Genomic DNA, 144,179 nt, shown 5'->3' on the forward strand with positions numbered 1-144,179 from the left:
CTGTCTGCGAAATCTTTACAGAAAAAATCTTGAAATAAATAAGAGTACAAAATGTATTATGAATTATTTGGGTAATTTCTGTACATGTACCACGTCATTCTCATAGAATAATAGAGATTTACGCTTTGAAATAACCTTATGTCTTTAGCAACTTCTGTTTGTATTAACTAATCTAATTTAAATACAACAAGGAAAAGAAAATTTACTACCAATTTATGTACCTCTTGTCTTGTATGTCTTGTAAACGTAATTATATTGTGTATATAATTACGTTTACAAGACATACGAGGTTTATATGACATTTCTGGACATACCAAAAATAAATATTATAAATCTGTAACAAAACTTATATATTATAAAAATTATACTGCTTTTAAGTACGAAAATTTTGTCGCCACGGTTAATAGTATTAATAATACCGAGACCGTCTTTGCAAGCAAAATATTTATGTTAAGTTTATTTTTACTGTTATTTTGTTTATTTTTCTGTGTTATTAAATGTGTGTGCAATACAGTTAACAAAGAACCGAAGTATATTAACAGGACGTCTTCGATGTACGTACAGAAATATAATAAAAGCATGCAAATGGAAACACGTGTATTTCAATTGTTGCTACACACCTGATAGAATTAATATTGTGAAGTCAACAAAAACAAGTTAACAACGTACGTCTTGAGCAACAACAGCACGCTATCAAAACAAACGGATGGATTGCGAATTTATAAAATCCGTTTTATCATTTCTTACACGAACTCAAGAAACATTGTTATACTTACAAGTACCTAAATATCATATAGCACACAAATAGTTAATCCTTTATTTCAAGGAGGCACTTTAGTCTGTCTGTTACCCACCCCTAGCCCTTAAACGGTTCGGAAAGCATCATCTTTTTAGAAATAATCTGCAAGAGTCTCAGCAGTTTATTTTAATAACTAACATCATACTATTCAATAGCATTCCATCCGCGTGATAAGTTAAATTGTCTAAACGTTGCGTCGCGTATTCGTTTACAGTTTCTCCCGGACGCACGTTCCCCGAGCGTCTTACAAAGCCAACAAGAGGGGCATGCTGTGGTGGATTTTAGTTTGGGTATCTTTAGAGGGTGGAGTCCCACATAACCCCCATCCTGCCCAAGGGTCGGGTCGCGTCGCAATAAAGCTTTTCCACAACGCCAAAAGAAAAAGGGCTGCCCTGACCGAAGAGCAGAGCTGATAATCAGAATTTCTTGTTAGAAATATGAAATACTATTCATTAGCTCGATCCGGGAACTTAAGATCATTTTTAAAAACATGATGTACAGTCGAACATGCTAACCTCTATACCAACGAAGCAGTTAACGAAGTTTGCTTATCAGTTAAATAACGATAGTAGCCTATTATATAACCTTCCCCAAAAATCGGACCAACTCCAACTTACTTAGGTAATGAACTTAAATGAGAACCAAAGATTAGACGTCAAAATGGTAGGTATAATAATTTGTAAGCGAAATCAAATAAGTTTAGTGCGAAACACAGAAACACCATTCTCGCATTATGGTCGTACCTGCTAAAACGTAATAGTTATTATGCTAATGAATTTATTATTATTATGCTTTGACCGTGGCGGTTGGTGCACGTCTAAATTCTGACAAAGCCAAAACGCCAAACGGGAAGTAAGTATGTATCTCGAAAACTCAACATTTTACTACGAGTATTTACCTACTGATGTCAAACTGAGTTCAATATGTAAAATGTGGAAAACGGAACGGCTTACTCATAAGGACATCTTTACGTACAATAAATACCAATATAACACCGTCTCACAATCTGTTTAACACATCATTGATTTTCATTTGTTTGTTTAAATTCTTAACAGTGTTATATAGATAAAAAAAACACTGTTTAAAATTTATGGACGTTAACGTTTTGGTAAATAGTAAGGAAGATTTTTAATGATATTGTTAACATTAAGTTACTCTAAGTATAACTCTAACTTCTTGAAACAAATTGGCTCAACATTTAACTTCTACTTTTTATTACTCTAAATAACCACTGACGTAACATTACGGCAGTTCAAATAACAGAATAGATTGGTATAAGTAAATAAAAATAATAAAAAATAAATGTATTACGGCAGTACGCAAATCGTATGGGTACTACACTGAAGAATATTTTTTTTATGAAAAATATACATAAATACTATATATACAGTTAAACATCCAGACACTGAAAAACATTCATTTTCATAACACAAATATTTTACTGGGAATGGAACCCCTTGGACTGAGAAAGCTGGGTCACTGCCCACTGCGCCAGTCGGCCGTCAAACAACATAATATATAAATACTTAAATAACATCTAGAGAAATCATGACTTAGCCTGACTGTCCATAAAAAGCAGTCAAGGTAAATCCCTGGGTCCCAGGGAATCTTTGATATTTTGCTAAAACTGATTTTCATACTTGAAAACGCAGTACAAGTCTGAAACTCAGTTTTAGCAATATGACAAAAATATGGCTCTTTCATCAGCACGGCAATGCTATGATAACAAACTTAGTAACATATTAAATCAATTTATTACAACAGAAATTATTAATTATCTAACTACCTATCTAACCTATTCTAACATACCATGAGTTTATTTATACACACATTTTCTCAAAAAAGCCCTACTCTCTCAAAAAAACTCTACATTATTCATGTTCCACAGACATTCATATTGATCGAAATTGTTCTAATATAGACAATACCTAACAAATCGCAAGAGATGAAACTATTTCAATGCTCCATTGTTATCTTATACACATTTTAATTCAGTAACTAACTATTTGACCAAATTTTTAGTGTAGCAACCGACGAACAAAGAGATTGTTGGGCAATGTGACATTTCATTAAAATAAACCGCAGCCTGTCCTATTTTATCCCTCGACGGAGATTAAATTAATTTGACTACTTAGGTATTTCAGATTTAAAAAGTCATGTCATATCTATGTACAGTGGGAATCGCAAGTTGAATTTGCACACGAAAGGTTCCGTACCAAGGTACAATATGAAACACTACATAATATTAAAATCACCAAATAAACACATTTCTTGTATGAGGACCCAGCACTTCTTAATTTTTATCCCTTATTTATTTTTGTTACAGTTGCGATTGAAATCTACATTCTGAGAAAACTCTCTCTCTGCCTATTACGGTTTATGAAATTAATAATAAAACAGAAATCTCAATATTTAAATCTACATGAGGAAAATACCCTTACTGACATCGAAGAAAAGTTTCTTCCAGAGCATAGGCATCAGCAAAGATATTTTTTTACGAAAATCTATAAGATTTGGATGTTATGGTTGGTTTTTTATTCACTGTTGGTCCATGACTGCCATCTTAGCTGGTGAACAATGACGCAGTGTCTGTTGATAGCGCACAACCTGTTAGGGTTATATTATAATTGATTTCCATGCCGCACTGTACCGGAACGCGAAATCGCTTGGGTGCAAGTCTTTTTCGACAGCTAGCCACGTTTACTAGCCACGGCCGAACCAATTTGGGGTCAAACTTGGGATGTACCACTGCGCCAGAAAGATCGTCGAAGGATTATTATTTAAACAAAAGTTTTTAAAACAACGTTCTTCAAGGAGGAACGGGGTGATGTTGTGTTTGGCATTGGTGAATTACGCACTGTACATACTATTAATGTATAAAGTTTTTATATTATGATTCTTTAAAACTTTGGTCTTCTACAAAGACTACCTACAAATAATAGTGTGTTTTCTGTCTATTTGTAGGTACTGGCTGGTAATATATAAACCACTAAACAAAAATTAAGGGTGTATACATTTTACTTCATTAACACAAATATTAATAAGTGTTTTTTTATTTAGGTACAACATGAAAGTACTACGTACCTTCGTATTATTATTCGACCGGACTTGAACCTCGGTTTCCCTCGAAATAAGACCTTCTTTTGGGTAAGTACCTGGTAATATTTGACAATAATTGTCGGATTAATGTAGGTACTTATATGATAAAAGTGATTAAATATAAAAAATTAAAGATTTCGGTTACTATAACTCTCTTTCGTACATCTCAGCTACTCTTTCATTAATATGAAGAATCTTAGGTAACTCACTCTTTTCAACCGACTTAAAAAAAGGAGGTTCTCTATTCGATTGTATGTTTTTTTGTATATTTGTTACGCGATTACTCCACCAACTTTACACGGATTCATACATCACAGGACCCATTTTAATTTGGTGAAGATCTATTGGAGGGATCCTGGAAAAATCGAGGGTACTCTTCAAATGTTATGGAAACACCTATTAACGATGTGAGTATTTTTTAATATAACTTGAGCAATTTATTTCGAAAGTACCATTTAATCACGTCAACTGATATAGAAGACCAAGGATAGGCACCAAAAGTATACAATAATAAGTATTACACTAGAAGCGCTTGCGGTTATGGTAAATACGCAATTTATGCTTGTGACAATAAATGAGTTCATAGTGCCGGGATAACTCCTCAAACATTAACGCCCAGCGGGTCCACATTTTTTTAGGTTATGAGCATTCATTATGAGCCATTTAACGATTAAGTATAACTTAGAAAATGTACCCACTTAAAAGCGCGAAAATATTTTTTAGACAAAATAGAACCGACTTTGTAAATTTATGTAATGTATTTTACTTGGCACTTATACTTTATTTTTGAAAATGTTGTAGAAAATATTTATTTCATGCATTTTCGTTTTTTCGTTTTTTTTTTTGTCCATTTTTTTTTTTGTTAATATAAGCCATAATAGTCAGTTTTATTAAGAATCCTACAAAACATCCGCTAACAAAAAATGCCATATTCATAATCACAAGGTCGCCGGTCGGTAAGAGAAACCAGCTTCAAGTGCAACGATTACCTACGTTTTGTCTTTGCTAGGTTTACTGAATCATAACACAATTTATCTTTGAATTAACAGTTTATTACAGACGTTTTATGGTAGGGGTCCCAAGATGCTGGAATGGCAATCGCGCACCGGCAAACGAAGGGTTTTTCGACCCTCAACAAGGTGGACACCACCAAACGAATCGCTGGAAGCCGCTGAGAACAAGCGGCCCAGAACCGTGGACTCAGGGCATAGGTACCTACAAAAGACATATCCAGCAGTGGTGATGATGACAGCTATTATCTATGCTATGTTTTAAACTGACAAAATTTGCCAATAATTCTGTTTTACAACAATCTCTAAACTAGATTTTATATTTCATCATTTATTGATTTTCATGTTTTTTTTTTAATTCTTAACAATGCTTACAAAAATTAAAAAAAACTCTATTAAAGATTTATAAGAAAAAACTAAACTACATTATTATTATAAATTGGCGAAGCGGTAACAGCACATTGGGTACGAGCTCGACTTTACTTTCGGGGGGCGAGTCGCACGCACCACGCACCTCTAACTTTTATAAGTCATGTGCGTTTTAAGTAATTAAAATATCCCTCGCTTCAATGGTAAAGGAAAATAGCGTGAGTAAACCTGCATGCCTGAGAGTTCTACATAATGTTCTCAAAGGCGGAGATGAGAGATGGAGAGAGCAATGTTGGGAGTATCTCTACGTGATCAAATCAAGAATGAGGAGAACCGTAAATGAACCAGAGTTACCGACATCGCTCAGCGAGTCGCAAACCTGAAGTGGAAATGGGCGGGGCACATAGCTTGGAAAAACGATGGACGTTAGGTTTCCAAGGTGCTGGAATGGCAACCCCGCAGGTAAACGCAGCGATGGTCGGCCCCCAACGAGGTGGACAGACGACATCAAACGACACGCTGGGAGCCGCTGGAAACAAGCGGCCCAGGACCGTGGAATCCCCTACAAAAGACCTATGTCCAGCAGTGGACTTCAATCGGTAGAGGTGATGATGATGATGATGTTTTTCAGCTAACTCTATATATACTTAATAGCTAACATATTTCCAAAATCATTAAAACTACTACTGACTACCAAGCTAATTTGTCAACGAATCATATAAATACGTAAGTTATCAATAAACAAAGCTTTAAATTAATGCACTAATTACTATCCCATACCAAGCATGCAATCATCTAGAGATGGACGCGTTACTTTGCGGTATTTCATGACATGCAAGGTGTCGGCGACAGTTCCATAAACTTGCACAGTTTGTAAGTAAATTTCTAAAAATAGTATTCTGGAGTTTTCAATGTTTAGTGTTTAGAGGTTTAAACTACCTAAAAATATAAGTATTTTCAGGTTTTTTTTTATATGCATAGTCTTCCTTAATAACTACACTAATCATAGCTAAAAACATAAACAAATATTGATCAAGATTTATTAGAAGTGCGGTCGCATAAAAATTCAAATCTAGGAGAAAAAGAGTATGACGCTAATTTGAGTTTTTTGATTGAATGAAAATACATTTTTCTTGTCCACCACATGAAAACAATTTTAAATAACGAGTTTACACGATGTTTACAATATGGCGACCTTATCGCTACGTAGCGAACTCTTCCACGCAACCAATGGCGTAAAACACAGCTCAAGAAGAGAGTTTCATGATGTATATAAAAATATTTTGATATATTATATAGTTACTGATAAAGTATACAATACAATACCTGCCTATACAATGAATATCAATAATAAATAAATAGTGACAATATTGTCGATCCCCAAACAAAACAGAAGAGAACAGGCACTAAGGTTCCAAAGATTCAAACAAAAATGATCTTTAACAAGATTTTTAAAGATGCTAATCTACTGTGTCTCTCGGATTTCAAGAGGCCAGGCATTCCAAAGCTTAACAGCCTGAATAGTGAATATAAGTAACATAAAATCAATTTTGCGTCAAAGTAAGAATTTTATTGATCGTACTAAAGTAGCTCTAGACTGATAAGGCAAATTATTAGCGGTTTCTCGCGGCTTTATTCGTGCACAACATATCTCATGTTATAACAATGCACCCCGTCTAAACGTTTATACACAATGCACCCCGTCCACCCACGCTGTTACTTTGTTAGCTCAGCTCCTAGATTCTGGATGTTAAATAGAATCTAGGAGCTTAAAATCGGGCTATCAAACGCCAAAAAAGGTTCGACAAGCAAACAAAAAAATAAACTCAACTAAAAAACTAAGATAGAAAGATTGACGGAAGGGTAAAGAAAATAGTTCTTAGACCAATTCGGTATAAGATAGTCACCCAAAAGATAACTTTAGGCTTGATGGGTATATAATTAACTGTTAAGCAAAGAACTAGTAATTACTCAACCAAACGTTTAAACACTTTAGCTAAAGTTGACAAATAGGTACTTGCCTACTTATTCAATGTAAAATGGTTGGAATGCTATGCAGTTAAGACCTCAGTTATCTCATTCCTAATGTCTCAACCATCAAGGTGCAATATTGACAATTACCTATTAAAACCCGCGACATATGTCTTCAGCTGTAATTTTACGAATATGTAATTTTCTAACAAACTAAAATCTCACTTAAAATATTTAATCTGTGTTATAGACAATGTTTTTGTTAAAGTCGAACATCGACATCTGATTTACTGTTACTCTAAGCAATATTCAAAATATTTGAAGTTTACACCGGCGCGAAAAAAGTAAAACATTAACTTTTTATAATTTTTTTTTGTGCTACATGAAACGACAGCGATTGATGAAATTGATATTACCGCCGGACCGTGCCTCTTACACTGGATATAGGAGGATGCCTCCCAATTTTTTCTTCTAGAAAGCTAAAAAAATATACAAGACTTATTTAAAAGAAGGGGGACTAAGCCAATAAGGTTGAGAGAATAAGAGAGAGGGAGAGAGAGAGCCAGAGCATTACGGTACTCAGATTTTCAGATCAATACATTAATATTGTAGAAATATACCTGTATACCTGTAGAAAGTAAGCCTAAAAAAACGCAGTGGCAACCGCAACACAAGACTTTGATGAATAGGTATTTGAATAAAGTATATAGCCAACGCGCTGAACTCCTCATGTCTTTCCCCCTTAGAGAGCTGCAGCTCAGACCAATTATACCTTGTCGAGACAGACGTCTCGTATTTCCCAGTCTTTCAGAAAGAAAAGAGAATGTCAGATTTTTTAAGAAAGATTACGTCATATGTATTTGCTTTTGAGTCCTCCGAACAGGGGGGTAAAAACGTGAATTTTTTACACGGTCAGATTTTATTAATTTATAAGCCTTTTAATAAAAATAAATGATAGCGACGTCACACTGTTCTAGGGTTGGATTTTACGAAAATATAAAGCTCTAGAGGCATTATCCAGAAAGGAATGGATTACTATTATATAATATATAAAAATTATGGTCCTTGATATTTAATATTAAAAAAAATCACGCAAACCTTCCTTCGCGCTCACATACACGTGTTAAAGTGATATCAAGGCATTGTTATAAATATTTTATTGATTAGGTACATTTATATGAAAGTGAAATATATCAAGATACATAATATAGGGAAATATATTATATTAGAAACATATTTATAGCTAATAACGCTTTAAATTAATAATTAACGTAATCCATAATCTTCAGTTGTCATACTGAATTTAGTATCGATGTCCTTATCTACAGGCAAGAAGTAGGAAAAGGATAGCACTACTAAATTCAATCCACCATCTGAATATTTTGGATAAGTACAAACTACTGTTTATTAATTTCGAGCGTAACTAGATAAACAATATAAATAGTAAATTTAAAAGCAAACATTTTTGTGATACGTCAAATAAGCAAGTCAAATAAGCATTATACACGACTACTATGCTTATTTGACTTGCAAAATTATTAAAATCTTAGAAATACACTGTATAACATAAATACCCTAAATACCTAAATAGCTGGTATAAATTATAAAAATAGTGTTTATTTATATTTCTTTTTTAATGGTATATTTAATTAATTGCTAATAATTTTATTTTAAATCGTTTTTATTTATATCTTTAATAAAATAAAATATATCTACCGAAAAACAAACAAAGCTATTGTTATACTTACCTCACGCAGGTAAATTGGGAATTGGAATTTTATTCCTAGTTATTTTATTAATTATATTTTTTTAATACAGATTGTATTGTATTCTGAAATGAGCTGTTTCTAATTTCTACGATTTTCATTTAAAAATAAAATGAGCTAAATATAATTTATATTATTATTTATTGTGATGTTCTAAACTGAAAGATGGTAATAGATTATTTAAAGACACTATATTAGGACGCACTTGAAAATAATACCACTTACAGATTTTATCACAAATCTTAGAACACTGTCACTTTTGTGCGTTAAATTTATTTTAATAAATAAAATATTTTAGTCTTGATTTACCTGTCTATAGAGTCTTGATGTACGTACGCACTACACACAACAAGTTTTAAGATTGAGCGTCTTACGTTGAAACAACCTCCGCCCCGGTGGTTTAATTAAAATTTAAACACTTCGTAGACTTACGCAGGTTTAAGTATTAATAAACTCACATACTGGATATCGAGACTTGAATGACTACGATGACTGGAGAAATTAATATGTATGATATCGGAAATATCGGAGGTCCGTAGTTATATCAGAATAGTTGACCGAGCGAAGCGAGGTCTTAGCATTTACTTGGATGAAATTACATTTTGTCAGTTTGCAGAGCCTTGTTACTTCTGTACTTAGCAAATTAAAATTAAAGAATCCTTTCATAAGTAATACCTGCTGGTGAACCTCCGTAATGCAAGTATATTATTCAGATTTTTAGACGGACCTCCGATATTTACACCTGATTTTATATTTGTATGTGCAATAAAGACTTTTTCTTCTTCTTCTTCTTCTCATATTCCAAACTTTTGTAAATGATGATTGTAGGTATTTGAATAGCCTTGTTACTTCTGAATTGAGAAAATTTCAAAATTTCAAAAACAATCCTTTCTATAATAGTTGAGGAACCTACGTAACGCACTTACATCACAATTATTCGTATCTCCAATTTTTCTCATATTTCCAAATTCCAGATTTATAAATGGCATTTCAATTTTTGAATTCAAGTTGGTAGCTTTATATTAGAAACGGCGCGATGGAAAATCGCAGGCGAACGATTAACGAAACTCCGTATAAACACTCTTTTTCTTTAGAATATACAAATTATTATGCCATTGAAACCCTGTATTTTTCCGGGATAAAATGAAGCCTGCACTATTTTCTGACAACTTATATTACTTATTATTATTTTATTACCCTACAAAAAAAACATGTCGATCTCTTGCTCTGTGAAAAACATATCTATCTTACGGGAACCGTGCATTTATCCGGGCTAGAAAATGGTCTATGTGCTAATAATAAATAATATATTTATTACAGACATCAAGTCTCATTTTTACTTTTAAGTAAATAAAACATAACTTCTTATATTACTGAAAGCTAAAAGAAAATAATATTTGCATATTCGAATACCTGCCGCTCCAATCCATTTGAAATAGCCAACCTGCTAGCAATCATCTTTAGGATGCTGCTTGCCTCCCCCCGCAACCTCCGCACCAGGGAGTCACATATTTTGCGCATTGTGGCGTAAAAGCAGTCGTCTCTCGATGCCGCAAACATACCAGATTCGCTACAAAAGCGGGACAGCTTCATAAACACCCTGAATGCATAATATTGTATCCGGAGAGCGTTGTAAGTTTTCCGACATTACTTGGCCCGCAGGCCAATCACGTCACGTTTTTTTTTTACTGTTTTTCTAATGTGACAATCTTTTTTTTATTACCTTTTAGTGTAAAGTATGTGGTCCAAATAAAAAACAAGTGCAATAAAATAAATATAATAAAGTGAGATTTTTTAGGTATATTATAGATAGTATAGAATAATAGATTCACGATTTAGTTTACGAGAATCCACATGTGTTTAGACGAAATGATGAATGAATTTTGAATTTGAATTTGATTAATGATGAATTTATGTTATACATGAAAACTCGTTCTCTTTATCACATTATTTCTATTCATATATTTTAACATAATATCTACATTCGTACACGTGGTGCCTATGCATTTATTCCCGTGACCTCTTTACGATTTATAACAATTTTCATTTCTCTATGACGTATGAAACACACTAGACTATGTATTAATAAACCGACATCACGCTAAAAATCTGATTCTCAAATATCAATCGAACCATCAATGCTTAGATATGACCAATCTTGATGTCGGTTGAGCCTAGATGTGCAATCTAACAATAGGGTTTGCAACACCTGCCCAAATTGAACGTTTATTTTTATTTTTTATTCAACTGCAATTTAGCCCTGCAATTGCTGCATTCTAACCTGGTGGTGGTATAATGGTAGTGGCTGATAAGGAGTATGACAGTTATTATATTATTATACATTAACCCTACCAGTAATCGGATTCTACGTGACATCGTTCAGAACAGACATCGTCACTTGATCGTTAGTCCTAGGCATATGTACTCGTCTACAATTTCAAGTGCAGAGCTCCCAACTATTACTGAGCGGAGCGCAACATGAGCGTTAGACATAATTTTCACCTTGCTCATGTTCATATTTAGGCCCACCTGTTGAGAAACTTTGCTGCGGTCATTGAGCTTCGTATTAACATTTTCCAGGGTCTCTACCACACAAAAGCATCCTCCAACGCAGCGATAAACAGCTTCGTTGAGATAAAATCTACATGTCGTCGCCTCGCTGCAATCAGGATCCACCTCGTAGTCCGTATACAGGACATACGGACTGGCGTTTTCTTACAAACACTTCAACAATTGGATGTACCGGCAGTCAATTCGAGGTCTCTGCAGTGACCATAACTAAGCCCAGGTTTCCAACGAATATAGGCTTGGTCCACATCGCTAAACTGCTCCAGCGACAAAAAAGTTATGTACCTACTTGATTTAAATTGCAATGTATGCGTTGTTCAACCTTCTGTCTCTATCATCTCTATCTTCTATTTTTAGAGAATATAAACACTACATCAACTCAAAGAACTGGAAAAAATATTTCAAAAACACCTGTAGGTACCAGATTGAGTTTACGGCATAAGATAATAATACTGGACTCGTAAACAATTATAAAGATAAGTAGGTTATTGTTTAATTATTATAATCGTAGGTATCTATTAGATTCTTGTAAACTAAAATTATAGATTTCTATAAACATGCTTGATATAGGTATCTACCTGTACTTTTTAGCGATGCAACCCATCCATCCATCAATATTAAAATGTAGTCCGTTGTGTTATGACAGTTATTTTGTCAAAACATGATAACCTTAAAATTATACAAATATGCAATTTTGCGACATATATCAAACTATAAAGGAATATCCGGAAATACAGCTAAGTCTGCAGTTAATTTGTCATATAAGATATATGGAGAGCCTACAGTATATCATGATGAACCACCGATATTGTTGGTCCACGAAATTTTAGGCAATAAGAAACATTGGGACTCTATCGGAAAGACAATGGTGAATGTTATGAAGAAAGCAGTTGTGTCTATTGATTTAAGAAATCATGGGGACAGTCCACACGTTAACTCTCACAAATACGAAGACCTCGTAGGAGATATCCTAAAACTTCTAGATAAATTGTCCATAAAGCGGGCTAGTCTTGTTGGACATAGTATAGGCGGCAGAGCTGTAATGGGTGTATCTCTAACAGCAGTAAGTACTTTCTATTAAACTCTTTTTATATCTGTGATTATTCAGATGGCCGATTGGCGTAATGGGAAGTGACCCTTCTTTCTGAGTTAAGCCTGTGGATTCGATTCCCACAACTTGAAAATGTTTGTGTGATGTTTTTCAGTGCTGGGTGTTTATCGGTATATTAAAAGTATTTATGTATATTATTCATAAGTTATCTAAGTACCCATAACACAAGCTACGCTTATTTTGGGGCCAGATGGCGATGAATGTTTTGTCGTAATATATTAATTTCTTTACTTATTTATACTATTATAATTTTCAGGATGAATTTTTATTTGTTTTTATTTTCAGCCAGACAAAGTAGCTGGTCTTTTAATCGTGGACATTTCGCCTATTTCGAACGCCCGACATTTAACAGATTTTTTACCACAAGTTCTCGTAGCTATGAAGAATATAGATTTCAAGAAAGTTAAAAATGTAAGTGCAGCAAAAAAGGAAACAAGAAAGCAACTTAAAAAAATTATAAAAGATGATCTTCTGCTGAATGCTATTATATCGAATATAAAATTAAAATCAGATCATAAGATCGGCTGGGCATGCAATATCGATACTCTGATTAAACATTTTAAGCACATAATATCGTTTCCAGATACCTTGAGGAAAAAATCATTTTCTGGACCTACTTTATTTATCGGTGGTCAATTTTCGGAATATCTTCCGTAAGTAATAAAAATTAATATGTCTAGCCCGGTTGTCTTGTCTGGTGGGAGGCTTCGTCCTTGGCTAGCTATGCCCTGTAAAACCATAAGGGTATCGGGCTTAATGTAACCCAAGGTAGCCCGTTACTTACTACGTACCACCCTGTAACAGTGTAGCTAGGTTATGAAAATAAAAAAAAAATTAAAATAAACAATAATGCTCTTACCTAAACAAATAATGAATTAGCAGTAGGTATCAAAATGCTAAAATAACGGATTTCGAGGTTCGACTCCCGGCATGGACTAGGTACTAAGGTGATCATATATTTATTCTGTTACTCGATTGTTGCAGTGCTGATGATTTATCCGGAATCCGAGAGATGTTTCCCCGCGCGGTGGTGTCTTACGTGCCTCAAGTTGGACACAATTTGCATTTTGAGGACCCTAAAACATTTTTAGAAATCGCCATATCATTCTTACGGACAAATAAATAAAGCTGCTGATGATTTGTCCGGAATCCGAGAGACGTTTCCCCGCGCGGTGGTAACTTACGTGCCTCATGTTGGAAACAATTTGCATTTTGATGACCCTAAAACCATTTTTAGACATCGCCATATCATTCTTACAGTCAAATAATTAAAGCTGAATGTAAAAACTATTTTAACTCCCTGTCCAGTGAATACAAAAAATTGACAATACTAAAATGTCAAATCGTTCAGCGTTTGATTTAAAGTTGCCGATTAATATAAAAATCATTTAATTACATTCAGGATAAAATATATCAAGGCATGTATTGGATATGCAACGTCTTGTTAAAATTTCAAATGTTATACCACGTGTTATTATAGTAAAAAATATTGGGCGAAGTGCTGTCGATTTGGCATATAAAGTTCACGGAACATTAAAAAGCAGTGAGGAGCCGGTTGTTATTATCCACGGCTTACTGGGGTCGAAGAAAAACTGGGAAAGTATGTCTAAGAAAATCAATACCGCAACTCAAAAGACTGTAATTGCTGTGGACGTGAGGAATCATGGGGAAAGTCCACACGCTAGCAGTCACACTTACCCAGATCTTGCGTCTGACGTCTCGAGTCTAATAACTAAATTATCCATAAAACAAGCTGTTATTATTGGTCACAGTATGGGGGGCAGGACTGCCATGGTTTTAGCACTGTCCGAGGTCGAGTAACGTTTTTTATTTGTGACTTTTTCTTTTATTGTTTACTTTTAATTCAAATTCATAGCTACAAGTGTATTCATCGATACAAGTCCAACTAACATTGGATAGCACGCACCTCTAACTTTTCTAAGTTATGTGCCTTTTTCGTAATTAAAATATCACTTGCTTCAACGGTGAAAGAAAACATCTCCTTCGGACAACGATTCGAAAAACGAGTGAGCATTGTGGCTAAAAATTTTAATGACGTAAATAAAAAAGTTATTATATAGGTACCTAAATCTAATAGGTATGAAGACAGTAACAAAGAATATTGCATTAATTTAATGATATTATATGATTCATGGATTATGCAAATTTATATCCTTAGTGACATTGTTATTCTTTTCCAATAAATAAAACGGCAAAATCTAGAGATCCGCCATGACAGGTAAAATGCCGAATGACATCATCTATATAAAAATAATTAATTGTACCGCTTGAACTTAGAAAATCGCTGCAAATATTAAGTATTTTGTGAATACAAACCATCAGTTGCTCTGTTTAGTGTTATTAATACTAAAATGTATTAGTTATCTATTTAGTTATGGAACATGGACTTACAGTTATACTTACATGGACTATAGTTATTTTTTCTCTTTGACGTCATGAGTGCGGCCGTGACACGTTGAGCGTTTTCGCGGGAAATCTTTTTCTAAAATATAAGCATTGCAACACTTATTGCTTTGCGGAAGAAATAAACAAAGAGTAACTTCTTCCCTAGACCTGCATACCTGAGAGATCTACATTATGTTCTCAAAGGTGTGTGGAGTCCACAGTGGGCCAGCGAGGTGGACTACGGCCTTAACCGTTTCTTATTGTGGAAGAGACCTTTCTTATTGTGGAGGGGACCTGTGCTCTGTATTGGGTTGATGTGATGATGATGACCAGGATCCCCTAGACCAATCTTCCAGGAGTTCGCCGGGAACTCATCTGTTCCCTTGAAAAATTACTTAATTTGCCTCGTTGTTACTGATAGAAGTACCTATCTAAGAATTTTCGACTAACGTTCAAGAGACTCGGAGCCGGTTAAAATCATAAGTTGTTAGGCACTTGTTAGGTTTTATGTCGAAAAAAAATATCAACCAGCCCGCGTACCGTGGTTGAAAAAATGTTATTTTCCATCCCCGTTCCACGGAGAACAAGCAAAGTTTGGGTCCCGGCTATCATCACTAACATGACGTGATTATAACTGTTAAAGTCAACCAAACGGCAGGATGGTTACGTAACTCAAGACAGGCATGCGACCTTTGCTGTCAAACGTCACTTATGTATTTTTATTGCATGCATAGGGACGTTTGACAGAAAATATCGCCAGATTTACTCCTGATTTACCCTGCCGTATTATATCAGCGTGAGGGTCTGAATTCTGAATGCTACGGAGAGGTCTGCACCCAGCGGAGGGGCCTGATTGGCTGAGGATGATAAAAATATAATAATGCTGAGGTTAGCATAGGCAAAATACCTTTATTTTACCAAGTTATAAATGACAGGCCAAGCAGATGGGCCAACGTATGGTAAGTGAATAATCGCCCTGATTCCATCCTGAAGCGTAACGTTATGGCGAAGTCTTAGTAAGAAATCGCAAGTGGGGTTTGCAGTGGGTATTAAGCACTGTGAAGTGTCTACCTATTAAGTGGTGGTGGTATATTTACACTTGAAATCATTTCTGTTAAGTATTTTTTATCCTATTTTTTTTTTGTTATACTTACTAAGAAAACCTTGCTACAAATTTGAGTTAAAGATAGCTTTATTTTATTTACCAGTGTAAATTTATAGCATTAGTCAGAAATTTGGTCAAAAATCTAAGAATATCAAATTGAATCGCTGAATGTGTTGCTACGGGCAAATCTCGAGAGCAGCAAAACCGATTTCACATATTATTTTTTTAGATTAACTCTTGAAGTACGTAGATGATTCTTAAGTGCCCTGTTAACGATCAAATAATTTGACAAACACGTAAAATTTGACAAATAATTTGATCGTTAACAGGGCACTTTACGGAGAGAAAAATTTAAAAAGATGACTGCAAAAGTCTAAAAACAACACTCTTCTGTACTCCCATACAAACGATTCGTAATGATACTTAAAGTCAATTTGGACTTTAATACCATTCATAAAGTTTAATTGTTAGTGGAGAGGTTCCGAAATGGCAAAAATTAGTTTGGTAATATAACTGGTGCCGGTGGATGGCGCTGAAACTATGCTCTGGGGTTTTTTCAAAATTAAAATCGGTAGTCAGCTAGTACCTAAGCTAAAATAACTATTTAATAAAAAGTCTATATATTAAGTTGTTTGTATTCCCCTTTTTTCTAAAACTCAGCTCACCCTCTCACAGCTAAAATTTAGCTTACTGCACCAGCGGAGCCATTCATTATATTTTTTCCAGCCAACATAGATATAATTGGATCCTTAGTTGGATCGCCTTAGCAGTTAAAACGTTCTTTTGCTTTGCGCTACTGCCAAATCAGCTCTTTGCACTTAGCCTAGTGTCATGTGTATTGGAAGCTCAGCAGGCCTTTTTAGTATCGTTGTTTTTTCTGGTTATTTTATGTTCATAAAGCAACAAGAATGCTATTTTATCAATGGGATTTGTGAATTTCGTTGTATTTTTATCGCTATAAAAGTCAAATACCAGCACCACGTTTTAGCCATTTTCATGCGATTTCGGTGCAAGTTGACACATTCTTTAAAATTTTTATATATTTCATTGTAGACTTATACTTCTATAAATAGGACTATGATAAAGATAAATTATTTAGGAAGTCAATGCCGTTTACAGAATCATGAAAGGTGGGATGAATATTTTTTTATACGCACATCCCCTAAAAGTGTCGTAAATGTAAAATTTTAAAAAAAAGAATGGCATCCAAATTTGTGCTGTTTGAAACTGACATTTAGATTTTTGAGGATGGATTCAGAGGTTAAAAGTATACCTACCTATCTTCAATAATATTAATAGTTGCTGTTGTTTAATTGCGTCAATATTGTGCAATTTTCAGCCTCCCAAAGTGTCAAGATTAGTGGTGGTTGACATATCCCCAGTGTCAACAGCAGGCATCCTTAATAATTTTTTTCCGAAACTCATGGATACAATGAAGACAGTTGATTTCAAAAACATTAACAACGTGGTTAACGCTAGAACTGTTGCTAGAGATAAACTAGTCGCTTCGGGTGTAGTGGACGCCGATTCTACGGGATTCATTCTTATGAACATAGGCGTTAAACAAGACAAGTCGATTGGTTGGCTGTGCAACATAGATGTGCTGAAACGACATTTCACAGACATAGCAAGCTTTCCAAGCGAAATGATTGGAAAACAATATGCTGGGCCGACTCTATTTATTGGCGGCGATAAATCTAACTACATACCGTACGTAAAAAGGTTTATTCAGTGTTCTTAGGCATTTGCATTTAATTTTGGATATACGTTGTAGTTAGGCTCTGTCAGAAATGGTCGCGTCATTATTATTTCGAAATAATCGTAGCTGAACCACTTTAAGGTTTATAACAGCGTAACCAGGGGATTGAGGTGAGCGCGAAATCTCACCAGGTGTTGAGTCCGAGGCCCAGAGGACGCCCTAAAGGTGCCTCCTGTGAAGACGCGGACCTCGGCTTAAGAAACGTCGAGTTTCTGGACTAGGGTTTAGTCCGTACACCCCCGTCACCGTCGTAATGACAGATGATGTCGGAAAGGGCGTCATCCTCGTCTTCGCGGACGGAGACGTTGTGTAGGCGTTGCGTGTGTGTAACCTAATTGGCACACCTTGTCGGTAGAAAATTTGATCGCCTGGGGTCGTAAGGGACGTGTTTGGGCCGTCTCTGAATGAGAGCGGCACTGGGGTCGGGAGTGTAATTAGACTGCGGACCATTCTTGCCATTGGTTGCACGCAGGACCTGGGCGTTTTCACTATTAGTTGACGGACCCAGCAGATGGCCCACCTAATGCTAAGTGGAAAACATTCCCTATAAACAGACCAATAATTCAAGTGTAAGTGCAAGTAGGTAATAGTGAATTTTGCCTTGTGTGTGTGTCCGTCAACCTGAAGCGGAGGTGTTAAACTCCATGTGCCTGTAATGACATCGGCAACCACGTTCTTCAGACCGAAACATAACAATGTTGGAACACAGCAATGCTCCTTGGCGGCAGAAATAAGCATACTTAGCTGTAATACTTCTAAAAGGCTCTACTACAACTAAGTACGATAAATAGGGGCATTAAATAGGACCGTAACGAGTGCTACAGAAATTAAATTGTTCTGTGTATACGACACTAACTGTAATTACACTTCACTAATTTAGGCCCTTAACTTAGTTTGTGCTCTATTCATAGTGTAGTCTAATATGCACTTAAACCTATATTTTAATTTATAACTTATTAACGAAAAGGTTTTATTTATATAAATTTTAATTTGTTCTTTTAGACCTGACGATATTATTGGTATTAAAAAAATATTTCCGAATGCAGAATTGGAATACGTTAAAGATGTTGGTCATAACGTGCACACTGAGGGCCCTGTGGAATTTCTTAGGCTACTAAAAGATTTTTTAACAACTTAATTACTATAAAATAAAAATCATTAACCCGCTAGATCTTTTTATACCAAACCTATAAAATATATCCCGCAAGTCATCATCTTGACCGAAGTGCGTGGCGTGCGTCATAATAGCAAGACGGGAAATAGATATGCAGGAGACCCGGCGGGCTACTGAGGCTAGTAAATTAATGAAAACATTTAATTTTTGGTCTAAATGAGTGTCTCACAGGGCTTTATATATTGGTTTCCTTTTTATTTCTTATGATCTGCCACACCATATAAATAGCACTTGCTCACAATATACTCACTGTTTACAGTTGGTCATCTTCTTAAGATGAATAGAAATAAAGACAGTTCTCACGATATAAGCCGTGCATATTGTGTCTCACTGGCTTAATGGCTGTCAATAACTTAATTTTCAAACTAAAGTGGGTGGTGTACAGTTTACTAAATAAAAATGTTTGGGAAAATTGAGAATTCCAGAGGTTTACTGGGAGTCTTTGATTGTTAAATTCAGTTGCTCTAAACTTTATAGATCCACCACGCTCTTCTAATGCTATGCTATGCTTCTAATGCTTCTTTAATCTTTTATCACAAGTAATTGATAATAACCGTCACAGCATATCCTGCTCTCCGATACACGGTTGGCCCAACCAATTCTGAGTTGGTGCTTAAAGGATTATCCTACCTACTTAATACGTCTATCTAAATTACACATTCATTCCTTGTCTAATGTGTTTTCACAATAGATTTACAAATGTAATTAAATCATACTAAGTAAAAGTTGAGAACATTGTTATAATTAAGTATGTATACCTAAACACGGTAAGCGGTCCTGTTAGGCGGTTACTTATCGTTCTGTGTTATAAGTGAAGGAAACCTTGTAGTTTCAGATAAAAATCTTCCAATATCTAATTTGTAATTTATTTATAATATAATTTAGTTCAGATATAAGATATATATCAAAAACAAATGTTTCAAGTGATATATTTCTTTTAACGGTAGATTTTTTTATGGTCCATTTTTGAAGTTCGTTTCATAACTTTAATAGTGTTGGCAGCGCCGCAATGGAGCGTGGAGGTACCAGTTCGCCGTCTAAAATACCAGCTTTCAGCAGCGGTACAAGGATTTGCGAGTGGCCATCCCTATCTACTTGACTGTCATTCAAAATGTCAAAATTATAACCTATCTTTATTTAGGAACAATCAGAGTTATGTTACTCAACACGCTTCGTACATCATGTACTTTTCAAATATGTCCAAAAATATTATCAATTTCGTTCCCACGTTATGTGACGACATCTACCAGCTATGCAGAAACTGTGGACTTAGCATATTCTTCATATGAGAGTACTGATGATGAGACCTCTACACGACCTCCTGTAGTAATTTTACATGGGCTATTAGGCTCGAAGAATAACTGGAACAGTATGAGCAAAGCGATACATAAATCAACCGGGAGGAAAGTCATTGGTATTGATGCTCGTAACCATGGTGATAGTAAACATTCTCCACAGCATACCTATCTACATATGGCCCACGACGTTATGAAGCTGCTTAAGAAGCTAGAGATATCTAAGGTTTCCCTTTTAGGGCATAGCATGGGTGGCCGCACTGCCATGGTGCTGTCATTGCTCTGTGTAAGTTGTACGTAGATCCCACATTTTACTATACCTCGATAACCTTGATTGTGTTGTATTGGATGTTTACATAAGATGTTGGATACATAGGAAAACAACTTATTTCCAAGGGTTTTTCTATAACCCAAAATAAATGCTGATAAAGACACTGACAAAAGCTAGTGGTTAATAAAATTGTGTGTTAATTCTCTGTTACAGTCTGATTTAGTATCAAGCTTGATTGTGGTAGATATATCGCCAGTAAAAACAAGCCCACAAATATTTTCAATGGTGAATCTCTTTGATGCTATGGCTGCTGTTTCAATCAGATCAGGCATAGCTATGTCTAAAGCAAGAAAGCTAGCTGATGAGCAATTAAAAGGAGTTACTACTGATGTGAACCTGAGAAATTTCCTCATTACAAATTTGATACAAACCAACACTGGATCTTACTCATGGAGAGTAAATATACCAGCATTAAAAGATAACTTCCAGCAGAATATTGCAAGTTTTCCTACAACTTTAAAAGGGCTTCAGTACTGTGGACCAACTCTCTTCATAGGAGGTTCATTGTCAGATTATATTGGGTAGGTACAGAAATAGTTAATTAAAAATAATCAGACTATGCAGTGAATTAAAATCTCTAGATATTTAAACCACTGCTTGTCAAAAAAGAAAGTTGCCATTACTCTGAGATTGAAAACTTTGGTAGTGTAGTTTAATACACAAATTATTTAATTTTTTAGGAAAAATGATTTGCCTGAAATGCAAGAATATTTTCCACTGGCAGAACTGCAATTCATTGAGGGAGCCGGTCATTGGGTTCATAGTCAGAAACCTGAGAAATTCCTTGATATGGTCTGCAGTTTCCTACAAGAAAAATAATGGAGATAAAATTAAACTTAGCTCAAATTTAATAATGTTCTGATTAGCTATTTAATTTATACAAAATATTAAGGCTGTTATTAGTAAAATTTATTAGGTACCTATTTGTTGAAAATTTACTTTAGTTTTAATTATAAATTTACAAAATGTTTTTGTGTTGAATTTATTTCTTTATACTTGGGTAATTAGGTACATAGAATGACAGATTATTATGGAATCTTGTTTTGATTTTGCCTGTGTTAAAGAAGTGTGGTAAAGAGATTCATCCAAAAGGATGATGATGGCAAGCATGAAAATATGATTCAGCAAAATAGTTATTTTGTTTAGCACTATATGGCTTGCAGACTTTCTGGAACACGCAAGACTTTACCATGTATTCTTGACATTCATTGGAACTTCTTAGGCTTCTGTACCCAAAGAGTGCTGAGACCCTATTACTAAACCTCTTCATCACCTGTCTATCAGTTCATCTATCTGTCGGTGGGCTGTATGTCATTAACTAAAATAGATAAGAGTTCAATTTCTCAGGATATATTTTTTTTTATCACATTTAGAACGTTGAAGTGACTGACAAAACTTTGTGTATTGGTGATCAAAGCCTGAAGATCGTATTATTTATAGTGTTCACAATTGGTGGTTGTGACATATTTATCTTTATAAACAGTCAACTTAATTAATTATTAGAATTTAGTGTCATCTGCATATTGTCTGCAAATGGTACAGAAGTCATTTGTGGGATTGAGTATACAATTTTATAATATGATTCCTAAGGACTTACCAATGCAAAAGTTACAAAATATGTTAAAACGGTTTCTGTTTGAGACAGTTTATCTCTGAAATGTATATATTTTGACGGAACTTTCACAGACAGCGGAGGATACAGCGAATAGATAGGTTTTTTATTCATCGACATATCGGCTACTTTTCACAACTAGACGCCCGGAGTAAAATATCGATATATCGGTCAGTCATGGCTCTTAGATAATTTACTTAGTTTATACTTTTATATTTTTTTATAACACGTTACGTGCACGTCAAATGCAGCGGTAACAAGGTTCCTTAACTGCTGAATTTTTAGTTCTGGAGTAAAAATGGTTGTGAACAAGAATACAGGATGGATAGATATAATATACATAACCTTGAATTTACAGGAAGGCCGCGTTACTATTAATTAAAGGAATATGTATTACCCATTTGCCAGAAGGACCAAATCCTACTTTTAGGCAACGCACTGCAACACATTAATCTTTGGAATACCTACTCAAAATGCAACACCAACTAGACAAATTGTGCGTGACTATATTATTGTGGCAAATGACACAAATTGTTCTTAGAAATGTTATCTTATCCTTTTGCGGTTTGTGCTACAATTTTGCACTCGTAACTATTTGTATGATACCAGTATATAACTCCCTTGGTCACCAATTATTACCTCATTCTTACTTCACCACCATTGTGACGTGGATATTCGTAGTCTCTACGTCCTACTGAATGCCCATCGCATTTGTGTAGTCAGCTCAGTCCTTAGGAGTCCACGTGAAAAAGGGACTAGTTTAAAGACCCTGTAAGGGATACTTCACAATGGTTGACGTGGTGGACAGCCTCAAGTTACTGTTCGATCGCCCGAACGAACCTATGCTATCACCTAAGGGCGATGACAATACACTTTTCCAACTCACCGAACAGTTCTTGGTGAGTACAATTACAAACTATTTTTTAATAAAGTCATCGTAATATAAATTTATTGACATCAAATGCTGGACAACTGGTTTAATGTGGTCTGGCCGCCTAGTTGGCGTATCAACGAGTTAGATGGGTTAAAAAGTGAGTTAAAAGTTAGAAGATAGTTAATAAAAGATAGTCAAGTAGTAAGCGGGACAGGTAATGATACGGTTAGCAGGCCGATTAGATAGATTTAAGTTAAGTTTGCCGGCGTTGGTAAATAAATTTTATTGATCGGTTAGCCGTGTATTCGTCAAATATTGCAAGTTGCAGTAGTTTTGTTACGCGGTTAAGTAATTCTAGAAATCCGGGTCAAATGTCTGGCTATTTCCATGGTACCTACTTTGAACGTAACTATGCCCAAAAGGCAATCGTTAACGCTCAAGTATCATGAAGAATAATATAAAGAAAATACGTAGTACATACTATATCCATCCTACCTTCACATTTGATCTGCGCCAAACGAAAAAATTCCCTACAACAAGGGTTTTTGTGTGAGCGCTCTGTCCGCGCGTTGTTTGTCACATCAACAATTTCTCATGTTCAACTGCATGGGACCATACTGTTTTTCACATGGTTTTAGAATAAATTCTTCAGCATCTTATAGCAGTATTATTTACTGCTTTAATACATAATAGTAGTAATATATAACTTCATTACAAAAATATGTATAGGTATATTTATTCTTAGCAACCTAAGTATTCAAAAATAATATGAAAGACATAAACACGTTATTATTGGAATAACTGTTTTTTTTTGTAATTCTTATTATAGAATGAAGATTACATGAACAATGGTATTGAAATAAACAATCGATATGGAGAAATGGCAAATAAGGTTATACCACTGAAGGAATTATCACAGCTGCCTCAGTTTAATCTGGCTCGTCGTCTGCCTGCTGATGCAGAGTTCTCAACATTCCTCCCTGCCCATCAGGAAATGGCAGATGAAGTCATTGATGAATTATTATGTAAAGTATTTAACATCTAAGCTATCTAAGCCCACCAACCCCCATTTGAGCAACATGATGGGTCTATGTTCTATAAAACTATTGCATTAAAGACCTATGCCCAGCAGTCCCACTGCTGGGCATAGGCATAGGCATAGGGCATAGGCATATTCTACAAGCTGACTTTTTCATCACCCTTTCAACCAATGGACATGTACTGATTTTTACATCCCAGTCTAGTGCTACTTGTGTCCAATGACTCCTCACAACATACTTGTTATCTTGCTTTTCAGTGCAGGGTTCCCACTCCACATCCTTGGACCCAAACATCAATCAGTCCTCTGTGCTACATGATAATTATAATAATTCAAAAATAGATATTACATTAGTAATATTAGTTTCTAAAAAACACATTTTCAGAGATGTCAGAGTTTTATTTAATTCTTCTACTTAATAATTAAGTGTAAAATCTACAATAATAACATTTTCTTTAATTTATTTATTTACAGCTGTACCTGAGAATCAACTTCAAGATTTCTTATCCTTATGTGTTTATGCACGTGTTAACCTCAATCCGCAATTGTTCAACTACTGTTATTCTGTTGCACTGATGCACAGGTTAGTGGTGTTAAAAATAAATAGTGCTTAAAAAGATGATCTATTTTTCCTTGATTTACTTATTCACTTTTTTAGGAAGGACACAAAAAATGTGCCCATTCAGAACTTTGCAGAGACCTTCCCATCTAAATTCATGGATTCTCAAGTATTTGCTCAAGCAAGAGAGTCTGCAGCCGTCTCAGCACAAGGGGCTCCAGTAAGTAATTCATTTCCCTGTTTCCTTACGACCACAACAGTTATCACATTTTTGATCTGTTCCTGAACACAAGACTGGCTTATAATTAGGAGTCCATGGACCTAAGCTGTCATTTGAATAGAAATCCATCGGATATGTGCCATCATCTTTCAACCATTTACTATTCCCAAGAGAGACTGAAAACTCATATGGTGTAAGCAATGGTTTATGGAATGCAGTACCCCAATCAATTGAAAGTCTAGGACATGCAACCTGGACAAAAGCATCCAAGTTAAATAGTGCTAATTTACTGGGAAAGATTTCAGACAGCAAAATTTTTAAATATTTCTTTTCAGAGTTCTGTATCTGCTTCTCAAGATTTGCTAACACTCTAGTACTTCCTTGTCTCCCTAATGTACCAAGAATCAGACCAAATTTCTGGGCCTTTTCTGCAATTTTTACTTGATTCTTTCTATTATTTTGCATTATTGTATGTTCATATTGCTCCGATGTAAACTTTTTCTCATATGGATCATATTTATATGCCAGTATATTTGGATTTGCTATCATTATAGCCTCTAAATGAAATCTGCCATCACCTAAGTAGACTATAGCATCTGATGACAGTTTAGGAGCAGTGCAACCAAGTATCTCTCCCGGCGATAAAGGCTTTGACTGTGGAACTGTAACTATATATTCTTCATCTCGAAGAGTCTTTGCTACCGAATGTAGAGTTGTGACAAACTGAATTGTACTAACTATAGCCAGGTGTGTTCTCTTAGGGAAATTTAGCTTAATTGTGTCTATGAAGTGTGATGGGTCAATTTTTATATCAACAAATATATACAGCACCTTAATGTTATTAGTTTGGTCTATTGGGATAAGGCAGGAGTGTCCGTAGTGCACCAGTAAATCAACCCCAAGTGCAATTGCTGTAAAGTCATCTATGCAGCAAGCTCCATAAGTAACATCACCCATTATCACAGTATCTGCTTCAGTAAAAGTCTCAATTATATCACAAAGTGTTGTTGCAAACATAGTTAAACCTGAAAAAGGACAATGAATTAGTTATATGTCGAATGAAATATCAGTAGATTATATGCAAATGTCAAAAGCCAATGTAACTGTTTTCTGACTTTAATTTAATGTTAAACACACTGTATGGTTAAGCTCTGACTTTTATGTAATTTTTACCAACTAAATTCAAATAATTTAAGTTTAGCTAAGTATAGCATGTGGAAGAGCTGCCAAAGTTATTTGTAAGCCTAAATATTTTAATATTATGAAAATAATCACTCTAAACGTTAAACATAAGACTGATATATGATATCAGTCTTATGTTCTTAATAATAAACTCTGGACTGAAATTAAACGGGTATTCTCGACGGTAATTAATCAAGAAGCAAATGTAAACAAACCTTCTGGCAATTGGAGTGCAACTCTTTTCGATCCTAAAGATCGTATCCTCCATATCGTTTTATGTATTTCAAAGTTATAATTTCGTGGTAATGTCTCACATGCTCTGTTTAATAGTGTATCGTTCAGCAAATCGTCCGGTATTTTATTTATGGAGCGAATATTAGGTTTGAAAGTTTTTCTTTGACCTTCTGGCTTAGCTCGAACAACAATTACGTTGGGATTTAATTCTAAATCCTCCATTTTCACTAGCACATTGTTTATAACTTATATTTATTAAATCTCGGCCAGCATTGCAATCCGTAGGTTATATTTTTATCAAATGTTTTGAAACCACTAACAAACACGCGCGATTATTTTCGACTTTCGCTGGGCCTACGTGACTTTTGCAAGAAATTACGTTTCGTTATACGTTTGGGATTCGAAATGTCAATGAATATCAATTAAAAAAATTCACTAAAAAACAAAGTTTCAGTAAATTTTATTTTAGCACTCGAGTATTAAACTAATATACCTATTACAAATTATTCATATAAAAAATTTAGATCCTGTTTTAAGCCTTTTAAGCTATGAATCTCCACGTTCCTTCATAGTATGATTTATACCAAGTACCAGCTACCAACGTCTATTTTACCTACTTCCGTTTCCGTCATACGCAAACACATGAGATTTAAATTGTCTCTTTCATCATTATTACTTTATATTTTCACCATTATAACTTGAATTATGATGATTAAAATACGATTAAATGTTAAAGTTAAAACGATACCTAAACTAAGATACCTGTAAACACCAAATTGGTACCTACTAAGTACTACTGCGCCCTCTGCCATGGTAATAATTTAAAATTGCAGTACTTACAAAATCAGTTTTGACTTAAATTTAAACAAGATATTCCTACTGTTTTATTGTTTTTAAGGCTTCTTCTAATACAAACTTCTATAATAGATACACAATTCTTGGAACTTATTTTTAACGGATACTGGTTGATAGCTGCAAATAAAATTGGGTCAGAAACAATATAACTTTGTTAAATAAGATTGTTAAAATAATTTATTGTTGCATTACAGCGTGTTCCTATCATCATTCCGAGAGATTACACCGCGACAGACTTGGATGTTGAACATCGATTGGCCTATTTCCGAGAAGATATTGGTGTTAACCTTCACCATTGGCATTGGCATCTTGTTTATCCCTTCTCGGCTAGACAACGTCAAGTCGTTGATAAAGACCGACGCGGAGAACTATTCTTCTATATGCACCAGCAGATCATTGCCAGGTAAGTTTATGAACCTAATTAACGTTGTATGTCATCATTCATTATATCATTATAAAGCATTTACCGGCCGACTACATGGCACGGGTCTCCTCTCACAATGAGAAGGGTTTTGGCCGTAGTCACCACTCACCACGCTGGCCAAATGTGGATTGTTAGACTTCATATGCCTTTGAGAATGTTATGGAAAGTGTCAGGCAAGCAGGTTTCATGATGATTTGAAACTTAACAGTTAAAGCAAGTAATATTTGAATTGCTTTTATTAAAATCGCACATAACTCCTAAAAGTTAGAGGTGCGTGCCAGGATCGTGTACAGCAAAGATAGATACTACAAATTTTAATCAGTATCACTGTTTATTATTAAATGTATATTATTGTTAATAACCGTCCCGTAATTATTAAAACTTACGGCTCTTTATTTATTATGCACAGATATAACGGAGAACGCCTCAACAATGCCTTAGCTAGAGTCAAGAAATTCAGCAACTGGGATGAACCCATTCCTGAAGGATACTTCCCGAAACTGGACAGTCTAACAACATCACGTGGATGGCCTCCAAGGCAGGCAAATATGGTTTGGCAAAACCTCAACCGTCCCATTGACGGCCTAAACATTACTGTCGCAGATATGCAAAGATGGAGAAGGAATGTAGAAGAAGCTATTGCCACTGGTATTGCTCAAAGAGTGAGTGATGTCAAATTTATATGTACAACGTGTAGATGAGAACCGAAATAATACTTCACAGGCTTTAGATGTATTGTCTCTGAGACTTATGCGAAAACCTATTAGTTTTTGAGTAAGCCATTGCCATAGTTTTTACTGAAAGAAATCAGATACAGCTAATATCACATGCAAAATTAAAATCATGTGACTCCTGTCACTTTATTATGTTCGCGTAGCGTAGGTACTATGCGCGTGTCGGTCTTCTATCTTCAAAAGGGTTGTCATAATTTAACACTTGTTTTGAATTAGTTTGTATGGAAAAATAAATATACTTCTTTTAAGTTAATATTTTTACAGGGTATTCCTTGTTAAATATAATAATGCGTATAAATAAACCTTCAAAGACAATGTTATAAATTTTTTTTTTTTATGAAATCTTTTTATCAATTTATTTATTGTGTTTCACGCATTATTTAGGCCGATGGAACAACTCAAGCCTTAGACATTGACACACTGGGAAACATAATTGAATCCAGCATCTTGTCTCCGAATCCGCAACTCTACGGCGCTCTGCACAATAATGGCCACAGTTTTGCTGCTTACATGCATGACCCAACACACCGTTACCTAGTGAGTTCTAATACATCTCTCATTTACCGGATGCTTTATCCCGCTTGTTACATGTTTCCATTTGTTTATAAATATTTTTTTAACAGGAAAGTTTTAGTGTAATGGCTGACGAGGCAACGACAATGCGCGATCCATTCTTTTACCGTTGGCACGCCTTTGTGGACGATCTTTTCCAGAGATTCAAGGAATCTACGCACGTGCGACCATACACGCGATCTGAGGTACAGTAATCATAGAACTACTTCTATCTATACTTACAAGGCACATATCTCGTCTCAGAATGAGAAGGGTTTAGGTAGTCGATGTGTGGCATGTGCGGTTATGAGAACTTCAAACAACTTTGAGAACATTATGGGGAGCTTTCAGGCATGCAGGCTTCCTCACGATGTTTTCCTTCGATGTTATAGCAAGTGATAATTTAACAAAAAAAATAGAGGTGCGTGCCGTGGTTCGAACTCGGCTCTCAGCAAAGTAAAGCCGAAGTCCCAACCACTATCACCGCTTTTTATGTATAGCTCTTTTACATTATTTACATGTTTAATTTTAAATTGATTTTCAAGCATCAAATTAAAAACCAAATCTTTTTAGTTGGAGAATCCGGGCGTCCAAATAACTTCTGCGCGAGTGGAGAGCAGCACAGGTGGGCAGAATACTCTCAACACTTTCTGGACGCAGAGTGATGTTGATCTGTCCCGTGGCCTTGACTTCTCCAACAGGGGTCCTGTCTACGCTCGTTTCACCCATCTCAACCATCGTCCTTTCCAATATGTGTACGTAAAACTAAATATTTAATTTAAATTTAAACTACATTACCGATAATCTTTAGTTGCCCTGTAATTCAAATTCGTTTAACAAATATACAGGGAAAGGTTACTTTTCTATGTAATTATTAATTTATGCTATTTTTTCAGTATTGACGTAAACAATACCGGCAACGCTCGACGCACAACGGTGCGCATATTCATTGCACCAAAGTTCGACGAACGCAACCTACCCTGGGCGTTGTCCGACGAGCGTAAGATGTTCATCGAGATGGACAAATTCGTCATTCCATGTAATTATTACCTACTGGTTTCTTGCTAAAAAAAAGCGTAAGAAATAAAAGATATAAAATTCACATGTCTCACGCACTCATTAGTGGCGATTATAGCAAATGTTTCTGGCTAATTCAGCAAGTATCTTGCAAACAAATCGTTCCTCCAAAACCATAATACCATTTCTAGGGGGAATTCCCAACTTATATTGCAAAATCTTACTAATTAGTGATACAAGCCTGATATTTTGGAACGTGAACTAAATCTAGATTCATTTTTTTTACAGTAAACGCTGGCCAGAATACAATCGTCCGCCAGTCGACGCAATCATCTGTGACAATTCCATTTGAGCAGACATTCCGCAATCTATCACAGCAAGGCAATGATCCCCGACAGACTGATCTGACCAGTTTCAACTACTGCGGTTGCGGTTGGCCGCAGCACATGCTGGTGCCGAAGGGTACAGAGGCAGGCGCACAGTACGATCTCTTCGTTATGCTTTCCAACTACGATCTCGACAGCGTAAGTCCACTTATAATATTTACTAGACTGTGTTTTATAACTAACTAGCGTACCCAGCCCGCTTAACCGTGCTAGATTTTGCTTTATTTTATTTAAACAATAAACTTATATCATTAAATTTTTAATTTAAGTCATAATATATTAAATAATTTATTTCTCTCCGTATTCATTCTCTTCTATTCTCTTCTCGAGCGGTTGAAGATCATTATCTACACCCATGTACACCCAACAATAGAATATCTAAATAAGAGTGCTCCGATCGTCACCAAACTTTACAGGATTACTCGCCAGGTCAATCCGGAGATTCCCTGAAAGTTTCATTGAAATCGGTCCAGCCGTTTCGGAGCATACACACCCACACACTTTCTCTTTTATATATTAACTTATAATTTGTCAATTGTCAGTGAATGTTGCCTATGATGACTTATGGCTCTGAAATTCGGTCTCTTGCTATGGGCCTCACGAGAAGTCTCAGAGTTACTTAGAAGGCAATGGAGTACGCATATTAGATATGATGGGTACAAAAGAAAGTGATGTTGAATTTGATTAAATGAGTTTCCTTTTCCATTTACAGGTAAATAATCCGGATGGCTCCACATTAAGTTGCGTCGAGGCCTCCAGCTTCTGCGGCTTGAAGGATAAGCTGTATCCTGACAGACGCAGCATGGGTTATCCTTTCGATAGACCTTCCAGCACCGCGGCCAACATCCAGGACTTTATCCTGCCCAACATGTTCCGCCAGGACATCACCATTCGCTTGCAAAACGTTACTGAGCAAAATCCCAAAAATCCTACAAATTAATTAATAATGAATCCACATTCTGTTAAGCTTTGATCTTTAAAGCTTTTAATTATCTACCTAACGACGGTTATGCCATAAACATATATGAACCATAAACATATTTTAATATTTTATATATCATTGTACTTTCATAATATTATAAAGCCATAACCATAAAAATATAGTTTTATAAAAACCGTTTATTCATGCTCTTAAAAACCGAGACAAAGTGGATACTATAACTTTTATATTAGGTACCTACTTACTGAAATAGTTAGTGGGTAAGTACAAGGTTAGCATATTTTTTATTTCTTGTACCTTTTATAAACTACATCTGTGAAAGGCTGATAGACTAAGTCGAATGTTATTTTTAGTGTTAGTACTGTACATAAATTTAAGAGCTATTTAACTATTAACTTTTAATGTGACCTTTAAATATAATAATTTTAATAAAGCACTTATTACTTAAAATAATAATATGTATTTTTATGTTGTTCATGATCCTATACCTACGGTACATTACTGCACGATCGGACCTGCCGCAAAAATGAGTAACTCTTTCAAGCGGTAGTCGCAAATGTTTAAAGATGACAGGTCGCCATTAGTACCAAAGCAACTAAGACCAATTCTATTGTTGTATACAAGAGTGTAAGTCAAGCGATGATAGCGCATTGGGCAGGAGGTCGACTTCCTTTTCGGGGGGCCAAGTTCGAAACCCAGCATACCTCTAACTTTTCTAAGTTATGTGCATTTTAAGTTATTTAATATTACTTGCTTCAACGTTGAAGGGAATCATCGGGATTCGTGAGGAAACCTGCATGCCTGAGAGTTCTACATAATGTTCTCAAAGGTGTGGAGTCCACCAATCCGTACTAGGCCAGCGTGGTGGACTGCGGCCTTAACGCCTTCTCATTGTGGGAGGAGCTCCGTAGTGGGCCGGTAATGGGTTGATGTAATGATGATGATGATGATACAAAAGTAGGTAGTGCTGTCGCCTTTTCACGATGCTTTCTGTTGAAAGAGACAGCAATACTTCTAGAAGTATTGATTTAATATGATACTAAAGCTCACTGTCTAGAAGCTGCTTTCTCTCACACAAATATAGACCTGTCAGTTTAGTTTAGTAGAGATTTGTGTACCTACAGCACTACTACAGAATTGGTCCCACAATGGATGTCATTCTACTCGAAATACATACAGCCTGCCGAAAGTCTGCGCCAGGCGTAATAATATCTGAATGGCTTGCGCTTGTAAATCACATAAGGAATGGATTAGTGAGCCTAAGGTAAAGCTGGCACGCATACACAAACATAGGTACAGTTGGATTATGGTCCAGATGCTAAAACGGAGGTGCGATTGATTTATAACAAAACAAAATATTAGATAATAAATAAATATACTACGACAATACACACATCGCCATCTAGCCCCAAAGTAAGCGTAGCTTGTTTATGAATATAATACACATAATTACTTATAATATACAGATAAACACCCAGACACTGAAAAACATTCATGTTCATCACACAAATATTTTCCGCTTGTGGGAATCGAACCCACGACCTTGGACTCAGAAAGCAGGGTCGCGGCCCACTGCGCCACTCGGTTGTCAAATATATAGATCTTATCGAATTGTTTCACTCAAATAAGTAGGTCCTTTGTAAAATATCTTAAGCTTGAAGGTCAATCTTCTAAGATGATGTTGCTACATATCGAGAATCATTACCAATACTTATTATAGTACCTAGAAACTTAATATAAAAAAGACTAAAAATGTTGTGTGTGTGTGTGTGACGATGGTTTAGTTTTTATAAAATATCCAACGACACTCTTTTTTAAACATACCTAGTTCAGTGTGAAGTTTTTTTTTTTTTTTATTATATCAATAAAAACTTTTTTTTTTATACACCACAAATAAAACATGGACCCAACGTTGCGATCTCTTCTAGGCAACCTTAGGATATTATGATTATTTTTTCGTAATTTCAATAAAAAATTGTAATTGAATCTAGTGGGCCTTTTGGTAGTTTTGATATCCGCCTTAATTACAAAATAATTTAATTGAAAAGTACCGTAATTTGCATTTATTTTTTTCATATTCCCGACATAATTTTCATTAATATCGGGAAAGTGGAAAGAGATCTTCGTATCGTGTATATTTATACAAATCGTGAAACATGAAATTGAAAGCGATTTTTCTAATAGATAGGTATTATCTACTGTTAATTCTAGAGATTAGCGCTTCCAAACAAATTCGCCTGTTTTATAATTAGTATTCACATTATGTACATAGACAGGATAGAGAATGTAGTTGACCAACCAAGATTTTTTGTCTTTAAATTTGGTCCAAAAATAAAATACTAATAATTGATGTCAACCTCCCTGACGCAGTGTTCAGTGCTGTGGTATTTTAATGGAGAGATTTTTCGTTTGATCTTGGACCTGGCAAAGGCAGGTTTCTTACTGGCCAACCTTCTCTGTTGGCTCCTGGACACTGGGGTAGTGTATTGTGTTCTTTTTGCACATCAGAAAGCCCAAAAAGCAAAAAAAAAGTTAAGTTTCCTTGGGGCTTACTTGAATTTAAAACTGTACCGAAGTAAAATTACATCTTCGTGACGCTATCTTAAAAAATCTAGCATACCGATACCATTAACATTAACTTCAGGTCTTCACATAGACCGAAGCGAAAACAGGTAGAGAAGCGAAAACAGGTATATACAGGTATAGCAACCCCGGTCAATCTGCTCCCGCTTCAAGCGTCCTTTATGCAAGTTTAGTACCTACGTCTCATACACAGATCGCAAGTGTCTTTTATGCAAGTTTCGTACATCTCGTATAAAGGTCGCAAGTATCTTTAATGCCAATTTTGTCTGTCTCGTATACAGATCCCAAGTGTCTTTTATGCCAGTTTTGTGAGTCTCGTATACAAATAGCAAGTTTCTTTTATGCAAGTTTTGTACGACTCGTAGACAGATCGCAAGTGTAATTTATGCAGTTTTGTATGACTCGTATACAGATCGCAAGTTTTTTCTAATGACAATGTGAGATGGTGATAACAAAAAGAACACCCGGCTAAGTTTGTTGTGGGCTTCTTCTTAGACCAGGGCGCGATTGGAACCCTCGTAGCTTTAGTTTTAAGTTTACGATTGTAATTATCGCCATCACTTCTCACTGCTATGTACACATTTTGTATATAATAACGCATCAAAAGTGCCATCTATGTGCCTATTTGAATAAAGAAATATTTGACTTCGACTTTAGTATCTTTTGATCAAGTTTAGTGCGTCTCGTATACAGGTCGCAAGAGTCTTTTATGCAGGTTTTGTACGTCTAGTATACAGGTCGCAAGTAACTTTTATGTACGTTTTGTTCGTCTCATATACAGGTTGCAAGTGTCTTTTAATCAAGTTTAGTACATCTCGTATACAGGTTTCAAGAGTCTTTTAATCAAGTTTTGTATGTCTCGTAGGTATACAGGTTGCAAGTGTCTTTTATGAAATTTAAGTATGTCTCGGATACAGATGGCCAGTGTCTTTTATGCATGTTTATACGTCTCGTATAAAGATGGCAAGTGTCTTTAATGCAAGTGTAGTGCGTCTCGTATACAAGAAGCAAGTGTCGTTAATGCATGTTTAGTACCTACGTCTCGTAAACAGATCTCAAGTGTCTTTTAAGCAAGTTTTGTACGTCTCGTATACAGATGGCAAGTGTCTTTTATGCAAGTGTAGTACGTCTCGTATACAGGAAGCAAGTGTCGTTAATGCATGTTTAAAACGTCTCGTACACACGTCGCAATCATCTTTTATTCAAGTTTAGTACTTGTCGTACACAGGTCGCAAGTATCATCTATGCAAGTTTGGTATGTCTCGTATAGGTACAGGAAGCAAGTATCGTTTAGGAAGTTATGTATGTCTATAGGTCGCAAGCATCTTTTATTTAAGTACGTAGTTCATACTTAGCATACCTAAACAGGAAGCAAGTACCATTTCGGCGGCCGATTGGCGCAGTTTGCACCGACCCTGCTTTCTGAGTCCAAGGCCGTGGGTTCGATTCCCACTACCTACTAGAAAAACGTTTGTGTGATGAGCATGAATGTTTTTCAGTGTCTGGTATATATGTATATTCTTAGTATATATATTATTTATAAAAATATTCATCAGTCATCTTAGTACCCATAACACAAGCTACGCTTACTTTGAGGCTAGATGGCGACGTGTATATTGTCGTAGAATATTTAAAAAAAAAAAAAAAAAATATGCAAATTGAGTAGGAACGTCTTGTATAGAGGTTTCGAGAGTGAAGTGCACAGGATTTTTGTCTTCAGTATGCATAAAAAAAGAAGAACTATTTTGCCAAATAAATTACCTTTAAAAAAACCTAATAATATGGCAGCTAAGAATGAATTTCAATTAATTATTTTTAAAATAATTTCTGACTTTAATAAAATTGGGAAACTGGTAGCTTTGTATACTATCCAGTACCATTCTATCCGACTCATGCCGAGTAATTCGGCATTTTATCAGAGTTAATCGGACGAGTACGAGTAACTATAAAACTGCCGAAAATGTCGAGTACCGAGACAAACGAGTAGGTACTCGGTTTACAAATTATGACCTCGCTGACGCGACGATGAGGTGTTAGTTTCAGTAAGGGGTGTTTTCAATTCCAAGCGGGGGCAATTTGGGAAGGCTTTGACCGTAACTAGTTACCACGCTGCCGACAAAGCCTTAAGCGATTTCGGGTAGAAACCGATTAGGGGTAAGACTACCATACTCCCTAACAGGTTTGCCCGTTACCATCTTAGACTGCATCATCACTTACCACGTGAGTTTGCTGTAGTGGAATAAAATTCCCTAATTTCATTGGAAGAAATTTCCTAATTTCATTGGAACTGATTATATTTATTGCATTTCAGTAATAATCTTGCCTAAATTTTGATAAATGAATTCATATAGGGTATTCGTTCTTGGTAGTACGCCCCACATGAGAAAACATTTTCAGATATGAAAAACAGTCGTCAGATTCTACTCTATTTCTACTACTATACTAAAGCTCAGTGGACCATAAATAATATCTATTTCTGACGTGAACTTGTGACGTCGCTTTATGATGACGATGCTATAGACGCGATATAGCATCATCGTCATTATCATGATTATCATTTATATAAAACGTAAGGTTACAGAAAAATCCTATTATAAAAAAGCTTGGGTGTGAATTGTTCTTGCTTCATACCTTAATATTGATTTACTGTTAGATGGTAATAACAAAAAAAAATTACCCGGCTAAGTTTGTTGTGGGCTCTTCTTAGACCAAGGCGCGTTTGGAACCCTCGTAGCTTTAGGTTTAAGTTGGCGAACGAAATTATCACCATCCCCTTACAATATGTATGAACGCTTCATAAGTGCCTGTGATAGACCGACATGAATAATGAAATTTTGAATTTGAAAATTTGAATTTTGAATTTATCAACCCATTATCGGCCAACTACAAGCCACGGGTCTCCTCTCAGAATGAGAAAGGTTTAGGCCGTAGGTTTTGGTCTTCACTTACTGAGAACTCTCAAGCCTGCAGGTTGCCTACCACCGCTAAACATCAGCGGTAAAGCAAGTGATATTTAAACGCACATCACACTTTAACTTCGAAAAGTTAGAGATGCGTGCTGGAGATCGAATATAAACTTAAAGTCTATATAAACAGTCGACTAACTAGAAACGGACATAAATTAGTGATATCTGCATAACGTCTGAGAAAAGTACAGAAATCCTTTGTGGGGATGGGTATATGCTTTTATAACATGATACCGAAGGTAATATTAGATCTACCTTTACTTAAGTTTAAACAATATATTTCAACACATTTAACAAATCGTGGTTACTGCACGATTAATTAATTCCTTATCGACAAGGCTGCTTTGAAGCAGGCCAATCCGCTCTCATCTCTCACAAAACAGAAAAATTCTAAAGATTGTAAAACTTCAAAATTATTTTTGTAAAAGAGCAATCTGCTGAGTTTCTTGCCGGCTCTTCTCAGTAAAATCTGCCTTCCGAACCCGTGGTAGAGTCACTACAAACAGACTGACCTGCCGTTTCAAAGTGCTTATTAATTAGGCCTACTTTAAATAAATGAATTTTGAATTTGAATTTGAATCGTACTCGGTCCCCCTTAAAGACTGACGTTCTAAATAGGTACGAGTAGGTACTGGGTTCTCACCAGTCACCGTTCCTATATAACATTATCATATTCTCCGTTCTCATAAAAACCTAACAGGCTACTCGAGGCGTGCGAAACGAATTTATGTCCGACTCTGTAATCAAACCCTGGAATACGTGATACAAAGTAACAATTTTTATCATACTATTAAATTGAAAACATACTCAAAAAGGAGAGACTTTAGTAAACTAATTTTGTAGAGATTCTAGTCTAGTTAATACCTATCTCAAACGGTAGTTTGGTATTTAGGTACCTAATTATTAGTTTTTCGGGTTAAAACCGCTTCCGTAAACACAGGCGTATGGATGATTAATATTTTTATTCTCACGCCTATATTATCAATACAGTTGTTACTTGTGGTTTGTGTAAACACTGCAAATAAATTAAATTTTGCACTCGGATCTTTAGGAAAATTATTATAAATTATACGGAATGCTGCATTACCGACCAATAACTTCACAGACTCTGTGAAGTGAGTGCAAGTTTTTTATTGTTTTATTGTTTAATTTTTTTATTTACGTATTTTTATTCTTATTCAAGTCAAGAATAGAAATTCAAAATGGCTGATGTCATTCAAAATTTCAAGTTGCTCTTCGACCGCCCCAATGAACCCATGGTCTCACCAAAGGGCGACGAAAGTGTACTCTTCGAACTGACTGAACAATTCTTGGTAAGTTTTCTAATTCTTTACATTGAGTCTTAAAAATATTTTAAAGCCATATTGCGAGGGGAATTGGTAGCAGATAACTTGAATACAATATTATTTTAAGTGCAGAGTGGCAGACGTTGCATATTTTTCTATAGATACTTCGCGCAGTAGGTAAGGCATTAGTTATTTAGTAGTAACTAATTAAGCTTGTAACAAAGCAATCGAATGACTAGCAATGTTAAGTATGTAGTTATTTTTAAATAAAATCTTGTCGCCAGACCTCTATTGCTCTTTAATAACTTTTTTATGACTTTATGCTACATAACATTCTATAAGTAAGTACTTAATATAAAAAAAAAATATGATTTGCCTATAAAATTTACTAAAATTATTAGGTTATAAAAAAGGAAACAAAACTGCCACTTTTACTCCTTTAAACAATGTACCAGCTACCTTCTTACTAAATAACATTTAGTTTGTAACCTAACTTAAAATAAAACTTATGTGAATTTATCTTAATTTGTTGAATAAAATCTAACTGTCGCTAAAGAAGTAGAACTTGCGTACAATAAATAAGATATACTTACGAGATAGAGAAAAGCAATTAATTATTGCTTCAGTGAATCCTTCACATTTTACTTTCTTCTTTGATTACATTTTAGCTCTTAACTGCAATACTTGATACATTGTGCGCTATTAACCGAAAGTGGACAACTATTCAATTTATTAATCGTATATCGGCTTCGTACTAAAAAAAAAAATTACTTGACGGTAAGGCCTCACTCAAAGTCAGATTTATAACCTTCCTATTGGCTCCCATCGAAAAAACAATCCTGGAATTACTACTTAAAAATCCTCTGTGGCTTACTGCTGTACCAGAAACGTCGCTCTTTCGCTAAGTATCGACATATCTTGCTTTTTAACCAGTGATTGCAGTACAATGATGTATTCCCATTACCGACGAGACGCTGTAGATTGTGGTCAATGTGATATCGCATCTTCAGCCATCACCATTCGAACTTCAACTTAAGCGTTGGATAGAAGCAGGCGTTACTTTGCCAAATTCCATGATATATTATGAGAATTAAGCTTGATTTTCATAATTATTCAGCTTACGCGACGCTGCATGTGCTTAGAAAGTTAGACGTCTATACCTTGTATCCGAGAGGTAATAGTTATTACGTTATTAATATCGACTTACTTATTTTAACATATTATTCTCGTTTATAGGTAGATTTGCAAGTTTTCCTGCGGCATTCTTAGAGTAGGTGTGGTGCCTACTTATAATATTATCATCTTTAGGTACTTGTTAATAAACAGAGGTTCTTCCCTAAACAGATGAAACTTATTTAGCTTTAGTTACGTCAATGTGGCATATTATCATATTTGTTTCCTTGTTAACTAGCCGCCCAGTTGGAATCGCCAGATATAGCCGCAAATTGCTTGGATATTTCCAATTGGTGACTATTGTTAAAATTGCAGTTAACTCTCTGTTAGTAACCTAGTAGGTAGTAGTAACTTTTTGTGACAAAGTTCTTCCGGGGAAGTACCACTGTCATTCTAATTTCTGCCGCCAAGCACTATTTTGGCAATGTTGAGTTCCGATCTGAAGGGCGTGGTTGCCGGCGCGGCGTAATACATCAGGCGGGCTATAAAAAAATGAGTCCCGTTCCGACCTGTGCCCAACATTAATGTTATACCTAATTTTTTGATTCCACTACAAGCTGGGTCTCCACTGCGATCTCACCTGAAAAGTGATGCAGTCTAAGACGGTAATGGGCTAAGCTGTAAATACGGCCATACGGCTGTTGTATTAAACCATACCCCTAAATTGTTTGTACGCGACATCGTACCGGAATGCTAAACCGCTTAGCGGCACGGCTTTGTCGTTAGGGTAGTAACTAGCCAGGGCCAAAGCGAAACTGAGGAAAGAAGAATGCCGGATGTAGTTTGGGATTTGGTTTCACATACTACTTATAAGGTGCCTTCTTGGAATTTATCTAATTTTGAAGAGTTTAATGATTACAATACATAACCAAAAACATTAACTCTAGTTCGCCGGATTTCAGAGTTACCTACATGCAAATGAAGTTCGTGAATTAAGGTTATTTTTGACACATGCGATTATTGTACCTACCTATTGATGGTACTGTTCACAATATATTAGAACTACTAATCTATTTCATTAAAAGATTTTTTAACCGTCGAAGTTAAGGATTTTAGAGGTTTTTTAAAAAAAAAATACTTTATTTTTGATATAAATTTAAATGAGGCACGAAACGAAACCGTATTCCGGAATTCTCCTTTAGAAATTATTTTAATTCCCAAATCCTTCGTCGGGAATCGAAACTTGGTCCTCCCATTTAAAAATAAAAGCGATCACCGCTGCGTTAGGGAGGTCGCCAAATGTTAAGTAAGATGATGATGATTAATTTATACGTGTGAATATAAACCGAAATAATACTTCACAGGCTTTAGTGGTACATTATGTACCACTAAAGTACATACATGTATGTATCTGAGACTAATCTGTCAAACCGAAAACCTAATAGTTTGTATGGAAAAATAATATGCTTCTTTTGATTTAATTTTTTACAGAGTGATTCCTTCTGAAATATACTTATGCATACTTCAATATTATTTCGCAATTCTGTTACACGTTGTATATCATTTACCTTAGGGAGACGAATACAAAAGCAATGGTATCGAGATCAACAACCGCTTTGGTGACACGGCTACTCGTACGGTTCCGTTGAAGGGACTGAGAAGGACGCCGGCATTTACTAAAGCCAGGAGACTGCCGACCGATGAAGAATTTTCCGTATTCCTCCCTGCCCACCAAGAAATGGCAGACGAAGTTATTGCTGAACTCTTAGGTACCTAGCTATCTTTTTATATTTTTTGTAGATGTCTTTCGGTATACATCGGGTATTTGAAATTCCTACTAAAATAATCAGTGGCCTTACCGCATGAAGAATGCCTCCTGGATCCAAATAATAGTCTTAATTTTTCCTGTTTCTTTGCACATAATATGTAAACCTTACGGCTAGACGGATCTCGTCAATGTAAATTGTGGCTTTATCTCCAGAAACATACGCATTTAAAACCGAGGCCAGTAAATTTATTTTTTATTCCATTACAAGTTAGCTTTTGAATGCAATCTAACCTGGTCGTAAGTGATGATGAGTCTGACATGTTAACGGGCTAACCTGTTAGGGGTACCCCAATTTGTTTCCGCGCGGCATCGTACTGGAGCGCTGAATCGCTTGGCGGCACGTCTTTGTCGTTAGGTAACTAGCCACGACCGTAGCTACTAGATCTACAGGATCAAACCCGGACCCCGAAATATAAACCACAATGCTAACAAGCTGTAACAGTCGTGTATACCATATTTAACGATGTTATAAGTTCCATTTATTTATAGCCGTACCGGAGAACCAGCTACAAGATTTACTTTCAACTTGTGTGTATGCCCGTGTCAACCTAAACCCACAACTGTTTAACTACTGCTACTCCGTTGCATTGATGCACAGGTAAGATGTTAACACTTCCGTACCGTAAGTAACCTTCATGGTTTATATAATCTGTTGAATGCCCCTAAACAAACTGAGGGGATAGAAGGGGAAATTTTGCATTTTTAGAGTTAAAAGATAACTTAGGGGTTTCTTTTCATTTTTTTTTCGTTTGAGATTCTTTCCTACTATTATAATAAAATTATTTTCGTTACAGACGTGATACTAGAAATGTTCCAATCCAGAATTTTGCTGAAACTTTTCCCGCTAAATTCGTTGATTCAAAAGTTTTTTCTAAAGCTCGAGAGTCAGCTGCTGTCGCCAATAAAGGAGGTCCGGTATGTACAAAGTATTGTTGCTTGAGTTCTATATTAAAAAAAAAATACTAAGTACCTACTATTAGTATATTATAACAATATATTTTATTAGTATATTTAAAGAATATGAATAATAGCCAAACCCTTTGTTTGTGTCGTCAAGAAGAAATAGTTGAACCCGGACATTTATTATAAGACAAAATAAAATTTTACCAGTTTTTCGCATGGAAATGTATGATATAATCCGTGCCTCGGAAAGCTCGTTTAGCTGTCGGTCATGCGCCGGTGTTCGCGTCCGGCGATCTCTTTCCGGTCGAGTCTTTAGTTTGGTATGGAGAAATTAAATCATATTTATACCCGAATTCTAGTCTGTTCATTTCTAACTAAGCAAACAGAAGGCTTAAACTACTATCTACTACAAAAAAAGCAAGTAAGTGATCTCTCGTGCACCAGCTGGATAATGTTCGTGAAGGTCCTCTATGAGCAATTTTCCTTACAGCGTATCGCAATTGTCATCCCAAGAGATTATACTGGTACGGATTTGGATATTGAACACAGATTGGCTTACTGGCGAGAAGACATAGGCATCAACCTTCACCACTGGCATTGGCATCTTGTATATCCATTCTCGTCAACCCAACGCGAAATTGTTGCAAAGGATCGTCGTGGTGAACTGTTCTTCTATATGCACCAGCAAGTTATTGCCAGGTATTTACCTACCTATCTCTTGTTTTTGTTGAGGAGAAAAAGTTCCTACTGACTACTGCCTAATGGCAGGGCGTGTCCGACTAGCATCTTCCTCAAAACTTCCAGGTCTGCATGAACACGCATCGCAATTTTTCGTGCCAACCGTCTTAGATCTCTTTACCTGTCTCTACTCGTCGTTCTTTGCTAGTTCGGAGCATTGACTTGCCTAATCAGTCTAACAGGGTTGAAGTTACGGTTGGTTGGGCTTTTCTTTAAAGAAATTATCTGTACATTGTACTAATAATCCCATTGTACGCGTATTGGCACTGTTCTATGACCTTAAAAAGTTTATATGTATACTTATATAGCCTTTTCTTTCACTTACTATGGCAATAATTAAATCCACACTAGCCCCAAGCCCCTCTATCCCATAATATAAAATGGCTTATGCTCGCATAGTGACGAGGATGTAAAAAGGTACTCGGTAGATGTATAGCCTTATTTTCATTTTACAGGTACAATGGAGAACGTTTACTGAACAGTTTAGCTAGAGTTAAAAAGTTTAGCGACTTCAATGAGCCGATTGCAGAAGCATACTTCCCGAAATTGGATAGTTTGACGACATCGCGCGGGTGGCCTCCACGCCAAGCGAATATGCGGTGGTCAGATCTGAATCGTCCCGTGGATGGACTTGTTGTGACTATTGCTGATATGAACCGTTGGAGGAGAAACATCGAGGAAGCAATTTCAACAGGATTGGTCAGAATGGTGTGTGAAAATATTACATTGTACAATGCAAAATATACGTTAGCATACATGTATTGAAAAACTGTAAACTGTGGTATTGAAACACGTTTTACTTACATAAAACAACTTTTAGAAAAAATATATTCAACCAAAAATTAACAAATACTTGGCTATCCAAGTATTTGTTCAGAATATGGTATTATTGTACATACGGTAAACAATTTCCAGGTTTATATTCAATATGTCTATTTGAGGTATTTTCAGGTTTATTCAGTAAGGCAATACAAATACTTACACGAAATATAACCTGTTTTTTAACTTATTGGATCCTGAAACGAATCAATAGAATTTCATAAAATATATTTTATTTCCAGCCCGACGGTTCTACACAAACTTTGGACATAGATACTCTGGGCAACGTCATAGAGTCCAGTATTCTATCACCTAATCGCGAGTTCTACGGTTCACTCCATAACAACGGCCACAGTTTCGCCGGCTACATGCACGATCCAACCAACCGCTATCTGGTAATCCTAACTAAAATTATAAATATGAAAGTGTGTTTGTTTATTTATTTGGTTATTCCTTCACGCACACTTTGTAGAAAGAACGGAGAGCAATATAGGGAACTTTTAACCCGGGAAAACTAACGGTTGTTAATAACCGTAAAAAACGCGGACGAAAGCGGGCAACAACTAGTACTTTTTACTTTCAAGTTTCAAGAAATAGTAAACGACGGTATATCAGATCCAAACTTTTTAGCCAAAGTTTATGCTTAGAAATCTAGGTTCTTCAGACCCTTAGGATGTCATATGATGATTGAGAATTTGACTGCGTGCTATAAAGTTGATGATTGACATTTGCTAGGTACCTCTTACTGTTGCTTTCGGTGATCGGTAGATATATAACGCTCTAGCATAAGTAATAATATTATGTGAAGAATATGTAGGAATAAATAATCAAAAACTTCTATGATGTAGTGTTTCAAAATAGGTACGTTAAAACCGTAAATATTTCCAGGAATCCTTCCAAGTAATGGCTGACGAGTCAACCAACATGCGTGATCCATTCTTCTACCGCTGGCATGCATTTGTAGATGACCTTTTCCAAAGATTCAAGGAGTCCGGCAACGTACGCCCTTACTCACGCTCAGAGGTAAGTAGCTATCTTGACAATTTTTTTTAGTCGAATCTATGTTTGTTGTATTACTGATTGTAGAGCAGGATTGTGTAGGTACTATTCCTTTCCGTTTCCTCAACTAACTAACTGACATGCTTTATTACTATTCTGTTAGTAGGTTCCAGAAACACTGTGCCTCGGAAAACACGTTAAGCCAAGAGTTCCGATTATTAACATAACATGTTGATTGTCGTTAAAGTCTGCCTATTCACATTGAAACAGCGTGGAGAGTTTAAATCCATATCTCCTATGAATGAAGAAGCCTGTGTCCAGAAGTACCTAGGTCATTAATATTTTTTTTAGTTGTATCTGAGTTTTTTGGGACACAGCTCGTCCGTGGAAGTACTACCGCCATGCTTATTTCTTCCGCCAAGCAGCATTGCTGTATTTCAGCCTGATAAGCGTGTTTGCCGCTTAAATTATAGGCACATGAGGCTTAGCTCTTACGTCAATTATTATCTACTATTAAAAAAAAGACGTAAGTCATTAAATTCTCCATTATTTTCAGTTGGAAAACCCAGGTGTTCAGATAACATCAGCAAGAATTGAAAGCAGCACTGGGGATATTAACACGCTTAACACCTTCTGGATGCAAAGTGACGTGGATCTGTCCCGCGGTCTCGACTTTTCAGACCGTGGCGCAGTCTACGCCCGTTTCACCCATCTCAACCATCGCCCATTCCAATACGTGTAAGTTTCCATACAAAATACCGCATTATTATGGTGTTGACTACTGCACAAATCAATAAAAAAAAGTATTTACAACTTTTATTTTAAAGACACTCGATATAGGACAACATTAATTTTATGGTCAATACATAAAATAAATAAACTCTACTTCTTTAGGGTTTAGTCCATCCAATGAAAAAACGGAACACGTATTTATCTATCCATGAATTGCTTTATTCAATGGGTAAATAAATTTAGGGATAAGGAGTTGAGTTGAGCTGCGAAATCATTTTATTTTTAACCGACTTCCAAAAAGGAGGAGGTTGTCAATTCGGTTGTATTTTTTTTTGTTAGCTCAGAACTCTGTCATTTATAAAACGATTTCCCAGCGATGCCAATAGCATGACCTAGCTTGCAACAGGAACTCGCGAGAGCAACGTAGGTCACAAATTTGCGCTAATAACTCAGTTGAGTTTTCCCGATCGTGGAAATACCTATGTACATTCTAGTAAGTAGTAATAAATTATCGGTTTCCAGGATCGAAGCCAACAACACTGGTAATTCAAGACGCACCACGGTCCGCATATTCATATCTCCGAAGTTCGATGAACGTAATCTGCCATGGATTCTTAACGACCAGCGCAAGATGTTCATAGAGATGGACAGATTCGTCGTACCATGTAAGTTATAGTTTATTTCTTATATTTTATCCTGGTAGATCTTAGGTTATTCTACCCGTCCTACTTGCCCATTAATAGCAATATCGTGATTGAAAATAACATGACTAATAGAAGAAGAACAAATTCAAGACGATGGTTTCGTTCTCTAACTTTTTAATTAGATATGGTCGTGTTGGTCGTCATATCAACCCATTGACGGCCCACTACAGGGCACGGATCTCCTCCCACAATGAGAAGGGGTTAAGGCCGTAGTACACCACGCTGGCCCAGTGCAGATCGGTGGACTCCACACAACTTTGAGAAGGACAACTCTCAGGCATGCAGATTTCCTAACGTAGTTTTCTTTCACCGTTAAAGCGAGTGATATTATAATTGCTTAAAACGCACACAAATTAGTGAAGTTACGTTTACGTTTTAAGCAATTAACCGAAGGTTAAGTCGAAGTCCTACCCACACTCATAGTGGATAGTTGGACGATTTATCTGATCCATCACTTGCAGGTTTAACTTACGTACTTAGTAAGTACTTAAGTATGTACTTTCAAAGATAACTAATACTGTAAAAACTTCCTTAACTTGTAGAGCTTATGTTTCTTCTGTTGCAGTAAACGCAGGGCAAAACAGAATCGTCCGCCAGTCGACCCAATCTTCGTTGACGATCCCGTTCGAGCAGACTTTCCGCGACTTATCCGCCCAGGGATCCGACGCTAGGAACCCCACTCTCGCCAGTTTCAACTTCTGCGGCTGCGGATGGCCGCAGCACATGCTGGTTCCGAAGGGCACAGAACCTGGTGCACAGTATGATCTCTTCATCATGCTGTCAAACTACGAACTCGACAGCGTAAGTTTTGATTTTTTTATTTCTAGGGGACTACAAGGGGATTTGAGTATTTCGGCTTAACAAAAGAGCTTTAAGAATCAGTACTTAAATATCATCATCATCATCATCATCACCAACAACAACAACAACAACACATTAACGAACAGGGCTAGTCTCTTTTCAGAATGAGAAGGGTTTAGGCCGTAGTACGCCACGCTGCACTGGCCGAGTGCGAATTGGTAGACTTCACACGCCCCTAAGAACATTACGGGGAAGTCTCAAGCATCCAGATTTCCTTACGATGTTATCCTCCACCGTTTAAGCAGAAGATATTACGTTGCTTAAATTTAAAACGCACATAACTTTGAAAAGTTGGAGGTGCGTTCCGGAAATCGAACACTGCCCTCCAAAAAGAAAGCCAAATCCTTAACGACTATGCTTCCATTCGAAGAATTACTGGCCAGTTTTTTAATAAATTTAAATAAATTCAGTTCTGATCTAATTATTGAGCTGGGGATCCTAGACACTATGCCATATTGATGAAAAACTACGAGTTCTTAGATACTTAGATCAATATCTCACTTCCAGATAAACAACCCCGAAGGTCAAGAGTTGTCATGCGTCGAGGCATCCAGCTTCTGCGGACTGAAGGACCGACTCTACCCAGATAGGCGCAACATGGGTTATCCGTTTGACCGACCTTCTACCTCAGCCGCCAATATCCAGGACTTTGCCAACCTCCCCAACATGTCACTTACTGATATTACCATCCGTCTTCAAAACATTACGGAACAAAACCCTAGAAACCCTAAAAACTGACATATTTACCTTATTTACGCATAAAATCATGGTTTTCGTGGTTTTTATTTATCTTTTCACATTTTGATGTCTTTTAGAAAAAGGCGCATTTAAATTCTCCGTTTCAACCATGAAATGCTATATGTAAACTAGAATTAAAATGTAAATAAAAATTAAAAGGCCAATCGTTTAATATACCTACTTTGTATGTATTTAGAAGTATGTAACTAATGTAAATAAACTTAAGTAACTAATAGCTATAATATTATGTGACCCCAACAAAATATAATGAATATATTAGCATTGATACCATTGTTTCATTCCTCAATTGATTTAAATAAAATTTAACATACAGAATTTGATTTTATCATATTCAAATTCCTCTGGGTTTCAACCTCTTCGGGTATTTTTATGTTGTATTTTTCCGATATTTCGATTGATATTAATATAGATACTTTTTTTATGTCAATAATACTTTTTGGCAGTTTCTGCATCCCCAAGGAACAAAAAACCCGGTCTCGAAACCCGCGCGCAACGCGCGAGATCTACCAAAAATAACACGACTCTAGGAACAAAAGCTCAAAGCAAAGATTGCAGCCCCTTTATTAAGTGTAAAATTTTAAATACCAAGGAGGTAGTAGCACGGCTCCTCTTAGACCAGCAAGGTGCTGCCACGAGGCCCGTACCCCCGACGGACGGCGACATGCTCCGATAGAAGGGGACAGGTCCTCGTAAAAATTCTTATCCACAAACTGACAACAAAAGAGTGAATATGGCTGGCTCGCTGGCTATGGCTTCATAACTTGAAGATTCATCTTCAAGTTATGAAGCGATCCAGCCATTATGAAGCGGTTTCAATGCTATTTTATTAGAACTCAGCTATAAGTATAAAGTGCTTGCTTTTATCTGTGAATAGTTATGTCCTTTAACTCCGACAAAAGATAACAGATCTTCCCTAAAATTAGACAATACATGCTTGATAATATACACTTTCAAATAAAAAAGAATTATTCAAATCGGTTCAAATTTAACTCCAAAAAAATTTCATCCAATTTTCCGGAGGAAACTTATAGCTTATCGGGATTAAAAGTATTCTATATGTTGACCCGGAATATCAGCTACCACTATAATAAATTTTATATAAACCCTTTCATTATTTTTCACGTGATTCCCGAACAGTCAGACAAAAATTAAATTTAAATAAAAATCTCTTGGATTCAATATCGATTATAAAGCAACCCCCGTTCAAATTTTTTAAAAAGTATTAAATGTAGAGAAATCTTGCCTACACTTTTATTACAAGTATAGATGATGTTTTCAAAACATTTTTTTTTAATTTTATGATTAATTTTAACTCATCTTTTCTGGCGATGGAACGATTGTTGGACGATTGAAAAAATAAAATTATGGAAAAAGGAAAGAAACTACATAATTCATTTACTTAAATATTTATTTAGGTTAGGCAGTTATTTAATCGGACAACCAGTCGCTTTTTGAATGGAAAATTCTTATATACATATTATTTTCGTATACGTGTGTTTACGAATATATTTCCTATAAGGCCAAGTCACTTCTTTCTAACCTAATTTAACATTAAATATATTTTTTTCTATAATATTTTCTAACTGGACGACGCTCAGTGCGGGTCCGTTAGAGACCAAATATACAAATCATAAATGCAGAACAGAGAAATATTAGAATTAAAAAATATATTAAATCATGCATATTATTTTCAGGGCTCGAATAATTTATAGACATATGATTTATCAAATGGTTTCCAAATAAATTCTTTTGGCTGTGAGTTCCCACACGTGTGTGCCAAATTTTAGTGTTTAACATAAATGATTTATTTTGATTACTAGAAGTCTGCATCCCTGAAAGAAAACGATGTTTTAAGTAACACAATACAAAACTTGCATCACGTATAAAGCGCTCAATTGAATAATTCAGACCTATCATTAGTTATCAAATAGTTTTCAAATAAACACTTTTTCGGCTCGTGTTATTTATCATCATTAAAAACATATCTATAGGATGGCATTTGCGAGTCCCAAATTTTATCATCTTACCTAGCTTTAATATAAATATTTTTATTTTCCTTAGTTAATTGATCTGGCTGGACCACTAGAAGTCTACATCCCTGCAAAAAAAAGATGTTTAAGTTCTAAAATAGAAAACTTTATATCATGTTTTTAGTGCTTTGAACCTATCATTAGTTATCAAGTAGTTTTCAAATAAACACTTTTTCGGCTCGTGTTATTTATCATCATTAATAAACATATCTATAGGATGGCATTTGTGAGTCCCAAATTTTATCATCTTACCTAGCTTTAACATAAATTATTTATTTTCCTCAGTTAATTGATCTGGCTGGACGACTAGAAGTCTACATCCCTGCAAGAAAAAGACGATTAAGTTCTAAAATAGAAAACTTTATATCATGTTTTTAGTGCTTTGAATAATTCAGACCTATCATTAATTATCAAGTAGTTTTCAAATAAACACTTTTTCGGCTCGTGTTATTTATCATCATTAATAAACATATCTATAGGATGGCATTTGTGAGTCCCAAATTTTATCATCTTACCTAGCTATAACATAAATTATTTATTTTCCTCAGTTGGTTGATCTGGCTGGACAACTAGACATTACATCCCTGCAAGAAAAAGATGTTTATGTTTAAAAGGTAGAAAATGTTATATCACGTTTTTAGTGCTTTGAATAATTCAGACCTATCATTAGTTATCAAGTAGTTTTCAAATAAACACTTTTTCGGCTCGTGTTATTTATCATCATTAATAAACATATCTATAGGATGGCATTTGTGAGTACCAAATTTTATCATCTTACCTAGCTTTAACATAAATTATTTCTTTTCCTCAGTTAATTGACCTGGCTGGACGACTAGAAGTCTACATCCCTGAAAGAAAAAGATATTTAAGTTCTAAAATAGAAAACTTTTATATCATGTTTTTAGTGCTTTGAATAATTCAGACCTATCATTAGTTATCAAACCGTTTTCAAATAAACACTTTTTCGGCTCGTGTTATTTATTATCATAATCAAAGATTTTGTTTTTTTTAATTCCACCTCAAGTTAGCCCTTGGCTGCGTCACATCTCACCTGGTGGTAAGTGATGATGCAGTCTCAAAATCAAATCAAAATCAGTATTCATTTATTTCAAGTAAGCCTAATATAAGCACTTTTGAAACATCAAGTCTGTCTGTTTGTAGTGGCTCTACCTGTCTAAGATGGAAACGGGCTAACCTAATCTCATGTTACCTAATTTAACATCAATTATATTTTCTTCAGTATTTAGTCCTGTCTGTCCTGCAGGCTCTAATAATTCAGACCAATTTTTCATTTAGATTGAATAAATTTTCATTAGGTTTTCAAATAAACATTTTTGGCTCATGTCTCATGTCTCATTATTTAATTGATCAGGCTAATAATCAAATATTGTGTTTAATTGAAATTAAATTTTATGGTACAGAGAGGCGCGGAAGAGAGGGTGCATCTGTTTCTGAGCGAAAATTTGTGCACCAAAATATATCCTGCACAAATGACTGTTTCTGTTTCATTGTTTCGGCAAGATGGGAGACATTTACGAAAGACGGATCACATTGGCGGCGCTTAGTAAACACGAACATGACGAAATTTGAGTTAAGACCACTTAAGAAACTCGATGCTAAACCCGATGAGCTAAAGGCTCTACCACCAGTGGCCATATCATATAACTATACTGCCAGTGTGTTGATGTGTAGCAAATACACACATACGTTTAGCACAAAATCTGGCTATGCGAGTCATCTAAGACTTCACCAGCTAGGCTCTCAGCCGGGCCAAAACAGTCACTGGTTACCAAATATGGTTAGGCATGATTGATAGCTGATTGAGTCTACATCCCTTCAGAACAAATAAACTATCATTGTAATAATATAGGAAATCTTACATCATGCTTTAAGGTTTAAGTGAAAAATTCAGACCTATCATTAGTGATCAATGTCTAAAACTTCCTGTCTTACCCTGATCACAAAGTATGGTTTCCCCTGATCAAGAGTGCTGGAGTTGTAAAAGTAATGTGAGGATGAAATTGTAAAAGTAATCACCACTCTCATAAGTGTCCCCAGGCATCATCCCACCAGTAGTTGCACCTTTTGCCTCCGGGAGTACTTGACCACTCTTATACCTAGTTCTAAAATTGAAAGAAAGTTAGTATTTTTATTAAAATCAATACATACGTACGCCAGGTCTTCTGGTATTGCACAGCTAAACCAAAGTTCAACCCAGGGCTTAAATTATGGCGTGGCGTGTAGAATCCCACAACCATTAACCATGAACGTCAATTTAATTGCAAAAAGAATAACTGGTTAATGGTTGTGGGCTTCTTCTACGACCAAGTTGACTTTAATATAACTATCTAGATACAACGTTTCCATAGAAAATCTTGTTGTCCAAGGACTTCTTGACACAATAGCATGCGGCAGATCTTAGAGTTGGTCTGCCTAAGTAGACCAGAATTTGGACAGTGAATAAAGGCAGTCCACGACAAATGGACTAAGAGGTAGATATAGAAAGGTGCTACACTATAATCGCAGTACATGGATCGTCTACAAGTCAAGATCTCGATGTAAACGAAGGCCACATGGGTTGAATTAGGTTAAACCGCTTAAATCATTTAAGATACATCACTCGTAGTGAATTTTATATTCTCTTTTAATGGGTATCGGGACGGGTAAATAATCTTTTACGAATAATGCATTGGTTTTGAACCACTCACCACATTTCTGCCACCCCGCCATGCGAAGCACATAAGCTAACAGCTACAGCCGACAAGTGACAACCTTACCACATTTAGACTGTCTCACAGACTATTAACATTAACTAAATATGTCAATGAATTGTCAATATTTTAATTATTTGCTTATAAATTTTACGACTATGGTATCTAGGCTTTTTAATTAAATCCATGGTACCTATTATACATTACTATATGTATAGTATAGATCACTATCTATAGAATTTTATGGTATAAGTATGAATTAATTATCTAATGAATTTTTCAAAATATATGTGTTTTAACCATGAACTCACGGTTACCCATCCTGGGCGCCGTAGAAAGTACAGAGGTGCAACACAAGGCGCTCAAAACATTAACAGTAAAACAAATTAAGTGTTTTTTGCATCGGTGTCATGGGCATGTCCCACACTGCAAAATTGTGTGGGGATCCCCTTGTTAGTTTGTCCCTTTGTAGTTTTTTTTTCTTTTTAAATCTTTGTTAAAATTTATAATCTATTAAGGTTTCATTAGTATCATAATGAGGGTGTTTTATTTTTTGCGCCTATTAGCTTTAACATGTACCTATCTATTTTAACTAACTAGGTGCAGGGGCCGCGCACCACGCCGTGTTAAATTTCTTCATTTTAAAGTGCGCGCTGCACTGGCAGTTGCTAATTGGGTTGGGAACCCCTGCACTAGACTAATTTCTACACCCATTAAAAATAAATATTTATGGTAAAAAAAAAACTTTTTTCTTTAATTTATTCTTTGAGGTTTTACTGGTTTTGAACCTATACAATTTATATGTAAATAATAGTATCGGTCAGAATGGCGGGTGTATGATTTCCAAATCGAGCAAACTGCATAAGTAAATGCACGACAAATGTACGTTATAGTACTGCCCGCCTGCCTGCCCGCCTGAATGCCCGCCTGTCTCCCCGCCTGTCTTTCAGCCGGTCTGCCCTCCTGTCTACCCGCCTGCCTACCCTCCTACTTGCCCGCCTGTCTAAATACAGGTATTAACCTATGTTATACATTAGTAAAGATATTATGATAAATATATGCTATCCTATTATATGGATGATACATCAGGTTATAATTTATAAATATCATGAATAATAAGTTCTTTATTAAGTAAGTCTGTAAGCGTAAGTCTACGAGCTAAAGTAAAAATAAAGATTTAAAAAATGCGTAGTTACTGTATTGGATTTTTATTATTAAACAATTCTAAAAATGGTTAATTGATAAATGGGATGCAAGTTGAATATAACATCTTTGTTATACATATAGGTAAGCTGAAAGAACGAATATAATGGTGGTTATGGTTTCTGACATTTTACCATGTCTCGCGTACGTCTGCCAAACTTGGACTTTCGATCTTAAAGCTGGAAATAAAATCGAAACTACTCAGAAAAGAATGGAAAGAAGTTCCCGAGGTATAAAATTAAAAGACAAGATTAAGAATGTTAATATTCGCAAGAAAACAAAGGTAACACAGACGCACTAACTATTTCGCTACAAAGGAAATGGGCAGGTCACGTGGCTAGATATAACGATGATAGATGGACAATAAGATCAGTTACTTGGTCCTGACCAAGAGGTAGTAGAGCGAGATGCCCGTCATGTGGGAGATTGGTCGATAAAGGAGATGGCTAGCCACAGCTACGAATAGAGACGAGTGGAATGGCTTAAAGGAGGCTTTAACCCGAAGGGGGACTCCCTTCGGGTACAAGAATAACAATTTACAATTACATGAAACAATAATCATAATAATTTTATAGATTCTCATTATTGTTAGTTTTAATTATCTGTAATCACTTTGTATGGATTTAAATAAAGCTTATTATAATTATTATACATATAAGCTGAAACAGGTATATGTAGCCCAGTTTTATATTTCCATACTTTCCTAAGAAAAATAGAATTTCACTTTAGTTGGGTTTTCCGGTTTGGAAATTTACGACATTTATATTTTATAATTTGACAAGTACATAAGATAAACAATTAATTAATATAGGTACAATTTATCGAAATAAATTATTTGGTTAAGAAACAAACCGCCGCACCATTCTGACAGGGTGACGGCTCACATGTTTTTATCAATATCGGAGCGTGCATAAAGTTAAAGTATTTAATGTTCCCTTAAGTACAATTGACGTACATACATTTGGCCATGTGAAAAACCTGACATCAGAATTGCGGCTCACTTTAATGTGATGTTTTCTTAACAAACATTTGCCGTACATTTATCCTGTACAGTTTCGATTGATTTGAAAATCAAACACCCGCCATTCTTACCGATACAATAATAAAGCAGCCAATCGGGGATTCTATAATCGAGCCATTTAGCGTTCCAGACGTTGCCTCGTAGAATCCCATTAGCTGCCTGCCGTACTCTAGCAGGATAACCCTCTCCCAAATAATTAATTACATAGATACAGAACCCTCATTCAGCCATTATTACACCCAGGACATTGTGTCCTAATCAGTGAAAACGCCCCGCGCACAACTCACTCCACACACGCGGAAGGTTGCTAGCTCACAATTCTTCCGGTTTCATGGTAAATGTTAAAACATTGGAGGTAAACTAATAACTATCAAGTGTTGATGAAATAGATTGACTAACCGTCTGTTCAAGGAACACTTCTGAAGTGGAGTGGTTTTGATGCTTCAATATAATAATTAATAACCGTGTACACGGTTTATGTTCTTAATTCTTTGCCCGCTACCATATATACATCATCATCATTCATAACTTACCATCAACGGAGATGAACTTATAGTGGAATAAAAAAACTGGCTAGGTATCAACTCGCAGTTGAGCAGGGTAAAGAAAAAAAAGCGCGCGTACGAGTGGGGCATTAGTAATGTCGATAAGATCCATACCAAGCTTTAAAAAATAGTAAAATATTTTAAAAACATGCCAATCATAAACTTAATAAGAATTAAGAATTAAAAAACTATAAGACCACTCGCCTAGGTACCTACTTAATTTAGTTTCCCAATAACCCCCAATTTATTATATATTGTTAGCTCTAAGGCTCAACTCACACTGGCGCAGAGTCGAAGCGACGCGACGCGTCATGTTTTGCACGGTGACGCGCGCCTTCGCGAGGCGACGCGCGTCTTCGCGAGGCGACGCGCGATTGTGCGCGACGGCGCGTAGTGACGGAACCAGTTCAGAGACTTTCGAACATTCGTGAATGGTGCTCGCTCGACAGTATTATAATGGTTGATATCGATCTTATCATGATTGCTCTAATATCAGAAGCTGAAGAGGAAGAAAGTGAATTTACATCAGCAGCTGAGGATAGAAAAATAAAACGAAAATTTTGGGTTCACGAGTTATGGAAGAAAAGACATATACTTGGCGAATTCAGAACACTCTGTAGTAATGATTTAAGTCTGGACCCAAGATATTTTTATGATTATTATAAAATGGGTTTAGATAAGTTTGAAAATTTGGTAAATATTTTGAGGCCTCACATCCAAAAGCAAGAAACAAATTTAAGAATACCTATTTCCGTTGAAGAGCGGATATCAATATGCTTGAGGTAAGTACATTTTTAAGCTAGCTTAGATTTCCATTCTATTCTATTCTAAAGCATTAAAATAAAAATAAAAAATGTAAATTGATTAGGAAGAGTCAAAAGCATTTATTTTAATTTACATAGATTTATTTATCTTTAATTTTACGCGCATTATTAAGTACACAAGGACAGTTCTTCGAAAACTGATACCATGCATATCTACCTATCACATAATTTTAAGCTAAAATCTACATCACATTATTTCCGGAAAGTACAGGCGTAGGTATGACAAAAAATAAGTATTTATAATTTTTTGGAGAACCGTCCCTTATACCGTAAATCATGGCATTAAATCAGTCATACATAACGTCATTAACTGTAGTCATTATCACCATCCCTTTGTTGCCGCGTCGTCGTCCCAATCGGCAATGGTATGTATGGTGAAGGTGGCAGGTCGAGATCTTCCATACGATCTTCCACACGATATCTCGAAGAAGTGCTATTTTCGAACTGATTAGGGATTATGCTGTTGCTACTGGATGACGTTTTTGACTGCATTGAGTATGTGTTAGAAGGAGTATAAATGGTTGGTAGCTGTGTTGTATAATACCCGGTATTTGGCTGCATTTTATAAGTGTTGGAATTAGAAATACAGTTAGTGGAATTAGATTGTAGCTGAAGACTTTCTGATTCGGTTCGTAGTTCTGTTGTATAGCCGATGGATGAAGAAGTATTTGCTTGCGTTGAGTTGATATTAGTTGTTTCAGGTTGAAAGGTGCACATTTCATTCGAAGCAACTTTTATTTCCGCGTCAGTTACTAAAAGCAATATCTGTCGTTTCAGTAGCACTTGCATTTGTATTGGCATCCGTTTAACCGTTTTGGACATAGAGAGAAAAAAAGTGTCCGTTGGATCTTCTTCTGTTTTCTTATTTTCCAAATATTGTGCGAATAACATTTGTGATAGTGGTTGTGACTTCTTTCGAGTAGTATCGGAATGACTGGATAATTGTGATTCGGGTCGAGATGGCGACGCAACGGACAAGTTTGTGTCGGTATCAGTGTTTACGTCATTTTCTTCGGAGCTCTCTAAGTTAGACGTCTGTGGTTTGTTCTGCAAGTATGGTTTTAAAAACTCCAATTCTTTTTCAAATCTTATTGGCTTATCATTTGATCTAGCAGAACCACTCTTAAACTGTCTTAGCCTAATTGCTTTCTTGTAACAATCTCGAATTCTTTTCCACCGCTTTTGACACTCTGCCTCTGAAAAAGGAACACAAAATAATTTTTAGGAACACAAAACAATTATCGTAACACAAAACAATTGTAACTCTTATTTTAATTCAATAAAATGTATTATTATATGTGTATTTTTTAATTGTTACAGATTTATGACTACAGCAATTAGCTTTCAAGCCTTAGCTCAAAGTTATCGAGTTGGATACAGCACTGTTTTAACAATTGTACATGAAGTTTCCGCAGCAATATGGAAACATTTACAGCCAATTGTCATGCCGAAGCCAACACAAGAATTATGGACTAAAATAGAGGAGGAGTTCAGAACCATATGGAATTTTCCTAATTGTATAGGGGCAATTGACGGTAAACACGTCAATATAAGAGCTCCCTGGAATAGCGGCAGTTTGTACTTCAATTACAAAAAATATTTTAGTACTGTCTTGTTAGCTGTTGTTGACGCAAAGTACAAATTCATTATTGTTGACATCGGAGCATATGGACGTAACAGCGATAGTGGCATATTAAACAATTCTAAATTTGGACAACGATTACAAAATAATACGATTGGTATACCGCCTAATAAAAGGTTGCCAGGTATGATAGAGGAAATGCCACTTGTTTTTGTAGGAGACGAAGCATTTCCCTTGTCCGAACACATCATGAGACCATATCCTGGAAATCAGGTGTCTGACAATCATGATAAGAAAATTTTTAATTATCGCTTAAGCCGAGCAAGGCGCTTAGTAGAAAGTGCTTTCGGAATTCTGACACAAAAATTTGAGGTTTTTCAAAAAAAAATAAAAATGCAACCAATGCATCTTGATTCTATGATTCTTGCATGCACATGTTTGCATAATTACGTAAGAGAAAATTACGAACTCGAAAACTTGGAATTGCCAAGTGATAGTATATTACAAGATATACGGTCAGTCGATTACCATACTATGACAAATGCCATGGTGATCAGAGAGACATTCAAATCTTATTTTATATCCGAGCATGGGGCAGTACCATGGCAAACTGAAATGATCAGACGATGTTAAAGAAGTGATCATAATGTTACGTAAATATAACTGTGTGTGTTTTGTACAGACAACAGCACGTCAAGTGTAACACTTGCACTACGAAAGCCGCCATTAGCACGAACGGAATAAATACGAGCTCAAGGTCAAACTGTTACGTTTGACGTGCTGTCGTCTGTACCTAAATGTAATAATAATTATATAGTACTTACCAGAAATTTGCATTTCACCGCTTACTTTTTGCCAGGCATTTTTCCTACAATTTTTATCACTGTAGGTTTTCGCCTTGACGTTAAACAGACAATCATACTTCTGTACTAAATAAATTAATTTTTCATCTTCGTCCATTGTCGTCGTAGTTCAGCACTGTCGTCCGTCCGTTGTGGTCGGCGTCTGACGCGTCACTGCGCCTGAGTACGCGCGGCGACTCGCGAATCCGCTCGACTCCAGCCGAGCGTCGGAGCGCGAATGCGCGCGTCAACGCGCGTCGACGCGCGCTTCCATATTTACATAGCACAAATTTGTACTTAAATAGTAGAACAATAAAGGTGAATATGCTTTAGGCGGAGAAATATGACGCGTCGCGTCGCTTCGACTCTGCGCCAGTGTGAGTTGAGCCTAATACTTCCGACCCCAAGCTTAAACAATCCATACCGGGTAGCGCGCAGTGAGAAGCAACAAAGCGTCCTTTACCTTGACCTTGATGCACAGACCAAAAACGCTTTAGATAGTACGCTTTTTGTTACCTGTCTTATAATGTGATTAATCTTTTCGTTACTTTTCTTCTAATTATAAAAACAAAGCATATATATTTGCTATATAGTATAGATTTTTAAAACACAAATATTAATGAAGAGTTTTTAACTGTGTATTAGGCTCAGGGGAAAATGCAGTATAAGTCTACTCTATTACACACAATACAATAAGAGTTGGGGTTGTAAGTTCTAATATGCAACGTCGTAGAATTTTCAGCAAAGACGTGGCATCCCGTTATCGATCTCGTGTACAATCTCCAGGGGCGTATTCACTAATATTAGTCGCAATGTTTCGGCGTTACAATGACGTACAATTTTATAGGTGCCCAACGTCATGCCACTACATTTATTAATAGTTAGCCATACACCCAAACCAATTTCAAAAAAACTTTATGTAAGGGATGTCTATAACCTTAAAGAAAATTTTGAAACTATTAAAAAAGTATCATTTATTTTGAGTTGTAAAACAGAAGAACAAACTGCAATTTATTAAATAAAAATAAATATATAATTTACGAATATATATTGTTGTATTGGAGTGCAAATAATATTTAAATTATATTCGTAGTTTCCAAATAAGATATCAATCAGCTTACAATGGTCTTTTTATTAAATAAAAAAAATACATCATTTCAGTTCTATAAGTACTTTAACAATTTAGTAAACTTTTACCAAATCAACACTCCAGTCTAACCTGAGATCAGAATAAATAAGACAGATGTGATAATATATGCAAATTTGTATCCAAAATGCAAGCACTTTGGCAGGATATTTCAAAGAAATAGGAGTTTCAATTGATATTTTATGTTCTTATAATTTAAACCTACAATATAATCTTAAACTAACACCTTACATTTTAATGATTTACATTCATTAATGTCTACCTATAATATATTTTCATAATACATTTATTTGAAATTATTTCACATAATACAGTATTATTATTTTTAATTAAAATAGGCAGACAATAACTTATAATTGTCACAGGTTATACAAGAAAGGGTTGCAAATAAATTACTTAACAATGATTACTGGAAACTAGAAGTCTATCTTGCATAGTTGCACATTCATAACTTTCACCAACTATTATACTACTACAGTCAAGTTGCAGATCTTACCTTCTGAAATTTAAATTTGTGACATTGAAACCACATCACACAAGTCACTTAAAACAAATCAAATGATGCTAAAACATGGAAGGATTACAAACACAGTTTCTTGATTACATTGGATTTATACACTGAATTTACACCTTATCCTATTAATTTATTTCTTCATTAAAAAATAAAATGTTTGCTTGGTTAGTGAAAATAGTCACAATATCCTTTGATTTTTAACATTATAATATCAATGTTAAATCTATAAATGGTGTTACATAGCTTATGTTTATTTACACAATACTGCCAGAAACCATGGAAGTGCACCACTGACAAAAAAGTTGGGCAAAACAATATTGGTTATTATAACTCAGTTTTCACACTTCCAAATTTTAATGTTATTTACCTTTAGCAGTTATGGTCACTGATGATTTAGCTGGCTGCGGTATGATAGTGATCTCATCACTTATTTTTAGTGGTTTGAGCATTGGATCTGTGTCTGAATTCTTAGCTTGAGGGGCCGAATTTTTCTTGTCTATTACACGCTTGGCTACAACACTGTGAGCTGAATAAACATGATTCTCAAACTGCTTATACATGCCAAAAGTTGCAGTGCACACTGTACATTTGTAGGACAGATGGGCAGGCTTCAAGGTCATATTATGATCTCTAGAAACATGATTGAGCAACTTCCACTGGTAAACCCTTCCACATACAGGACATCTGCCTGCATCTTTGCCTTTGTTAGCAGCTTCTTGCATTGAACTAGTCACCAAGCCATGTGAGCCCAGCAAGTGCCTTTCCAGACCCTGATCTGTGAAGAACCTAAATTGACACTTTTGACAATTAAGTGGAGGTCGGTTATAAATCATCTTTGGGTGGATCTTCACCTTGTGTATCCACTGCATGTGATTACGTAGTTGTTCCAAATCTTTAATATACCCATCACAAATTTCACAAATAACAAATGTAGCCTTTGAGTTTGAAGTAGAATTTGATGACGAAGGTTGTGGTGCCCGTGGTAGGGGTGTTATTGATATCTTAGGTGTAGCTGATAGATTTCCTTGACTATTAGGTAAAATTGGATAATTAGAAATTGTGGTCCCACTAGGAGGATTGTTGTGCATAATCATAACTCCACTGCGAATTATGGGCACACCAGAAACTGGTGCACGTGTAGGGCCTGCCAGGGGAGGGCGACCTCGTGGGCGGCCCAGGACAGGCATATTCGGTATAACAGGATTCAACATATTCATTGGTGGCCGTCCAAGTGGACCCATTGCAACTTGTGACCGATTGTAATTAGTTTGATATGGTGCTACAATATTGTTTCGAGCTCGAGATAACTTTGGTATCTTTGCTGGAGGCTCCCACTCAAGGGGTGGTGAGAGGTTAAATTCAGGTTTGAACTTCTTAGCACAAGCAATAAGGTGACGTGCCAGCTTAGTTTTGCTATTATCTTCAAAATGACAACTAGGACACTGCTGATAAGCAGGTGCTCGTTCGAGTCTCCCCCTTATGTTATGTTCTGCCTCCATGTGGTACAAAATGTCATGTGGACTTCGAATCTCAAATGAACAGGTGTTACATTTGTATATATTATTCTTCATATGGGGTGCTTCCAAATGATGAGACATAACTAAAATAGATTCAGTTTTAAAACTACAGAAATCACAGCGCTTTTGTTCAAGAGAATATGGTGCATTCAATTTCTTACTGTACGCTAAATTCTGATTCAATGATGCGATTGCAGTTTCAGTAGCTTTAGTGCTGCGACCTGACTTCTTTTCTTTGTACATCTTCCTGTTTTGTGATTTCAATAAATCAGTTTGTACATACTCCTGAACCAAGTTAAGCCCAATGTTTATAAAAAACTGCCCTAATGAACAATCAAAATAACTGTCAGTTTTACCTTTAATCCCCTTTACAATCATATTTATTGGATCTTTTACTTCTTCCTCTTTATCTTTAATAACAACCATATCACAATCGCTAAGGCCTTCTTCCTCTGACTCACTGGAAGACTCTCCATCCCAGGAATCATCGTCTTCTTCAGTTCTGCGCTTCCTTCGCTGCTTTTTCTCAAGCTTCTTTTCCTTTGCGGCCTCCTCAGCAACCTTCTTTTTCTCCTCCTCGCTGTCAGGTTCCTCTTCAGGTGTCTCACCTCTCTCAATTTTTTCCTGCTTGATTTTATCTTTTTTTTCCTTTTCGGCTTTCTCTTTGTCTAATTTTTCTTGTTCTTCTTTGATTTTAAGTTCTTCTAGTTCTTTGCCTAGTTTATCTACAAACTCTCTAAATGGTTTGAGAGATGGTTTTTCATAAACATAGGGAACAATAAATGAAGGAGCTTCAACAACAAACATATCATCTGTTAAAGATGGCAAAATATTTGGTTGGGCAGCTGTTACATTGTTTTGATTTGTTCGAGCAGGAGTTGACTTGCAACTGATAGGTGTGATAGTTGTTCCTCTAGCAGCAATGCTTTGGCATAAGTTCTGCGCATCCATTGAGCTTGATGAAGTTATTTTATTATGAACAGGGAGGGAGGAACTTTTACCTGATAAAATTGAATTGGTGTCAATAATAACAACAGTGGGCTCCTTATTATCTTCACTATCATGTGAATCCGTCTGTTTTGTTGCTAATTCTGCCAGGCTTTTAGTATCACTGATAAGTATTGGTTTCATCTTAGCAAGAGATTGATTTAGAGGATCCTCAATGGAAACTTCCTCCACATCAGATTCTTCACCCCCATTTTCTAGGGGCTGTTCCTCTTTTTCTTTATCTCGATCTTTATTGCTTTGTTGTGACCCTTCAGAGCTGTCATTAGAGTCCGAACTAGAGTTTGAACTGTCATCATCATTTGTCACTACACAATCTTCTTCGTCACTGGTTATTTCATGGACTTCAGGGCTGTCCCTTCCATTGGAACCACCATTTTGGTTTTGAATTTCATTTTCTGTTTCATTCTCTGACTCACTGCTGTCGTCCTTGGGTTGGCTGCCCTGTGAGGTATCATCATCACCCTCGGTGCGTTCATCTATAAAATGAAAAACAAAACTTATAAAACAAATTATAGCTCAAGTTCTTTTATTTCCCTATCTAAAATCATTAGAATTAGTATCTCTAGAATGGGGATTACTCTACTACTGGGATATGAAGTTGATTCCTAAGACTTTGAATGATGAAGATTATTATAAATGATGACTTTGATAATCTTTTGGTAAGGTTTTACTTTCGTAAATTAATATTTGATTTATATTGATAAATGTAAGTATATGTTTCTACTAAAAAAGTATAGCTCTAAGTTACAACTTTGTAATCATAAAATTGATAGTCTAGTATACATCTAGTTTATGCCACAGATTTAGAGATGATAACATCTGACTGCTAAAATGAATATAACAAAATAGAAGTGATTAAGTTTAATGCTTTTTTAAAAGACTGATCCTAAACAACAGTCTTGCAGTAACAAAGTCTTATACTTTGAGTTATATGTTGTATACTTCTAGGAACTAAAAAAGAAGAATATGGTCATTTATGAAAAGCATATTTAATTTTTTTTTTTTTTTTTTAAATATATAATACATAACAATCATCATTCCTTATTCAATTGATGTAAACAAACTGAAAAGTTGTATTTTCTGCAATATTTGAGTAGAGTATACGTTTCTAAAGTTGCCCATGTCTGGCGTCAGCAGTCCGCAGACGCCAAAAAGTAAAAAAAAAGTAGAATATAAAATTAACCTAACGTAATTTGAACTACGAAATTAACCTCTAAATTTGGGCAAACTAGGAGAAAACTATTAGTTCCTAAGTTGGAGCCTTCAAAGAAATGCATTTTTTTCGTTACGTAGCGTCGCTAAATCATGTGGAGTCAGGACCGCCATATGGGATTCCATGGCATTACTCCGAAAACATAGTTCCATCATGTTTGATGATAGTTATATTGGAACACCTCAAAATTTTGATTATATGTAGGAGTAATTAATCAGATTTGGTACCTGTAGCCGTAGATATAGACATTTTCTTGAGATATTTAACGTAAAACCAAAAAAATAGCACAATAGCACAGTAGCGGAAACCAAACCAAATCAAGCTGTCAATTTAAAAGGTTTTTAACAACGTCATTTTCTGTACCAGCAGAACACACAGACGCTCTTGTAACTTTATTTGACAGTGTAGGTACTTAAAATTTACATTTCAAGAATCAAAATTATTCACAATGTAAAATATTAACTTAACATTTTTAGATAAAATTTGAATTATAATAAATGTTAGAAAGCTACTGTTAAAAGGGCAAAAGAAAGTCTGGATAGAAATCGACATAGAAAAGACCTTTGCTTAGATAGAGGGGAATGGGAGAGTTCTCAGCGGGGAAGGGACGCGGTATTCCATAATGGGAAGACAGAAAAAGCGCTAATTTTAAAAAAAAACGATCATGTGCGAGTAGAACTCAAAGCTGAGAGGGTTCCCTACTATTTAGGCATAGGGACCGAATGGAATCGAAAAATGGGAACCCTTATGTACCTACGTGTAAATACGACAAACTTCCTTGACGGTTAATTTTCTAGCTACATTCGGTGCATACATGCGGTGATAGCCTAATAGTTAAGACTTCGGCTTAACTTTTGGGTGCCGAGTTCGAATCCCAGCACGCATCTCTTATTTACAAAAAATATCACTTGCTTCAACGGTGAAGGAAAACATCATGAGGAAACCTGCATGCCTGCGAGTTGTCAATAATGTCCTGAAAGGCGTTTTGAGTCCACCAATACACACTGCGACAGCTTGGGGCACTACAGCCTGAATTCTTCTCATTGTGGGAGGAAACCCATGTCCCTTAGTGATCCGGTAATGGGTTGATATCATGTACATGCAGGGCATCCGAGAAATAAACTACCACATAGGCTAGTCTAGCCTGTTTCGAATAATAAGACATGGATCTAAACACTCTGCACTCCGAAGTGTTTTTTTAAAGAAATAATTGACAGGCTAATCAGTAATAACACTTCGCAGGGCATGCAAAGGCCACAGCATTGCAGCAAGCAGCCGCTAAGCACCAGAACGGCTGAAACAAGCATTGTGGTAGTACTTTTCCGAACTGTCTTTGTCACAAACGATTAACTAACTACATCAATAAATAGTTTTTTTTAATTAGATAGCTAATGCAGCAAGATGATATTAGTGCACACTACAGGTGCACTAACCTAACCTAATTAACGTTATTATTAGTCTGACTGATCGATGGTTCGATCAAAAAAAAAAAATTTACATGAGAAATTAATTTAATTAAGTAATATAATTGCGTTTGGCCTGTGCTGGTTCACAGGGTTCCCGTGTAAAAGGTTTGACAAAAGGCCTTGAGCAAACTAACTTTTGCTTCCTGGCTACAACAGGCAAACCTGTGGACCAACAATTTACAGCACACCGCCAAAACCCTAAACTCCCGTTCTATGTCTACATCTTCCTTAAGGTCATCGGTTCTAGATTTTACGCCCACTGTGTTGTTATGCCTACAGCCAGTCTGATTTTTCGCTCTCTTTACAAAAGTCGTGATTGTGCTATGACCACTGTGGTCAATCACGACTTTTTCAAAACTTTTTCAATTTATGTTTTTAAATTCTAGATCTTGTAATACCTTCTTAGGAGGAATAAATCTAATAAACTTTTTTTGTTAGACTATTTATTTAACAGTTTTAAACATTAAAAAAAAACTTAATTTATTACAACACAAAAATAAAATAAAGTAAAATACATTAAATATAGTTCTTACACTTATAATACTAAGACACACTTGGTTACCTTGTAAAACTCTTTAATCGATTATTATGAATGTTTTATACTGATCTTTCAGTCTTCTTCTTCTTCGATAATCTGTTCTTCCTGTATGGAAGCACTTAGTGCCCCTTCGTCTGGCTTTCTAATGACTCCTAAATTTTCAGCAGTTTGTAAACATTTCTCTGCATATTCTTGGGCTTTTTTTATTTCAGGATTATCCAATTTTGTAAGAGCCATTAATATTTCCATTACATCAGTTTCAAATATTTTTGCAGCTGTGTCTCTGTCACCGTTTATTATATTATAAAGCATGTATACACCTCTGTACTGAATTTCATTATTTGGATTTGCCAACAAGCATCTCAATGATTCAACCCATGAATTCAGATCAAGCAACTTCCTACAGCAACCTTTACTAATGGAGGTCAGAACACAAAGGGCACCAGCAGCAGCCATAACTGTGTCAACATCTTCTTCCTGACAGAGTAAATACAAATATTTAGTTTTATCATTATTTCCTTCAAAAGCTTTAACAACCTCCTCAGATTGAACTAAATTGCATATACATTGTGCTGCAGCTCTTGTCAGCATAACATGATCTTCGTACAAATAATGTTCAATTTTAGCTAAACCACCTTCCTTTAATATTCTGTTTCTTGTAGTCTCATTCATTCCTGCTAAATTACAAAGTGCCATCAGAGCTTCAAAGTTTTCTAAAGCAGTACAATCAGGATGTAGCAAAGCTATCAAAGGTCTTACAACTTCTAAGTTTCTTTGGCCTGGGAATGCCACTTCAGGATTAATTGTAATACCAATTCTAGCCAGAGCTTGTGCAGCTTGTTTCTTTCCATTGTTAGTCCCTTCAACAGCTAAAGGAATAAGCACTTTGGCACCACCCTGTTGCACTACTATACCCCTTAAATCTTGTAAGCTGCATATGGCATTGAAAACTCTAGCAATCAACTCTCTTGAATTATGACTTTCAGTTTTGGCCAATGCCACTAAACCAGTTGTCACTCCCGCTTTACAGAGAATTGTCAGCCTTTTATTCACAAAATCTGGATCATCTAATTCATGCTGCTCTGGTATATGATGTTTTGCAAATTTTGCAAGTTCTAACATTTCTGGCATTAGTTCTTGTTTTTCATATGCATTACACAAATTAACTAATGTAGTCACTACACCATATAAGCAGGACTGATCACCAGATTTTGCTAGTTCAATAAGAGACTGGATAGCTAATTTATTGTCGACCAAACTCTCCTTCACATCTGCATCCAAAGTTAGATAAGAAAGCCCTTCTGCTGCCCATTTTCTCATATCTTTATCTTTAGCTGGATTGACCAAAAATTTTGTACAGGCTTCAGCTAATTTTTTAGTTGATCCATCAGCAAAAGGACGAATAGATGCATCATCACCACCAAAGCTTCCAATTTTACACAATCCTACTAATGCTCTGACTCTAACTGCATCATTTTTGCTTGCATATAAGCTTTTTAATATATCAACACCCTTGTTTATGATAGTTCTGGCTTTGTCTTTCTTTGACGCAGCAGCTACCAAGCACTCACAAGCAACTTTCTGCTGTAACGGATCATCAGTTTGGGCCATGACTAAAATCATCTCCATAATACCTTCTTTTGAAATAATATAGTTACCTACATCAAGTGGTCCACGCAAGAGTGATGTTATAGCTACTGTTACTCTTACCTTGGACTCCAAGTCAGGAGTCAACAGCTTATCCTTGACAAAATCATCAACTTGACTATGAAACTTTTCTCTTGCCTGCTCATAATACATATTCTCATATATTCTAGCCATACAGGCAGCAGCTACTGTCCTGGAAGACTCAGTGATATTCATTGCAGACTCATATTTGTATTCTTCTAATTCACTGCAAACCTCAAGCAAACGGTGTAGTCCTCTTATTTCTACAAACCTTTCAGCCCAATTTAGACTACTAAAATGGCAATTTCTCATAATCAGTTCTATAATGGCATCTCGAGCTAAACCAGTAATAACTCTATTGGTGATAGAATATGTCAAACATGTTAAAAGTGTATCAATTTCACTCTTATACTGTTCACATAATGTAGGGTCCGGTTTGGTATCCTTTTTGGTATCCATTCCTGAAAATGTATTTAAAATAACTTGCAAGCAATATTGAGCAGCGTTAACCCTTGCTTCACTATCACTATCAATGATTTCTAAAAACCAAGGGATGCCAACCAACTTGATAATTTCTTTTGTCCTGTCTACACTTCGTTTACAGAGTTGGCCAATCACCCTTATAGCATTGACATATATATCCATGTTTTTCTCAAATTTCACAAGTTGTTGTATTTTGTTGACAACACCACTTTTCATCATCTCTTCTGCACCAGTATTTTCTTTAGCCAATACAAGTAGGTTAACAATAGCCTTTTCACGTTTTTCTTTGTCTTCACTTATTTCAAACACAAGTTTAAACATCTGTTCCACTTTAGAAGATGTTTGTGCTGCATTCTTGACTCTTTCTTGAACAATTGCATATAATCTGGACAGCACAGGTTGGACAGCTTTATTACTGGGATCGACAGTGAATATTGTTTTAGCATCTCTGTAAGCCTCCTCAAATCTTTCTAAATTTTCTAATGCTTGAGAGCGTCGGAATAAAGCTTTCGGATCTTCAGGAGTAATTAATAAAGCTTCATCACAATCTTTTATTACTTTGCTGTATTCTTTCAATTTGAGGTAAGCTGCTGCACGATTCTTTAAATATGTAGCGTACTCACGTGTGTCTTTCTGAGATATATTGATTGCCTTACTATATAGGGACACGGCCTCTTCGTATTTCTCAGACTTAAAGGCTTCATTGCCTTTATTTTTAAAACTTTCTGCTTCAGTAAGATCTATCATTATTGTCAGATATTTGATACTTATTTAATATTTGCACTTTAACGAATCTTGATTGGCACTGCTTTTATATACCTTGTGTCAGTGAATTTTCTGGCAAGTTCTCGTAAATCACAAAAATAGAAAATGTATTTTTGTAAACCAAAACTCAAGAAATTTGATGTTTAGCACCATTTGACACATGACACTTCACAGACAATCTGTTATTTGAAGTTGGCCGGTTCCGGCAGGTATAATTCTTAGTTATATGACAACGAGAATAGAAAATCCTAAATATCAAATCCAGAGGCTTCCTGCTTCACTTTCTACTATGGAAAAACAAATCGTTAATAATAGGTATAAAATAGTACTGCGTACCTACTATTACATTCAATTAATATTCTTACAGCATAAGCCGGCATCAGTGCCTCAGAGAACGTAGTTACATATAAACGTAGTTATACCAGTAAATAAATAATCGTAGATTAATGAGCGGAGTTTAGTAATATCAAAGAATATACAAGAACTTCTAAAATAGTACTATTCCGGGACCTATGTAAAATTCAGAACACTCAAGAAGCGCTTGTATATTCGTTGATATTATTAAAAACTCCACTCACTACTCTACGTTTAATTATATTTTAATTTTCACTATGACTACGTTCTCTGACGCACCAATGCAGGCTTATGCTGTAAGAATATTAATTGAATGTAAGTAATCTTAAATTAATGGGTTTTGGATATTTTAGCAACTAGCAATTGCTACTATTGAAATATCGTTAAAACTAACAGTAATAATTTACTAAAGACGTAACGTTGTCATCAATAAATTAGTTATGACAGTTCGCGACTCATCAAAAATTATACAGCGTAACCCCGTAGTAGACTGTTTAGAAAACAAAGCTTCAGCTGATGATCAAAAAAATTTTTGCATCTACGTCTTTCCAAATTACTGTAGTGTTCAATTTCAAAATCATTTTATGTATATTTAGTAACTAGCGTAGTTTCGGCTTTACTTTCATATATTCATAACTATGCGATTATAAATAATTTACTAAACGCGTAAACTGAGCATGATAAACAACTTTCTTTTGTGAAATTTAAAACAATATTGTGTAAATGTCTGTTTCTTTGTGTGTTCTACGTATAGAAATTGATGAAGAATTACCCGGAATGGGTGATACTCTAGCTGAAATAGGTGTGTAAAAGTATAATTATGGATATAGCAGTGTTCGTAAAACTCTTAAAGGAAATATGATGACCTTCTCGCATGAGGAACATACTTCCTCATGCGAGAAAGTCTGCTGCTTAATCCTCATTGGCCGTTTTCTAAATCCATTGTTGCCATTGATGTTGGTGCCATTTTTCTTGTACACAAATTTCTTATATTAAACTAAACTGACTCTAAAGAGTGTGCTACCCTTTTACACAGTAAAAATTGGTGCCTTTTAATACAGCTTTTTAAATCTGTCTCTCTGGAAAGACAGAGTATGTGCCAACTCTGTCTTTCCAAGTATTAGGTATTTAGGTAGTGCCAAGCTTTTGCTATGTGCTTTGTAGAGGGGCCACAGTGAACGAGAAAAACATAGAAGCATAACTACTGCTCAAATATAGCCTCGGTGGGAGTGTCTTATGAAGTGTGCCCTCATGCTAGTTTGCTAGTCACAATGCTAACAGATTCACTGCCGGCCAACCACAGCTGGTCCAGGGCTTCATGACTTACAGTAGAACCAATCATATGTAATATGCAATTCAATTCATGGTATATAGACATATTGGTACCCATTTTGAATGACAATTTGATAGGATCTTGACACCACCAGCAGAATTGATGCCTATATTTCCCATTGGAAAGGCTAGCACCTTTTTTAAATATGTCAGTTTAGTTTACTTTGATACAAATAAAAATGTCCATAAATAGTGCTAAAATTTTCTAGAACTAATTTTTTAAATTTAAAATATTCTACTAGTCAAACCCCTTAATTTGAAACCCATATAAATAAAAATACTCATATTTTAGAGGTGGTGGCAATGTTGATTTGAAATTTGTCATAGTCTTATTGTGGGGGTGGTGAAAAATATGTTCTCAGCCTCATTATGTGTGGCGGCTAACTTGGGCCAACTTGCATCTAAAACAGCTGAAACAAAGAAAACCTGCAAACAGACGGACACAGACAGAGACAGACAGACAGACAAACAGACAGACAGATAGACAGACAGACAGACAGACAGACAGACAGACAGACAGACAGACAGACAGACACAGACTGACTGACAGACACACAGACAGACAGACAGATAGACAGACAGATAGACTGACAGACATAGACAGACTAACATAAACAGCCAGATCCAGACAGGCAGACACAGCCAGACAGACTGCAGTTGCAATGTCAAAAATCTTTATCTTTAAATTCCTTATAATATACCGGATGTTTGGTGCATCGTGTGCCAAATCGAATCTGATGATTGGAGGGGTCTTTGGCTATCTCTTCAGCCCTCGTAAAAAAATCTTGCTCAAACGGTTTTTTTTATACTGATTTTAAATTGTTTTTTTAAAAATTGTAAAAATTCTACATTTAAATTTTAATAAAAAATAAAGTTGTTAAGTATTAATTAATTTTCTTTTTAATCTTTAATTTGTAACGTTTTACGCTTCTTTTGAAACTAGAATTACACGCCAGCAACATCTAGTTTTTGTTTTACAGCCCCGCAAAGTTTTTTTTACGTAAAAAAATAAGCTTGAACGTCAACTTTCGGTTTTAATAAAAAAAAAACTAAAAGTGATCATGTTCTTCCAATTTTTTTAAAACATCTCTGGACTGTCCCCTTTCTAATGGTGTGCAATATGCCATGAAAAGTAATTAGTAACATCACTAATTTTCAAATTTTCTAAACTTAGTCACAATTTTCTAATATTCAACAGATGAAAGAAAAACAAGTTTTTGCGTAAATAAAACTCACAAGCAGGTAAAATTTTTAAATTTCGTAGGTTTTACTTGAAATAAAAATAATACATTGCATTTGAAACATTTATTTCATAATTTTTACAAATTCTGCTCAAATTGTTCACCCCTGTTTCGAATGCAGGCCCGACATCTTTGACGTATTGTTACAGTTGTAGTCCGAAGCCGTATTTCGTTCTTAATTGTACCGAAGGCCGCTTCTATGCGTTGTATTAGTACCTCCCTCGTTGGGACTTCTGTGGCGTATACTAGCTCTTTGGCACGTCCCCAGACATAAAAATCTAACGGAGTTAAGTCTGGGGAACGTGGAGGCCATGCAATAGGCCCATCGCGCCCAATCCACGAATTGGGGAACACATTATCGAGGTATTCCCTCACAGTTAAACGCCAATGCGCGGGACAGCCGTCATTTTGAAATACTATGGGCACATCTTCATTAAACACGGGCACCTCGGCCAATAATTCCGGCAGATCATTTTGCAGGAACTCTAAATAATTATCGCCATTTAAGTTATCAGGCAGGTAGTGCGGTCCAATTACCTGATTCCCAATCACTCCTGCCCAAACGTTCACACTAAACCGTCTTTGAAAAGATTGCTGTCTTTTGGCATGTGGGTTTTGCCGTTTCGGTGCCCAATGGTGTAAATTGTGCAAGTTAAGAATCCCTTCTCTGGTAAATTTGGATTCGTCAGTCCACAGTATTCTTTTTAAAAAATCAGGATTATCCACATCTGTGTGTAACAAAAACCGACAAAAGTGCATTCGTCTGTCAAAGTCGCCACCCTCAAGACCTGCAACAACCAAAAATCTTTTTAATTCCCCTTGAGCAGTAATTAATTGCACTAGAAGATTATGGATACCTGCTAAACAAAGGCAACGTCAAACAAAGGTTTTAAATTACGTACCTTGAACCGGAGTCTCGTGGAATGGATATTTTTCGTTTTGTCGAAGGACTTTCCACACTTTCCATATTGAAATATCAAGTTGTGCCGCCACATATCTAATGCTTCTTGTGTCGTCTTCCTCAAAAAGTGCCAGTATTCTCTCGTCCACTTCAACATTATGTCGCACAACATGTCCCCTTGGTTCATGAAAATTGACACTCCCAGTCTCGCGTAAACGTCGGTATGTGTCTTGGAAGACTCTGCGGCCAGGTAATCGTCGACCAGGAAAGCGTTCCTGGTAAAGTCGTTGCGCTGCACGAGCGACACCACGGGCTGCACCATAAACCATTATGATGTCCGCATATTCCTCGTTAGAGTATGTCGTCATTGCAACAACAAAAAAGTCAACAAAGTTTAACAATAACACCAAAAGTAAATAAAACGTAACAAAAAACAACAAAACTTAACGAAAACTAAATAAAAGAATCGTGGAGTACAGTAAGCTAGCACACACGTTAGGCAGCAGAGGCAGTGATGTCTCGACTAAAAAATAAGATGGCCGCCGTGTCGACGCGACGCGGGGCCCGTTCGCGATTGGTTCAAACAGGTTTGCACTATGCAAGAAAGGAATAGAAGATAGATTTCGCTTCACTAGAGTGAAAAAACTATTTTTGCCTGTTTAAACGAACAACGGGCGTATAACTTTATGAAAGAGACAGAAAATGTCATCTGCCTTGTGAATTGTGAGTGTTATTTACGCAAACCCTTGTTTTTCTTTCACCTGTTGAATATTAGAAAATTGCGACCAAGTTTAGAAAATTTGAAAATTAGTGATGTTACTAATTACTTTTCATGGCATATTGCACACCATTAGAAAGGGGACAGTCCAGAGATGTTTTAAAAAAATTGGAAGAACATGATCACTTTTAGTTTTTTTTTTATTAAAACCGAAAGTTGACGTTCAAGCTTATTTTTTTACGTAAAAAAAACTTTGCGGGGCTGTAAAACAAAAACTAGATGTTGCTGGCGTGTAATTCTAGTTTCAAAAGAAGCGTAAAACGTTACAAATTAAAGATTAAAAAGAAAATTAATTAATACTTAACAACTTTATTTTTTATTAAAATTTAAATGTAGAATTTTTACAATTTTTAAAAAAACAATTTAAAATCAGTATAAAAAAAACCGTTTGAGCAAGATTTTTTTACGAGGGCTGAAGAGATAGCCAAAGACCCCTCCAATCATCAGATTCGATTTGGCACACGATGCACCAAACATCCTGTATTTTATTATTGTGATCAGAATCTGCCAAGGAGCAAAAGAAACGGGACAGGGGAGCACGGGACTCCAAGACAATCACAGTAGAGACTTATGCTAGTGTCCTCATTGGCCCAAACACTGATACTGGGATTTTGCCGACTAGTTCTCGACAATCACCACCAGAGAGCAGCATTCCAGAGGATAGTGATTCAATTAGTTTCTTCTGTGGCAATCCATTAGTTGAAGTTACAAAAGGGGTCCTGCATCTGTATAAAGAAAAGTGAGTTATGTTTCTTATTTTACATGATCATTAAAGGGTGTTATTATTAATTGTTCTAAATTATGCTAATTTGTTTGTACACCATTACACGTATTATACTGAAGAAAAGTATGATCATATCAAATAGGTGTAAAATTTGTTCAATAGTGGCAACTGCAATAGTATCATGTACCAATTATTTGTTGTACAGTAAACTAAATGTTTCATTGGCTTTCAAATGCTAAATCTAGTGCTATTCTTTGTGAAAAAAATAGCACTATATTTCAGTTTTCATAACCTTTGTGTCATAGATGATTTTAAAATATATTGTGATATTAAATTTTTGTCTGGATAATATTCAACAGTTAAAAATATCATAACTTTTTCTTATCTTGTATATTTTGTTTCAGTGAGTTGAAAGAAGCAGAAGAGGCCAAAACACTATGCTTACTCTCTGTGCCGGGTGCACTAGGAGCAGCTGATCTGTTGGCGTTTGCTGCAGCATGTCAAAATGACATCTCACATGTTAGAGTTTTGAGAGATGGCTCACCAGACCATTACATGGCACTGCTTACGTGAGATTTTTAATTGATTTAATTTAATTGTATTTTCTCTTTAGGAAATGATCTTTAAAAAAAATAATTTTACCAAGGTTACCCACAAGTTTGTATGCAAATTTTCCACTTAAAATTTCATCCTCTATTCTGTTTATTTTAATGTCTTCATTTAAGGGTTGTTAGAAAACACAAAAAAAAGCGTTTTTTTAAATTGGTCTCACATTCTTTTTAAACAAATCTCACTGCACATTTAAACTCAAGAGGAGTAAGACATTCATGCAATTTCTCATTGTCTATTTCTGGGTTCCTTTATCAATTTAATTAAAATACTAGTAGATGCCATATTTTTAAAAAACCTGGTTTCCTTATTTTTATATCCCATCTTTGAAAATAATTTTTTACAACAAACAAACAATATCTTTCAGCCCACATTACATACTGTTACTCAGACAGACATTTAAACCACACATGCACGACACATGCATTTAAGACACATGCACTGGATTCATTTGTCTGTTTAATTTGCAAGAGAGTTTAAGCTGACCATGCATGTTATCTGTTTTTTATGTGTTCTGCAGATTCCGCACATGTCAGTCAGCCCGAGAGTTTCACGCAGCGTTTTCCGGCGTCCCATACAGCAGCTTGGAGCCCCAGGCGTTATGCCACATGGCGTGGGTTTCGCGAGTGGAGTGGGCGCGACATGGCAGCCCGCCCGCCTCGCATACAGAATTGCCGACCTGTCCCGTTTGTCTAGGTATTTTATTTTTAATTTCGAATTTATATTGTATTTATCATAAGATTATTTTATCGTATTAGTTGTTCTTTAGTAACCAAGCTGGAGTTATATTCACGTATATTGAACATATTTTTAACTTACAATTATTGTTCAAAATATGAGCGCATTTTCAATATAAATCCACGGCTCATGGTTACGGTTATAAACAAATCTTAATACTACACTATCGTTATCTTTTTTTCAGAAAATTCGTTTCGTTTAATTATTCCATTCCAACCATTTCGTTTAATTATGAGATTTTCATAATAAGATATTGTGTGGCTGCCGTCGTCACTACAACCTCTTCTTCCCCCGGGTTACATACTAAGCAACTTAAGGAATAATACGGAGAACAGACAGAAGGATCCTCTGGAATCAGAGTTAGTTAGTCGCATCTGCTGAGATCACCCCAGTCTATCCAGCTTCTTTATTCAAGCTGATGGCTTTATTCCAGCTGTAGACTATTATAGGCTACTGACATACAAATCTTAGTGACAGAGATTAGAAATGTTGTGATGCCGCAAACGATACTCAGAGCACGTTAACAAAACATCTGTAACAGCAAGCAACTTTATTGTAATTTTTAAACTACATTGCCTCTTAAGCTCTAAAACAACTAGTGTGTTGAAAAAATAAACAAATAACTACATACTTATACATAAAACAGACTACTCACATAAACAAGACTTTTAATAAATATGAAAAATAAATAAATAATTTTAAGATATTTATTTATTTATTTTGTTATACATTACATTTGTTTTATAAATATAACCTAAAATACACTATGTAAAACTATATAAAATGCCCAGCGAGACACAGTTCCTAAGATGCTGGCAGCATTGCCCCATTGGCCCGCTCTAGGATCATCGGTAGACTCGTTAACCCTTTTCGATAATTCTTTAAAAAGAGCTCGTCCCTCCGGACTCCATGGTCCCAAAGTTTCTACTCCAAAAGGCACAAAAATGAAACTGCTATCCAGGTTTTCATATTTACGCCTCTTGGCCTGCTCGGCACTGGTAGCAGCCGCACCCATCATTGGCGAAGTGGCCAGGATGTGTGATGCAGCTATTAATTAATACATATTTTAGCAAACCATAGATACTAAAATAAGATTTATCTTATTCATCTTTATTGAGCGAGATAATGAGCCTTAAAAGCAATTTTTAAATATGCCCAGTGACTTATGCCCGTTTTCACTAACGTCGAATAAGGCAATGCCTAAATAAGTAACACGTAATCTAAGGAAATTCCTAGGAATATTTAAACCGTTTACCAATAGTTATCACCTAAGAGTTGGTTAAACGTTTTTTTCTGTAGACACCGCAGAAATGTAGGTTTCGTGAAATCGGGTATTTCAATATGTTCATGTAGCGTATCCAGTTTTTTCACGATCTTATACCGCGTGAATTATTGATCGCAGAGCGCATGGACGAGAGCGTTGCGGGCGTGCTGAGCGTGCAATGCGCGCACGCGTTCCACGCGGAGTGCCTCGTACGCTGGAGTGACGCGCGCTGCCCCGTGTGCCGTTGCGCGCAGACACCGGAGCCGCGCGAGCATGCGCTCTGCCTCCAGTGCGAGAGCGACGGCGCAGCTGCTGGTATGTTCTCTTTCCTCCATAAACCTCTTTGACTTTTGTACGTGCCGCTGAGCATTTTTATCAACTTAACTGATATACACTATAACTATGACGTTGTTATTAAATCTAAGCCACTATGGCATCAAAAAAGTTGCACTCAATTTAATTGCCTCTTATCTAAGTGATAGAATTCAAAGGGTACGCATAAAAGACACAAAGTCTAAGGGATCATCTAACTTAATGGGTGTCCCACAAGGCTCAATTTTGGGTCCCGTTATATTTTTGGTGTATATAAATGATCTACCACACCATGTCAGAGGCACTTGTGACATTGTAATGTTTCAGATGATACATCTCTGATTTTTAAGACTGATAGAAAAAAAAATAATTTTGACGATGTAAACCGTGCTTTGTCACATGTTTCAAACTGGTTTACTGTATAAACAAAGAGAAATATAGGCTACCTTACATTTTTTTTTTTTCGTAATGCTAGCACCTATTCATACGCTCGTCAAGATTATTAAGAACAGTTTGAACTGTTTCAACGTAAACAAAGTAAACCAGAAGTTGGGGTACCCAAAACTCCTAGCCCAATAAAATAAAAGATAAATTTGCGCCCAGAGGCCTCGTTCAAGCATGATTTTTCCAATATTTAAAGTAACTTCAAATGGCGCCTTACGTCGTTAGTCCTCACATAAATAATTGGTGAAACGTTTTTCTCTGGGAATCACCTAAATCACTTCACATTCAGAGAGTTGACCCGGCGTGCTCTGTAGTGGGCGGTACTGTAATAAATAATAATTAGTGTTTCACTGCCTGGGCACAGACCTCCTGTACAGTATTAATTGACAAACGAGGCAAATGGCCCACCACCCACTTTGCAGAGCATCCTAGAAACACGTCCAATCTGAGGCATATGTGTTAAGCAACATGTACCTGTATTAACACCGGCAACCAAGCCCTTCAGAGCCCAACCAAGAGAACCAAGCCCGTAACACAGCATTGCAACAAACTTTTTGCTTAGCGGAAGAAATAACAGACGAGCTCTTCACAAAATGACTTGCAAATTTAGAGTGTTGAAATTTTGTAAATAGAAGGGGAAGGCGATGAGTCTAAAGAAGCTTCTGGTATAGCGGAGGGACTTGAGGCAGGATCGCTGTGGATCTGCCTAATCTGTGGACACGTCGGCTGCGGCAGGTTGGTACACCTTGTTTGATGAACAGTGCATTAGCCAAATACAAAATTTTATAGAACCCGCTATTAATATTCGTTAATATTCTATCTCTTATGAATTTACAATTATTATGTTTAAAATATATAATATGTTCATCAAATTGAAACATGTTATTCCTTAATTTTTATTAGGTTATTTTTCGAACGTATGCGCTTAGCATACGTTGGTTTTTTTCTTTAGCAAACCAAGCTAAATAATTTACCAATTTGTAGATGAGAGCTTACTTTTCACGGACACTTTTTGAAGAGTTGCAGAATATTAAGTGTTTATTTCCCCTTACTGCAATTTTACCTGATGGTGAGTGATGAAGCAGTCTAAGTTGGTAACGGGCTAATCTGTCCGGCAGGGTGATTACGTACCGCGCGACAGGCTTGCGACAGGCGTAAATCTTGCAACCACTGCTGTCAAACGTCACTTTCTATACAATAAATAAACAAAAGTGACGTTTTCGCAAGATTTACGCCTGTCGCAAGCCTGACGCGAGATACGTAATACCCCTGCGGGATATGGCAGTTATAAACCATTCCCCGCATCGGTTTCTACGTGACTGGAACCGGAATGCTTAAAAATTTGGGGCCGTCTTTGTCGGTTGGGCGGTAAGCCACGGCCTAAGAGAGCCTCCTAACAGACCAGATCACAGCAAATTCAGTAATTATAAATCCATAAATTGCACCTCTCAGCTCTCGCCACTGCGCCAGGTTGCATTCCTGTAAAGTCTATGAAAGTATAGTATGATTGAAGCATTTAAAAATATTTAGGTATCGTTATCTGTAGCAACTGTAATACAAATCTAAAGGTATATCTTTATCAACAGTAAGAAGAAGAAAAAACTGTTACATAAATAAATGTGTTACAGTTTAAAACTATTTATATCTGAGAAAAATCGCATGTTTTAAACGTGGAACCTTAAAGTTTAGATTCAAATTCTACAATATTTTAATTTCTTCCAGATATGAAAAGGGGCACGCGGCTAAACATTTTGTGGCTTCAAATCACACTTATGCATTACAGTTGGGTTCGAATAGAGTTTGGGACTATGCAGGTAATACAATTATTGAATGAAAATATTCTTTCACACTCAATCACATGCACACACATACATTATCACACACAGAACACACACACACACAGGTCACAGACGCACACCAAACAATAGCTCATGGACGTGCAACAATAGCTATTGTTTTGTGTGCCTCTGTTCAGTTCGATTTGCGAATTCAGTGTTTCACAAATCTGAGGGAATCCGTGTATTAAGTAAAAAGTAGCCCGTGATAATCCAGCTTATTATTGTCTATCTCTATTGTAATTTTCGGTCAAGTCCGAGTAGTTTTTGCGTAAGAATATATACTAGCTTTAAAATATAAATATTTTATATACTAGCTGTTGCCCGCGACTTCGTCCGCGTTTGTTTTTGTTTTTAAATAATTTTTAAGTTGTGTGTTCTTGTAAAAAAAACCGGATGTCGAATTTAAAAAAAAAATTTCAATCAAAGTCCTTAAACTTTTCGCCAAAACCTTTTACTTTTAATTTCCGATTAGAATAAATAAGAAAGTATTTTACTACTTTACAAATAAAACTATTTATTTGAATAAGAGTTTCTACCGGCGATCGAATAAAAAGAAAGTAAAAGCTGCTATTGCTTCTTTACTCTGATAGTTAGATATATTCCCTCGCGAACGTTTTTCTAAGTAACAATGAGTCTAATAATGTAGTACGTACCTACAGCCTATGTTACTTCGTGATAGTGTAGATTTTTTTTGGAGAAGAACTTGTTAAATCAGACCATTACTTTCGGAGCCTTGAAGCATTGAATTAAGAACATACTCCTCATTCAGCCTTTGTTGTATGCATTGAATTGTGTCCAAAAACAGTTAGAACTACCCGAAACTCCGCGGGTGTAAAGTGAGACGTGCTCACTTTACACCCGCGGAGTTTTGATAGGACACAATTTTTTTTCCATTTTCCCATTTTATGGTAACGCTTAGAAAATTTTTAATTACTGTCGACTGCTTAATAGTATAAAGTGACTAACCGTTTGTTCGAGAAACCAATCAAAAGTGAAATGATTTTTGATGCTTCAATATTAGTCGTGTACACGGTTTCTGTATGTTCTTAATTCTGTGTATAGAAGCAAGTAGGATTTGGTGGTCTATAATAAAAGAGTTCTCGCAACTTCATCCATTCAATTTCGCAGGGGACAATTTCGTCCACCGTCTGGTACAAAACAAGGCTGATGGTAAACTGGTGGCGGCTGATGGGGGTTTAGCGTCGGACTCAGCTTGCGGCGGGGAGGGAGAGAAACTAGACTCGGCGCAGTTGGAGTTCACATACATACTGACTCAACAGCTTGACAGCCAAAGGATGTACTACGAGGAAAGAATTTCCAAGTTAGTACTTTTCTAACGCCCCTTGGCCCCGAGGGATGGTGATATTTTTTTAGTCGGTCCGTTCGGCTGTTTTATGAATGGAGCTAAAACTATTCATTTTTGTCTGTTTTGTTTCGGGGGGGAGTTGCCCTCCCCTGCCCTGCATTACAACAATGCTGTTTTGCGACAGAAAAAAAAAGCATGGCGTTAGTGCTTTTCCCCGAATGAGCTCTGTCACAAAAAGCTCTACTACTATTGAAATGTCTGATTTTCGATAAAAAAAAAATTAATAAGGTTTATAAATTTTTTATTTGTTACTTCTCAGGTTAGAGTGTGATCACATCGCTCAACAATCCGCAGCGGTTGAGCGTGCGTCGAACGCTGAGGCGGAAGCGGCTACTTTGCGCACGCGTGTCACTGCGCTAGAGAGAGAAAATAAAACACTCGAGCGGAAGCTTCAGCATCTCACTAGCAAGTCAGTTCCGATTATCATCATTACTCTTTTTTTAAACGACTTCAAAAAGGATTCCGACGAATTGAGGACCCCTGGTTCTCAATTCGTCGGAATCCTCTTTTTTCTTTATGTATGCGATTACTAGAAGACGCCGGACGCTTTGATAAAATCTTGTTTTAAAGGGCATTATTTCTTTTATAGAAATCGGTAAAGCTGTTATAAAAAAAAACAACAATAATGTAGCAAACCAAAGTAGCAAATTTTTGTTTTTTAGTTCCTGGGCGTATTTTCAAGTCGGTTTTTTTTTTTAATTTCGTCATCGTCTTCGTCGTCGTCGTCGTCATCATCGTCATTATCATAAACCCATAACCGGTCCATTACAAGGAACGGGTGTCCTCCCAGAATGTCCTACGGGTTTAGCCCGTAGTTTACAACGCTGGCCAAGTGCGGATTGGTAGAAGTCACCCACCGTTGTGGGTGACTTCTAGGTGTGAACATGTGTGTATTGTCGTAGTGTATAAATTCAAATTCAAATTCAAAATTTCTTTATTCATGTAGGCCAATCACAGGCACTTATGAAGCGTTCATACATACATGTATGAACGCTTGGATGGGTTGGAGGGGATGATGATAACTTCGTTCGCCAACATATACCTAAAGCTACGCGGGTTCCAAACGCGCCCTGGTCTAAGAAGAGCCCACAGCAAACTTAGTCGGGATTTTTTTTTGTTATCACCATCTCACAGTAAATCTATTTAGCTATGAAGCTAGAGCAATTCATACCCAAGCTTTCTTATCGTTTAAGTTATCCTTAATATTATAATAGGATTTTTCTATATATTACTGCGAACATTGTATTCCGCAACAAAAAAATACCTCCGAAATGTGATGTCAGAGTTATTTGAGTAAAGTTAGAGTGTTCTGTTTGCAGAGTATCTGCGCTGCAACAGGAGGCGTCCGAGGAACGGGGTTTAGCGGGTGGGTTGGCAGCTTCTCACAAGCAGTGGCAAGAAAGAGCGCAGAAACGTGAGGACGCTTTCCTTGCTGAGGTTACTATTTTTTTTTATTATACAACCTGTAAATTAAAACCGAAATAATACTTTACAGGCTTTAGAAATACATTATGGGCTGTCTCTGAGACTTATTGGTGAAACCGAAAAGCTAGCTAAACTGTCAATTTCCAGTTTTTTTTTAAGGGATAGAAGCAATGGATAACGTTTGGACGGCCGATTGGCGAAGTGGATAGTGACCCTTCTTTCTGAGTCCAAAGCTGTGGGTTCGATTCCCACAACTGGAACATATTTTGAGTGATGAGCATGAAGGTTTTTCAGTGTATTGGTGCTTATATATATTATAAGTATATATGTATATTATTCATAAAAATATCCGTCAGTTATCTTAATACCCATATCCAATACAAGTTAAACTTACTTTGAGGCTAGATGGCAATGTTTGTATTATAATATATTTATATTTAAAAATAAATTCGCTCATTCATATAAAACTATTTACTTATTTCCCTTGGTCTCTCGTCAGTGTTATTTTATGTCGAAAAAAATAAAATGTCATTGTCAATCATCATTTTTAGGCACACAATGTAGTTTTAAAAAAAAACAAATAGGGGAAGAATATTTAAAAAGGTTTTTCACATTTACTTTCAACTTTTAATATACGATGTGAATTACGCATTTTGTTGTATATACGAGTATATATCAATAATTATATTTACTTTACTTTATATTAAAATAAATTGTCTTAGAAGTTTAGATAACTGTGTAGTTCTTAAGCTTTGCGTTTCCTTCCCTTTAATAGTTTACATATTTCCTTTACATTCACATTGACCTATACCTGTTGTCAAATTCATAATTTTATTGCAACATTTCGATACCAATGTAGATAAAGCAAATAATTTACGAAGTTTTGTTATATTTTACGCAGTCCGTGAATCTGACAATATATCTAACATAATATGTACTAAGGTGTTGTGTATTTTCTATTAAAGAAGTTTCGGCACCAGCCACGTTTATTATCACTTAATTGTGGTATTAATCGTTAAAGCTCACCAATCCGCCCACAAAACCATCTCTCCTGTGAGAGACGAGTGGCCTTTGCCCAGCAGTTTGACTTAATAGGCTGCGGATGATGAGGATGATGTTCTTAAGAAAATGATTTTAAATTCAGTGCGTTACATTTCTCGTGACGTGTATTTACAAATTCGTTTTTTTGGCTCCAGGTGGCAGAACTAAAAGACCAACTACGTGACGTAATGTTCTTCGTGGAAGCACGAGGACAGTTGGAAAAGGTAGACGGGGCTACGCAAGACGAGATAGCATCGGCGAGTGTCACCGTACAGGCGCCTGTAAAACCGCGCCGCAGACGGCGATAAGCGCGCTTCTTTATATTAGGGTCGGTTCAAGCTGAGCGATTACGCTGAAAGTCTATTTTTTCTAACTAATCTTACAATGTAAACAATTTTTTCATAACTTGTTACTGCAAAGTAGGTTTTAAAGAATTAATAAAAATTTAACATCCTTAAATTAAATCTCTGTTTTTTTTAGTTTCTAAACATGAAGGAGGTTCTCAATTCGACTGTATGTTTAGAAATGAAATGTGTGAGGCCAAATAGTGTAATCATATTTTTGTCGTTCAGAACACCTTAACTATTAGTCTCGGACAATTTAGAAATACGATATCTTTTTTTTTTTGGTACTGTGAATTCATTTTTGATCTTATCTGGTCCGGGACAAAACGTAACGCTAAGAGATCAATCGTTTCAGTAAAGAACCTTTTTATCAGGGTCGATTCAAAATGAGCAGTATCCTAACGATGAAATCTGTGAGTCTTAGAACTCGGTCTAGGTAGACTTTTGGAACAGTCAGACCAAACCCACGCCTGTTTTCCGACACCCCCCCCCCCCCCCCCCCCCCGGCTTTGGATAAGAGCCACGTCACGATTACTTAAGAATTCATGATACATCTTAGAATGCATCTTACCTAGAAGTGCGAACCCAGTCAGGCGCAAATCTGTGATCGCGAAAAAACAAACCTTTATTTCAATCTACAAGTTGCAGATTAATTCTGTTACGCCCGAAGTTAATAATCAATCTAATCCGAAATCTTCAGATGTCAGATTGAAATTGTTATTGCTTTCCTTAAGATCTGATAATTAACTCAGGACGGACGTGTACATCGGATCGGTTGGATAGTTTTAGGTCATAGTGCAATCCGTATTACAATGGAAAAATTGAAATTCTGATTTCCAAAGCTAAGGACCATTAGGTCGTGATATATGACTTGACTTGGCAAGACTAAAATATTGCCGTCCTTGTACAAACTTTTTAGTTTCTAAACATGGCTTTTTTTTTAATTTCGTAAAAGCGGAAAGTTTTGTGGACTTTTCCTTTTCACTATAAATTGATATATCTTGAATCGCATCGCTTCCTTGTGTAACTTTGGCCTAACTGTGATCGAATTTTCGTGTTAACATCCCAACAGAGGGCATCGACTGTGAATTATTATTATTAAATGTAAATTTAAATTTATTTCTAAAGTGTGTATATAACTTAAAAAATAAATTAGTACAAATAAATATGTGGCGGTTTTACTCAATTACAATTTCTTTTTGACTAAAACATCATGACGAATGCGGCATGATTAATAACCGCTTCGTTGGTCTAATGGTTAGCATATTGATTGGTGTTGAATTTTTTATCATTATTATTGTCAACGCTTATACTATAAGTGATTTTTTGTAAATCTAACATACACAGACACAGAACTCTATCTGTGTGTTTGAAGTTTTACCCCTATTTTACCCCCTTGTCTCTTACCTACCTTGTTATATACTAGGTGTGCCCTGCAGTTTCGCCTACCTGGGACGCAGCGCTGATTCTGAAACTGCATCATACCTTACACCTACCTAATAATAATTACCTAACAATAATTCAGTTCAGTTCAGTTTTTTCAATCGTAGTGTCCAGTGCCAAATATACAAACCTTTGATTTTAAGTCAAGATAGTATTATTATAAGGTGTGGGCGAATAATATATCTGTTCTTGCTCTTGGAGGTTTCACGCACTGTTTGAAACCTTCAATAACGTAAACATTGCCAATCGCAATTACCTGTCCTGAACCTACTCTCGTTTTGCCTTAGGTAAAATACTTTGAATTCCCTATCACAAATGACTATTAATAATGTTTGGCTTAACATCACCACTACATATTAGTCGACAGCGTTGGGTAAGCAACGTTGAACCAAGTCATTAAATGGATGGATGCCCGTGTTGGAAGTATGAAAGTAATTAAGTATCCATCAGTCCCATCTCTGCCACTAACAAAGATTCATCATCATCACATCAACCCGTTACCGGCCCCCTACAGAGCACGGGTCTCTTACCACAATGAGAAATGGTTAAGGCCGTAGTGAGTGCAAGTGTCATTTTAATTACTTAAAACGCACATTACAGAAAATTTAGAGCGGCGTGCTGGGATTCGAACTAAATCCGCTATCACCGCTTTAATAAACTAATTAAAATTACATTTAATTCCAAATTAAAATTAAAATTAAATTATTCATTAAAATTATTTTAGGAAGAATCGAAATCGCATTGTTAGTTGATTCGTATGCTAAAGGTCAACCATGAAAATTTATAACATTTTTTATTTAGTCCTAGCAATAAAGTCCACATAAATGAGGCAACACTTCAAGTGAGGGTTTTGCTGGAATCCGCTGAGTTCTGTCCTCTATTTCCAATCACGTTCATCATGTCTAAACGAAAAAATTAAATTGATAGTATTATCTATCCAGTACAAAAGTAATTATTTAAATCGGTTAATATTTGACGTAGTTATGGTGTCAAATCGTCAAACACTTTTATCCCCTCTCCCAAAGGAATTGATGAATATAATATAAGTTTTTATTTATCTCATATTATATAAGAATATAAATCCGAATAAACATTACATCCATAATTTAGGGATGCCTTTTGAAACATGCAACACGGAGTACTTCAGTTCTACCGCGCCATCACCCGTTAAGTTAATATAAACGGATAATCAGGGCGTTTAAAATACGATACTAACATATTAAATGAATGGTTCAAAATTTTAAATATATAATTCATTGCCAAAGCGATCTAGAGATTGCAGCAAGGCTATTTACTATCACGTTAATAGATAGAAAATTACTTTAGAAACTACGAAATCTATGTATGTTCGTATGTAACAAATAATTGCTATTACTACATATTAAATCAATGCAATGATTGCTACCAAACCATCATTTATGTCCCGAGCTATGTATCCTCAGCTTCTAACCCAGATGAAGTCATAGGAACTGCATGTCTGTTGGGAATTAGCGTTACAAAATTTAAAACCTATACTTTCAAGGCAACTTTTCTAAGTTTCCAACAGAATTTAACTAATTATTGAAATAAATCATTTTAGTAATAGGTGCATTATGCCGTGCGGTGACGGCAGATCAGAATACAGTTGTCACCATCGCACCTCTTCCCGCAAGTGTCGTAAGAAGCGACTATAGTTTATTACTGAGAACGGACAGCAGCGTCCTCAGTACTACAACTACCATCTACTGCCATAACCAACCCGTCTTCCCAGCGTAGTGATAATGTGCAAACTGTCCCGTTGGGAGATGATGATTATAGTTGACATAAGAAATCTGTGTCAGAACTCAGAAATACCGTACACTGAAGATATGGCTGTACGTTGATAAACCTTTGCTGTTTCCCTACAGGAAAGAATTTAAAGATAAAAAAAACAGAAATTCTGTCATCCTCATCTGTATTTCTATTGGGTTACAGAAAGGTAGGTAGATTAAATTTAGTTTTAAGTAACATAATCTATTTATATCTCAATTTCTTTTTCTTTTACATTTTAAAATTTGTATGAAAAATATGTTTTTCATTATGTGTTTTAATTTTTTTATTGAAAATTATGTTTAACCTTTAAGTAGGTCTATGTCCATTGGCGATTGGTCCGTGAACCAATCGATTGCGGAATAGACGCGCTTGTTAAGCTAAGCGCGCTTGCTCCATCCAGGCGATCAAGGCAGCTTGAAATAGGTGAGAACTTATTATTGTACTTTGTCTTCTTTGCAAAGTGGTCTTACAATGCGAATATTTTTATACATTTAATTTAAAATTAAACAAAAAATTAAACATGGTGGCACAAATATTGCTACTGTTGGACCACTTTGCATGTTTATGACGTAAAATTCTTTCAGGGTACTACTTTATCAGATACCTGCACGCAGCCAGTGTGGACGATGTTTCTTGAAATGGCGGTTTTGTTAGAGATTTAACTTTGTAATGCCTTCAGAGAAGATCTCTCTCAATTCCGTATTTTTCATCGCTATTATTATATGATTGCTATTTTTCGAGTGAAACAACGAAAGTCTGCAGCTGACGATGGAAAAAGTCCAAATGTTTATTTTCTTTGGATTTTTATGCTATCGTTATTTGTGGATGATCTTTCGTCTTCTAGTTTAATTAACTTATAATGTAATATATTTATTATTACGAAATTATTCTGTATCTGCTATGAAATAGAAAATAAGTGTGAAATACTAGTCTGTTTGACAAGAAGCTTGATATACAAAGCTATGGAGTTCATAATCAAAAATTAATACCAAGATTTTTAAAGCACAGTGCTGCTACTCTTCTCTTTTTACACATTAATATCTAAGGAGTGAATAATAAAAATAAATTGTATAGCACAGCAGGTGCTTTCTAATAATGTATGAAATAGTGTTATTTTTAAATACCATAGATGTTATGTTAAAACTTGCCTTACCTTTAATAGGGTTATAATTCTAAAACACAGGAATTAAGAATACTTAAATAACAAACCTTTCTTCAACAAATCTATCCATTGTTGCTATATGCATTATTCAAAAAAAAGTCCTTATACTTACTTTAACTGATGAATGTGAAGAACTTCAATGAGAATAGAGCAAAATAAACATTTTTTGACAATTTGCTATTTTATGTTTTCAATACTAAGGGTTAAGGATTCCCTTGCTTATAGTGGTATAATTCCATGGTAGAGGGAGACGCTCCAATCACATTCTAGAGACTTGCAACCTAGGTGTATGATTAAGGTCATACTTATGATGTACTTACACACACATGGGCATAAAAAAATGTATGGTGTCCAAGAAACGGACAAAAAGAAAAAAAAAATATTTTTGGCTTCATTGTGGGTTATAGAGGGCCCTCCAAAAACTACTCATCCTAACATACAATTACTACAGTTCTCACTGTGGCTCACAACATCACGCAAGTCCCAGGGATTTGCTGGACTGTAGCACTAGTATATACTAAAAAAATATTGTTTGACTTATAATTTAGATTAAAAAACTTGATGATGATGATAGCTCCACAGAAAAGATCAACTTTGAATTGCTCTTATTGCATACATAATATGTATATATTATGTCAGCAATAAGAGAAAAAAGTGTTTTAACTTATAATTTAGACTTAAAACCCTATGTTTGTCAACAATATACATTATATATAAATAATCCAAACTTGCATCTGTCTATCTATGAAAACTTAAATATATACAAATTGTTATACCATGCTGGTTGGAAAAGGGGCACTAAACAACCCATAAAGAGTAACAAATTGTTTAGGAAAAATCAAATAATTTTTATTTATAGATTTTTTATAACAGAAATGAGATAAACTAACTTATTAATTTGAAATAACATTTAAACATGCTTGCATGTGAGTATAAATGTTTGTGAGAATTATTGTGTTAACAATATTATCAAGAACCTAAGAATTCTGTATGTGATATGTATTTCTGCATTGGTTTTGTATACCTTTTCCTCCTAGCTTTTATTTAGTATCTGTATAAAAATTCATTTAAAACCTATCATAAGGTTTACCTCATACTGTTTGGCATAAATTCAATATTGTTATGGACTGTATTATCACGGTAAATTTGCTTTACTGACTTCTCAAATTGTTTGCAAACAAATGACTAACGCTTAAGGAATTAAGGAATAACCTATAACATGTACAAGTTGGTTGAACTGAAGTAAGTCATCACCATGAGTGTCTGCAAAATACAGTTTTAGGATTCAAATTATTTTTTTCACTTAAGACTTATATAAATAAGTACTTACGAAAAGTAAAGTATTATATAATAGTCAAGAGGTGAAATTTCTACATAATATATGTGAACATCTTGGCATTGGCAGTTTAGCCTGCCAACTAAGATTGTGTGAACTGTACCAACACCACAAGTTTTAAATATGATGGTAATATTTGTAAGAAATTATTTATGTAATTTATATTTTCTAAACTTTTATAACAGTAAATAGGTATTGTTATAAAAAATATATATATTAGTATAGATTTAATATTAAGAAAAATATTTCATAATTCTTTAATTTTACAATTTAATTTTGTTTCATTTATTATGTATTCAAATTTGGATTTCGCTTTAGGAATATTTCGACGTATTTTGTAATGTTTGAATTCTATTAATTAATAGCTGTTGCCTGCTAATTCCATCGCGTTTTTTTCGGTTTCATAAAATAGTTTTCTGCAATATAAATATCCTATGCATCCATGTACTTTTCAACTGTAGACAAGCTGTATAATATGTGCCAAAATTTATGGTTGAGGATACTACCCATAGGTTGTTAAATAACAAACAATAAAAAAATATTGTACACCTCTTATATTATACTAGCGGTTGCCCGCGACTTCGCCTGCGTTTGATTTTGTTTTTTGATGTGGCGTTCAATTTAGTTGTAGTTCTAAAAAAATTTAAAGTATTCAGTATAGCTAAGCCATAAATAAGGGGGTTTGCAGCTGTCCGCTGAGGAGTTCTGCCCTCTATCTCCAACCACATTCAGATCTACAAAAAATTAATAATTGGGCAAAATTAAACAAATAATATAACCTCAATAGTACAAAAATAATTATTTAAATCGGTTATAATTTGTTGGAGTATGGTGTAAAATCGTCCATCCCCTCTCCCAAAGGAACCAAACTTAATGTTGAGATAAGAAGTATCCTATATTACTTCTAACACTTCCAAGAATATGTGTACAAAGTTTCATGAGGATTGGTTAAGTAGTTTTTGCATGAAAGCTAACAAACATACTTACATTGACATTTATAATATTAGTAGGGATTGGCACACTATTTTAGTTAAAAGCCAATTAAATAGCAACATTGTATTTAACAACTTATAAATATGTGTGAACATTCAATATGTATGAACATTCTGACAAATACATGATTATAATTGTTATGTTTTAATTAATTTGTATGAAAGTTTTCTAATAACATAATTAAGTACATAGATAACTAAGTAAAAGAGATTATATATTTTACCTCTTTGTCCTACTGGTATGTATTCATTATAGATTATATTCTTCATCCAAAGTTTATTGAATTCTGAATATAATAGATGATTAGATGATATAGATTATAATATTATTCACTCAGATGAATAGAATATAGCTACATTTTAAAATTATTAAAGTAGGTACTTATCTCTTTTATTCTGGCATATTTTGCTCTAATTTGATTATACACATTTGATAATGATTTTTGTTTCTTGTAGATATCTAAGCTTCAAGTAGGTAAACTCCTAGTAAATAGTAGTTATATGCTTCGAAAGTATTTCTCATAATTCTTCACAACTGATATAAATCTCACAACTGATATGTTAATGGTGCCAATTATTTTGTGCATAATAAACCTAAATTGACAGGTCTAAATTCTAATATTTATAGTCTAAGATCAGTATTAGAAATGTATACCCTCATCTGTTATTTATAAGTTAGAGTTAGAGGGAAAAACCAGGCAATCTTTACTTTTACCACTCTACAGGGTATGTTCTCTCAACTGGCGTACGATACGTTTTACGAACGAACGACGAAAATACGAACGGTAACTTATCTGTGTAACCGAAAACCTAATAGTTAGCCACTGCCACAGTTTTTACTGAAAGAAATCAGATACAGCCCTAAAATCACATGCAAAATTAAAATTATGTGACTCCTATTACTTACTTAGGTACGCGTTGCGTAGCGTAGGTTCCTGCGTGCTATGAGCGTGTCTGCCCTTTATCTTCAATAGGGTTGTCATAAGTAAACACTTACAATGTTTTGAATTTGTTTGTATGGAAAAATAAATATGCTTCTTTTGATTTAATATTTTACAGGAAGATTCTTTATGAAATATACTTATGCATCCTTTTATATTATTTAGTAATTCTGTCACACTTTGTATATGAATGTTGTGCATAAATGTCTAATGTAAACTAAACTTTTGAATGTAGAAAAAGTGCTAGACTTTTCCATGTGAAACAATTGTGAAAGTACAGAACTACGTTAAAGCCTGTCAATTTAGTTTTCTTTAGAGATTTGTGTAAAACAGAATCGGCACTAATGCCTGTAGTATCACCACCATCATTATAAATCTAGTTATTCTTTTGTTAATTGTAATGAATGAACACATATTTTTTTCACTCTTTAGCTAAAAGTTTTTCATATAGAAAACATAGCATAATTGATTTTATAGGCTAATTTGCTTTTTAAGTAATTTACATATCAAAATCAGGTTGGCCAATATTCAAATTTTAATTTTAATATGGTAAGCTATGTAACCAATTGTGTACCAAATTTTTTAAGGGAATTAATAAAATGAATGAAGAAACCGAAGCATTAGCACCACCTCTAAAGAAACAAAAGCTACATGACAAAAGAAGCAATCCAGTAAAGGATGTCGTAGTTTTTCATGCTAAAAATGGTATGGGCGTGGATAAAGATAAAAACGACCCCGAGTATAATGGCTTTGTCAGCTCTGAGGACATACAAAAACTTCGAGAATTCAAAGTTTTAGATGAGGTGAAGTCTAATGAGGAAGACAGCAATGCGGACGATTCCGATAGTTCTGACGGTATTTATTTACACAATTATTTTTTTAAATTGAATTATTCAATTTCTTTGAATGGATTTTAGGAAATGTCCCTTCCCTCCCTGTCCCTATTTAAACAATAAACTTACATCATTAAATTTTTAATAAAAGCTGTATTTTACAGTTTGACAGTTCAAAAATAGGAGTGCTCCGATCGTCACCAAATTTTACAGGGTTACTCGCCAGGTCAATCCGGAGATTCCCTGAAAGTTTCATTGAAATCGGTCCAGCCGTTTCGGAGCCTATACGGAACATACCCACACACTTTCTCTTTTATATATATAGATTAAATATAACTTTGAATGTTTCCATATTATAGATTATTTATACAATACTTAGTTGATTATAGTGTAAATACATTTATAGCTAAATCAGAAGGTTTGCCTGAGGAAGAGATTGAAAAAATGTTAGAGGAAGATTTACCAGAAGGCTTCAAAGTAGGACCGAAACCAAAAGAAAAACCGTACATCACGCGTACAAAAATTGTTCTTGAAGGTAAAAATACGAGAGTACAAAATGTATAATGTCTTGTAAGTGAAATTGATGTCAAGTTTATTATTAATGAATACTATTTTCAAATTATTCCATTACAGAAAAGGGTGTTAATCAATTTGAAGTTCTTCCTTTAGACTGGCTTGCACTGAGGCATCACAGTGGTATGCCCATATACGTTCACAAGAGTACACGAGTATGTACGCTTTCAAAACCTTACTTTCTTGGAAAGGGTAACATCAGGGTGAGTTACGAATATAATTTTATATTTATAAGAAACTTTAACTTACATTGTACGTTTCACCACCAGCAAGCTAATAAAAATTGAATTCTAAACTATACATATGCATGTATTTAACATTAATAACAGGCTTACAAGTAAGTAAGTGAGATAGTAAGATTATTTTTTTTTACTTTTCTGTGATTAACTATATTATAAAGAATAATTGTGAGTAAAGTAAAGACCTAAATAATTATTTTTTTTCTATTTCACTACAAGTTGGCTGCAATCCCACATATAAAATAAATACAATATAAATAAATTTAAAAACCTAAAAACCGTTTTTAGCTCAAATAATTTAAATGTATTTTAGAGACACGATATTCCTATTAGCGCGATTCCCTGCTTGGCGTATAGACGAGCGTTAGAAGAGGACGAAAAACAAAATGAAATTGACCGCAAAGTGGAAGTAAAGATTAAAAATCTGTCACAAAAAGCGAATAATGAAAATATGAAAAGTAATAAACAGAACAAAAAACATTTTTCCCCATATGATAGAAATCATAAGAATAACACAAGTGCAAATAATCAAAATAAATGCCCGTTTAAGAATTTCAGCAGGCCTAATAACGGTAATTTAGAGAATGGGAAAATTTTTGAAAAGTCAAAGGGAGAAAATGTTTTAACTGAAGTAAACGATAATGTTTTAGAAAATGGAGAAAAAGTGATGACAGAAGTAAAGAATATCTCAAGTACTGTAAATGATAAGGAAAAAAGTGTGAATAACAAGGTACCGGTTGAATTGGATTTTGCCAATGACATAATAATTCACAGTAATATCACAATTACTTCAGAAACAAAAGAGGGGAGTGATTTGAATACTGTTGATTGCTATGATGTGGTTGGTAAAACTACTGAAGATGTAACAATGGACGCACAAGCTAATAATGAAGAATTTAAGAAAAATGCACAAGAATGTGACGATGCTTCAGTTAATGATATACCTGCAAACAGACAACCTGTGATTTTGCCTAACGGAGAAATAATACCGGCACCTCGTGTAGAGTCTATAAACAATAGTTGGAAAACACAGAATCTGACACCGGAGCAGTTTAACGATTACTGCAAAAAGCTTTTTATATTTAAGACAGTAAACATTTTACAATTTAAGTAAGTAATTATACTATTATTTATCATCATCATACTCAATCATATGAATGTCACCAGCGTCTAATAAAAGTTGGTTTCATTATGAATTTCCTTGTATTTAAAAGTAATAAACCTCTGAACATTGAAATTTATTAATATGAGACATTCATTTGTGCACATTTTAATTTTCAATAATTATCATTAAAATTTCAGTCGTTGGGCTGATCGGCGCAAATATGCAAAAGCAAAGAAAACACTCCAATACCCGACAATGCCTGAGGGAACGAAACTTATCACAATACCCGTACAATTTTCTGGACCAGACACTGGTAATGTTTATTATGTATTAAATGGATAAAAGCTATTATTTAGTTATGGTTTAGTGTTTTGTGAGTATTATTGACAAAGGATCATTAGGTAACAGGTCTGATACTTGGGTTGGGGCTAAACTTTGTATCGCTACCAGCCAATACCTAAAAATCTTCTACCTTTAATTTTTATCAGTATCTCAACACGATAATTGAAATCATCAGTTAACGGATTTTACTCTTCATTTATTTGCCACAGACTTTTTTCTCTCCACTACAAGTTAGACCTTGACAGCAATCTAAGTGATGATGGAGTCTAAGATGGTGAGGCCAGCAATCTTGTGAGGGGTGTAGCAGTTATATTATACGTACGTTTGTGACATTTTAGAACATTATGGGTCTACAGGAAGTACCCCATAAGTTTTTATAAATGTGAGTCTGGACTTTCACTACGAAAGCACGCCTTGCTTGTAGAAGGTCTGTATGTATTAATTGCTAGAAACTCGATTTATTCTTCAATAAGAGACTAGTATTTAGAAAAAGATTAAATTTGATCCAAGTTCTAACTTCCTCTCTTATATGAAAGAGGCGACTTTCTCTCTTCTATTACAAAGGCAACTTCCTCATCTGTGAGAGAGGCGATTCCCTCTCTTCTACGAGAACATGCTTCCAGCCGTGCGACATTAATTAATAGGCTAAGGATGCTGATGACGATGATGATATGACACATTGATTTGTCCGATACAGGCGGTAAAATAATTAAGCGCGATTGGGTGATGAACATGAATGGCGGTAGCTACCTGTCAGTTTTCCACGAGTACGTTTGCCGTGCGCTACACAAACAGCCCGTCTACGAGTACAAACAACTTGGTAACGTATCTCAGACTTAAGGAATTTTATGATACTTACTGCGCCTTGCATTGTTCCCCGCGCTTAGGTCGTTTGGTTGATTTATTCGGAAGTGAACGAATGACGATATTTGGTGTGAAAATATGAATGTTCCGTTGAACCACCATTCGGAATAAGATGTTTTTCCAGGACCAAAAGTAGCCTATGTTAGTGTCCGTCCTCTCAACTAACTCTATGCCAAAAAAACAAACAAACGAACGAACCATTTCTGAGTATGTATAAGTAAGGATTAACTGTCCAAGCACATGATAAGTGGAAAACTATCGTCTACAAATCAATAAAGCGACACTTCACAAGGATCACGTCCTACAAATTGCGACATTGTCGATTAACCTTAGGCGTAGATGTTTAGCGGCAACAATGTGGCAAACACGACCCTCGATACAAAGCAATGCTGCTTGGCGGCAGAAACAAGCATGGATGTAGTACTTCCCCGGGCGAGCGTTACAAAATGTCGTGTGGTGACGGCAGATCAGAATACAGTAGTCACCATTCCTCTAGCCCCCGGGGGTCGTACGAGGCGATAGAGATATTAAAACAATGAACGGGCAGCATAACCTCTACTACATACTACCATTTACTGCGATTGGGAATCCGTCTGCCCAGCTTGGTGATTATGGGCAAACCATGACAAGCATGGGCAAGGTTTTCAGTTAGAGTAGATTTCTACATTTCATTTATTTATTCCTTTCATTTATACATATATAGCACACAATACAGGTTGGTTGGTTGGTTTGGTTGTTGGTTTTTTTGTTTTTCTTGGTTGCTTTTCCTAAATATGACAATTTACACAAATTCGAGTGGCTTCCAATTCGCCTTCGCAGGAAAACTTATGTTCTGTCTCTCGTATACTGTGTTTTGTTAAATCCAGCTACTCCTCCATATCTAAAGAAAGAACGGTTTGAGTTTCTCAGTGAGGCTCACTTAGAAACAATTTCATTCTGTTAGGTGTACAGTAAAGCGTATTTTCAGATTTCATTTTCATTCCATAGGCATATGAACACGAATCCAGGGCTTTGCAATTTTGGTCGTAATTGTATTAAAACGGTATTTTCACAATTAAAGTTGAAGTGTGGGTCAGAAAAATAAGATATAGGCTGATGATTGATTGATGATTCCAGAGAACGCAACAACTCCGTATCAAGCGACGGTGTTTATCGGCGGCATGCAATACGGCGTGGGGCACGGATCCAGCAAGCGGCAGGCAAAGTACGCGGCCGCACGATCCTCTATACACATCCTCATCCCGGAGATGCGCGAGTATATGGACTTGCCCCCTGGCGACGCGGAGCCGGACTTTACCGTGAGCATTTTATACTCAAAAGTCAAAAGTCAAAAATCATAACTATATTTATTCAAATATTAGACAATTAAATTTATTAACTAAAATGAGGACTGCCTTTTCCTGCTGTACGCTTGGAAAGTAGTCACGAAGGCACGCGTTCCACTCTGTCGAGGTATGATCAAAGTATATACCGTGTTTTTTAATTCTGGAAACGATTTTAACATTATTAGGATCGATTGCGAAGAAGAATGGAAGCACATTATTATTTGATTATCGCTATTTTTGATCTTTTATCTATACTTTATTGCATACAATGACAGATTCACTCATGGATCAAATTATGTGTTAATTTATTGTATGGCATCCTACAGTGTCACTTAATTAAAACTCATATAATTGTATGGAATATTTTTGGTATAATTTTACAGTTTTTTGACTACATCGGTATCGAAGACCCCCGCATAGCTGAGTTCTGCGCGGCCACTTGTGAACCATCCCCGCACGCAATCCTGCGTACTTGCCTGCTGAGGAACTTCGGTGCCAGCGATCGCCATATTCATACTGAGGTGAGGCTCAATGACTCATTACTTCTACTAGCCTTCTAATAGTTTACTGCTGAACGGAAGCCTAAAATTCCTCCAAAATAAAACAAAAACCTCCAAATTTTACGAACATTGTCTGTTGCTGGTGATGTGTTATGGTTCCGAAACATCATTCATACGGCCTCAGGCTCATTCGGCGAGCGATGGAGAGATCGATGCTCCGAGTTCCTCTGTGTGTTCAAATCCGAAAAAAGAGAACCGTAGTAATGAGTAACGATACAGTTCAACAAATCGCGAAGCTTAAGTGATAATGGGCTGGGCACATAGGTCGGGGAACAAACGCTCGTTTCCCAAGGTGCTGGAATGGCGATCTCGTACCTCAAAACGCAACGTTAATTGACACCACATTAGGTAGTCCCGCGGCACAAGACCGTGGAATCGCTACGACCCATGATAACACTTTATCAAAACTTTATTTTATAAACTGCATGAATTAGTAATAATTCCCAGAGTTATATACATAATAAGGTTTTATACTAAAACTAAGTATAATTACAATTTATTATCGTTTATATCACCGTTTGCCTGGTTGCAGCTGTATTAATGCCCAATGTGTATACAAAAACAGCTTTTTTCCTTAACGTATTTCAGGTGCGATGTTATACAACTTTGTTACTTTTGACTCACCTCACCTTGACTCACCTTTGTTTGACTCATCGTCTTGCTCAGATAACCTTTCAGCTTTCGTAAAATAACGAAGGTTTGATCGTAATTACTGTACTACATAAGACTATGTTCAGCAGTGGCGTCCTTCAATTCATATTATAATGACACATTTTTTACCGAATACTATTGAAGTCTGTAAAAATTCTCAATTCGGTTGTATCTTATTTTATTTTATTTTTTTGATCAAAAAAGCAAGAAATAAATATTTTCTACAACATTATTAAGTTGGCGCCAAGTAAAATGTAGAAAATTACTAGGTACTTTAATCAGATATTTTTTTTTAAATTTTACTTGGCACCGACTTAAAAATATCGTGGATAATGTTTATAACATACTTGCTTCTAAGTTGCTTAACAAAGTCAGTAGTTTTAGTAATTTTTTTGTTCTAAAATAGATGAAAAAGACAGCTTGCCAGGAGGTCGAGCTGACTATGAAGGTGGGCAAACATAGTGCTACCGTCGTCTGTAAGAACAAGAAGACAGCCAAGCAGCGCGCTTCGCAGTCAATATTGCAGGTACCTTCATATTTCATATTGCTTGGCTTTTTTTTTCTTATTTCTATGAAATAAGATGAGAAAAATGTATAAAACGAAGATATTTATATACTCTTGATTTCCCTACCACATATAGCCTGCTGGAAAGGCATTTTATATGTTTGTCGCGTGTATTAGATACGAGGATATAAATAGTTTCTAGTGGTTTTCAGAACACGTAGCCTTGCCTTGTTCGATTGTAGAAAGACGATGGTTGTATTAGAACACTTCCCGAAATACAATTTTTGTGTTGAGCGGAAGCCACTGGACGCCGAGTGTGTCTAACGTCAGCGCTGGTAGGCTGATAGTACTTAATATTCTATGAAAATTAATATATATTGTGTTTGTTCCTTCACAACACGAATGCTTCGGAGCTGAGTTGATTAGCGAAATTTCTCATTCGCAGGCGTTGCATCCGCACGTCCGTTCTTGGGGCTCCTTGCTACGTTTGTACGGCTCAAAATCTGTTAAAAGTTGCAAAGAGAAGAAGTTGGAAGAACAACAAATAACCCTTCTCCAAGACAAAGCTCGTCACAACGAGCCCAATTATGCCGTGCTAGACAAACTGCGCAATGAGATGTTGAAGTTGCGGGAGAGGGACGAGTCGGTTGTTCCCATCGGAACCTTATTGCTGACAGAAGATCTTCCAACACACTCTGGGTCTAATTTGAACAACGTTGATCTCTAAATTTTAGCATTTTAACTTCGATCATTACAGCTAAATTAAGATGTTACTGCGTTTGTCACGCGTCTTCATATCGCGCGTCTATTTTGTTTGGCCGGGCTGAAGTCGGCTCTCCGAGACGATTGCACATCCACCATGTGCAAATGTGACCTCAGATTAGGGAATTCAGTGTACACGGACAGGCATTTGTGACCCTTCCTTACAGTAAATACACACAATCCAAAGGGCCATACAAAGGCAAGATGCCCAAAACGCTGGCATAAATTACCTCTGGATTGCGAGGGTTATATTTTGGGCTAAATAACAGCCAGCTTTGGGCCACATAGATGGATCAGATTTTGTGCCACAATCTTCAAAACATATTTATTGTCTGATGGCCACGCTAGTGACCAGCTACTCCAGAAATTTACAGACCCGTGTACCTGCAACAAGCGCTGTATCATCTGATCGTAGTCTAGCTGCGAATATATGAATGTAAGTGCGTTTCAAATAATTTAATTGCTGTCAGAATACCATTCATAACAGTCAAGATATATTGAGATTATAAGTGAAAAATATTTTATAATATGTATTTTTCGAATTTTAAATACTTAAAATATTATACAGAAATGAAAAACGTATTGAAATTGAGCTTTAAATGTACAAGCAATGCTCGTACTCCCGCGCTTTACATTGTTGAGGTATATGAACCATATTTTTGTCATACACATGTCCCAAATTGTTTAGGCTATAGCCTATATGGGAGTCAGGTATTTAATAAATGAGGTTTCATGAGAATTTTATCAACTGTTTCCGTATGTTATAGTTTTTTTGAAATATAAGGATGGAAATCCATCGAGCCAAATTCGGACTGATCGATGAAGGGTTGGTATTGTCAATAATTAATCTATCTGAAACGCATACATTTATTGAATCATCAAGGCCACATTACTAGTTAAATTGCTGAGCGGAAGGCCTTGATCGCAGTAAATTTTGTTTAGTGTGCACCTATGTACAGTTTAAAAAAAATCCATATTAAAACTAACATAAATGTTTCGTTTACATTGCGGACGGTACTAAAAACTAAGTCAGACATCATTAAATACATACCGTATTTAATAATGTCAACAAATAATTCGTATATTTATTGTTACAATACAGGCAAGCGTTTTGTGATTAATTTACTGATCCGTTTATTATATATTGTTGACTGCAATAAAAAACTTATTTCCATATATACACATCTGATTATATAAGACTTCAGCTCAGCATTTTAAATTAATTAATTTAGTAAATAAGTGAGCTGTGCCGTGAATTCCACACTTATTGTCTTAAATAAATCGCCTTTAATATATTAAACCAAATATCGTCAAATCTTACGCTTAGAAATAATATTTTTTTATTATAAATATAGCCTGTGGAGGCAAAGGTTTCTTCTAAATTTCAATAACTTAAAGAGTTTGTATACAAATAACCCATTAGCTTTGTTTAGATTAGTGTTGTCGGGTTTTATCATAATATTTACAATTATTCCATATTAAAATTATATGCTTATCATGTTGTGATTTTGGTGTAACTGATAAAGGTGTAATTAAATAATATATTTAATTTTATTATTTAATTACACCTATAACTTTTTTATTATTAAGTCTTTTAGAATAAAAGATAGTCAGCGTCCTAAATAATTATAATTGAAATACTTTATGCTCAATACTTACATTTGGCGAAGTGTTTTAACATAGATATAAGTATAATTAAAATTTAAATCAGGATACAGTCATACTAAAAGTTTCTGGATTTCAATAAATAAGATTTTATTGTTTTTTCGAAGGTTTTTTGCATATCTTAGAACATTGTGTGACGTTGTGGATTTCTTTTTTTACATTTTATTCCTATTAAATGTCTTTGGGGAACGCATTCAATGAAATGTAAGCTTAACATTTTCGGAAATAAGTCTCAAGATGCGAGGTCCGACTTGTATGGCGGATGTGTCATCAGTTTTCGTGTGGACGCGTTATCTTGGTCATGGCTGGGTCTACGCTTTTGACAGTTCTTTTCTCTAGACAAGGAATTGTGGCCAATATTTAGTCTTTGCTCTTTGGTTCTCAAGCGAAAATGTTAGGTTCTGATTTCCTGTAAAAAGAAGGAACCACTGTCTTGCCGATGCTCCGAATTTTCATAATTAGGTACTTTCGTCAGCAAGTCTGCAAATGTAAACGCCTATTCTGCGGACAGGCTTTTTCTTTCCGGTTCAAAGACAGCCAAAGAAGCCAAGTACTTTTTAAACCATGTCCATCAAGTGCGAAGCTTCGCAGCTTTCAGATTCACGTGCAAAATGTTTTGCAGTTTGCTTTTTCCAGAGACTTATAGTTCCAAAAACTTTAAGTACGCCCCAAGTAGGTAATAAAGTAAGATTTATTTTTATATTCTGTGAATATATTATAATGTGACAAGGCCCAATTTTGCACATTTGTTCCATTTTCCGTTTAATTTTCCATTTTTTATTTGTTGCTACGAATTTAGTATAATATAATTGAATCAAGGATATTATAGTATTATAGTATTTATGCTAGTTTATCCAAAATAATAATTTTAATGGGTTATCCTTTTTACCAATATTCTTGGACACCACTTTTGGGCTGCTGTTCTTTGTTGATAGGACAAGACCACGTAACTAACATTGTGCTAAATACATAATGACAATGATTCCAAAACCACACCGCGTAAGTAATTTTGTGAAAAAAACTATCCTAAATATTTACTTAGGATAGTTTTTTTTTTTTTTAATAAGTCAAAGGTTAAATTTTACTTATTTGTCGATATAGAATGTTTTCTTACGGCATTGGTTCACACAACCTCCGCAGTGCGTATCGGAAAAAAATTTAATCTTATTTACTACTAATTTCATTGATTTTTAATTTCATTGTAGCCTGAAATTGTAGTAAAAAAATATATTCAATGCTTAAAATAATTTAGGCATTGAATATATTTTTTTACATAGTATAATTTCCTTTTTACCTTGCTATCTAATAAGCAAGTGTACTTACTCGGTATATAAAAGTGTAAGTTACGCGGTATGAGACTATCAGAAAAAACACGCCCTCACACACACACATATATTGTGTGACATATATATTTTGACGCATGAATTATGAATTGACGTAAAATGCATGGCTGAGTATAGGACTATAAATTTACCAGGTTCTGAATTAATAAAATGAAGACACCTGCAGATGTGGATTGGCTACATAATAGTGCTTTAAAAATAACATAGATATGCTATTTATTTATTTATTTGTTTATTTATCCTAATGCACTAGCGTAGATTCTGATGCACCTATATACATTATAACTATATTTTACTAACCTACATTTTACTTACGTTTCTTTTAAACATTTTCGAACTTTGTTTTCAATCAAATATTTATTTAAAGTGTCTTTTTCGCTAATTTTGCGTTAGCCCGGTTCTTCCCGAATTGTGCAAGCTCGAAAATATAAACCCTTAAAGTTTTTCTGTATTTTTTTTTATTTTCGTTTATGTAGTTTGTAGTTTATTGTGTTCTTTATTTTAAGAATAGTCATGACATCATTAAATAATTCGAACTACTGTAAAAGATTGTGAACCGTGCTTGTAATTGTCGACCGTCATATCATAAATTCTTCTTGTAATAAATTGATCGTAATAAGAAAATATCGTAGAATTAATTGTAACTAGTGGCCAAATTTTTGTGATATTTCAAATGTGACCCTAAAAAAAGTTATTATGTGCCCCCTCTTATCTTTGAATATTTAAAACAGTGGTTAAAAATTATAAATTGATATTTTTTGTGGTGAATGTATAAATGTTCTAGTTATAAGTCAATGGCAATCATCAAGGTGTTTATTTGATTGTACACAAATTCTAAACAAAATTTATTTAAATAAAAGTTTAAGGTAACGGACTAAGAAAACAAACTTTCTCAGTGCCCCATAGCGGCCCTGGACCGGCTATACAAAAAAGGGCTTAACCTGATTTTTGTATTTTATATAATAGTCTGTCTTATACCTTATATAATGGCCACTCGTTCAGAAATGACCGAAAATCATGTCGTGTGTAGCACCGCGCCCTTAAGAGTACCTACTGCTGTTATCGAGGAGTTTGTTTATGGGCAGACTCCTTCCGAATTAATTCATCGGTCCAAGGTCATTGTAAAATTTGGTTGTTATAAATAAATTAATTATCAAAATGCTATTATAACATTGCTGGGTTACTTGCCGGCTTCTTCTCGATAAAATTTGCATTCCGAACCGGTGGTAGAGTCGCTACAAACTAACAGACGTCGTTTCAGAAGTGCTTATAGAGTAAGCCTGCTTGAATTAAATGAATTACCATTTTGGCACAAAGTTAGCAATTTGTAAGCAGGAATTTATCTATTACGAAATTAGTTAATACATCTGGGATTTTTCCGGCCCGAATAAAGCCATATTTAAACTACCATAATTAATCTATCCTACCGAACTACCCTACCGAAAAATATCACATCATCACTAGATTTTAGATAAAATATACAGTGGTGCTAATTCTGTTAAAAATTAATTTGAAAACAATATTGACATATCTTGTAATAGTGCTATCCTTTTCTAAGACCACCATTGGCAGACATAGGCAGCACTACTTTTAAACCTCCAAATTTAATTTGTGTGCAACAAAATTGACAAAATTTACTAAATATAAACATATAAGCCAGTCTATTCTCATCGCTAGGAACCATCAGTATTTAGCACGCCGGCACACAGAACAACCGGTTCATCCGATCGACTCATGTTGACGTGTCTGTTTATTTCGTTTAGAATTTGTGTACATCAAAGTTGCCACAGTTTTTTTCAAAAGGCTTCACTTTAGAATTTACTCAAGAATTTGTATTAAATTAATGCATAGATTTAGAACTTTTAACTACTTGGAGTAATATTATAAGTCATTATCGAACTCTCAAAAACTACTGCCTTATCTAAAATTGTTAATATTAATGTCCTTGTCGATTAGTCAAAATTTTTATTGGCAATAATAGTTGTAGTGCGTCCTTTAATCACCCGCGTTAAAGTCATAAAGCAAAAAAACGCCTATTACCTTTCTTATTTACCTCTAAAACACTGGATGGTACGACCTGAATGTCGAACGTTCTAGCACACGAAATTCTTGGGCCTTATAACATTAACTGTATAACAGTTACTTGTTTAAATAACTATTCCAAATGAAATTTTCGTCTACCTAAATCATATTATTAACTATTTTCTATATTTACTCCTAATCTAAGAAATTATTCCGTGCAGATAATAAATGGGGTTTTAAATTGCATCGGTCGTATTCCCTCGCTTGGACTCTTTATAGCTATTTTTAGGTCTCTGTCACTCCAAGTGTAAGCGCGGTTTAACAATCTACGACTGAGGGAGGATCTTAGTCGATCCCGTTAGTGAGCAGGGTTCACATTTCAGGTCATTTTACATTATAACCTTTGAAAACTATATATTTACTCTTACGCTTATAGTAAGTTAAGAAGATTGATATATGATTTTTTTATGCCGTTGGTCGTATTCCTCCCTTGCTCGGAAATTTACTGCTAGACTATAAACACCCTTCCAGTTGCAGTCCTCCGGCACTCCAAGGCTAAGCATGATTTAACTACCTACGACTGGATGCTCAGTCGAGCCCGGTTATTCTCAGGGTTTACAGGTTAGGTCCAATATTTTATAAACCAACATATATGTTATATATACCGTAAAAAATAATTCGCGTATTTTTATGCTAAATACTCCTACCATTGATAAAATAAACTCAACCAAATACTTAGGCATAATTATTGACCAAAGATTATCCTGGCATTCCCATCTTGAATTAATATCTAGCAGAATTAGAAAATTAATTTGGATCTTTAAAATCTTAAGACATGTTGCAACAAATAAAGTTGTTAAACAAGTCTATACAGCTCTTGCTAAATCCATACTGTCTTACTGCGTTCCAATATGGGGAGGAGCATCAAAAATTAAATTCCTTGAATTAGAACGTAGTCATCGCGCCTTGTTAAAAGTAATGTACTGCAAACCATATCGATTCCCCACAATTGAGCTATACTCCATAGATAACTTGTTGAGTGTGAGAAAGCTATATATATTACAACTATTATTAAGGAGGCATAAAACAGTAACCATAGACATAAACACAAAGACGAAAAGAAGAATAAACATTAGAACAGGTTCAAATATTGTAAAAACTACATTTGCTAAAAAACAATATACTAGACAATCGACTTATATCTACAAGAAGGTAAACAGTTTATTAAATATACACTCACTTAATACTTACCAGCTTAAAAAGACTCTAACTGAGTGGCTTGGAAAACTAACATATGAAGACACTGAGGCATTACTCGAAGCAAACAAGTAAAATCCCAATCGCAACACAAACACTCACACACACACACACACACACACACACACACACACACAAACACTCACACACACACACACACACACACACACACACACACAGAAACACACACACTCTCTCCCGGTTATTGATTTGATTTTATATATATAAGAATATATACACAGATAATACATATTATATACATTTTACGGAAGGCGGGACACCCTGGCACAAGTAAAATAATTACTTAAAAGGATGTCCCAACAACGGATAAATGTTAAATGTAAAACGTATTTTTTGAATAAAAAAAATTTTTTCATTTTTTTTTCATTTTTCATTTCAAATACTATTCATTATTTGCACGGAACGTAGTTATAGATAAAAAAAAATTGTAGTACTTCACGGTAGGCAAATTCCCGTTGCCAGATTTAGTAACTTTCCAAAAAGTTGATAACTGGTCGTTTTCATACAAACTCATAATTTAATAGCGGCAGTTATATGGCCTTCGGACAACATATCGACTTAATTGAAATTAATCGGAATGTGAGCTTTATAATATGTGGCTATAATTTGGAGTTGACTATGCGTCATAAACTTGATTAGTCACATGATATAAAGCTCACATTTGAATACTATAATTTCAGTCAAATCGAAGTAGTCGACACGGTCTTTGTAGACCAGTATACTCATCGCAAATGTTAAATTACGAAAATAGCCGGTATCAACTGCTAGAAAAGTTACTGAATAGAGGCAAGGTCTATGCATAAATTCAGGTAAAGGCATTATGTCGGGGTTATTCCGTGAGGAACGTACCATACAAAATCTCCCGCCTCCGATTGGCATGCCTATATTATAATGCGCTATGTACTATATGTAATTGTAAACGATGTTTTTAAAATGCCAGAATTTAGGTCTGTGTTCCATTACTATTCTATATAGCGGTGATAGTCAGTGGTCCAATGGTCGGCATCACTTTGTTATTAAAAAAAAACCGAATTAATATTTTTTTCATCTGTGAAGGACTCGTCCCCTAAATGTTACGGCCCGCCGAAACGGTGTCGTAACTCTAGATGACGCCTAACTTTGTTGGTCATCACACGTTCGTGAAACGTTTTTTGACGACACCGAAGTTCGATATGTGAAAACGACCCCTATATTATGAGCGAGCAAATCTACTTAGGCTACTGTAGTGGGCCGGTAGAGGGATTGGATATTTTACTATTGGATAATTAAACTGGTTTATCATCATCATCCTTAGTCTATTCATTTTAAATTTGCATATCAAATTTAGTAGTGCATCATCACGTACTAGGTAGGATAGCAGTCATGGGCTGAATGGTAGTGGTATATAGAACTGTCACGTGCTAGTGATATTAACCCCGGCTAATATCTCCGCTTCTGGCCTTTTAGGAGTAATAAATTATATAATATATTTTTAAAAAGTACTACGGAAGAGTGCACTCCTTACGATAATTGCAATAACTAGGTTAAATTTCGGAAAATTAATAGTAGTATGACTAACCTTGCTTGTAATAAAAATACGTTGATCAAGATAGGTAAATTAAAAGCCGCCACAGCTATAATAACGATACGAAAAAACATCCTAAGTAGACAATGTAACTCATTTTGCTGACGGGCCCGTAATCAGCGAAAACACATAGAGAAACTCAACAAATTGTCATTCGAAATGGGTACCTATCAGTCTTATTTGTGCACGCAGCATGAATTGAATCGCAATATACATGCTTAGTTCTACTGTATGTCATGTCGCACAGGACCAGCCGTGCTTGACCGACCGGCGTGCTTGGATTAATCTTTCAGCATTACTGACTAGCGAACTAGATGCATGGCGGGGCACGCTTAAGCTCTCCCACCGAGGCAATATTAGGGGCCATTTTGAGTAGTTATGTCTATGTTTTTTCGTTCGCTGCCCGTAACTGATTCATTGCACTTTTCTTAAGTACGACTGACGAGTGCACGTTGCATATTAGATATGTAACGGGCACTTGTCTATGTAGCAAAATGGTGTGGTTTTAATTAATTGTAAACGTACTATAGTTTAATTATAATCATGCTATACATTATGAACTAATAATCCTATTGAACTTTGTCACTTATTATATTGTGGTTTATCGAAAAAATTATATGAACTAAATAAACGACTTGTAGGTATATTTACAATGATCTTTTTTATTTATAAATACATCCCAAACTTAATCTCCTAAAAGCGCTGTACCGATAACTTATTATTTATTATGTACATTCTAAAATATTTCGTCGATTTGAAATACGAAATATTTAGTGGATCTTAAATAGTAATACAAACTAATATAAAAAAAAATTAAACACATTTCATAACCTATGTTACCTTCTGGTAACTTAGATGGTACTTAGCTGTTACTGAGAATTTCTGATAGAAAAACCTAAAAATGTTTTGGGCCGACCCGGTTATTGAACTTAATACCTTTTGATCCGTAGTAAAACATGTCCGCTACTTGACCGTCAAGGCAGTTTTATATACGCTTACATACTTAAATCTATGTGCATAATTTGTACATACGCAGGACACTAACAAAAATATATGTCATTGTCTAATTATCTATGAATCTATGAACAAAATCTTCAAATTTGTACTTTATGTACGTATAGGTGGGTATGTAGGATCAATCAGCCCCACAGTTGCCACCCTGGATACCGGGATTCGCTAACCGATAGCAAGTTTGACACACCACCCTCGTTACTCAGTGGATAAGGAGCCTGAAAAGAAGAAACATAATCATAAGCCGCACAAAACAAAGTCCTGGTATTAGAAAATGGATAGTTCCAGCCAGAGCTAAAATAATTGATTTAAGCCTATGCTAACTGGATATGGTTATCGCAGCCTTCTAATTCGAAAATAATTATGCTGAATTTTTTAGACAAAAAATATTGTTTTTTTTATTAAATTTTTTTACGTTTTTTAGTAGCTAGTTTAGCATTTATTAAAATTATAATAGCCAAGTGTCAACTGCTCATAACCTTTAACAAAGTATTGCTTACTCCCAAGCGACAAAGTTCCTCCTCCTTTAATGTAGGCTAAATATTAAAACAAGCTGAGCGTCCCTCTCATTGATTTAATAGTTAAGTATACATAAATTATTACGTCTCTACCTTATGTACCAACTTATTAAGAGAGGAATTCTACTATTTCTACTACTGTAAATTAACTACTTTGTCGGCAATGGTTAGTCTATGTAACAAGATTGTTATTATATTATGTATTAAGTTGCATCTGATTGACTGTTTTTGACAAAAAAAAAATCTGTTGCCAACGAACTTATATTACTTTAACTTCACCTAGATCAAAGACTGAAGATGTAGAAAATGTCCGGGAAAGACAATGTACACGGATACATACGAACGGTAGAAGGTAAATAAAAGTAAGACTTACATTGGTTGCTCCCAACCAGCGCTTTTTGATGAAATCTGCAGCGCGCTCCCCGATCATAACGGTAGGGGCGTTTGTGTTGCCTGAAGTTACCGCCGGCATTATACTGGCGTCCGCCACACGCAGCCTGTCGATGCCTTGCACCTGGTAGCATAACGAGGATAAGGCAAAACTTCGGATTCTTAGGAATCCGCCAAATTGTGTGTTCGCATCGGCATCCACATGCATGGTATATGTGAATTTCTCTTTTATAAAGTCATAATGAGAGAAAGTTAAGATGAGACTTGAGAGCGCGTACCTAAATGAAGAAGCACTAAAACTAACACAAAGGCAGACGGAATATCACAAACTCATGCGGATCAAAATTAGGTACATTTAGCCTTTTTTTTTGGATTCCTTGACAAATAATTGTTATCTTAAGGAAGTTCAATTTTGACCCGGTACTATATATCTCTATATTGACTATATATCTACCCATACTGACTAAACTACACGCGATATAGATTTACTACGAACTAAGAACTGGAGAAGTCGAGAAATTATAAACTAACCTGCAGAAAATTATCTACTACAGCAGTAGGATCGCCCCTTGGTCCCATTTTGCAGGATCCAGCCTGATGATTCTCAGGGGCAGTTTGCATCCGCACCGCACATTCCCAGTATGCGTCGCATCCAAACTTGATTTTCTCGCAGCCTTTTACTGGTGTTTTGTCGAGTTTCATTCCATACTTCTTAAGTGCTTTCGTTTCTGATAGTTTCACCGCAAATTTAATACCCTCGACCAATGTTTTGACGTCGTCTGGGTGTGTTAGATAACTGTAATTAATAATTTTATGTGGGTAAGTAAAGATTTTAAATCTTAAGCAACTTGATCCTGGCTCTGCGTAAATCTAAAACTTTCCAAAGCTTACTTTGCATAAATTTTGGGGTAGGCAAATGGGTCAGCACTGCCTATCTCAAGCTTGCCTCTGCTTTTCGGATGAAGAACGGCAGGGAACATCTGGACACTGCGGGACCCATTTCCGAGTTTTTCTCCCACCATGCCTGTCTTCGCACAATCCGCTAGGAAGCCACTGAAGAAGAGTTGGACATCGGGGTTGTCATCTTTCGGGTTTGAATACTTCGTATTGATGAGAGCTGTAACTTCAGATATACCTGAAAAGCATATTATACAAGTGTTATTAGCTCTTACGTGAACCAAGAGTATATTAGTAGATAGTAACATAAAGAGCTCATAAACTATGGGGATCGATTCGACATTATGGTACAAAGATGCTGAAATGGCGACCTCGCACTGAAATATACACTGTTGTATGTTGATTAGTTGTAGTTACTCAAGGTTTCTCCGAATAAATGGACCGTATCCTTGGTGAATGGAACTCTCTATAAGAGACATTTTGTTTTACGAGAACAAGTGATGATAAATTGAAGTTGCTTTAATTTTTCAGTAAACAATTGGAAAAGTCAAGTTGCATTTACTTACCAGTTCCAGACATTAGTCCATCTCTGAACAGTAAATACTCCATAGCGGTTGCCCAATTAAGAGGTGCCGTATTGTTATCGTTGACGTGGAAGTTCAGGAAGTGAGCCACATGGTTGTGCAGGTTGCGACCCACAGCTGGCAATTTGTGGACCAGTTTGACCCCCGCACGAGATAATACTTCAGGATCGCCTATTCCGCTCAATTGAAGAATTTGGGGAGATGCTACTGCACCGGCGCTGTAAATATTTTCTATATAAGATAACTAAGTAAATCAATGACTTTAATTCTCTACGACATGCTTTAATATAAACTTTGAAATTTTAACTACCCTCAAATTTTCTATCGTACATTTTTCACCTCCTCATAGGCTCATAGGTACATTGCTGTTATTAACGAGACGTTAGAATGTGGATTTGAGTTCACGGGCGTTACGATTTAAATGTCGGAGTAGCTACAGGTACCATTACAGGAATTTGTTTGTACTAAGTATAGATTAATAAGTTTCGTATGTTATCCTACCTGGTTAGATTTTTCAAATACGGCTCACGAGGTCTTGATTTCGATTGGTCCGAAAACTTTATATTTTGAAAATTTTATTCTATAAATCTCTCTCTTCTATGAGAGAGGAAGCTTGTACCTGGCTTTAATAGGCTGAAGATAATAACTAAACTTGTAGGAAACCGGCTTTAAGGTACTCCGGCCTTTTAGGAAATACAGGAATCGAATACGTCTTATTTGAACTATTTAGTTCTTCAATTTACACTCCTATTACTTATTAACATTAACATCTTCCCGTCATCTTACCTTACAATGATTTCATTGTTCGCAAATATGACTTCAGTGCCGCCAAAACTGTTTCTCACTTCCACCGCGTAAGCTTGTCTGGTGGTCTGGTTGATCAGTACTTTGGTGACCGTAGCGTTAAGCATCACGTGGAGATTTTGGCGATGCTTGGCTGGACGGAGGAAAGCCCGAGCCACGCTTAAACGTGATCCGTTGCGATTGGTAGTTTGAGCAATGGAGAACCCTGTATGACGTTCGCCGTTTAAGTCAACTGCCTGATACCCTGTAGAAAACAGAAAATAGTTATTTTTAAGTGAGATCCGACAATTTCACCAGTTTCACATTTTGTATTTAAACTCGTGTAGCACTTCAGTGAGTTTTGAAACAGATGGAATTGGATTGATTGGATAGACGGCCGATAGGAGCAGTGGGCAGTTGTGGGCAGTGATTTCCACAACTGGAAAATGTTTGTATGAACAACATGATTGTCTTTCAGTGTGTGAGTGTTAATCTGTGCATTATAACTATTTATGTATGTTATTGATTTTCCGTCGGTTACCTATAACACAAGCTACGCTTACTTTGGGGCTTAATGGCGATGTGTGTATTGTTGTCATACATTTATTTATTATTTATTTAATGAGGAACAAAACCAACTTTGTCCAAAATAAAACACGTTTTTATTTAATGGTAGGTACCTACATCACTATCCTGTATAATCCACCTATACCTCCAAAATAATTTTGAAAGAACGAGACGTTTATTCACGTAATCATTTTAAAATACACTATTTAAAAAAAATTGTGACTACCGAGTTTTTCCACATATAACTACTGTATTTTCTATTACAATAGTGTTTGAAATTGCTGGGATGTTATTTCGTTGCGTACCGCAGTGTCGAGTTCGATTTGGAGCGAATGGGAGAACAATGTATAATTACTTTAAAAATAGTGTATCAATTAAATAATTATATTAAATAATATAGAACAAAGTATTTTATACCTAATTCCTCTCCAGCTTTAATAAGACTGTAACTCAAAGGTGGATGGTAAGGGAACTGCGATACTGTCAAGGGTCCGCCGGTGGCGTGATAGCCCCGGTCCATCTCTTCTACCTGCTTGTTGTCTTCTGATTTAAGGAAGTAGGGCAGCACGTCTTCGTACGCCCACCCTTCATTTCCAGCTGCCGCCCAACTGTCGTAGTCCTTGCGGGAACCTCTTATATACATCATACCATTCATTACCGATGTACCACCCAGTACCTGGATTAAATAAAAATCTGAATTGTTTTTTATTTATATTTAGAGCTGTCTGTTATCTGTAGAGCTTAATTTTTTTTATTTATTATTTTATTAAAAAAAAGTATGTATTGTATGGAAACAATACAAGACGCACAAAAGAATAACAAAAGCTATACAGTAGTGTTCAAAGGCGGTCTTATTAAAGCAATCTCTAACAGAGAACCCTTGGTGAAAGTTATAGATTAACGAGAAAATGTTTTGTAAATATTTTAAATAAATAAATAAAATAAATAAAATGGGGCAATTCAAACATTAAAACCTAAATATGTTTTTTGTTTTTCAAAATGTATCCTATCGTGATGCTAAGAATCTTGAGCTAAGATTAAGATCTAGAATAGTAATAATTATTATTTGTTTATCGATTAAAACTCACTAATTGTAAAAAAAATAAGTTTTAGAATATTTAACATAATCCAGATGAAAAAACCGGTATACCTAATCGTTTTCTACACATTCTGCTTGCAAGCATCTTGGAAGTACTTAAAGCTTGTTAGATGTAATGATAAGATCCAAACCAGGATTTATCCACTTATATGTTTGGTTATACTACATATCGTTTACTAGGAAGCTCTCACAATAAGGAGTTTAACAAGGAAATTAAAGTTGGGTTACCTTTCCTCTTGGCCAGTAACATTTCTTATCCTTTTCACCAAGACAAGCAGCCGGTTCGGGTTCAGTTTGGTATCCCCAGTCAATACTGGATCCTATGAAGTTCAGGAACATAGACGGCACTTGTGCACCAGTAGGCTCATCGAAACCTGGAAATATTGTGATCCTAGTAAAGGCAAAATATATTTCAAGTTGTCCTTACTTACCTAGCAAAATCTAAGTTACGTCTGTGGTTGTTGTGAATGTATGACCAGTTAGAAATGTGTTCAGTATTTACTGAGAGGAGCCGATGATAAACTTAGCAGTTAAACGTTAACGTTTTACAATACTTGTTTTCAATTGTGTGCAGAGTTAAGTGGGGCCGTTTATTTACGTGCATCAATGGGTACTTAAATTTTATAAGCTTTAACCTCAATCAAAAATGAAATCTGTACTTTCGAAGTAGGCTCAATTTTTAATGCCAATTTTTGAATTCCTATTCAATTTTTACAATTTTTATTTAAAGATTGACAGTGTGTTTACTTGTATAAAGGAGTCAAAAACGACATTAAAAAATAATTTCTTTTTTTTCCATTACTTGACAGTAAGCTCACTTGATGGTAAGTAATGTTGCAGTCTAAGGTAGCGGTCTTACTTGCTAGGGGTATAGAAGTTATATTATTATAACCATAACACTAATCGGAACTTACGGAATGCTACAATACATTGCGACACATCTATAAGGTCGTAACTAGCCCCAGCCGAAGCTTTCCATTTAGGCAAAACTAGAAAAAATTCAGAAATTATGAATTCCCGAATTGCCACAGCCGAACCGAGGCCTTACACTTCAAAGACCACTTCGCACTCCACTGGGCCAGGCACGTCAAGAACTTTGAGTTAAGTTTGTTTTGAAAGAATCAGGACTATGATGTTTTTATTACCAGCTTCCAGAAGAAGAACCCTCCATTCCGGCACCTCGGACAAACGCGCTGCTACCACGGAACCGGCTGATCCGCCACCGACGACAATAAAGTCGTACACTGAGTCCATGTTACGTCGATACTGAAAATAATAATACAATTTGCCAATAAGAAGCCATAGTTTCATGGTAGAAAATAATTATTTATAGTAATAATTGACTGACCAAGTAAATGGCCCACCCGATGGTAAGACGAATCCCCTATTAACATAGAATCACCGCCTGTTGTCCAACCAATCAGAGCGGTAAGCATTATTTATCTATTTATACTCTCTATTTGCAAACTACGTTCAAGAAGAATTAGAAAAAAACACAGGACAGAAGCAGTACCTATACAAAAGGCGGCCATATCAAATTTAAATTAAAATTCAAAGTAATTGAATTTTCAATCATGGGATGCTTTAGAATCGATACTGAGTCCAAAACATATTTTTTTATTTAATTTTTGTCTGTCTTTCTGTCTGTCCGGGCATCACGTGAAAACTATTGAACGGATTTAAATAAAATTCGGTAGTGGTAGCTGATATCCCGGGTCAACATATAGGATACTTTTTATCCCGATAAACAATAAGTTTCCTCCGGAATATGGGATGAAAGTTTTTATCAATTTTACTTCATATCTCCGCATGTATTGTCTAATTTTAATAAAGGTCTGATGAATATTGTTGGAGATCAAGGACATAATTCTTCACAGATAACAGCAAGTCGCAAGGCATATGGGACAACGGTTGAATGCATGCGTACCATCCTACTAATATTATAAAGTCGAAAGTTAGTGAGAATAGATGTATGGATGGATGTTTGTTACGCTTTAGCGCCACAACGAATAAACCGATTTTGCTAAAATTTGGCATAGATACCTATACTATAGTCTGGCATAGCTTATATGCTTCTTTTTATCCCGGAAAAGCAAACAGCTTCTACAGGATAGCATCGCTATTTTTTCCCCATTTGAAAATCCGCGCAACGGAGTTTTAGATTGACTTGGTTTTTATGGATAGGCATAATTGACGTGGTTTTTTTTTTAAGTAGACTTATTCGCGTACGAAGTCGCGCGGGTCCGCTAGTATTATTATATACCTATTTGAAAATCTAACGCAGAATTTTATTAAGTTATATAAAACTGTTTTTTAAAAACTAAAAAATATAATGGCCTAATTATACTTATTAGTAATTAATATAATAATATTAATATTAACTATTATTATTTATTTAATATTAACTATTAACTATTTAGCACCTATGTAAGCTTAAACAATAATTTCTCAAGTAATTTTATCTTCTAATTTTATTTCCGTTAACACACTTCCTGGTTATTGTATAACAATCTGATGATAAAATTACGTTATACGGCGATGTTTTACTGTGTAAAGATATAATTATTTTCATTCATGAGCACTACAGTTTCACACAACTGTGTGAAGGTGTACGCATGTAGAATTGATTCGAGTAAGAATATAATATCATGAAATATCTAGCAACGGTTGTATGAGTATATCAGCGATGAAGACATGAATGGGTTACAGTGGGTTTATAATGTAAGATTTTTACTTGCCAAAACATCCGATCCATGCCTACTTTTAACAGACCTAAAAAAGGGAGGAGGTTCTTAACTCGACTGTTTTTTTATATATTTTTTACTAGATTACTCCACAAAGTATAAACCGATTTTGAGGAATCTTTTTTTTGTTTTGTACGTTGTACCTCAGAGGTGGTCCCATTTTAATTTGGTGGCATTTAATTTGAGGTATCCTGTGTTATGTAATATTATAGGTACACCTATGGCAGTTGGAGTACATACCTATTTTTTAAATTAACTTGTGCATGCATCTTTCGAAAAGCACCATATGGTCAAGTGGAACTGATGATCAAGATCATGGATGGCCACCGGAATTAAGTATAAAATAATTAGTATTACACGGGTTGCGCTTCGATTATGGTATATGGCTGCTAAGCAATTTCTGCTCGTCACAAAAATAAACGAAAAAAAACGGATGGTTAAGTGCTGGGAGTCCTTATCCGTTAACACCCCGGCCTCGGATAAAGTAATATCTTGCAAAAGTTCAAATTCGAATTCAAAACTTCTTTACTCATGTAAACCTACAGCTACGAGGCTTCAAAACGCGCCCTGGTCTAAGAAGGGCCCACAACAAACTTAGCCGGGTAATTTTTTTTTTGTTATCACCATCTCACAGTAAATTTATATTACGCTATGAATTTAGAGAAATTCACACCCAAGTTTTTTTATTGTTTAAGTAATCCTTAACGTTATAATAGGACTTTTCTGTAACAACTTACATTTTATATAAACTTTGAACTTATTGAGAGACATCTCAAAGATTTCATACGGTAAAGGTTATGAGCAGTTGACATTTTGCTATTCAGTCTAACTGTGATACCCCTAGCGAGCTTGCCGGTTAGGGGTATGACACTTATATTAGGTAAGGCACGGGACAATGTCGATTCTAGTCTATGCTATGCAAACAAGCTAACTACTTTTGTTATCCTAGACCTACGAGGCAATAGGTTAATGATATCTTACGTTATCGAAATAATTAAGTAATTTAAATTTTGCGGGAATAGATGTAAATTTACTTAATGCAAACACGTAAAAAGTTAAACTTGTAGTTTTTTAAGAAATCAATATTTCAAACGGAGCCTCATAATTCCCTAGAACAAATTCCTATTTAAAAAATACTAGCATCTTTAATCGTGCCAAGCATAAGCTTGATGTTTTGTCTCCGATAAAAGAATACTAGGTACTTAATACGAAACTAATGGATTGATGATGATGATGATGAAAGTAAAAAATTGGGTAAATGTTTACACAAATTTCCACTGCGACGATACATGGGATGGAAATCCGTCTTACGGTATAATTTTTCGGTAGGTACTCAAAAAACAAATTTGGTCATACATGTATACCTACATGGTATTGCTCGTACAGAGAGATATAATTTGGATGTATGCCAAGTTGCCTGTGTTAAATCTGCTTTGCTTCATTCGGTGAGGATTATAATAACGCACCAAAAGAAGTATAACATAAATGAAAAAAAGACGAATAAAACGAACGATTATTTAGCTATTCTATAAAATCTTCGTAAAGTGCATTTAACCGTTACGAAGTTATGGACAGATAAAAAAAGTTTACGCCGCTTCGCAATCGGATGATCTAGTATCCTAACCAAAATAAACTTCGCGAATTTTACATAATAATGCCAATTACGTAAGTGATTCGGAACAAAAGATAAAAGTGGTCTCAATGCTATGCCGTAGGCTCGGTACTGTGCTGTACTGCTAACGTAATAGACTACCAGGGCTGGCTAAATGTTGTTAAATTTTTAGATTATTTGGTACCTTCGTACTTAAAATTTCACGAGGAAAATACTTGTAAAAATCTTCTTTTAAACTTAATTCAGGTTAAAAATTTGAATTTCGAATCGAACCTAAATCTAACCAATCAAAGTTGTCATTGAAAATATAATTGACATTGAATTTGGCTTTCGCTTTTACTAAGGTTGGTGCCTTTCGAGTATGCTGCCGATATAATCTGTGTGGTGTCACGAATTCTCTTAAACAAACGAGATTTAAAAAAGAAAACAAAATTATTGGAACTTAAGTTCCTTAGTGACTTTATTTGCCAATTATTAAAACTTACTTTACTTTTTAACTGTAAAGCTTATAATTACTCTAATGTCACTAGTTCACAGCCCTAAACTGTTACGTGTCATTTCGCGAAGCACCGCTGTTTCCGAAGCACTTCGCAACAAACCGCTGCCGGCGATGTTTTGCGGTTGATTTGAAAATGACTGCCGTGACCCGGTGTAATCAATAATTTAGGACAAATGTAACATTTACTTTTGCGGCTTATAGCATGAAGCTATTAGGGGTGACATGTGCCATCTAAACTTTACCTTATAGCCTGGACTGATACGTGTAATTTGCCATATTTGATCACCATATCACGATCGCATAGGTCTTTGGATGATACGGAAGCGATGATGGCCTACTAGTTGGTTGGTTGGCTTTACTTTCGGGGGACCTAGTTCGAGAACATAACGTTATAACGCTAATACACACGCTTGGCCTACGTGGTGGACTATGGCCTAAACTCTTCTAACTAATACCAGTAATTGTGTTATATGATAATGTTGATACGCAGCCATGATACGTAGTCCCGCTAAGTTGCTAAGATATGATACACGATACGGCATGTTGAATGTAGAGTCAGTGTTTGTCCCGTCATTAAATGAGAGCTTACACGTATCTGGCTATTAAATACTGGCTTCTGATATGACACGGAGTAAACTGACCACGGTGATCGAATCTGGACCCGGCTTAGACCTCTAGCACTACGTGACCATGAGCACTGCTAGTGGCCATAGCTTTTAGCAGCTTATCTTCATCTTCGCCAGCTAATTTCTGACCCACTTCTGGCAACAGGCTGCTCTCTCTTCGTAGAGAGAGCTTCGGAGCATAGACTCAGCAAAGTTTCTAAGAGGATGGCTTATGTTATTGGAAAATGTGTGCTACAATTTAATTTGAGCAATAAAAAAAAAAAAAACTATTTTATTTGTTAAAATGCCGGTTTGGGTGCTGTGTTCATTTATATTACTTTTACAAGCCATTTTCCTAACTATTCTAAGATTTATATTTATAGAAAAACCTAATTTCTAGGTAATACTTGTTTGGACCGAACCGCGAACTTTTCGAACATTCATTAGCGTGCTTATGTTTCACAGATACTAAATTTATATACAATACTAGCGGACCCCAGCGCCATCTTTCGGGCTAATTTGTGAATCTAAACCATCCAAACGTGTACCAAAAATTCATTCAAATCGGTCCAGCCGTCTAGGAGGAGTTCAGTGACATACACACGCACACAAGAAATATATATATACTATATATATAAAGATAATGTATATGCAATATTTGTATTGTACGTATTAAATTACCTGTGCTCTTCCACAAGGATCTTCCAGGTCGCACTGGCTTCTTAAGAACACCTCAAGTAGGCCCATGAAAAGCATGAAAGCTCCACCGCCGCAGGTCGCAGCAAGTGTTGGCCCCGGCTGTGCCATTGGACAGTCGCAGGTTATTGCCATCTGGAACAACACGTAAAGCTACTTGAAATACCTAACATTATTGTCTTACTTATGGGCACAGCTGTTAAGAAATATTACAAAGAATATATGGCATACACTAATTGAGTACCCGCTAATAAAATTAATCGTACGAACACACAAAAAAATATTCCTATTCCTTTTCGAAGTCTGAATATATAAAATAGCTTCTCGTTTTGATATAAGTTAATAAAACCATTACACATAAAATAATACATACATTTTCTTATATCTAATTTACGAGTAAGTACCCATAAATTTTATCTAGTTTATTTAAATAGAAAGGCTAGTCACTTATTTACTCATAAATTTTGAAATATAACTTACATGGCCAGTCCATAAAATAACTGGTTGACCTATGTCCTTGTGAAACACATTAGACACCAACTATTAGATATGATTTGTCATTTCGAGGCGGTTTACGTACGAGCACTTTCCTATTGGTAAACTTGCCCCAGGCGAGGGGCAAAGTTAGCTAACATGAATATGAGGTGTATGTGCTCACTATGTACGTATAATTAGATATAAGTTATATTTAAGAACCAAAAAAGGTGGTAAAACTATTCAGTTCGAAGGAGTGAAACTATACAATCGTGTAGAAATTTATTTTTAATGGAACAGTCAATTTTAAGTTTTAAAAAATAACTGAGATCCCCTTGCCATAATTCAATACGATGAGTTGGTAATGGTTAATCTCTGTATAGGTACGTTAAGACTGTAGATAGCTTATGAAAGTATTTATTTATACTTAATTCAAGAATTAATGAGACTGATGTGATGACTTATAATTTTCCGTTCTCATTACATTTTAGCTCATCACAGTCAAAAGTACTGTATTGAGCTATGGTAACCGCAACCTTCAGGTTAAAAGCATAGTTAAACACCACCATGAATGGGGGCCTCAATGATCAGCCAAGCAAACACTACATTATCTCGATCACAATGTAGAGACCTTGTCCGTTACCGTTTACTATCACAAATGAAGAAAAATAAACAACAATTCGATTAGATTGTTATCCATAAATGCAATTATAGTTTCGCTCAATGACTATTTCATGTAGACAATAACTATAGTGACTCATAATGCTTTTGAAATATAGTACATATACGGCAGCCTGCTAACTCGCCTTGGAGCAGGGTCAATGCTCTAGGTGACACTGAGTCCTCTTATGAGGTCTATAAGATTCTGAGCCAAAAGACGAGCAACGGTGTTGTAGTCGCATCCAAACTACGTCCTTAGCGGCGTTCAAATGATCATTCGCTGAACGCAATCCTCAATTCAGCTAAGGATGAAAGCTGGACACACACTGGCAACACACATGGCTCGAAGACTTTGGTTGCTCCTTTTCAATCAGTGCACCGTAATCAGTAAATAAGCATATTATCAGCTCTTAATTTTAAACTAGTTGCAAAGAGAACGCAATAAAAACTTGATTTGTAAGTTTTATTGCTTACGATAATTGCGTTCAATTGACGTTCAATTGCTCAAACGTTTTGCAGTGTTATGTGATGTTATGTTATTTGAATACTACGAATATGAATTCTATTGTATGGGGTATATGCTACATACTGTCCGTATGGAGCATATACCCTGTAAGATAAACTGACTGACTAACTCTGATGCGTTATTGCATACTTCATAGAACCTGAGGTATCCGGAATTCATTTCCTATCGACCAATGAAAATGTGTAACGGTAGAAACATCAGTTAATACCCTACCGACGTGACGACACTTTGTAGCAGGTTCTATCTCCATATGCCCATTAAAAGCAGCACCTAGCGTCATGGTTAAGATTCAAGCGAATAACTAACGAGATCTGTGTGTCTATGGTTTACACGTAACACACGTCTTGCCCGGGGCATTTTTGGGCAACATCCGATGACATGTGTCTACAGTGTAAACGCAGCTGTTTAATGTGGCCACATTGCATTGTGGGATGTTAGCATGTTTTTACTATCATAAACCCGAACCCGAACTACAGCCCGAATATGTTTTATAAAATAACCATCTTTTAAGGAACCTAGCTGCTATAGAGATATTGAACTCGTTTCTCTTAAATCAGAGGAACCTACATTGCAGTAGAAGGTTGGAAGGTCAGTAGAGATAAGATGCACGCTGGATGATTTATTGTTTCTAAGCATTATCTCACCTTATCTTATAGAAATAGGACGAGAAAATAGTAGACATAATCATCTTACCTTTACACGTAATTAACTACAGCAAGACACTAAAAAAATTTGTACAGTGGAATAAAACTAATTAGATTAATTCTAGCCAGTGGAATATTTCTTCGATGTAGGTATAGCTTCACTTCTTCAAAATAAATTTTAAACTGAACTCTATGTAATTAAAAATAGATACAACCATATAAATGTGTTTGAAATAAATGAATGAACCTATATAAAAACCTCCAGCTGCCGGACATGTATGCTCTTAATTTGAAATTAAGAAAAAACAGTTTTCTTAACTTGACCATTTTTGTGGGAAATTATCGGGTTTTTATGAGTTTTATCCTTAGTTTTATTACATCAAATGACAGCACCTCAGCCCTCCTCGTACTGATATTTATGTAAATAAATCTGGTAGATAAAGTTTAAAACTTTAGTTAACATTAACTTGCTGTTCAAATCACATAAGTTTATAAAATCTATATAAGTAATAAATCTAATAAAAATATCATTGAACTCTTTGATCTATATCGATAATATTTGACCTTATACGCTATATTAATAATATGTAGGCCAACTTAAGCGTAATCGTTTTATCATTTGCACCTGAGCTTTATAGAACGATTGCTCAATCGAAGCAGATTAACGAAATATAAAACCTTGTGTGTAAAAGTGTATATTACAGATTCCAAAGAAAGTTAGACGGGTTTTTTAGTCGGGCTAGATGCCCTTAGTGTGCTTAGTTACAACATATCTTTCTTTGAATTTACCGTTATTTCTGAGATATTGTATATAAGAGTAACGTGATGTATAAACACTATGGGCTCACGGCTTTGCCTATATTTAGTATTCGCATGAATGGTATATTAATAATCCCACTAATGTTTAGACGTACAAAAGGTTGTAATAGAATAAGGCTAATACTCCCGTAGGAACTGTGCATTTTTGCACGCAATGACTGTCGCAGAGACATAGACGGACTACTGGTACTTTAGATGATACCTACTATATAAAAGCGTTTACGAAGTATGCGATCTATACCTACTTTCTACATTTAATTTGTCACCAACTTAAAAATGTAGTGGAACATATTTATTTCATGCATTTTAGTTGTATTATAAAAACGTCGGTGTTTTTTATATTTTTTTTTAATTTTTAAAATATGCAAAAAAAAATTGCATAAAAGTATTAATTTTGTTTATGAAAGTGATTTTTTAAACGAAAACGAAACAAAATAACTAATTACTTTTATATTTTGGCCTTGTAGAAGACATTGACGTCAGTGTTTTGGAAAAAAATTATAAAATTTATTTTTATGTGGATTAAAATACCTACTTGACCATTACTCAAGCGATGTAATAGATTGTTATGCCATGTGAAGAATATCGCGTGAGCTTTCACGAGTGGTCTATGATCGCTTCTCACGTGAATTGTCATAACTTATTAGTTCCATCTTATATTTTAAACGACATGTTTAGATAATCGGCAACTATTTATAATTCCCATGATATTACATACGCACATATCGAACTGTAAACTTATATGTTATAAATATATTTGCCGTTATAATTTTAGTATGACCCTTTTCCAGCTGTCACTTATACATAACACATATAAATAAATATATTTCTTCTATTTTGTAGATCCTTTATTAATTATTGATCTAGGAACTTATTACCTGTTTGTAAAATAAAAAGTCATAAACAAGTGCTTCGCATTTTTTTACTTTTTAATTGAGTCAAGAAAACAATATACAGTGAAGACTTATTTCTTATTTCTTTTTTATGTTTACATGTAAAATTTTAACGAGGCGGAAGAAATAGTAAGTTGTAATGATATAATTGTCAGTATATACACACATGCAAAATATGGTTGAAAGATGCTGTCAAACCGGTACCATGCGGAAATGCACCAATGCCCAAAACGGGTGTGTGAACTGCGAGACACTAGGGCGCTCCTACATCTAACCCAAAGCACACTTTCCCTATTAAAGTAATACCATTTTTATCTGCAGTTTGTCAATGCAATGGTCTATGAAAGAAATCTGAAATGAAAGAAAGAATCTCTTTTATAGATTACTAGCTGTCCGTACGAATGAACTTCGTACCGCTTTCTTTTATGTTTGTTTTTTCGATGAATGTTATATTTTAATACTTATTATCCTATTCCGGTCTTAGAGAAACCCAAAAAATCTAATATCATAAGAATTGGTCCAGCCGTTCTTGAGTTGTAAATGGTGTAACTAACACAACTTTCTTTTATATATAAAGAAGAAGAAGATTACTTTCCTAAATCAGGTATGACTCTAGAAAAACCGGACTTTGATCAAGTAAATAATAATAATCTTATTTTTTCCTTAGATTCAAGAAAAACACCTATTTTGTTTTCTTGTATTTACTCCCTGGAGACACCACACTCTGTAATGAGGCAGCAAGGCAAGGCTATCAGACCTGGCAGTTGTCGAATCTAACCGGATCATGAAGTATCGTAGCGTGTAGTCGAAATACAAAACTACGCGAGTGATGAATTAAGACTGTGACAATAAGCTTATATTCCGTTGTGCTGGATGTCGTTTCTATGTCAATAAATGGGTAGTGTCGCACATAAGCGCTACCACGAGGCGTACTTACAAGATTGTAGATTTGGTAGAATAATGTGATCAGTAATATATTCTCATTCTCTTAAAATGTTATAAATAAGTACGCTTCTGTGAAGCCTTCAAGCCGCTTGCAATGCTGGCAAAAGCTATTATCTACTTTATATTATTTTGCATTTCTTACCTGGAAATAAGCAATAACTTGACTATTGTAATGTTAGAATTACCTAGTACTTTTATTGCTGCGAGTTCTATAGGAGCTTGTGTTAAAAATTTGTTGAACTAAATTCGTGACTCATACCGTCATGTCAGACAGTCGTGAGAGAAAAGTTGTTTCTGGGCTTGACCCCTGACATTGCTGACATAGTTTGGATATATACTGAACTTGTACCTACACAGGATTAGGTAAGTTTTTAATTTATGATTTATAGACATTATAAGTACATATTGTTATGATATAACAAGAATATCTAATCTCGCTGCTTGTAAGGTATTTTATCAGGGATCGATCACTCACTTTGTAATACATGCTAGATGATACTATAATGCATTCTGCAAGATTTGCTACAATATGCTAACTTTTTACACGGCTTAAAATCTGAATCTATCTTGCCAAAGTAGTGTATTAAGGCTGTTAGGAACCTAGTCTCCTTTGACACCTTTAGATCGCATCCCGAAGTTGGACATTTTTATTCCAAATAGGCATATAGGATCCGTTTTTGCGAATTAAAAAAAATACTTTGTAACTGAGGCATGCCTTCAGAACTTAACCGATCTCACGTGCGTTTAAATAGCTTGCGCCTCGTAGGCGGATATAGTATAAATTTAGTCCGGAATAACCTGGTTCCGCGGGCTTTCTAAAAACTTAAATAAACACAGATCAAGTGGCAACTATTAACGTAAGACTAAATATAAAGCCCTTTTAATTTGGTTGATCATAATAATATGCACAAAATAATGGTTCATAGGAAATAAACATGGAATAGTCAAAAACGATCGTTATATTTCTTCACTATTAGTCCAGAAAAAATAACGATAGCCTAGTCCTTGGTGGGCGGCATGTTGACTAGTATACTTTAAATAGGTTTTTAATATTGTTTAATTGTAGAGTAAAACCTATTTTGAAAATTTTAAAAGGATTGTGTTGTACAAATTTCGTTTAAGTAATAAATATCAAAATTTCGGACCATTAAAATAGTAAAGTTTGTTTTACCAAGCTATCGTAGTTGAACATGGTTCAACTATGATAGCTTGGTAAATTTCGGTATACCATTTCAATTTAATAGCTTGTACCTCGGCTTCCCTTTAGGAGAACCTCTAAATTTTCGAAATTATGTGCGTTTTTTATTCAAGCAATTTAATATCACTTGCTTAAAAGGTTAAAGAAAACGCGTGGGAAACCAACATGCCTGAGAATTTTCCATAATGTTTTCAATGGTGTGTATATTCTACCAATCCACCCTTAGCCAGTTTAGTGCGATATGGCCTAATCCCTTCTCAATAAGATAAGTAAGAGAAGACTTTGAAAACCGGTAATGGGTTGATAATAGTGAATCTCTGTATAGGTACGCCAGACGTTAAGACTGTAGATACTTATTGAACGTTTTTATTTATAGTTCAAGGAATAAACGGGTAAGGGAAATATCATGAGGAAGGAAAATAATATTTATATATTACTAGCTGTTGCCCGCGACTTCGTCTGCGTTTGATTTTGTTTTTAAAGTATTCAGTATCGTTGAGCCTTAAATGAGTATAGTAGTATATATATGTATAACATGTGACTGTCAATTAATTAAAGACAAATAATTTGCAATAAAATAAAATTGCGACTATAATTAAAGATCTAAGCTATCCTATCTCTTAAGTTGGAGCAGACTGCTCACGGTGTGCCAATTTAATTTAAAATCGGTTAAGTAGTTTAGGAGTCCATCGCGGACAAACATCGTGACAGGAGATTTATATATATTAAGATATAACGCTGTTGATAATTGATGATGACAACATCAAAATAGTTCAAACTGATAATCAAAAATCTCCTCACACAACAGTAAGTCGCAATAGATGTTTCACTTTCACATCAAATAATTTTTATTGAAAGATTTTGCACATCCGTGTTATTTCTCGCTAAGCGGTTGTAGAAAACATTCTCATATGACGCACATGCCCTGGAAGATTTCTAGATTAAGGTACAACGTCAAGTGGTTAGATAATTTCATGTCGGGATGTTACGCAATTCGCACATACTGCAACGAATAACATGATACAGTTTTAAGGAAAAAGGCTGTCTAGGTATGACATCAAACTTGCGGTAGTTACTTATAAAATATGAGTAACTAAAGAGAAAGACTGCGTCTGTCTTGTGGTTGGTATGTTGTTTTGTGTCTCAATGGTCCCAGTATCATCATTCACTTGTTTTGTAACCCACTTGTGAACATTAAACTTACGTAGATGATCTATTGGGACATTAATGAGCTGAAAATGATCTTCATAATCAATCCTTTCAGAATTGAGAAGGATTTCGTGGCCAAGTGTGGACGATTCCCACGATATTTTCCTCCACCATGAAAGCAAGTGATATTTAATTACTTAAAACGCACATAGCTCCGAAAACTTAACGTTGCATGATGGGAACCAAATCGGTCCCTGTGAAGTCTTACCCACTACCCCACTAGGATAGGATTTGGAAACAGTTCATAAACAAAAGATAATTCAGAAATAATAAATTCTTAAAAATTTCCCTGCCGCGAATCGAACCCCGGCCCAGCTTAAAACCATAGCGCTCACCGCTGCGCAAGGGAGGTCGTCAAATACTATCGAGGCACTCACAGATTCACGTACTCACAGAGTAACAGCAAAAATTAATTTGATACCAATGGTGATCTTCTCTTGGGAGTTTAAATTATAACGTTCAATCGTAACTCACGTAATTTTTGGTTGATATAATATAACAATACAAATTACAAATGTTATCTCAGTACCATGAGAAGTGGACCACGGGAACGAACTCAATGCTCTTTTAAAGCTATCATGTATTTTCGTTACTTTTTATGTCTGTACTTAAAATTCTATTTTTAAAAAAAGGTCTATTTGATCATTTGTTAAGTCAGACTGTCCGTTCTTTTGCCAAATTTTCTGTAGCTCTCTAGTCAATCTCTTTGTAGATTAAAGTTCTATAATTGTATTTGGAAAACTAAGTACATAGTATTTTGTCTGAGAAGTTTTTAACCTACTTTATTGTCATCTTCAAATGTTATAGGTACCAGGTATCACGCTCTTTGACCACTGTTCAAGTAGTAAGTAATTTTCCGTTATTACCAGTATAATTGTTGTAGCATTTATGAGAACCCAATAGAAGGAGAAAAGTATAATAATTAAAATTGTATAATGTATAGCCATACCTTGGCCACATAAAAATAATTATATCCAGTTACTCATTTTGTTTGCTATAATAACTTGCTATGGAACAAAGTTGATATTTGATATTTTAATATCATGTGTTCCCACACGTAATGTAATATTTTTAATTATGTTTCTCGATCCTGAATACATGTTTGTTTTAGTTTTTTTTTAAATCTTGCGGAAACCTTTTGTTTACCCAGGATAAAAAGTATTCTTTGTCCACCATGCAAGCTATGCCAGCTTTCGCCAATATATGTTTAGCTGTGAAGGTAGGAATGGATAAAACAAAGACAAGTTTTTAAGAACGCAGAAGTATTTTTCAGAAACAAATATGTTATGGTCATTTTTAGGACTTAATCTATATATAAATATATACCAAATTTCATAAGGAACGTGACAAATAAACAACGGACAATATTATATACACAAACACATGGCTCGAAGTCTAATAAGAATGTAATTCATATTGTAATGTAATTCAGCTAATTCAAAGATTATACTTTCCACAGAATTAGCAGATAAATTATTTTAATTTTCACTCACTTCGACCGCATTCACAAGGGTAATTTAGATCCATTACTCGTAAGGCGCATAATCATTGCGGACTGTGGTCCTTGTATATTGGTAATTTGTACGCCGTATTTCTTTTAGTGCGTGGTTGTAAGTTTATCATCATCATCATCACATCATCACTTCAACCGATTGAAGTCCACTGCTGGACATACGTCGTTTTTAGGGCCTTACAAAATCCACGATCCTGGGCCGCTTGCTTCCACCGACTTCCAGCGACTCGTTTTATGTCGCCTATCCACCTCGTTGTTGGGTCGACCAACGCTGTGTTTACTTAAATAAATAAATAAATAATAAATATACTACGCCAATACACACATCGCCATCTAGCCCCAAAGTAAGCGTAGCTTGTGTTATGGGTACTGAGATAGCTGATGAATATAATACAAATAAATACTTATAATATACAGATAAACACCCAGACACTGAAAAACATTCATGTTCATCACACAAACACTCTCCAGTTGTGGGAATCGAACCCACGGCCTTGGACTCAGAAAGCAGGGTCGCTGCCCACTGCGCCACTCAGCCGTCACTGCGCCACTTGGGACGACAACAGAAGGATTAAGGAACTGAACCGTGCTCACCAACTATGGGACTCATAAGAAGGCTCAGAGTCACTTAGCGGGCGATGGAAAGAGCTATGTTTGGAGTATCTCTACGCAATTAAATCAGAAATGAGGAGATCCATAGAATTACAAGATTTATCGCTTAACGAGTGGCGAAGCTGAAGTGGAAGGCCATGGACTGGGCACGCAGCTAGGAGAAATCTGAACTTCAAAATAATTATCATCGCAACCGATGGACATTCACTGATGGACTGTACCACGGCTTGAGGCGACGGTATTGATGCCGTTTCCGTTTGTGTTTCTAGTGACTGGTACACTTTTATCTTTCTTATGCTGTCCAGTTTGCGATCATCTTTTTGAGTCATAAATTATTACTGGCAATTCGTACTGCCAAAACCATCTCTATTAAAATATTTTTACTGGATAATAATAATAATATATTTTTTATTTAAGCTAATTAAAAGAGAAGATTTCAAATTTCCCCTGCTGGCCGAGAAACCCCGAACTATCCACTTATAAGACTACGGCACTTACCACTGTACCAGAAAAAAAATTCCATCGTAGGCCAAATCTAAACATATTTTACTAACTTAAGTTTTGTTAGATGATGTTAGAGCTGTAGGCGCGTTGAACTCTAAATGTCCACTTTATTGGTTTTTTTCACTTGTTTATTTTTACAATTTTAACATACTGTTACATTTCACTGGTATTAAAATATTTTACTGTGTTTTAAATAAATAATAGACATACATATAAGGTTCAACTTATTAGGTACCTCCATTATTTTGCAAGAAAATATTGCAAGGCCTTTCCTTAACAATGTTTAAAGTCTCATCGGCATAGCGAACTTAAATCATTATGGTTGCCAAAGAAATTGATTTAAAGTGACTTCATTTTGTTTGCTGAATATGTAGAAATGTTATTTTATATGGTTTCAAGACTTTTTTTTATTTTAATTAATAATTAAAATAAATAAGAGTAATTTAATAAATTAATGTAAAACGTAAGCAGGATACCTCTGGACCATTACTACTATCATTTAACGCAAACAATGATTGTCGTCTAGTTATATAAGGTTTTCGGATGTACTCGCAGGTAATGTCCAGTCCGCAATAGTCGATGCGACGTGATATTTCAACGTTCAACGTATTTTGTGTTCCATTGGTTTCGGTCAACGGTTTTCTAGAGTCTAACGGACATCTTTGAGGTACATGTAAAGAAGCTTCCGCTGAGTTATTAAGCCATCTTTACCGAACCCCTATATTCCATGAGATGTTACTTTTTCGACAGAACTTGAAGGTTATTTATTTATTAGCTTTTCAAGGGAAACAAACAGTAATATTACAAATTAAAGTAATGCCATATCTTTTATCACATAAACCAATGAAGTTTCCACAACTTAGTTATACATTTACGATAACATTACCCACAATTGCTTAGGAATAAGTACCTACCAAGCGAAAATTAGACAAAAAAATAAAATAAAAATTAAAACAAAAAAGAAAAACAAAAACTTTAACGCTTATAGTACTTATTTTACCATAATAAATTACCTTCCAAATTATTTACACTGATCAAGTTGATAACCAAGGCCGGTTTTTTGAAATCAGTTTAAAATCCATTCTTCCAAATCCGATATAAATCGTGAAAGTAACGAATATATTGTGTCTCTTATAAATTCCCCATCTACCATGGATAAAATTGAAGGCCATGTAACTTATATGATTAAGGTTTACGAAAATATTGTTTTTTAACATAACAATATGTGTAGAAACATTTTATTTCCTTTCGTTATTCGTTGTAGTAAATTTGACAACCCTAGGTGCTCCAAGTTCGAGTGAACGTAAGATGCTCGTGTAATGTCAAGGAGTTGCAATCTCCAAACGTACTTTTGGCATATTTTGTTTGATCCGATCCGAAAAGCTTTTTTGCTTTATAATAGCAATCTGTGGTATACTTTATTGGTGGCACAATAAGTAATTTTGATTTATTTATGCCTCGTATCAAGTTTGCAATGCAATGACACCAAATTAAAGTAAAGCTAATAATCACACAAAAAAACGAAATGTCTTTCGAAACGTATTCAAAACAAAACGATAAGAGACAGTTATACACAAAGTGTTGCAAAAGAGACGTATAAAAGTGCTTCCCTCGTAGGTTACTCATCAATATTTGGTCGAATGTATAATTCCACCAAATATTGATGAGTATACGGAATATTACAGCATTAAATAAAAAAAAACCTCGGGTTAACTAACTCTGTATTTATTTTAATTGGCGCAACACACTGAATGGAGTTAAAATTTTACCTATTTAACTCTTCGTTAATTAATTTTAACCTAGTTATTGGTGCAAGCGTAATATATTGTATTGTATGGGACCAAATAAGCATCGTAGAATATTCAGTGGTATCGGGTTTAGGGACCGTTTAAAAATGTAATTCAAAATAAAAAAGGGACGGTACCGAATGATTAAAATTCGGTTTCCTGATACTAAATGAAAATGACTCAAACAACGATCAGGATATGCACCGATAAAATATAAGAGTTTGGACCTCAAGGACAAAACATATATAATCCGAATCGAAATTACGTACCGATAAGCGAGAAAATAGCCTCGTTTTCCTAGGTGTTAGCATGTTCGAAATGGGGTTCGGTAAAAAATTTTAAGGTTATTTTCATAGCAATAATTGACAGACTAAGCAGAGACTTTATTGTAAGTGGAAAACCAGGCATGCAAAGAACCGTTCCAACAAAGTGCCGCCCTCAAACTGGGGCGTAGCTTCATGTGCCTGAAATTTCACGTCGGCAGTTGCGTCCTTCACATACGGAATAAAGCAATGCTGCTTTATGGCAGAAATAAGGAAGGCGGTTGTACTTCGCCGGACGAGGTGTATAACAAAAAGTTTATGCACTGTATTTTCAGTGAAAGAAATTCTTAAGGAAGGTGCCTTAATAAATCTGAATATTTCGCCCCGTGCCTCAGAGTTAAGGCGATAAGTCCCGGTAATTTTCACTACATTAGACTACCTTACCTACAAAAAAAAAAACACCGTGCAGTTACTTAGTATGTACTTAAATTGATCGCGATATCTTTATAAGGTCACTTAATTGTACCCCCTATCTAATTTACTCTACTGTATTGATATATTTTTTTCTGCGGCGTGCAATAGAAGTTGAACTTATATGTGTTAGCGGTTTAATAAAGTTTTCATCAATAGAATATTATGATAGGCTATTGATGAAAACTTTATTCCACTTTAGAGGCCTTTAGACCACTGCTGGACTAAAGGCCTCTCCCAACGGAATGGGGTCCATATTCACCAAGCTTGGTGATCACAGTGATGTTAGTAGTAGCATAGAGGATGCTGCTCCTTTACTCTGTTATGTTCCCCTGGTACTTACCTCATACGATTCTTGCGAAGAGAAAGGGTGGGGCAATTGTATTCTGATTTGCCGTCATAAATAAGTTTTATTTCATTAAAATGTCCTGTTTCATTAAATCTGTTAAGTTTACACATGTTTTCTTGAATATGATGCAAGCACGCTCGAGTATTGCAATTTGTTTGGCTAATAATAATTTTGCCAATTAATGAGTTACTTTAGAAAATTGAGTGTTGCCATTAATCTTAGTTTAGAACGGTTATTAGCTTATTTCTAGGACAGATAAGTATTAGGGTCTGTAGCTCATAATATTTGGATGGGAATTATTGCTAGGTAAATTTTAAATGAATGACAAAATAAATTGATTGCAGCGATTGCTACAGAGTCGCAGGTTCAAATAAAAATTTATAAAGTTAAGTGATCTTTAAACATCTCACTGAAATTAATAATAATCAATAAAGAAAACCTATTAACACGGTTTATTGTATATCTATATCGATACTAATATTAATACTAAATAATAAAGTTCGGAAGTATGGTTTTCCCAAGAGTCATAAGCACTTGCAACTTTATAACTGCTATACTTAATGTTTTAAAGAGATTTGTTGGGTTTGTGCTCTGAAACTACTAAAGCAATATTCATAACTCTTTCACTGTTAGAAAGCTAATATCTAGGAGTAACATATGCTTAAGAGTATATACATTTAATTTGCGGAGAACAATATAATAATTGCCTCCATTACTAAATTTTAAGTAATGAGGATGTAACACTGACTTTCTATGAGATATAAAAGACTCTTTTAACGACGTTACTTTTAAGTACTTATGAATATTAATTTTATATTACTGTCAGCATCAATCTTTATAATAATTACTATAATTGATTTACAATTGTCTTCCTCACTGGTGTAGTAGCACTGTGGACTGTGCCATACCCCTTACCCTTATTAGCTTGCTACTATATTAGACTGCATCATTACCAACTAACGGGTGCGGATGTAGTTTAAAAATAAACTACTAATGCCTGTTTTCAGTGACGACGAACAAGGCAATACCTTAATATGTAACGCGTAATCTAAGGAGATTCCTAGCCATACATAAACTGTACACCATTACCAATAGTTATCACCTAAGAGTTGATAAAATCTTTTTTTCTATAGACATCGCCTTAATCAGTAGGCATTCGATTAACGCGATGCCTTGGTTTAGTGACTACGGTCATAGGTATTGTAGCACTAATCCTCCCTACTATTATAAATGTGAATGTATGTTTGTTTGTTACGCTTTCACGCAATAACTACTATTAAATATGAATAGGTATTAGAATTTATATAGGATGCTTTTTATCCCGAAATTAAGCTCAGTTCTTTTGGGATTGGGGTAGAAGGTGTTTGACGATTTTACACCATAACGCCGTCAAATGATAACCGATTTAAATAATTACTTTTGTACTTTAGAGGTTATAATGTCTGTTAGATTGGAGATAGAGGACACAACTCCTCAGCGGACGGCAGCCAACACATCATTTAAGGCTTAGCTATCCTTAATACATAAAGTGCGTAGAATTACACCTAAATCGAATGCCACATGTCTTTCGAAAAACAAAAACAAACGCAGACGAAGTCGCGGGCAACAGCTAGTATAATATAGAACTGTTGCTTGAATCAAGTACGTACAGTTTCAAATAGTGCAGAATTTATTTTTAAATAAACTTTTACAAAGGAAGGTCAGGAATATGAATTAGATAATGCAGTTATTATATTTTTTATAATCATATAACTTCCTGGTGGAATTCGGTCTGAATTTGTGATTGTTTGTAACTTTCGCTTTGTTACAATACTAACTGATGAATTTTTGCAATTAAGCGTCAGAACTAGAACTATTATTTTTGCAACTTGACCAAAATCGGAGTTTGGAACGTCCTATAGTGTGCTACTAGTGCAATATACTAGACTACATAAAATAAGTAATTCATTTAAAGGAAATTGTATACTATTTTACTATAAATTACCAGTTGATATCTTGGAGATGTCTCTGAAAAAGTTCAAAGTTTGTATTAAACGTAAGCTTTATAGTCCTATTATAGTATTTAGGACTATGTTAATGATAAAAATGCTTGGGTGTAAATTATTGCTCTTACCAGGTTGCTTCTTTAATAGTTTTTAAATGACAATGTGAGATGGTGATAACGAAAAAAAATAACAACCGGCTAAGTTTGTTGTGGGCTTCTTCTTAGACCAGGGCGCTTTTGGAACCCTCGTAGTTTTAGTTTAAAGTTGACGAATTTATTTATCGCCATCAACTCGGAGTGAGTATGTCATATTTTACATGTAATGTACGCATCAAAAGTGCCATCTATGTGCCTATTTGAATAAAGATATATTTGACTTTGACTTTGACTTTATATATACCTATGTCCACCAGTGGACGTCAATCGGTCGATTTGATGACAATGATGAGGGCCAAATTTTGTATGTTGAGGTTGGATATGTTGCGACTTTTTATTTTTTAACAACTTTATATCACATATTCATACAAAAAAGCAAATTTCATTTTGTAGCGTATTCCCGAAACTTCGTCAGTATTTGTTCCAGTATATTTTGTTAATTTTTTCCTGTCTATTTTACCTAGCTAAAAAGAGCTACTTATCCCCAGGATGCAATAAATATCCTTGCCAAATTGTATCGAAGTATGTTACCACTTAACATACTATGGCACCATACCATATAACATATATTTAGGCATGAAAAGGTACCAGACAAAAATATTCAGGTATCTACTTTTGAATTAATAATATTAGTTTATATTTGAATAAATTGGCAATATTTTCATATTATAATAACCTATAACTTTCTTAATCGACTAACTAAATTTGGATGACTATATTTTGACACATTATCACAATTATTTGTGACACTCATCGTAAATATCATCCACAATAGTAAAGCGGCCAAAGCCTAGCTAGGATAGATAGGATTTTAAGTTCCTTTCGGGGGGACTGAGTTTAAACCCAAGCAGGAACCACTCACTTTTCGCACTCTGAGTTACTTATATTGCTTCTCAAACAGGTACTAAAACTGAACTATCAACTTAAATTATCTTCTTATCAACTTAAATTTCACTTGCGCGAGCGGTAAAGGAAACATCGCGGTTAACCTGCTTGCCTGAGAGTTCTGCTTAATGTTCTCAAAGACGTGTGAAGTTTACCAATCAGTTTGGTGGACTATAGCCTGAACCCTTCTCATTCTGTGAGCAGGCCCGTATCCTGTTGTAGGTTGATAATGATGAATATGAATCGTCTAATAACTGTGGTATTTACTGAGAACAAACAAAGGACAATAGGTAAGTAGGTGCTTGGTGTATAGAGCGCAAGAAATTTGCAGGTATTTCTAATCTAGGTGTGACATCTGTGTTAATTAAGATCAATTACACACGCAACAATGGCGTACACACACGTTTGTGTTTTGAAATAACAGAAACAATAGATCTTTTGTAATTTAATTGCTAGGAGTCCAGGGCACACAGCGAAAATTTTGGGAACATGTTTAATTTTCATTAGTACCGATTGTACCCCACGGGATTTTTATTAAATATCGTATATTTCAACTTGAAAGAATAAGCAGGCTAAAGTGGCAGTGGGCGGGTCATATCTGTCGTACAATCGATGGCCGTTGGGGCGAAAGATGACCTTAAAAAGGTAGCTGGAAGCGGCTGAATGAGAAAGGCGGAGGACCGTGGTGTGCTCTCGGAAAGGCATATAAACAGCAGCAGGGCTAGCACAGGCAGGAGAGATAAAGAATATCCCCGATAATCTATTATTATATATATTATGAGTGGAAAGACTGAGGGTGTCAGTGAGGTGTTGTACTCATAAATCAATGTAATAATGTAACATTATCCCTGACGAGGGATATAATTAACGTGGCCAACTGCTAAAGCACGGGAACATGGAATAGGAGAAGTTTACCCCCGTTTATTATTACACATATATTATTTGGATATTATTTCCACATGTGCGCCAGTGCTCTGAGAGTTGATAAAGCTGCGGGAAAAATTATTTTTTTATTGTCTCCTGCCCATGCTTGCCTTGCAGGGGACGGTTGTGGGCTGATGATGGTGATGATTTGAACTTTAAAGCTGAGTAGCTGAAAACACTAGTAAGGTTAAAACGAAGCGATTGTAAGAATCAATCAAAATCGGTCTAAGCGTTCAGCCTTTAGAACGCTACATACAAACAAATTACTTACGCCTCTTTGCAACCTAAAATTTGTTAATAATTATATTATTTTTTTGTAAAATTAAAAAAAGCTGAACCCGACCAGCAACCGTGATACGGTAAAGTGTAAACTAGAAGGCACAATACGCTACCGTACAACGTGTCTACTATCTTGGCAGCGGCGCATGCTTTTTGCGTGTATTTCTTAAACGTAAGTGCAGAAACGTTATTATAGTTAGGAACACGATTTATACAGCAACAATTTTAAAATCTGTAAACGAATTTAAGACTTAGATCTGCTAGGACAAGGGAAATATTTCCTTGAAAGTATTAAATGCATGGAGTTAATAGATGTGTGAGAAAATTGTGACAGCGTGATGTACTGATACGTTGACAAAAACGCTGCGTTCGGCTTAGCCTTTTTAAATTGTATTCAATTATCGCCCTTACTACTATAAACATTAGAGTTAAGGATGTAAGTGTCAGGCTTAAGAAACTTAAGTAAGGGAAAAACCATATAAAATATTGCAAAAATGCGTTTAAAAGGACAAGTCAACGATAAAGTCTCGTTAGATTCTGTGATTACTGTAGGTATCTGTATCAATAAAAAAATCCGAAAAATGTTAGTTACGTTACTTAACTTACCTACTTTAGATCAATAATTTCGTAAACCGTATTTTCTGTGCATTTGTGGACAATCTTATATTATTAGATATATTAATAACTTTTAGGAAATAAAGATCAACGAAAATACTTCACTATGGAAATAGGTGTCTAGCTTTTGAACTGAAAAGCTAAGCATTGAAGAATACCAATTATGTCTAAGGTTACAACAACCATGCCGAATGAACATGTGTAAGTCTAGAAACTTAATGGACTTTAAGGTCATTAACAGGTTTACCATTTGTTTTACATGACAAGCATTAATTACTCTTTATTTTGGATGTACATAATAACAATGGTAACAACTGTGGTATCCATAAATATCTAAAGTAAAGTAAATATCAATCAATCAATCAATAGCCTATAACAATCTACCTATAAGGGCCGCACCTGACGCGAGGGTTTGCTCATAATCACCACGCTAGGTAGACGAGTTATCGTAGAAGATGGTAGTAGGGCACGCTGCTGCCCGTTTCCGTTATTATCCTAAGTCCGACGACACCCGCGGAAAGAGAAGGTGAGGTGTAGAACTGTATTCTGATCTGTCGTCACCACACGGCATACGGAGGGGAGGTGACACCTGTATCTATTCTTATCAGGTGTCACTACGCTGTATAGTAAATATACATGACTAAAAATAGTTTTATGCAATTACAAATTAATTTAGAGATAAGTGTACCTTTATCATCATCATAATCATATCAACCCATTTCCGGCCGGTCTCACAGGGCACCTGGTCTCCTCCAGAGAAGGGGTTAAGGTCCACAACGCTGGCCCAGTGCGGATTGGTTGAGTGTACCTACAATGTGGCATCAATGTCACATTTCCCAAAACAAGACTTCCGCTGTTAAGTAAACTGTTTTGTTTAATATTGTAATCATGATTCAATTACGTTCATATTTGTCATGGTCACCATAAAAATTGGGTGGCGGTCTAATGTTTCATTGAAGTACTGCTGTGTAAGTATCATTTTACCTTCTGACAAGTTAAGAAATTCTTTCAAAAAAATTGTCCAATCCAGACCCCTATTGTTTAGCGATATCACTAAACTAAGAATCGTATGTGATATGAAAGCTCTTACTAACAATGCTTTTTTTACCCTAAGATTAATTGCACGATTTCACATCATTAACACTTGTTTTAATATCTGTTTAGGATTTATTACAGGTTTTTTGGCTACGATCGCAATGACAGTGAGGCAAGTGTTCGCAGATTTGTAATTGGGTTCGTGAGAAAAATATCTTTAGGGTGGCAATACAACATTTAGAAATGTATTGTTTTGCGGTATAACCGTATCTCGGATACAATAAAGAAAGTGTTATAGCGCACTAATGCACACTTTGGTGTAAATTTTGCTGTCCGAAAATCTCTAAACTGAAATAAATTCAAAAGCGTAAAATTAGTCCTTTTCAACAAAAAAACAATATTCCACGTGGAAATTGTTTTTCCGTTGAACGGGTTCATTTTTATAGACGTGCTTTAAGTTTTTGAGTTTATCCATTACATACAAACATTTTCCTTTTATAACATTTGCATAGGTTACAAATCTAGCTCGAAATTGTAGACGAGTACACATATACCTAGGAGTCCTTTCCAGAATCCTTTTAGGTAGGTCCAATTTTGAGAAAAAGTTAAATCGCCGAATCCAACTCGAATGGGCAGCGTTCGGGAAACTTGGAGGCATCTTTTCGTCCAAAATCCCTCAGTGCCTGAAGTGGCTCAGAATCACTCAGCGTGCGATGGATAGAGTAATGTTGGGAGTATATCTACGTGATCAAATCAGGAATGAGGAGGTCCGTAGAAGAGCCAGAGCTACCGACATAGCTCAGCGAGTCCCAAAGCTGAAGTGGAAATGGGCGGGGCACATAGCTCGGAGAACCGATGGAGGTTTGGGTACCAAGGTGCTGGAATGGTGACCCTGCACAGGTAAACGCAGCGTTGCTCGGCCTCCAACGAGGTGAACAGACATCAAACGAGTCGCTGGGAGCCGCTGGAAACAAGCGGCCCAAGACCGTGGATTTTGGAACTCCCTACAAAAGACCTATGTCCAGCAGTGGACTTCAATCGGTTTAAGTGATGATGATGATGATGACGAATCTAGCAGGAAAAACCGCTCCGGTTAGTAGAGTTCAGTGGGTTTTTCGTTGATCAGCCAATAGAAGCATGAAATGCATTTCATTTAAATAAAGTATCTGAGGACTGCCAATCTAGTTTACTAATTGAATGTGTGTGTAAAGATTAGCGATCTTATAATATGCATTTCTATATTTTCAGTCTCCCATCCCACTCTCACCGGTTTTTTGCATATTCTATATCAAATCAAGTGATTATGCATGTTTTATGCAAAATGTAGCTTATGGTGTGACATTTATGCTTTATCAGCGTTTTTCTCTGAAAGTTATTTTTCGATACCTCGGAAATAGTACTTTTTTCTTATCGTGTATGCGTGTTTCATGATAAAAATTGATGATACATAAAAAGCATGTACCTACTGTACTTAGTCGATTAAAATCCGTGAGGAAGTATATCTCACTATCATAGTTAAGTCGCAATAGCAGCTTTTGTATAGGTACTCAAATTTTATTAAATCGCCGCTGGAAACAAAAATGGCTTACTTAATGTGAAATAAATTCAAAAATAATTTCCAAAAGTGGCTTATCACAGTATTAATTCTTATTTAAATAAATAGTTTTATCATCAAGGGTACTTATTTATATAGCAGTAAAATACTTTTAAATTCATTCCAACTTGACATTTAATTTAAAAGTTATCACGAGCTTAAATATTTCAGGACTACACATAAAACAAAACAGCTATTTCGAAAGATAAACTACTTAATTGAATGTCACACATCTCCTAAATACAAATTTTCCTACGGGATGCTTTAAAAACAAAAACAAACGCGGGTGAAGTCGCGGGGAACAGCTAGTGTAATATATATAAATAAATCCTGATACTTTAAATATATGACTAAGTAATAAATTTAATCCACTTCAATCTCAACTGGTTAGTGATGAAGCAGTCTAATATCAGTCGGGAGGTCGTCTTTAAAAAGCACAACTTTGTAAACTTTATAAAAATATATTTTCGGAAGTTATAACGAAGTATATCCAAATAGAGGATGATGATAAAACGCCATCTCCCGAAATTCAGATTATTTTTTAACACAGTTTTGAAACATCTGTATAAAATCGTGAATCGTGAGAAAATGTAACCTGACAACAAAATCCGCCATATGGAACAGTAAATATTTTCAACAATAATTATTTACTTATCTTTTGAAACGTTGATTTAATATGTTACTATATTTAGAAGCTCACTGTTTAGAAACAGTTCTAATATCTAATAATACCGTATTTATATTTGGATAGTACCTATTGTATCGAATCTATTTTGTTTTTGCACACAAATACTTAGTAGTCAAGTTCCTTTGTTGCACTAACATCGTTTCGGGATCTATATTCTAGGGAGAAGAAAGAAGTCTGCAAAGCACTCAGCAGTTACTTTTTGTTAGAAGTTACTTTTAATTGAACCAATCTTGTTTGCAGATGGAACCGGATCGGCTTTATGTATCTTAATCACTAAGAACTGCATCGAAATTTTACAGTAACTTACATTTCAGAATATTTATAGTGTTCCTTGTTTAATTGGTATTCTAAGCAATAAATTGTAGGCATTTGACACATTATCTGGGTCATGGTTGTAACACACAAAGAAATTGGCCGTATATATAATTTAATTCAGGCTAAATAAAAAAGAGATTTAAAGCAGGTTGAATTTTGGTAATTACTAATTAATTTTGATAAAATCTGGGCTAAGTGATTATTAGAGCTTATGAAAGACTGCTCTTAGTTAAATGATTTTACGAAAACTTAGACATTACCTTAGTTTGGCGAGAATAATGAATAATAGTAGATTAACCCCGATACAAGATGTTGCAATGTTAATGGAAACTTGCACAATTTGATCGTCTGGGTTCATAAACCTAGGATCAAGGGTCAGAATCATTTTTGTATAGTCATATTATATACTTGCTGCTGCCCGCAACGTGGTCCATTTTTTGTTTCGGCTTTGAAAAAATCCCGAGGGGACAAAGGATTTTCTATATGTCCATCTCTAGCAAGCATGCAAGGCGAGCGCTATGCAAATTTCGCCAAGGTAGTTTCGGGTACAAAATAAATCCTGCTGTTTTAGCTCCAAATTTCGTCAAAATGAGTGCAGTAGAGGTAACAAACAAACAGACACACATTGCATTACATATGAATATGGAAGTATGATTACGTATTTTGATCTTCCATCGTAACGTATCGAAAGTGATTTTGATAAATGGAGTGTCAATCATCAAACCACCTGTATCAGAAAAATGTAATAGGCTAGGCATATCATATGGCTGCGAAATTAATATGGCAAATAGAACTACGAAATAAGAAATCACATAAATGTATAGAATTTCATCTCAATTAACTATATCATTGTCTTAACTCCGAACATATATTTGATACTACAAAAAAATAAACATTTATTGTTCTTTTGTTTAAAAAAAATATAAGTGTTTAACTTATTCCTGTTGAGTGCAGATTTTTAATTATATATGGTGGGTACTTAGTATTATGGTCATTTGGAGAGAAAATCTGAAAGGTGTAATAAAATGGTTCTAGGTTAGTTAAAGGTTCTATAATTTACTTTTGTTTTTTTGGCAATGAAATATAAGTATGTTAAGCATGATCTTAATAAATTTAGGACGTAGTTGGACGTAGCAATCATCGACAATAGTGTGTCAAAGAACTTTGTTTTCATTTGGCTATGTAATTCATGTTGTTTTCTAGTGTGGCAACACTCTCGTTGACTGCTGTTTAAACTTTTATATTAATAATATATTTGTGCATATTTAGAGCCCATTTAGAACCCATCGAATTTGATCACTCATTTAAGTATACTATAAAAGTGTGTGTGTGCGTGTGTGTGTGTGTGTGTGTGTGTGTGTGTGTGTGTGTGTGTGTGTGTGTGTGTGTGTATAATATATAAAAAGTTCAGCAATTTAACTATTAAGTACAAATTTGTAACATTAAATCATAGTAATTTATTTGTCATAGTATTTACAGGCAAAATAAACGTTATGAAAATAACAACATGGCAACCAAAAGAAATGAAAATGAAAATAAGCGTGGCTTCAAATTAATGTTTTTATTGCGTTGGTTTCGTTATTAGGACCAATACAATTTAAGTTATTTTAATACAATATTAAAGTAGTATTTTATTAGGTATGTAAAATACACCTACCTATTATAGAGATTTCGGCGTCCCGCAAATTAAGACAACATGAAATTATGTAATATAAAAATACATTCTATTATTACGTTTATTGATTAAAATTCTTTTTTTTTTGTAAAATATGAAATTTGTATCAATGCAGTATAATATTTGTGCCAAATAAATTGTTAGTTATTTTTACAAAAAATTAAGCTCAAAAAAGTTCATAAAATTATCTTATTTAGTATATTGCATGAAAACTTTAAAATCGTAAATGTAAAAAAAACATTCGTACCTTCCTAATTAAAGCCACACGCACACACAAAAATTCAAAGTTCCGACTAACGATAAAAACGAACGTTCTAAATTCAAACGGCCCAAATAAGTTCGCGTGCGTTTCCCGCGCACTTTTGCCACAGACTGCGGTTCACTGCTGGCAGTAAATAGTAAATACTTCTTTATGTAATCTTATTTTTCAGAGCTGAATGAAAGATCGCTAGATTAAGCTCGGTTTTGATTAAGACATAAGTATGATATAATGATGACCTGGAGTAGTTACTTAGTGGCAGCGTTACTAAACCATAATATACCCGTGCGAGAACCTATTATTTTATCTTCATACTAAACGGTGAGTTTGTATACTTTGCATTTTAATGTTTTATTTCCTTTGTATATCGCAGTGACACATCATTATTACCACCAGCTACTATATTAGGCATAGGCCTCCATTTTAAAAGTATATAATACACCCATGACGCTGCTCCAAGTCGGGTTGGCGGACTTAGGTAATACCAGTAGGAAGGTATTTCTGATAACCGTTAAACATAAGTAAAGATCACCATACCGTTTCAGCAACTGTTGATAAATATGAGATGTATTGCTAAACGTGATCGCCGAGGCACTGCGGAAAGGTAAAAACTTAATAACAAAATCACAGTTCATCCATTTACTGAAATAGATATACGTTGCTTTACCAAAGCAAACCATTATTTTTAGATAGCTTGTCATAGAGAGAATTCGCAGTATTAGGTTCGTTTATTACGAACTATATATAATTCTCTTGTGCTTGCTAAGTTGCTATAAAATAGAATTCAACGCGCGCCAAACTATCGAGTAGTGATAGTCGGTAGATACTAATTACACGTAAGGCTGTGCTATAATTATGGTGTATTAATAATGTCTTTTACCTTCATGACGTTACACTTAATTCAAATTTATATTTATGACTTTAGGTGCGCTATCTGCGTCCAGCATGGGTTTTTAAAGTGATGCCATAACTTATAACATAACCCGACATACGGCTTTTCAACAACCATATATCATGCATTAGTAAGTGATGTCAAGCGTATCAAAATAATACAATATAATATAAAACGTTTTTTTAAAATAATATTTTTTTCACCCAATCGTATTTTTGAGCTGTATTTTGTCGAAATACCGGATAAAACCGCCGGTACTACAGTACCTAATACGGGACGGGATAGTATATACGGGGCGTATGGCAACTCTATATACAGCCCACAACCTCAATTTCCCGACAGAATGTTTGCAAATATAAAATGTGGTAGAATATGAGTTTTCCGGCCTGAATCTAATGGAATTGATGGAAACCGAGGTTTTACTCTAGGTCTCGCATCCTGAGGGTTCCGTACTATAGAGTTTCCGTTTCTAAGTAAAAGTTTGTACATAATTTATTGAAGAAATAACATTGACGAGGCATGTGACATTGGCGCGAGCAACCACGATCTAAGAAGCCCTGACTTTTGTTTATTTAAATGCCACCCCTTGTAATCTGAAGCACGGTTCCGTAAAACCAGGCCACTGAGCCATGGGCTCAATACACTTACTTACCTACATAAATCTACCAACGTAAAGAAGAAGAGGCGAGGTAGTCGTATAAAGAAAAAACTATAAAGTTAAAATTTAAAAACCCCCACAAATTTTAAAATAGTGTACATTATTCTACTACTCAATTCCTTGCATTTTATACGCATATATAAATACGATGCCACAGACAGGCAAACAAACACTCACTGCTTGCGTTGCGTCGGGGGTTAAAAAATTTAATAAAATAATTTATTTTTTATAAGTATAAATATTATTTATTTAAATATAAAAAAAAAAATCCTCTCTTTGACCCATGCCCTATAGTGGGCCGGTATTGATATAATGATCATGATGATGATATTTTTAATAATAATCTTATTCGCTGTAAGCTTATCTAATATTATATAGTATATAATATTAGATAAGTAAATATTCATATATATGTATAATAGCATTTATTTATTCTTTAAAATAATTGTTTTATAAATATAACCTAAAATAAACTATTTAAAACTAAATAAAATCTAAAACGTTTTCGAAACCAGCGCAGCGAGGTTCCTAAGATGCTGACAGCATTGCCCCTGTGGATGGCCAAACTAATTCCTTGGCCAA

General features: G+C 35.3%; 11 protein-coding genes and 1 long non-coding RNA gene across 15 annotated transcripts; 6 read left to right on the forward strand and 6 right to left on the reverse strand.

The window, feature by feature from the left end:
• The first annotated feature begins 14,280 nt into the window (after positions 1-14,280).
• LOC120627929 (protein ABHD11-like) lies at positions 14,281-21,648 on the forward strand. Its single transcript, XM_039896055.1, has 6 exons — positions 14,281-14,505; positions 17,544-17,914; positions 18,966-19,088; positions 20,187-20,718; positions 20,917-21,284; positions 21,444-21,648. Exons 1-6 carry the CDS (start codon positions 14,296-14,298, stop codon positions 21,580-21,582), a joined length of 1,743 nt encoding a protein of 580 aa, XP_039751989.1. The 5' UTR covers positions 14,281-14,295; the 3' UTR covers positions 21,583-21,648.
• Positions 21,649-23,027: 1,379 nt separating this feature from the next.
• On the forward strand, positions 23,028-31,816 carry LOC120627796 (phenoloxidase 1-like). The gene is made up of 12 exons (XM_039895833.1): positions 23,028-23,274; positions 24,079-24,274; positions 24,763-24,871; positions 24,947-25,067; positions 27,533-27,741; positions 28,172-28,424; positions 28,881-29,033; positions 29,120-29,254; positions 29,622-29,803; positions 29,945-30,087; positions 30,354-30,589; positions 31,164-31,816. The coding sequence occupies exons 1-12, from the start codon at positions 23,164-23,166 to the stop codon at positions 31,389-31,391; spliced, it is 2,076 nt and encodes a 691-aa protein (XP_039751767.1). The 5' UTR covers positions 23,028-23,163; the 3' UTR covers positions 31,392-31,816.
• Positions 24,725-26,853, reverse strand: LOC120627797 (2-(3-amino-3-carboxypropyl)histidine synthase subunit 1). The gene is made up of 2 exons (XM_039895834.1): positions 26,465-26,853; positions 24,725-26,092 (listed from the first exon to the last, which is right to left on the reverse strand). The coding sequence occupies exons 1-2, from the start codon at positions 26,703-26,705 to the stop codon at positions 25,077-25,079; spliced, it is 1,257 nt and encodes a 418-aa protein (XP_039751768.1). The 5' UTR covers positions 26,706-26,853; the 3' UTR covers positions 24,725-25,076.
• A 6,238-nt stretch (positions 31,817-38,054) lies between the features above and the next one.
• On the forward strand, positions 38,055-47,911 carry LOC120628051 (phenoloxidase 1-like). Its single transcript, XM_039896242.1, has 12 exons — positions 38,055-38,253; positions 40,913-41,108; positions 41,657-41,765; positions 41,962-42,082; positions 42,561-42,769; positions 43,264-43,516; positions 43,870-44,022; positions 44,516-44,650; positions 45,183-45,364; positions 45,881-46,023; positions 46,628-46,863; positions 47,431-47,911. Exons 1-12 carry the CDS (start codon positions 38,143-38,145, stop codon positions 47,659-47,661), a joined length of 2,079 nt encoding a protein of 692 aa, XP_039752176.1. The 5' UTR covers positions 38,055-38,142; the 3' UTR covers positions 47,662-47,911.
• Positions 47,912-49,072: 1,161 nt separating this feature from the next.
• Positions 49,073-52,499, reverse strand: LOC120628411. Of its 3 annotated transcripts, none has more exons than XR_005658961.1 (7): positions 52,421-52,499; positions 51,750-51,835; positions 50,491-50,560; positions 50,228-50,296; positions 49,965-50,034; positions 49,710-49,780; positions 49,073-49,514 (listed from the first exon to the last, which is right to left on the reverse strand). It is a non-coding gene; the product is annotated as an uncharacterized LOC120628411 (long non-coding RNA). The 3 variants fall into 3 exon arrangements; XR_005658960.1 differs by having other exon boundaries at positions 51,666-51,835; XR_005658962.1 differs by lacking the exon at positions 50,491-50,560 and having other exon boundaries at positions 51,666-51,835.
• A 3,115-nt stretch (positions 52,500-55,614) lies between these two features.
• LOC120628121 (protein ALP1-like) lies at positions 55,615-58,429 on the forward strand. The gene is made up of 2 exons (XM_039896345.1): positions 55,615-55,974; positions 57,337-58,429. The coding sequence occupies exons 1-2, from the start codon at positions 55,649-55,651 to the stop codon at positions 58,229-58,231; spliced, it is 1,221 nt and encodes a 406-aa protein (XP_039752279.1). The 5' UTR covers positions 55,615-55,648; the 3' UTR covers positions 58,232-58,429.
• LOC120628122 lies at positions 55,969-58,579 on the reverse strand. The gene is made up of 2 exons (XM_039896346.1): positions 58,423-58,579; positions 55,969-57,212 (listed from the first exon to the last, which is right to left on the reverse strand). The coding sequence occupies exons 1-2, from the start codon at positions 58,556-58,558 to the stop codon at positions 56,323-56,325; spliced, it is 1,026 nt and encodes a 341-aa protein (XP_039752280.1). The 5' UTR covers positions 58,559-58,579; the 3' UTR covers positions 55,969-56,322.
• A 973-nt stretch (positions 58,580-59,552) lies between these two features.
• Positions 59,553-64,196, reverse strand: LOC120628041 (MOG interacting and ectopic P-granules protein 1-like). Its single transcript, XM_039896227.1, has 2 exons — positions 64,067-64,196; positions 59,553-63,102 (listed from the first exon to the last, which is right to left on the reverse strand). Exons 1-2 carry the CDS (start codon positions 64,086-64,088, stop codon positions 60,461-60,463), a joined length of 2,664 nt encoding a protein of 887 aa, XP_039752161.1. The 5' UTR covers positions 64,089-64,196; the 3' UTR covers positions 59,553-60,460.
• Positions 64,197-65,800: 1,604 nt separating this feature from the next.
• On the reverse strand, positions 65,801-69,094 carry LOC120627808 (protein unc-45 homolog B). Its single transcript, XM_039895857.1, has one exon. It carries the CDS (start codon positions 68,739-68,741, stop codon positions 65,916-65,918), a length of 2,826 nt encoding a protein of 941 aa, XP_039751791.1. The 5' UTR covers positions 68,742-69,094; the 3' UTR covers positions 65,801-65,915.
• A 531-nt stretch (positions 69,095-69,625) lies between these two features.
• LOC120627809 (BRCA1-associated protein) lies at positions 69,626-83,914 on the forward strand. The gene is made up of 11 exons (XM_039895858.1): positions 69,626-69,915; positions 73,867-74,104; positions 74,494-74,658; positions 75,219-75,394; positions 76,839-77,015; positions 78,089-78,191; positions 79,179-79,270; positions 80,423-80,615; positions 80,920-81,069; positions 81,980-82,097; positions 83,282-83,914. The coding sequence occupies exons 1-11, from the start codon at positions 69,837-69,839 to the stop codon at positions 83,432-83,434; spliced, it is 1,644 nt and encodes a 547-aa protein (XP_039751792.1). The 5' UTR covers positions 69,626-69,836; the 3' UTR covers positions 83,435-83,914.
• Positions 83,915-86,845: 2,931 nt separating this feature from the next.
• On the forward strand, positions 86,846-100,399 carry LOC120628267 (microprocessor complex subunit DGCR8). Of its 2 annotated transcripts, XM_039896554.1 has the most exons (13): positions 86,846-86,870; positions 87,016-87,127; positions 91,723-91,990; positions 92,375-92,503; positions 92,602-92,744; positions 93,094-93,352; positions 93,431-93,890; positions 94,083-94,198; positions 94,925-95,047; positions 96,208-96,389; positions 96,800-96,937; positions 98,034-98,153; positions 98,578-100,399. In XM_039896554.1, exons 3-13 carry the CDS (start codon positions 91,735-91,737, stop codon positions 98,857-98,859), a joined length of 2,208 nt encoding a protein of 735 aa, XP_039752488.1. In that variant the 5' UTR covers positions 86,846-86,870; positions 87,016-87,127; positions 91,723-91,734; the 3' UTR covers positions 98,860-100,399. The 2 variants fall into 2 exon arrangements, with proteins under 2 accessions (XP_039752488.1, XP_039752487.1); XM_039896553.1 differs by having other exon boundaries at positions 93,094-93,890.
• A 7,506-nt stretch (positions 100,400-107,905) lies between these two features.
• On the reverse strand, positions 107,906-118,906 carry LOC120627930 (glucose dehydrogenase [FAD, quinone]). Its single transcript, XM_039896056.1, has 10 exons — positions 118,757-118,906; positions 113,761-113,881; positions 112,844-112,989; positions 111,934-112,192; positions 110,953-111,214; positions 110,149-110,384; positions 109,577-109,820; positions 109,217-109,481; positions 108,669-108,809; positions 107,906-107,995 (listed from the first exon to the last, which is right to left on the reverse strand). Exons 1-10 carry the CDS (start codon positions 118,904-118,906, stop codon positions 107,906-107,908), a joined length of 1,914 nt encoding a protein of 637 aa, XP_039751990.1.
• Between the last annotated feature and the right edge of the window lie 25,273 nt (positions 118,907-144,179).

The sequence above is a fragment of the Pararge aegeria genome, chromosome 12 (assembly GCF_905163445.1).
Source record: "Pararge aegeria chromosome 12, ilParAegt1.1, whole genome shotgun sequence".
Lineage (NCBI taxonomy): Eukaryota > Metazoa > Arthropoda > Insecta > Lepidoptera > Nymphalidae > Pararge > Pararge aegeria.

Coding starts and splice junctions, on each gene's coding strand:
- LOC120628041 (XM_039896227.1), bottom strand. CDS start 64,088: ATGTCTATATCTACGGCTACAG. Junction 63,103..64,066: donor GTCTATATCTACGGCTACAG/GTACCAAATCTG, acceptor TTCATTTTATAG/ATGAACGCACCGAGGGTGAT.
- LOC120627930 (XM_039896056.1), bottom strand. CDS start 118,906: ATGGCAATAACCTGCGACTGTCCAATGGCACAGCCGGGGCCAACACTT. Junction 108,810..109,216: donor TAGTAGATAATTTTCTGCAG/GTTAGTTTATAA, acceptor TTATGCTACCAG/GTGCAAGGCATCGACAGGCT. Junction 107,996..108,668: donor GCTGGTTGGGAGCAACCAAT/GTAAGTCTTACT, acceptor TCTTCTTTTCAG/GCTCCTTATCCACTGAGTAA.
- LOC120627797 (XM_039895834.1), bottom strand. CDS start 26,705: ATGGAGGATTTAGAATTAAATCCCAACGTAATTGTTGTTCGAGCTAAG. Junction 26,093..26,464: donor TGCACTCCAATTGCCAGAAG/GTTTGTTTACAT, acceptor GTCCTTTTTCAG/GTTTAACTATGTTTGCAACA.
- LOC120628051 (XM_039896242.1), top strand. CDS start 38,143: ATGGCTGATGTCATTCAAAATTTCAAGTTGCTCTTCGACCGCCCCAAT. Junction 38,254..40,912: donor AACTGACTGAACAATTCTTG/GTAAGTTTTCTA, acceptor CATTTACCTTAG/GGAGACGAATACAAAAGCAA. Junction 43,517..43,869: donor CAACAGGATTGGTCAGAATG/GTGTGTGAAAAT, acceptor TTTTATTTCCAG/CCCGACGGTTCTACACAAAC.
- LOC120628122 (XM_039896346.1), bottom strand. CDS start 58,558: ATGGACGAAGATGAAAAATTAATTTATTTAGTACAGAAGTATGATTGT. Junction 57,213..58,422: donor CGGTGAAATGCAAATTTCTG/GTAAGTACTATA, acceptor TTCCTTTTTCAG/AGGCAGAGTGTCAAAAGCGG.
- LOC120628267 (XM_039896553.1), top strand. CDS start 91,735: ATGAATGAAGAAACCGAAGCATTAGCACCACCTCTAAAGAAACAAAAG. Junction 91,991..92,374: donor CGATTCCGATAGTTCTGACG/GTATTTATTTAC, acceptor ATACATTTATAG/CTAAATCAGAAGGTTTGCCT. Junction 95,048..96,207: donor CTACGAGTACAAACAACTTG/GTAACGTATCTC, acceptor TGATGATTCCAG/AGAACGCAACAACTCCGTAT.
- LOC120627929 (XM_039896055.1), top strand. CDS start 14,296: ATGTCTAAGAAAATCAATACCGCAACTCAAAAGACTGTAATTGCTGTG. Junction 17,915..18,965: donor GATAAATCTAACTACATACC/GTACGTAAAAAG, acceptor TTGTTCTTTTAG/ACCTGACGATATTATTGGTA. Junction 19,089..20,186: donor CTTAGGCTACTAAAAGATTT/TTTAACAACTTA, acceptor CTAAAATACCAG/CTTTCAGCAGCGGTACAAGG.
- LOC120627809 (XM_039895858.1), top strand. CDS start 69,837: ATGTCTGTTTCTTTGTGTGTTCTACGTATAGAAATTGATGAAGAATTA. Junction 80,616..80,919: donor TACGAGGAAAGAATTTCCAA/GTTAGTACTTTT, acceptor GTTACTTCTCAG/GTTAGAGTGTGATCACATCG. Junction 82,098..83,281: donor AGGACGCTTTCCTTGCTGAG/GTTACTATTTTT, acceptor TTTTGGCTCCAG/GTGGCAGAACTAAAAGACCA.
- LOC120628121 (XM_039896345.1), top strand. CDS start 55,649: ATGGTTGATATCGATCTTATCATGATTGCTCTAATATCAGAAGCTGAA. Junction 55,975..57,336: donor CGGATATCAATATGCTTGAG/GTAAGTACATTT, acceptor TAATTGTTACAG/ATTTATGACTACAGCAATTA.
- LOC120627796 (XM_039895833.1), top strand. CDS start 23,164: ATGGTTGACGTGGTGGACAGCCTCAAGTTACTGTTCGATCGCCCGAAC. Junction 27,742..28,171: donor CACCAGCAGATCATTGCCAG/GTAAGTTTATGA, acceptor TATTATGCACAG/ATATAACGGAGAACGCCTCA. Junction 29,255..29,621: donor GACCATACACGCGATCTGAG/GTACAGTAATCA, acceptor AAATCTTTTTAG/TTGGAGAATCCGGGCGTCCA.
- LOC120627808 (XM_039895857.1), bottom strand. CDS start 68,741: ATGATAGATCTTACTGAAGCAGAAAGTTTTAAAAATAAAGGCAATGAA.